A 122,046-nucleotide genomic window follows, 5' to 3' on the forward strand; every position below is an offset into this window, starting at 1 on the left:
TTTAAGACCAGAAACCAGAATAATCTGAATCTCACCAAAAATATAACTGTTGTATTTTTATATTTTTTTAAATGACCCCCTATCAGTTCTGTGCTTGGGACAAATCCAGCCCTGGGCTGAGCACCCCATGGCAGCAGAACTAGGGTGATTCCATAGTACAAGGGAAGAGGTATGCAGGCAGCACCCCTGTGCAATGCAGAGCACACTCCACAAGAGCACCCTGGATGCCTGGACATGGGGTTTAGGTGAAGGTAGGGCATGTGTTGTCAGGGCTGGAAGACAAATGGGCCACCCTCACCTTTGGATTGCAGTATCCCTGCAGAGTAGCTCCATGACCTGGGGAGAAGAATTTCTCCTGCTGCGCACATACTGCAGTTACTTGTGCTGGGTAAGGGGCCCAAGATTTGGCCCTGAAGAAGCTCTGTGGAAGCTGTGTAATAAATGCACAACATAGTTCTTTTCCTAGGTCCTGCTTCTGCACCACTGAAGTGGGAGCGTTGCGCTTGCTTTTGGTAAATTACATACAGCACCACGGACAGGGAGCCAGGTCTGGGATGGAAGACAGCTACCGAACAACACTCAGCACGCTGAATAGTATCGGAGGAGGGAAAACGTTGGTCCTACTTTGCTCATATTCCTATATTCCTATATAATAAGTGCCATGGGATTTTTAATATCCATGTAGAGCTGAGAGGGCCCAGACCTCATCTGAAAAATTCAGTATTCAGCATGCAACTCAGTTTATCTTCTTTCTATAAATGAAAGGCTGCTCACATTTGAGCATCTTGTTCCAAGAGTTTGAATCTAGGGTCCAAAGCCCACTGAAGTCTATGGGAGTCTTTCCATTGGGTTCAGTGGTTTCTGAGTCAGGCTGTGAGCATTCAGCATCAATGCTAGCAGTCCCACTCATACATGTACACTTACCATGGTGGTTAGAGATTTATGCCGTACAGCACATTATCCATGCACACGGAAATAAGGAGGCATCCTCACATGGCCAATATTCTGTTATTTATGTATTACAATTAATCGAAATGCTAAAAAGTGGACCTACCCATATGAACTAAGTGCACTTGGCGCAGCTTAAAAATACATCCTAAAGAAAAATGCCTCCATATTCTACCCTGGATCTTTGAGCAGAATACATCAAAATTAACATTTAATTAAATTTAATTGCAAGCAGATGCAGAAAAAGGTGACTCTGATAGTCATACATGGGGAAATTACTAGTACTTAATCAGCCCAGGTTCTTAACCCTATCTGAGTCGTATTGAGTGAAGTAGCTGATGTTCTTCTTTGAGTGTTTGCTCATGTGTATTCCACAGTAGATGTGTGTGCTCGCCACATGAACTGGTGTCAGAAGTTTTTCCCCTAGCAGTACCCGTAGGGGAGGGCCCCCCGCGACCCCTGGAGTGGTACCTCCATGGTGCGGTATAAGGGGAGCTGTGCGCTCCACCCACCCTCAGTTCCTTCTTGCCGCCAGTGAAGGTGCTTCGGAACTGCTCTGCTCCAGCTTTGCTGTAGCTTGTCCCCAGAACTCTAGTTCATTCAGTGTATGTGACCTGTAGTTAGTAGTCAATTCGTTTTAGTTTAGATTAGCTAGCGTGCCCAGGCTGGGCCATGCCCCGCGCCCTGGGTTTTAAGTCATGTAACACTTGTCAGCGTCCAATGCCAGTGAGTGATCTGCACGCGGACTGTTTATAAGGTTGGGTGAAACTCATCTCATAGCATTGCTCCCGCAGCCCTGGGTGTCGATCGCCAGTGAGTCCCCGTCGCAGATCCGCCTGTCGGAGCCGATCGCCAAGAAGCTGTTACTGATGGTACCAGACCTCTAGGTCGAGATGAAGGTCTCTGGGTCCACACTGCTCCCAGCGCCACCACTCCTTCCAGTCCAGGGACAGTGGCAGGTCATATGTCAGCCTGGCCTCCCTTTGTAGCCATCCATCAATGGGTCAGGCCAAGCAGCCCACTCCCCCAGTGCCACAGCAGGTGCAGTGGCACTGGGCCCCGTGGCCAGCACAATAGTATCAGTGGGCACCGTGGCTCCTGATGCAGCCCCTGGTGGGGGTTTGCTCAGTAGCCGGAGCCTCAGAAGGGCCATCGGCCTCCCTCTCCCGGCCTCTGAGGAAGGAGTCGGTGGGACGTACAACTTCGGCACTGTGCCCAGACACCGACCAGATGGTGGGCCCTCTGGTGCTGGTGGACACGCACAGTATGGCGCTGGCTTCCTCGCCCTCTCCTGATCAGGTGATTACAGCCCCTCCTCCCTCCGTCCCGGAGGAGGACTCTAAGGCCCACCAAGAACTATTAAAAAGGGTGGCATCAAGCCTCCACCTCGAGGCAGAGGAGGTGGAGGAGCCCTCAGACTCCCTGTTTAATGTACTGTCCTCCTCAATACCGGGCAGAATGGCCTTGCCTCTCCACAAAGGGGTGGGGAAAATTTCAAATGCCCTGTGGCAAACCCCAGCCTCATTGGCCCCCTGTCTCTAAGAGAGCAGAAGGCAAGTATTTTGTGCCCACCAAGGGGCATGAATACCTATACACCCACCCTGTTCCTAACTCCCTCGTGGTCGCGTTGGTCAACCACAGGGAGTGGCAGGTTCAACCAGCCCCTACTCCGAAAAATAAAGATTCAAGGAGGCTAGACTCATTTGGAAGAAAAATGTATTCATCCTTGAGCTTCCAGTTACAGGTAATGAACCATCAGGCTTTCCTGGGCTGGTATGAGTTCAATCTGTGGGACTCTTTGCCCAAGTTCGAGGACTTCCTCCAGAAGCGTGACAGGAAGGAGTTCAAAGCGCTGGTGGAGGAGGGTACAGGGGCTGCCAGGGCAACCCTGCAGGCAGCGGCGGATGCAGCAGACATGGCCGCGTGGTCTATGGCCTCCACAGTGTCCATGAGAAGGGTGTTGTGGCTCCTGCTCTCTGGGCTGTCCAGTGAGGTGCAGACCTCCTTGCAGGACCTCCCGTTTGATGGCAAAGCTCTGTTTGTGGAACAAACGGATATAAAACTCCATGGCCTGAAAGATTCCCACACAACGCTTCAGACTCTGGCCTCTATGTTCCGGCACCGGCTAAACCTAAGTTTAAGCCGTAGCAGCTCCCACCCTGGCCTCGCACTCTAAATATGAGCCCAGTTATAAAAGGTCGTGGGACTATAAGAAATGCCCACAGAGGCAGTCTCAGCCTGCCTCCCAGCCTGGGTCCTCCAAGGGCAAAAAGGCAGAGAAACGGTGGTTTCGATGGGACGTCTGGAGGTGCCCTGCCAGTTCTCATCAGGGATCCACCCACAATAGAACTTCCCTTCTCCAATCGGTTGTGTGCTTTCCTCCTGGAGTGGTTGTGGCTGACCTCGGACTGATGGGTTCTCAACACCATCTCCCGAGGATCTTGCTGGAGCAGGAGGTGGGGCGGCTCCTTGGCCTAGGAGCGGTGGAAGTGGTGCCAGTGGAGTTCAAACGCAAGGGGTACTACTCCCGCTATTTCCTTATCCCGAAGGCCAAAGGGGGACTCAGGCCCATCCTGGACCTGCGAGGCCTGAACCAGTGAAGCTCAAGTTCCTCATGGTCTCCCTGGCCTCCATCATCCCCTCCCTGGATCCTGGGGACTAGTATGCTGCCCTCAATCTGCAGGACGCGTACTTCCACATCCATATATTCAAGGGGAACAGACGCTTGCTCTGTTTCACAGTTGGGCAGGAGCTCTACCAATATACAGTCCTCCCGTTTGGCCTGCCCACTGCCCCCAGGGTATTTACAAAGAGTATGTCGGTGGTAGCGGCCTACCTCAGGCGCCAGGGGGGTCCAGATCTTCCTCTATCTGGATGACTGGCTGGTCAAGGGTAGCTCCCAGTTGCAGGTGTGGGATCACATGGTGCTCCTTCTGTCCACATGCACCACTTTGAGCCTGTTGGTAAATGACACCAAGACATGCATCCAACGAAGTGGGTATTCACCCATGAAAGCTCATGCTCCAATACATCTGTTAGTGTATACGGTGCCACAGGACTCTTTGCTGCTTTTATAGATCCAGACTAACATGGCTACCCCTCTGATACTTGACACCAAGTCCATGTTAGTCCTGGTACAACGCATAGAGTTTATCGGGGCGGTCCTGGATGCCACGTCGACCAGAGCCTCCCTCCCTCAGGACAGGTTCGAGACCATGAAAGGGCTCATCGACACGGTCACAAGGTTTCCAGTGACAACAGCCAGAGTGTGCCTCCAGCTCCTGGGTCACATGTCAGTGTGCACATATGTGGTCTGCCACGCCAGACTCAGGATGAGGCCCCTCCAGCTCTGGTTGGTCTCAGCGTTCTCCCAGGCCAGAGACATGATGGACAAAGTCCTCACTGTACCCGAACTGGTGATCACCTCCCTACGATGGTGGTCCTCCCCAGGGAACATGCTCTATAGAGTTCCGTTCAGAGGCAGGTCCCTGTCGATGAAACTGGTGCCCAATGCATTGGATCTGGGGTGGGGAGCCCATGTAGGGAACATTCAGACCCAAGGTCTGTGGTCTGTGCAGGACCTGGCCCTCCACATCAAGGAGCTCAGGGCAGTGCGGCTGGCATGCATAGCCTTCTGCTCTCACCTGAAGGGCTGGGAGGTCAGGATTCTCACGGACAACATGGCCTTGATGTTTTACATCAACAGACAAGGTGGGGCCCAATCCTCTGCCCTCTGTCAGGAAACCCTCAGGCTGTGGGACTTCTGTATAGCCAATGACATTTGCCTACAGGCCTACCACCTACCGGGTGCCTGGAACTCGCCAGCGGATCGCTTGAGCAGGGACTTCTCCTCTTAGCACAAGTGGTCTGTTCACCCAGAGGTGGTGTACAGACTTTTCCAAGAGTGGGGAACTCCCCAGGTGGACCAGTTTGCGACTTGGCAGAACCATTGCTGTCCCCGGTTCTGCTCCAAGGGGGGACTGAAACAGGGCACTATCTCTGATGCCTTCCTCCTGTCCTGGTCAGGCTGGTTTCTCTATGCCTGCCCCCCACTCCCACTGATAGTCAAGGTCCTGGAAAAGATAAAGGCAGACAGGGACTGGGTCCTACTAATTGCCCCAGCATGGCCCAGGCAGCATTGGTACGGGACCCTCATGGGCCTGGTGGTCGCTCTGCCATGGCCGTTGCCATCCTGCCCAGACCTGCTCTCCCTGGACCAGGGCTACCTCCTCCACCCCAACCTAGCAGCACTCCATCTCACGGCGTGTCTGCTCGATGGTTAGGTCGGGAGGAGAGGACGTCCAGTGCTTCCTCTTGGAAAGCAGGTGACCCTCCATGAACCGAGCCTACTTGACAAAGTGGTCTTGGTTCTCCCAATGGGAAGATGAGCAGGGCATTTCCCCCGTGGCTGCCCTGATCCAGCTCATTCTGGACTACCTCCTTCACCTTAGGGCCCAGGGCCTGGCACCCTTGTCCGTCAAGGTGCACTTGGTGGCCATATTGGCCTTCTACCCACCGGTGCAGGGCCACATGGTATTCTCTCATGATATGACTGGCTAATTCCTTAAGGGATTGGATCGTCTCTTCCCATATGTCAGACCCGCAGTGGGACCTGAACCTGGTGCTGGCCCACCTCACAGGCCCCTGGTTTGAGCTGCTGGCTACATGCTCCTGGTCGCACCTCTCGTGGAAGGTAGCCTTCCTGGTGGCGATCATGTCAGCTAGACAGGTCTCAGAAGTCAGGGCACTGACCTCTGAGCCCCCATACATGGTGTTCCATAAGGATAAGGTTCAGCTCCACCCACATCCTTCATTCCTCCTGAAGGTGGTCTCCGCCTAACACATGGGTCAGGACATTTTCCTGCCAGTCCTCGGCCCCAAGCCCCATGCATCCAGTAAGGAGCACCACGTCCACATGCTGGAGGTGAGACGGGCTCTGGCTTTCTACCTGGAGCAGACAAAACTGTTCAGAAAGTCTTTGCAACTGTTCATCACCTCAGCCGAACGCATGAAGGGTCGGCCAATCTCCACTCAGTAGCTCTCCAACTGGATCACATCATGTATTCGTACGTGTTATGACCTGGTGGGAATCTCCCTGGTGTCAATTATGAGGGCACACTCGACTAGGGTGCAGGCCTCGTTGGCCGCCTTTTGGGCCAACCAGGACATTTTTAGGGCTGCTACGTGGTCTTCAGTTCACACTTTCACCTCGAATTATGCGATTGTCTCCCAAACCAGGGAGGACACTGGGTTCGGCAGGGCTGTGCTCCGTCCCGAGAACCCACCTCCAACAGATACAGCTTGGAATTACCTACTGTGGAATACATGAGCAATCACTCGAAGAAGAAAAGACAGTTGCCATTTCCATAACTGGTGTTCTTTGAGATGTGTTGCTCATGTCTATTCCACATCCCGCCCTCCTTCCCCTCTGTCGGAGTTGTCTGGCAAGAAGGAACTGAGGGTGGAGGGAGCGCGCAGCACCTCTTATACTGCGCCATGGAGGCGTCATTCCAGGGGTTGTTAGGGGTGCTCCCTATGGGTACTGCTAGGGGAAAAACTTCAGACACCGGTGCACGTGACGAGCACGCACACCTATTGTGGAATAGACATGAGCAACACATCTCGAAGAACACCAGTTATGGAAAAGTATCAGAGGGGTAGCCGTGTTAGTCTGGATCTGTAAAAGCAACAAAGAATCCTGTGGCACCTTATAGACTAACAGACGTTTTGCAGCATGAGCTTTCGTGGGTGAATACCCACTTCTTCGGATGCAAGTGGAAATTTCCAGGGAAATTTCCACCACTTGCATCCGAAGAAGTGGGTATTCACCCACGAAAGCTCATGCTGCAAAACGTCTGTTAGTCTATAAGGTGCCACAGGATTCTTTGTTGCAGTTATGGAAAAGGTAACTGTCTTTTTTTTCCTTAAGTGAGTTAAAGGAAAGTCTGAAGTTAATGTTAGTAAGAGATAAGTTCAAAGGTTGCCTATAGGCTCTGTCTTGATGGGCAAAAAGGGTATGTTTCTAATTGTATTAGCTCAATTGAATTAACTAAGAAGCCCTCTTAGGGTATGTCTACACTGCATGTGGGAATGAGCCTCCCAGTCCAGGGCCGCAAACTTGCACTAGCACCCTAAAAATAGCTGTGTAAATGTTGCTTTAATCTTGTGACTTGGGCTCTCAAGTCCTTTCCCCTCCTGCTCCAGGCTTCAGAGTCCACCCTGGCCACAACATCTACGCAGCTATTTCTGGAGCACTTGCATGCATTTGTGGAACTTGGCTGTGAGGGCTTGTTCTCACCTGCAGTGTAGACATGCCCTTAATGCTCACGAAGACCAAAGAGGCTTGTTAATCCTGTTAAACTAATTTGACTGAGCCAAAGTAATTTAAAAAACACACCTAATTCATTTGTCAAGAGTCAGAGGGTTTAAAAAATTATGAGAAAGGCACAATGGCCTCCGAGGCTGTGTCTAGATGGACAAATAAGGAGACGTTCTCCCCTCAGGTAGTTTTAGCACCTGGTGTCTTTTTTTACCACATTTGCTAATGTGGTAATTTCCTAATGTGGACACCTCCGTTTGTAGGTTTTCATATCTTAGCAGGCACTGAGGTAAATCCTCAGCTCCCCACTTGTATTTATCTCTGACCCATGTGTAAATTACACTTGCCTTGCTCACGCTAGGATTTTATCATGTGTTATCTAGTACAGAGTAACCTGATTCCCCCACTTTTTTTTTTTTGTTAGTGTGGATGCACCTTCAGAGTATTTAAAGCTGGTTGTTAGGCTTCAGTGCAGCAAACTGCAGCCTTGTTCTCTGCCTGCTTGCAAACTGCAGGAACGAAACCAACCCAAAGAGCATTATTTTGAGACAAAGAGATGTCAGGATTTAGATCTAAGAAGTTAGCCTTTAACTCTTCCTAGCAGGTAAAGTCTATCTTAACTGAGTTAAGCTAACTCATCTGAGGAAATTGGATTGAAAAACACTTTTTTGCCCCAGAAGACAGGACTTTATTGTACTGAAGACAGGCCTTGTTTAGACTAGATTCAATATGTGATGTTAGCACATATAAATACGTTTTTGAAGTCTAGTGTAAACAAGGAACATTGCTTTAACTTAACCTATGCTAAATGGCTGAGATAAAAGGGGTAACATCACTCCATAAATCTTAGCCTAGACAAGTCCTGGATAGCCCAGGCATAATTCACTTCCCCAAATTAATCTCAACTTTCTGTTTGCTTTCTCTCCCACCTGTCTCTAGCAGCTCCCCTTGACTGGACAACAGGTACTATGGTGATCCTGTCTTAACCAAATATTAGCATCAACTTGGGATCATTCTGAGTGAAGTTCAGTGTTGGGAAAGGTGCTGGGTTTATCCTACTATTTCTACTGTGGCATAGATTTAACTAAATAATTCCCAGAATTCTTTGTCAAATACTGAGTTGAAATAAGAAGCACCTTGCATTTCAGACAGCCACTGCCTTTCCCTGCATTAATGCAGTTGACAGTTGTAAAGTGAGGAACGTTATTGTGAATAAAGCTATGTCCAGCCAGCTCATCTGGCCAGTTTTTCGATCTTAAAATCCACAGCAATTTCTCCGATACTTTACAAGCTGCTTAAAGTGGTGCCTGAAGTACTTTTGAAAGATACACATTTGCCAACATTTGCCGGCCTTGGCGGTTATTTTGTTAAGATCCGAGTATTTAATTGAATCAAAGAGAACACATCATGCCGGAAGGAAAAACGAACCCACTGGCCTCTCGTTCCCAAAAGCTCTCTCCCCCAGCCCCCTTGGAGGCAATCCAGATCAGATGTAGTTCTTTTCAGCCCGATTTGTATTAGATCCTAGTGGTTTCAGGTGCCCCATGTAAAGTAAGCAGAGGCCAGGGGAGTTGGTGTAATCCGATTCCAGTGAGCTAGGGGCCAGGATTTCACTGTAACTTGGCTGCGGCTTCCCTAGCGCACGGCGGATCGGCACGAGCTGCAGTTAAGCGCCCCGGGCAGCCCTAGGAGGAGTCTGGATGTGCCCCTGACTGACCGCCTCTTCCACACGGGTCTCGGGGCGCGCGGGGAGATCAGCGCCGCTGCAGCCCAGGCCCACGCGCGGTAAGCGCCTCCTGCTCCCCCGTGCGAGGCTGACCCTGGGGTAGGGTTTTATAGCAGCGGCTGGTCGGGGCGGGGGCGGTGATAGCGCTAAGGGGTCGGGGAGTTTGCGTGCGAGGGGGCCAGCGGAGGAGGAGAGGGGAGCAGCGGGGTGCGAGAGGAGATGGAAAGGGACCCGGGGTGTTGGGGGCGGGGGGGCTGGAGACTGCAGAGGAGGAAAGATCTGTGGGGATAAGAGAGCGGGGGGAGGGATGCATCATTATTGGGATTGCAATAGCACCTACTGGCCCCAGTCATGGGCCAGGACCCTGCTGGGCGAGGGGCAAAGTTAACGTGCGTGAGAGTGTGTGTGTGGGGGGGAGGATTATGTGGGGTAACAGGGTGTGTGCTGAGGGTTGTGGGGAAGGGCCGGTATGATGGGGAAGGATTATGTGGGGTAACAGGGTGTGTGCTGAGGGTTGTGGAGGGCGGTATGACGGGGAAGGATTATGTGGGGTAACAGGGTGTGTGCTGAGGGTTGGGGGCGGCAAGACGGGGAGGATTATGTGGGGTAACGGGGTGTGTGCTGAGGGTTGTGGTGGGAAGGGCCGGTATGATGGGGAAGGATTATGTGGGGTAACGGGGTGTGTGCTGAGGGTTGTGGGGGGGGGAGGGCCGGTATGACGGGGGGGCGGATGATGTGGGGTAACGGGGTGTGTGCTGAGGGTTGGGGGGGGGGAAGGGCCGGTATGACGGGGGGAGGATTATGTGGGGTAACGGGGTGTGTGCTGGGGGTTGTGTGGGGGGGCAAGGGCCGGTATGACGGGGAGGATTATGTGGGGTAACGGGTGTGTGCTGAGGGTTGGGGAAGGGCCGGTATGACGGGGAGGATTATGTGGGGTAACAGGGTGTGTGCTGAGGGTTGGGGGAGGGATTATGACGGGGTAACAGGGGTGTGTGCTGAGGGTTGGGGGAGGATTATGTGGGGTAACAGGGTGTGTGCTGAGGGTTGTGGAGGGCGGTATGACGGGCAGGGGAGGATTATGTGGGGTAACAGGGTGTGTGCTGAGGGTTGGGGAAGGGCCGGTATGACGGGGGGGCGGGGGGAGGAACTCATCTGAATTGTTGCTTGTATAATGACAGGAGAGTTTCTCTCTCTCTTGCCCCACCACCCTGTTCATGGTGTCAGGCAGCCAGTCCCTTAGCAGGAGCAGAATTCCAAGGTGCAACGGCAGCCAATGGCAGGGGCGGCAGGTTTGTATCATTTTTGCGGGTGCCCAGAATGGGTCCAAGTTTCCCCCGCCCCAACACACGCACCTGCCTTGTAAATCGATATATATTTTTTTAAACTAATGCGAACATGGAGTGGATTAACAGTTTCCCTATATTGGACAATGCGGGGTTGGGGAGACGATGAATCTGGCTGGGGGTGCAGGCTCTGGGGTGGGGCTGGGGATGAGGGGTTCATGGTGCAGGAGGGGGCTCAGGGCTGGGCAGAGGGTTGCGGTGTGGGGGTATGGGGCTCAGGGCTGGGGCAGAGGGTTGCGGTGTGGGGGGATGCGGGTTTCGGGTGGGGGCTCAGGGCTGGGTCAGAGGGTTGCGGTGCAGGGGTGAGGGCTGTGGGTGGGACCAGGGATAAGGGGTTCACGGTGCAGGAGGAGGCTCAGGGCTGGGGGTGTGGGCTCTGGGGCGGGGCTGGGGATGAGGAGTTTGGGGTGCAGGCAGGCTGCCTCAGGCTGGAACCAGAGAGGAGGATTCCACAGTCCTCCCCCAGCCCTCTGCCCACGGGCAGCAGCAAGCTCCAGGGGAGGGGTCCCCCTGTCTGCCCTCAGCAGCACACTCATCCGGCACCATCACTGCATTGTTCCTAGGGGCTGGGCCCCTCCTAGGTTCAGGAAGCCCCCTCGGCTCCCCTGTGGTGGGTGCTGGGGGGGTAGGGGGGGGCTGCCATTACATGTGTGCCTCCTCCCCTCTGCAGGTGGTGGCTGTGCCACTGCCTCTGCCTGCTGCAAGCACCGCTCCCTTTTGTAGCTGGCAGCTGCCAGCAAGGAAGTGCAGTGAGGAGCAGCAGGGTGGCTGCCCAGGGTGCAGGCAGGGACACTCCGGGGGAGGCACACGTGGGTGGCAGCTGGGGCTGGGGAAGGCACACGGGGCAGCAGGCGGGGGCAGGGGGAGAGACCCGGCCCTGAACATTGGTGGAGCCGGGACCCCGTGGCCTGAATTTGCTGGGACACAGGCACCAAGGGCCCATTTAACTCACTGCCCCTGGCCAATGGCAAGAAGGTTTCCAAATGTTCCTCTAGTTAGATCAGCTAGGAAACTTCCTGGGGAAAGTGGCTTTTCCTTGGTTGTTGTAACAGTCTTGGAACAAGGATGTGGTGGTGTTACCTGGACAAGGTGAGGTAGAGATGCAACTGGAGGGGACATGGGCAGGGGTCTCCCAGAGCAAAGTGCAGCCTTATTCTCTGCCTGCTTGCCAAGTGCAGGAACCAAAGCAACCCAAAGAGCATTATTTTGAGACAAAGGGATGTCAGGATTTAGATCTAAGAAGTTAGACTTTACCTGCTAGGAAGAGTTTCAACTGGGAAATAATTTCAAAAACGCACTTTGCAAAACGTTTACAGGGCAGAGTCCGGCTTGTTCCCCTTGAGTTCAAAGGCAAAATGCCCAGTGAATTCAGTGGGAAGAGGGTTGCTGCTTTGGGGCCAGGCCGTGCTATGTTACTCACATCGAGTAGCATTGTCCTCCACAGGTATCCCTGTCAACTTCAGTGGTACTAATTCAATGTGTGAGAGTCAGAGGTACCACAAGCTGGCATTCTGGGCTTGTCTGTCAAACACTCTTCCTGTAAGTGTATTGGAGATGAGATTTTAAAGAGACAGTGTGTTGTGGTAGACCTATATTTAGCCCTGCATATATGGAAATAGTTTGCTGCAGTATAGTATAAAATTATAAATATGACTATTTTAGAGCTGGTTAAAAACTTTGAAAATTTTATACTAAAACGGGCATATATTTCATAAATTGTGCGAAAAATTCATTCAATTTTCTAGTTAGCTATGGAGCTAGTAGAAACATTTCAAAATTCAAAAAAAATTCAACAGGAAAAGTGGGATGGAACTTTCACCCCCCACACCAAATCATTTGACTCCCATTTTTTTGACCAGCTCCACAATATTTACATTTTTGTTGCTGATTATATAATAAGGCAGACTTACATAAAAGCTCTGTCATGTAGTCCAATAGTTTGAATCACATGAGTTTCTTAACCAATATTTTACGTCAATGGTCTTCAGATTCCCTCTACTTTTGTGATTTCCAACCACAGAACTGTGACTGATTTTTAAAAACATATTTGTTTTCAATTTTTCAGTTTATAATGCATCAGTATGATTAACCATGAGTGATGCAATAAAAAAAATGCTTCAACTGTCCAAATTCCCAGATGGTATCACAGAATGTAATTCTCTTATTCCTTGGGATACCTGTACAACTAGACCTGTTCCAAATTCTTTTGGAAATAATTATTTCAAATATAAGAATGAACATTGGAGCATTTGCAGCACTAGCTATCCCTTTATAGTATGTAATACGTGTAGAGGGGATTAATTGTCTTTCTGTCAGTTCATTACCTAAGACTTGATCATGCACATGGTCTTTACTTATAGAAGTAGTCCCAATGAAATCAGTGGGAAGTAATTTTGTGATGAAGGATTGCTAAATGTGGCCCATATTCTTTTACAGGGGTATTAAAAACATAAAAATAAAAATGGTGACTCAGATAGGGCTCAATCGTGTTGAGTGCCTTCTGGGAGGTCCTCAGTGCTAGCGGTATTTGAGTGCTCAGCATCTTGCTGGACTGAGCCAACCCATAAGTATGAAGTAATATAAATATGCAAATACCTTCAAACCTACCTACACTATAAAGCTTTTAAACAATTATTTGTTTGTATCTCTATAAATTAGTACATGCTTGATCATTCAACCAGAAACCAAAAAAGCAAAATGAGAACACTTATAATGAGTCTTGGCTGAACTAATGCTTTTTGATTCATTTGCCATTAGTTCACTTTTAAACTTGTTTAATTTCCAAGAATGTAGACTCTTAATGAAACATTTTGGATGAATTCAAGTATGTTTGCGCGATAACCTTTTGACTGTGTTGATTTTATCAAATTAACAAGCTAGTTGGAGCAGCCACTTTCTATTTGTTGTTGTATGTCTGTTCCTGCAGAGTCAGTGAAATAACGTTTCCTTTAATGCTGGGAAATTACAGAGAAAACATGAAACTTAATGAAGTGTAGCAGGATTACATTTTGCTCAAAAGAGGTCTGTTATGCCTTTATTGTAGATAATATTGTTATTAATATAACAATCATTACAATGAAATCTCACAAAAATAGTCTGTAGTATTATCCATTCATTACTTTTTCTCCACTATTTTATTTCATACCCTATTTTTCCTTTCTATTCGATTTTATCTTTACTTTGTCATTACCTATGAGAGTGTGTGGCAACACCATTTTAACTGAGAATATATCAGTATTTTCTTTAGAAGCTTCCATTTTTAGCACTTTAAAACTCACTTATTAACTTTTGCTTTAAATTAAGACTGGGAAATGGCATGAAATAAAATATCTCAATGCAAGAGAGTGCATTTTTATTTTACAAAGCTTTGTCAAAATTGGTTTAGCTACAAAAATTCAGGGAGGAAAGGCTTGAAAACAGAGTATTTTGCCCAGCTTTTGGGGTTGAGTGTTCATCTCATACCTTTACCTAACAAATGGCTTTAAAAAGATACAGTTTTACTGACTGTTAAGGCTGGGCCAAATGCTGAAATCCTTTAGATCAAGCCTGTAGGGAGAGATTTTCAAATATTTTAGGTATGCACTGGGAACTGCCTTCGTTAGTTTTGCGTGTGGTTACTGCACTTGCATGAAACAAAAAGTAATTGAATGCTCAAACATCCTCATATGATCATTTGGGCATGCAGTTAACAAGTAGGTGTGTGCAGCCATGGTGACTGCACACAAAAAGAAGGCATGCAATTTTATGTATATTTGGCAGATGCTTGTCCTCATTGATTTTACTTTACTGGTATTTGGTGATAATTGTAATCAATTTCAGGAGACATTTACTGTACCATTCTTTTTGCAGCATGGGAGCTTTACAGTCACACCTGTCATATAGGAAGGGATCTTTGTATTGATAGGAACTGAATGTTATTCACAGTGCCAGTCAAGTGGAATTGTAAAGCTCCAGGAGTGTAGTGTGTCCAGATAATCATAGAATATCAGGTTTGGAAGGGACCTTAGGAGGTCATCTAGTCCAACCCCCTGCACAAAGCAGGACCAATCCCCAGACAGATTTTTGCCCCAGATCTCTAAATGGCCTCCCCAAGGATTGAGTTTACAACCCCAGGTTTAGCAGGCCAATGCTCAAAGCACTGAGCTATGCCTCCCATAATAACCAGTACTTGTTTTGTAAAGCATGCTGAGATGCCTCTAAGCATATAGAGTAGTTAAAAGTAGGCAAAATTACCTAGTCACAATGTATACTGCTTACATATGGGAATGTTACACAGTGTGCACTTCAAGTATTCTGTGGACGTGCTGTTAAAGTTTTACATACTCTAAAAGTATGATGCAACTACTCATGTTTTCATTTAGAAGCACAGTAAAGGAGATTGAAAAATCAGTGGGCACAGCAGCTTTCAAAATCCACTGTAAGTGGTTCCCGACTGGAATAAAAGTGTGTTGCTTTTATATCAGTATTCCCACCCCGGCCTGATACATGTATTCTTTCTAAGTGATGATCCTGCTGTAGCATCTTACAAAACATTTACGTCGAGAGAGATTTCTGTGTTGTTCTGTGTGGGTATCAATAAAAAACCACTGCTATACTTCATTGTTCTCAGAGATTGAGAGAGATACTGTACCCTAGGGGCAATTTACAGTGAGTGTAAAAACTGTGCCACTTCTTACTATTTCATTTAAGTTCAAGAGACCTCTTGTCATCCCTACTATACTTTTCTAACAGGAACTGAATTTGATACTCATATGGGGAAAGTTCTGAATTACAGTTACTTGCTATTAAAGTCCTGAGACAGTGGTAAAGAAACACTGATTTGCTGTCTTCTACATGAAATGAGAAATTGTGTTAGAACAAAGAAACCAGTATTTTCCCTAAAGCTACTCAGTCTCCCCAGCTCTTCATTGCCGCAGTTTCATCTTAAATCTTCCTGGAACCCACTTGTTTGGAGACCCTGATACCCATTTAAAGAAATGGTACACATATTTCACATCTCCCTGTTTCCTATATAAAGAAACTTAAACAAGAATGAATGTTTAAAAACAAGTTAGAGATCCATGAACCTCATTGGCTTCATCTTTCATCCCTGGAGTAGGGTTTTTTCTTTTGGATTGTCCAATCCCAAAGGTGTAGAGCTCTTCTCAAGAGGATGATCTTCCTTTGGTATGGTGGGAGTCCCATTGCCACTAAGGTCACATATCAATTCAAACTGGGTTTGGAAGCAGCTGCCAAATTCTTTTTCTGGATTGCCTACCATGATCAGTTTTGAGCGTGCAAGATCCCGGGAGCAGCTGAATGTGGTGACCCAGCTGGTGTTGGCCAATATTTATTCCCCTTCAATTTTAATCAGGGCTGTGGTCTCATGGTCTAAGGTTTGGTGCATTTTACTGCCCTCTGTGTAACACAAGTGGCTCCTGCTGGGGATCTTGGGTAAAATTTTGCAGTTCTTACACAGCCTTCACTATGGTAACAATTTCCTTGGCCTGGATAGTAGCTAGCCACAGCCCTGCATTGTAGGTTGGAGTGCAGGAGCACCCAGTCCAGCAGCAGATCTAAGGTGCATTGTGCTTCAGGGAGACACAATACCTCTGGGAGCTCTCAGGAGCACAGGTGGCTGCTGCACCACTCAGGGAGATGGGGGTGCAGCATCCACTTCTCTTTGCTGCCCGGTCCCCACTCTTCCCTGCCCTCTTTACAAAAGATAGCGCTAACAGCGGCATTAGCAGTAGCCCATTGACTTCCATGGGAGTTATGTTGTAGTGAAGATTAGATAAGGAATGCAGGCTTTGGCCCCTTACCAATAAAACAAAAGAAGCAGCCTAAAATTTCCCTTTGTAGGACCCATCTGACCACACCTAGAGGTCATATTAATCCTTTAGGAGCTGTGCTCTAGTATCAAAGTAATGGGTATAAAAAACCCTCCTTGTATTTAGGGTTATTCTTCGTTTTGGAGTAGCAAGACATATCCCCAATTTTTATTTCACTGGGAAGGGGTTGGTGCCCTGGAGAACAAACTCAGTGCACATTCATTTACCATATGGTCCCTAGATAACACAGTGATTGGTACCCAAGATCAGATTGCTCAGGCTGCCCTGCAAAACTCAAATATAGCTAGGAAGGACCTCTAATACTCTCTCCTTCAATAGCTGAGGCCAAATCCGGCACTCATTACCTGCAAACTTCAGAGGCAGTAAATCTTAGCTCAACAGCGAGATAACATAGCCAAAAGATGAGCCTACTGTTGGAGTCTCAAAAGCCTCTCCCCTGAGCCAGACCTGCACTGCAGCTGAGAGCTGTAGAGCTGCTGTGGAGAATGAGATCACCAGGTGTGTATGATTTTATTAGAATCAATTTGTTTATCCCTGTTAAACCTGATCAGTTACCTGTCATGCACTAAATGATGCCATTTAAGAGTTTACTTTGGCTGCAAAGCCTGTGTACTGAGCTGTCTTGTTTGTAAAGTTCTCTCTAAAGTGGTACACTCTGCTCTCCGGCTCCTAAGCACTTGTAACAAACCAAACAAGGCTTTCATTTTTCCCCTTGTATGTGTCATAATTATTTGTCTGTGCCTCCCTCCTATAGACTCTCACATTTAACTACTTGATGCTCTTAGAAGGTGAAATAATGAACTTAGAGGATGGTAACTGAAGAGTTCGTTAGTGTCGTTTTGAGTCAGTGATGTTACCTGTCTTTTACTGTTGGAATATTTCCCTTTTCTTGTCTCCTTTTTTGGTTATTTTATTGTGAGGTTATTTTTATTGGTTCTATTATGAACTCTGTCTTAATAAGTTATAGAAAAGAAAGAAACAGAGAGATGTAGATAAGGAACTCAGTTTTTATTAATCACTCTCTGGGGAAACAGATTTAGTACACTTAGATGAATGAATAGACTAAAGGAAGCTATATTTTTATGGGGGAGAATATGTAAATGTGTATGATAAAACAGATTCTCAGGTTGATGGAAAGTTTTTAGTTTTAGGGTCTAATTCTTCTTTAACTTGTATTGGTGTAAACAGGAGTAAGTCCATTCAAGTCAATGAGGGTAAAATGATGTAAACTCACTGTCACTGAGAGATGAATCAAGCTCTCAAATAACCCCGAGGTATTTTAAGTTTGGTTCCCTTCAGCTGTACCATTTATCACTGGTGTTTGCTGTGGCATGTGCTATATTGCCTCTGGATTTTTAATGTCATGTACAATTAAGTGCTATGGAAAGATCATCCTGACAAAGTGCAGACATACTGTGAAAGTTAAGCTCGGGGCCAGAAGTAGGTATTTTTACATCATTTAAATCTTGTTTCAACTCAACCTGCAGCCATCCTGAGGAAGGGGAAGCTGGACCAGATCTGAGGGAGTGGCATTGTGACCTGATGCATGAGGTCACAGTTCTGGATAGGAGGCCAGTCCAAATCTGCATGAGTGGCATTGTGACCTGGCACACAAGGTGACAACACCACTCAATTTTAACCCAGCTACACCTCTGTCCTGATGGAGGAGTGGCCAGGCCAAATTTCCAGCTCTGGTCAGGGGCCAAGGAGCTGTTGAGCCCCTCGGTGTAATCATGATCTCAGTGGTGACTCTCTTGGCCTGCACCTGTCCTTAACCCCCTGTGTGCTTCTCTGGCATTCCCTGGAATGCTATTCCCCAGCGTGTATTGGAACTCTGCAGGTTCCAGGGCTTTGTGCTTGTGAGCCTGCTTGAAGTCTCTCCTTAAACATGCTTCTTCCTAAAGGCCTGTAGCCTTAGCTTGCCCCTCTGGGAATCAGTAACCAAACAGGTGACAGGAAAACTTAAATACTAAGAAAAAAGAAAAAAATCCCAATGCCAAAAGTTTAACTGTCAAGGCAGGTGCCAGTGTCACCACTCAGTCACTTGCTGGCTATTCGATCCCACCCTTCATATGGTTATACTGTAACCTCCCCAGGCCAGGAGCTTATATTCAGTCTTGTCTGTGAAGAGCCTAGTGCACTGTGGCTAATAAATAAACAATTACAAGTTTGTTAAATGAATTAATAAGGCTAAGATTTAGTCACAGATATTTTTGGTAAAAGTCATGGACAGGTCACAAGCAATAAATAAAAATTAATGATCTGTGACCTGTCCATGACTTTTACCAAAAATACCGGGGACTAAATCTCTACTTCTGGGTCCCTGCTGCTCCCTCTGGATGGCCCTGCTCCAGTGTTGGGGGTTGACTGCCTCCCAGCTGCTGCTCCTGGGGACCGCTCTCCAAATGGCCTCAGGGTGCCCCTGGGGCTGCTCGAGCCACCCAGATCCTGCTGCTGCTCGGATGGTCCCCAGGGTACCCCCAGGACCAGCCAGTCGCACCGTCTGCTGCTCACATGGTCCCTGGGACCAGCTGCCCAGGGCCACCCAAGTAGCGGCCATTGTGGCTGGCTCTGGAGTGGGCCCCGGGACTGCTGCTTGGGCAGTCCGTGGGACCAGCCGCACCGGCTGCTGCTCGGGCACTCCAGCTGCCAGGAGCTTCCCAAGCAGCGGCTGGTGCATCTGGCCCTGGGGACTGCTGGAGCAGCTGGGCCAGGGTCGCTCCAGCAGTGGCCAGTGTGGCTGGCCTTGGGGCACCTGAGAGGCTGGTGCTGGGGCCCCGGGGCCTGGTGCTCGGACGGCCCTGAAGTCAGCCGCACCAGCCACTGCGGAAGTCAGAGAGGTCATGGGAAGTCACGGAATCTGTGACTTCTGTGACCTCTGTGAAATAATCGGTGCCTTATACATTAACAATGCTGAGTTTAATGAGACCAAAGAACGATCTTTTCAATCACAATCTTTTCAATAACTTTTCAGTTTGCAGTGTAATGGCTTTTCTCAAAGCCCAGGGAACTGGTTCCCTGGGATATTCCAATTTGAGACTGTGCTGATTTTAGTTTTCTCTGTTCCTCCTCCTCCTCTGCTATCATTTGTGTAGAGCCGACCAGTTTGCATTAATACTTCTTTCTGCCTGTAAACTTTCTGATTTTCCAGAAGACATGTTTTCATTTGGATGACAGAGCCAGTCTGTCCACTCTCATCTGCCCATCTTTCATCTTGCATCATATGCCTGGAGAACTTTCCCACCAGCTGGCCACCTTGCTCTCATAGAAACCACTTCTTAAAGTACATTTCTTCCATAAACCCTTTAAAATGAATCCACCAAAGAAAGGTCATCCTGTCTGAGCTGCCTGATCTACTCAACCAATCCAGTTTGCTCTCTGGGGAGAAGCTTTACTTCTATAAGCAGTGTCTTCCAGACACTCCTCCTCCCACACCCCCGCCTCAGCCTACAGTGCTCCTCATTTCACTTCAGGCTATGTTTTGTCATTTTGTTATGTTTTTTATTTAATTAGAATTGCAGTCTCTTCTTGGCTAAGAAGCCAGTGATGTGCCATGTACAGCTATGGCACAATGTAAATAAAAACAAATCACATCTGTATACTGGCTGGCAAAAACACATCTATGTTTTTAAGTGGCAATAGAGGTTTAAAATAATCCCTCTGTGAAGACACATGAAATGAAATGAAACCCAGCTGAGCAAGAGTCTGAGCAGCAATTCTACACTGCAAGGGCCTGATTTATACAAAAATAAGCAACTTCTGCACATCAGGGACTGATATGAGGTCCCAGAAAGCCCCAGTTTTGTGATGTGAAAGAAGATATTACTGTTGAACTGGGGCTTAAATTTGCTAATTTTCCTGTCTACATCATTTCAGTCACTTTCCCTCTAGTTCATTATGCTTGGGTCACATTCATATTTGCAACCAAAAGGGGAAATGGAGACTCTACAGAATACAATTCGATTAGAGTAATGAATCCGCCAAAGTGAAGTATGTACTGTATGCAGTATTGCAGCTTGAAGAAAAAGAACCTTCAAAGAGCAAAAATATGCACGGTATATCATTACACCACGCAAACACTGTCTTCTACCTTAAAAATGTGAAAATGCTCAGCCTTCAAAACAGGATGTTATTGGAGAACAATTGTGTTGCCTCAGTTTGGTTTTGTTTTTTGCATGTGGCTGAGATGTAAATTGGCAGGGCAACAAAGTTTCACAACAGAGACATCACTGTGCACACAAGCAAGAGCCTGTTTCCTGTCGAAACAAGCACTTTGTCCTTAGATGACATTTTTTAATCCAATAGTGCACAATCCAACTCTCCCAGGGTTTGAAAAATAATCATTCCAGGTTGCTTAGGGATCCAGATGTGGAAACAATACAGGGACACTGTAGGGTGGAGGTGCACGAGAGAACCTCAAATTTAGTGTTATTGTAGGTTGCTGGGCCACCACTAGCCCACTCTCTGCTATTTGGAGTCATTCTCTCACCTTTTACCTGTGGTTGGATTTTATCCTATTAGGTTTAATTTCATTTACCCTGCTGCAGTAGCAAAGTTAAAATGAACTAACCAAGTTATGCAACACAGCCAGTTGGTTGTTGGAGAAGTTAGTGGATGGATAGTCATTTTTTGGGAGTTGATATAGAGCCACATTGTATAATGCTACTTTTGTTTGTGCTGCACTTTGGGCAAAAATACCCAAACACACGCAACTGGTGCTGAAATGAAGCCTTCATCCAAGTGCCTTCTGGTATAGTTTTCAGGATCTGATTGTCTGCCAGCAAGATACAGATGGTAGTAGTAATATGCTTCCCAAATGAGAGCTTTCACATTGGAAATTCTCAAAGACAGAATCCCGGAGGCATTTCCTTTCTTAGGGGTTTGATTTTACTTTCTGACCTGTGCTTTGTTGAGAGAGTAAATCCCAGGAGGCACTTTGGATAACCTGGAATATAGGGCTGCCATTTGGTTAGACTGGTTAAGGAGCAAGAGCTTTTGCAATTACTTATAGACTACATCATCCGACAAAGTGGGTATTCACCCACGAAAGCTCATGCTCCAAAACGTCTGTTAGTCTTTAAGGTGCCACAGGACTCTTTGCTGCTTTTACAGATCCAGACTAACACTGCTACCCTCTGATACTTGATTATAGACTACAGTAAGCATATGAAGAACTTTACCAATACATCAAAGAGCAGTTCCCTGCAATCTGCTCCAAGACATTAGTTAAAACTGAAGTACACAAAGGTGCAGACATGCTGTCAAGGAGAATAACATCGGAAGGCTTCGTGCAACAATGTAAAACACATAGAGTATATTTTTAAGGATCGATTTTAAAGAGGAAAAAGGAGGTTACTTGCCTCAGAAGAAGTGGGAGGCAGTTCTTTTACAGATGAATGTGGCAGTTTACAACTGGTGAAGTATATCAAATTAAATCTCACAAAACACTCAGTACTTGCCCCAAGGAGCTGGCTGTTCAAAGACACAAATACATACTGTATGTAGCATACAGACAAAAGACAAGGAGTATTGGTAGTTGTGCAGTCCTCATGACATTCTATTTATTGGCGTATTTGGGTCAAAAGTCCAGGATGCCCTGAAGCATAGCCTCTCGGGAATGACTCTTCAACTTGTAATTAAACTGTTCACAAATAATCCACATCTCCACAAACAGCATTCAGTAATGTCAGTGACAGTCAATGTACGTGCATAATCAAGAGCAGAATCTGGCCCACAGGCTTTTAAAACGTGCCTAAATTGTGATGCATAATTCATTTGCAGTTGAACTTTTTAATAATAAATCAGGTGAGGCTTTCAAGCTAATAAGAACATTCAAAAAGAATGTTCATAGCCAGAGAGGTCTACAATATTTTTCCACATACAGAACAAGAAAGGGAGTTAGAAATTGTTGGGGATTAAGGGGGAGACGGAGAAAGAAACTGAAGCTGCACTTAACTGGACAAGAAATAAGAACAGAGCTGGATGAACTATTAATTGTGAACAATGTATTTATTGGATCAGTCCTTGTTTTCTGTTCATGAATCGTCCACAAGCAGATTGGAATTCGTACTAATTTGTTTGTTCATAATTTTTTGCCAAACAGTTATGAACATACAATATATGTGCCCGTGGCTTATCTGAAAACTGTCCAGAGTGAGTCCTTTTTCAGATATTCAGTATTTAGAATTTAGTCATGTGATTGCTCACGTAAATCACATAGTAATAGTTTCTCTGAAGGGATGAATTTACTTTTATAAATAGGAGAATTTTCTGAAGAGAATACTGAGGCATTGCATATTTCAGGGGAAGAATTGAACTAAATCAGACAAAATTGATTTTTAGGAATGTAATCTTATGTTTTTCTAGCTACACTTTTTTCTGCTAGAATCTCTGTCTTCTGATACTGCATCATTCTTGTTTCTCTTGGTGTCTTGTGTAATAGGCTGGTTAAGGTTAAATAAATTCAGTTAATAAGGGTTTTTGGTAATGGAATCTAGTTAACCAGACGGAGTAGAATAATAGGATAAGGGGATGGTTGTTTAGTCCCTGAAGAGACTTATGTGTCTTATTCTCTATTGTTTCCGTGCTCCTGAGTTCATAGGCTGACGTATATTGACAAATGACTAGACCGGGGTTCACAAACTTCATTGCACTGCGACCCCCTTCTGACAACAAAAATTGCTACATGACCCCAGGAGGGGGGACCGAAGCCTGAGCCAGCCTGAGCCCTGCCACCTGGGTGGGGTGGAGTGGGAAGGGAGACAAAGACAAAGCCTGTGCTCCACTACCCGGAGTGGGGAGACCAAAGCCGAAGCCCAAGGCCTTCAGCCCCACACAGGACACCTATAACCTGAGCCTCGACACCCCGGGCTGAAGTCCTTAGGCTTTGGCCCAGGGCGGTGGGGCTCAGGCTTCGGCTTCAGCCAACAAGTCTAACACTAGCCCTGGCAACCCCATTAAAAAGGGATCGCGATCCACTTTGGGGTCCTGACCCACAGTTTGAGAACCACTGGACTAGACTAACCACCTGGGTTAAAGTTAGCTGTAGAATTCTCATAGACTCATAGACTTTAAGGCCAGAAGGAACATCATGATAATTTAGTCTGATCTCCTGCACATAGCAGGCCACAGAACCTTGCTCATCCACTCCTGTAATAGATCTCTGGCTGACTTACTGAAGTCCTCAAATCATTATTTAAAGAATTCAAGTTACAGAGAATTCACCATTTACTTTAGTTCAAAACAGCAGGTGACCCATGCCTCACATTGCAGAGGAAGTGAAAGCCCCCCAGGGTCTGTGCCGATCTGACCTGGAGAAAATTCTCACCTGACTCTGAAGTAGAGGGTGGGGGTGAGGAGGGGGCAAAGCCAAGAGGGAAGAAAGGACATGATAAAAGGGAGAGACATTTGCCATGCTCATAGACTCATAGGTCAGAAGGGACCATTATGATCATCTAGTCTGACCTCCTGCACAATGCAGGCCACAGAATCCTACCCATCCACTTCTATAACAAACCCCTAACCTATGTCTGAGTTATTGAAGTCTTCAAATTGTGGTCTGAAGACCTCAAGCTGCAGAGAATCCTCCAGCAAGTGACTCATGCCCCACGCTGCAGAGGAAGGCAAAAAACCTCCAAGGCCTCTGCCAATCTGCCCTGGAGGAAAATTCCTTCCCGACCCCAAATATGGCGATCAGTTAAACCCTGAGCATGTGGGCAAGACTCACCCGCCAGCACCTCTTCCTCTCTTTTCCACCTACATCTACAGACACCACTACACCAAGTAACTGAAGCGCTGATCAAAGGGGAGAGCCTGGCTGAAGAGCAACCAGCCAGGCTGCGGTGAGAAGCATCTAGGTTTGTAAGGGCACTGGAAGCGTTAAGATCAGCTTAGAATGCATTTTGCTTTTATTTTTATTTGACCAAATATGACTTATGTTTTGACTTATAATCACTTAAAATCTATCTTTATAATTAATAAATCTGTTTGTTTATTCTACCTGAAGCAGTGCGTTTGGTTTGAAGTGTGTCAGGGGCTCCCCTTGGGACAACAAGCCTGGTACATATCAATTTCTTTGTTAAATTGACAAATTCATATAAGCTTGCAAGGTCCAGAGAGCATAACTGGACACTGCAAGATGGAGGTTCTTAGGGTTGTGTCTGGGACCGGAGATATTGGCTAATGTCATTCAGTTGCAAGTAGCTGGGAGCAGCTTACATGCCAGAGGCTGTGTGTGAACAGGCGTGTGAGTTCTCACAGCAGAGCAGGGTAAGGCTGGCTCCCAGAGTCAAGGATTGGAGTGACCTAGCAGATCACCAGTCCAGATAACACCAGAGAGGAACGTCACAGATGGTTAGAAAACTTCATCTAGTTTCAAGCCTAAACTTATTGATGGCAGTTTATATCCATTTGTTCTTGTGCCAAAATTGGCACTTAATTTAAATAACTCCTCTCCCTCCATGTTGTTTATTTCTCTGATGTATTTATAGAGTGCTCACATCTCCCCTCAGCCTTCGTTTGGTTAGGCTAAGCAAGCCAAGCTCCTTAGGTCTCCTCTTGTAAAGCAGGCTCTCCATTCCTCGGATCACTCTATTAGTTTGAATTAATCCTTTTTAAATATGGGAGACCAGAACTGCGCATAGTTTTCCAGATCAGGTCCCACCAACATCTTGTACAATGGTAATAACATTTCCCTATCTCTACTGGAAATACCTCGCCTAATGCAATCCTAGGATTGCATTGGCTGCTTCATGTTGATAGCTCATAGTCATCCTGTGATCGACTAATAACACCAGGTCTTTCTCCTCCTCTGTTGCTTCCAACTGATAAATCCCCAGCTTATAGCAAAAATTCTTATTGTTAATCTCTAAATTCATGACCTTTCACTTCAAACTATTAAATTTCATCCCATTTCTATTATTCTTTTGTATGATATTCCAGTCCTCCTCTGTATTGGCAATACCTCTCAACTTTGTCGTCTGCAAATTCTATTAATACACTCCCACTTTTTGTTTGCTACAGGTGACAGTGGTAGGTCCTTTAGCTGAGGTATGTGCTCAGATATTTGCCAGTAGCTAGGCATGTGATTGTGCAGGCTGGCAAGCCAGTGACAACTTCTTAGAATGGCTCACTGATCAAGTCTAGCGGGGTGTCAGGAAGATTTCTACACACCCTTGTTATTGTCCCACACCCTGTGGGAGAACAGTACCATTCATATGCTGTCATCTGATACTTAGTTCTATAATCTTTTCTAAAATGCCTGCCTGGTCAAGTATTTTGTCTTATAATTTTTCTAATCCATAGGCAAAATGACTGTGGAAGTAGGGGATTGTTTGATGGGAGGGAGATATAGAGGTTTTTGTGCAGTTTTCCTGTAAGTGGTTCATGGATAAATTCGTAGATTGGTTTATAGATAGTCAATCTTTGTCTCTCTCTCTCTCTCTCTCTCTCTCCCTTTGTCTTTTCAGGCTCTTTAAATGTCATCCTTCACAGGCTCTGTTATTATTAATTTCTTCACTTCTTAAAAGATGATTCTCTAATCTCCAAGATTGCTGCCTCACAGTTCATTGACTCACTATCTTCTTCTCTTCTGCTAGCTCAACCTTTCTTTTCTTTTACGGCTCTCTTTCCTGCTTCAGTGTAGCTACTAATGATCAAAGAACAAATGTGATGCTGTCTTTCTCTCTGTTTGCTGTCTCCTGAGCTCTGATGTGACTCAATCTCTTTTTATATAAAATCACAAGCTTCCATTTGTACTAGTTAGTTTTAGCATCATGGACACCCTTTAGTTCTCTGTTGTAGTTCTTTAGTTCTGTGCATCTCACCTACCTAGCACCTGGTCTAGTGTTTTTTGTGTGTTGGGCTAATCCTCTGTTTTCATGTGCAATTATTTCTTCAGTATTTCCCAGTAGTTACAGATCCATACATTGAAATATATGAAGAATGTAATTCTCCTACCAATCACAAAGTCAACGGTTAAGGGAGATGAATATTGAAACTGAACTCCTGGGTTGCAATTGCCTCAACCAGTACCATGCCTGGAAGTCGCTGCAGATTCTCTGTAATCACACAGCTGTTCCAGGGTTTGCTCTGGAGTGGAAACTAGAGAGGCAGTTTTCTTATAGCTTCAAAGATGTCCTAAGAGTAAAAAGAAACAAGCTTACTGGGAAACTAGTTTAAACATGAATTACTCAGTAAGACAAACTGGGACACTGAGCATAGGGAATGTGCCCGTTTATTTCAGACATGTCAGCTGTTCTTTGATTCATGGTAAATAATTTCTTCAAGAAAATAAACTTTTACTTGTGAACAGATCAAAGTTTTTACCTAGTTTCACAATGTGCTTACGGACTTATAGGTTCTTCTTGTTCAAAGATTGTTTTCTAAGAAAAACAAAAGAGCATTTTCTTTTGATCTCAACCTATTTCCTTCCACTTTAATGTGTGATGTTTCCTTCCCATGTTGTTCGGAAAACTCAGAAAAAAACCCCAATTTCTATTAAAAGAAATACAATGTGCCAAAAAGAATGTATTGTCATTGTATTATTTGGACAGATATGATTCTGACTAAATCCAGAGACTCCAGACTGATAGAGAACTTGGAATTTCCAAGTACTCTATTGAAAGAATGAACAACTATTTAGAGGAATCACCTGGTTTATGCATCATTTCACCTGCCATTGAAATACAGCTACCTGTAGTGTGGAAATCTGTAACTTTACAATGGCAGACAGTGACACTAGTGCACTGCTGAAAGGAAAGAATACTTTAACCAACTGAAATAAGGGAGCTTTTTATGTAAGCAGAATATAAATTACTCAGCTGCAACTGGCCAAGTCACCAGGGCGAATAGCTCTACTCTTGTGAAAAATGCCATAGAATCTTTAATGACACAAGTGGTCAAAAATTTGATCTCATCCCAAATATGACAGCTCCATACTGTGCACTCATCATCTCACTGAGGCATTGATTCAGCACTGCCTTAGAAGGCAGAGTGCAGACTATTGAGTCTCCAACCCTGCTTCCTGTAGCATGTGTTTCCTGTGGTCTTCCATACATTTCCTAGCTAGGTTCAACCTATCTTTGTTTGCAAGATTAGACAGGATCACAGCCTCATGTGCTGCAGGTAGGGAAGGAGCTATCTGAATCATAACATTATCACAAAGATGGAAAATATTCACCCTCCCAGTGTAGGGTTGTTCCACATAGTCTCCATGGCTTTGTCCAATCTAGTTATAAAGTGTGCCAGTGATGAGGCTTCCAGCACTTTCCTAATAAAGTGGGATGATTGAAATGAAACACATTTCAGAGTACCTGCTGTACCTCTCTGAGAGCTACATTTATGGTCACAACTTTTAATATTTTAAATAATATTCAAATTAACTTATTGTTAATTAACCCCATTCTAGGAAATCTTCCTGCTATTGCTCACATTGCTGGAATGACTTTGTGCAATGTAAAATATTTACAAAGGGCTTAAATTTATACCAAGGATTTACAGATCTGTTGAATTAACACCAACTCTGGAGAACGTCTGAAGAATCTACATTGTAAGAGTTATCTGAAAAAGCCGAGTGTACGCAAGGAAAGAAAATGGAAGTGTCCTGAATAAAGGGGTGTGTGTCTTTTATGGAAAGTCTTCAGGGAATCAAAAGAGATACTGCATGCCCTCCAGCTAGGTCTGAGATTTTCTAAGAGTTTTGTGATAAAGTTATACATTTTGAACTATATATGAAAATATTTGGAGTATATAAAAAGACATATTATTAGCCAGGGGAATCAGACTTCAAACTTTTTTAAATGCTTGAATGAAGTTTCTCTTGAACTCCTAAAGGACCAGTATTGGAACTTTGGCTGCTTATTATTAAATGATGCAGGTAATGGTACTTACGGTTGTACTGGAGTTGTAAATAAGTGGTTGGGTCAGGAATGGTTCAGTCAAAGGAAAAAAATTAGGACCAATTAGCCAAATTCTGTCGTAAAGTACATGGCTGCAACTCTGATTGACTTTAATGGGAGCTGTAAACACATATCTGAAGGCAGAATTTGGCCAGTTACAGTCATAGTCACATGTGAATGCAGTTTGGTATTAATGAACATGGAGTAAGAACAAAAGAAGAGACCTTTCTGTTTAGTAAATATGTCTCTGCTATAATGCCTACCACAGCAGGAGTGAGATTGGAAATTTATTACAGAAAAATCTCTAATTCCATTCACTCAATGCAGGAAAAGAAAGAGTTATTCTAGTTTTATTAGGCTCTTGTTATAACTCAGATTAGTGCTGGTATATGTGGGAAAGAAAAGCAAATGTTATTGAAGGAGGTTCAACAAACAGAATTAAAATAACACTCAGGTTTCAAAGATTTCTCATGAAATGTGGCCTTATTCATGTCGGAAAAGAGGAGCCTTAGTTGTGACTAGAAGTTTATGCTGGTTCCTAGTGGATGGTAAAGTTGTGTGCACACAGAAGTATATTGTCCTGTTGTTTTGGGAAAATATTACAAAGAAATCAGTCTGGTATTGATACAATAATCATAGATTTGTTTTTATTTGTGCCTTTTATTATAAGAGTGCCTGCCCTGAGAATGAGCTTATGTGGAAAAACAAAAAGCTGTGGGGATGACAGAGGCAGTGACTTTCCTTTTGTTTGAATGGTTCTTCTAATCAGATGATGACTTGAGGTGCAACAGTTTAGTCCTACACTCATTTCTTAAAATACAAGGGAAAATTCAGACTTATACAGATTTCTGGAACAAGGAAAGTCAATCATGTATTTTATATGTGAATACACTGTTTGCCTGTCTGTGTCTTCCTTACAATGTTTCTTATTCATAGGGTATTTAATACTTTACATTTTTTTATATTGATTGAAAGTGACTAGCACATCAAAGTATTCTTTTGTACCTAACATCATGTGTTTCCTAAAATCTATCTTGCTATGAATATGAATGGCATAATTTGTTATTGACTAGTCACCTGCACAGATGGTTGCTTTCTTTTAAAGTATTTTAGTTACAGGAGAGTGAGAAAATTTCTTAAAGCAAACTTTAATTGTGCATTACTTTTTTCATATAATTTGTAATAGGCAGATAGGTTAGGAATAGATGGGATAGCGTCTGCTGAGGGTTTTTATGACTGTATAGACTGGTATTGTTGAGAAATAGAGAATTATTGAAATAATGGGAATTTTATGAAAAAAAGTTGGCCAGTGGCTTATTGTTTGACACTTCAGGGAAAGACAGCAGCATCCTCCAGCTGTTAATATATAGACAAACTTTATTCTGAACAAAGTATATGCTCACCCTTTATTCTGACCCCCTAACTAAAATAATGTCTGTAAAGGGACAAGAGATGTGAAACAACATATTTACCTAGGGAAAACAGAGTTTCATTCAGCATTTTGTAAAATCAGCTCCTCCTGCACTGATATCTTTTATTTCAAATATTGTTTCAGAACAATATTTGATGGCCTTAATGACTCTTAGATGCAGAGGTGACACAGACATATGATCTCTAATAGGATGAACGGCACTGCTATAATAGAGATGCCTTCACTCATTGGTGTCATTGGCCACATTTTTTATTCTCTCTTTGAGGTATCTCTGGTTTGTCTGGTGCCTCAGTAATGTCCAGCCGCATCATTATTAAACCAATATTCATCAAAAGCAGCAGTCATTTCAAGAACCAATGGGTTTCATCTTTTTTGGTTTTCCTTTGTGTCGAACTCTTATCTCCCCTATATTTGGAGATGCTGCTCCATTACTGCTTTAAATCCATCAAAGACCAAGGATTTTTTCTATTGAGAAAAATCAGTAGAGTCTTTTAGCTGATGATGTGGCTATCATAATTTTACAGAGATCATGATTTCAGTGGTATACCTAACAATTGAGACCTACAAGAAGTGGAAATAATAATCATAGTGGAATTTAATATCATTGTATGTAATGGATGTTGCCCATTGGAAGAACATATACTGCATTAAACGTACCAGATGATTTGTTTGGTTAAGTAAGCATGAGCGAACGAGGGGAAACAATCTGTTCTGCCCTTGCATGTCTGACTTTTTGTAAACAAATCTTGCACGTTGTAACACACAACAGTGGGTTGAGCTAATTACAAGGAGAATAAGAAAAATGTGAAGAAGAAAGCACTGAGAATCTTCCTAAGAATTATTTCTGTATTAAAAGAGACACCTGTTGTCTTATTCTAAGAGGGTTATGATGGGGAGTGCACCCCACACAGGCCCTGATGGGGTTAACGTGAGCAGCACCTGCAAGAGACAAAAAGCCAGACTTAATTAATAATGAAGCCTAGCTGAGGAGGGCCTGGGTGATGACTATAAAGCCATGAAGTTTGTAGTAGAAAGAGGCTACAGGGAGAGAGTCTGTAGTTACTTGCTGGGGGATAGAAGGAGTAAGAAGCTGTCCAGAGAGACAGCAAGGAGTCTGACAGAATAGACCTTGCCTGCCAGCCAAAGGGTCCCTGAGCTGGAACTCAGAGTACAGGGATCACCTTGGCTTCCCTACAAGCCACCAAGGAAGGTGGTGTGAAACACCCTAAAGTAAGAAGTATATGTAATATGGAGCCCAGAGACCAATGGAAGGCACCTGTAAGGTCATTCAACTGTAGTGTGGTTGGACTCTGTTGCCTCAGAAGGGGTGGACTAAAGCATGACTTGTCCGGAGGACCAAATTGTGAGAAAAGAGACCAGGGCAGTGAGCGAGCAACCTCGGCAGGGGGCTCCATATGGGGACAACCGCTGTGCTACGCCTGGCCACATGGAGGTGTTCCTGCGGTGAATTAACTCCTTTACAGGGGCATTTTTGCATTTTATTAGAACTCAAGTACATTACTGACCAACTCAGCCTTTCATAACTTGAATGAAAACAACTCCACATGCAGAAGGGATGAAAAAGCATCCGATGAAAAATGAGAGAAACTCAAAATACAAGTACATTTTCTAAAAGTACCAGGTCAGGTCATCTCAACTTCCTGTAGCCCTGACAACTGCTTACTTGGTATCCACTATATTTAGCAGTATTTTAGGCATGAGTAACAAAGCTCCCATAAACCTGCAGAATTATTGCCAGCACTTCCCTAAGGCTCTGATCCTACAATTGTGGAAGAAAGTGTCCACCTGTGTAGATCTCACTTGAGGACTGGGACTTGAGAGAGCTGGCAGTATCACTGCTTTTTAGTAGCCTGGGTACTTTTCTTATAAACTTATCTATATGACCACATGATGTAGCGTACTCCTTTTTAATCTACATAATGTTATACTCCCCACACAGCTAGGGCTGCCTGGGCACCAAAAATCTTCCTCGAATTAATGACGAGATGAGCTTCTTCTAGGTCATGTTCCCTTTACAGTTCACATCGTTACTAGACCATCCCCAGCTAACACAAAGGAAGAAGAACATTTGGATCATTGTCAGGGTATCTCAGTGATGAAATTGGTTTGCATCAGTGAACGGAAATAAAGTAATAATTTAGTCACATTAATCATCAAATGCCTCGAGAAAAACATCATATTCCCATGTGTCCTATTGCAGTAGTACAGCAGAATTCTTTCTCATGGTAGTGTTCTTGCAAGATGGAAGAGCGTAAGGCTTTACAAAAAGCTTTTTCTGTATTTTTCTGCAAGCAATTAAATTGAAAAGTTCACATCTGTTTAAAGGCATAGTGGGAAATTGATGAAAACCCAACCCAAAGGAGTGAATTTATGATTCCCAGAACAATTAGGGAAATCAAGAAAATGAAAAACTGAAGTACCACCACATATTTAGATGTTCAACTGTAAAAGAGAAGGGTAGGATTTGGCCTAAAATGACTTTTTTCATTAGTTTTATTTTTGTATTAATAAAACAGGATTCAGGTCACAGTACAATAACAGTCCTTGCCCTTTGAGGGTGTCTTTAAAAGTTTTGAATCTCCTGGTGCACGTAAACCAGGCATTGCCATCTTTTAAAATGGATTTTTTACTCAAATAGCTGCTATGGCTATTGCTGAGCCATATCGTCATCATCCATAGGGTTGAGTGGCTGCACTGAAAGCTGAATGTGGCCTATAATCTGAGAGCACTGAGATAAATAAGGTATATCTCTAACTCAGGCTATATCAGTGTGGCCTGTACATGATCCAAAATATAACGTATTTGTAATTTAGAAAAATAGACATGTGCCTGGATTCACTCTTAACACTTCTTAACAGCAGTGTAAGATTACCTAGCACATTCATTTCAATTTAAATCTTCTCTACCAATCAGATGGATGCCACCCAGTTAGAAACAAGGCAATGCATCGTATTGTGGATGAATGTCTGATAAAGATAAGAGTGATGTAGGGCTAAATGTTTCTTAAAGGTACAGTGCGATAAGGAATGTAAGCTGGTCAAGAGTAGATATGTACCATCTCAGCGCTGATGTGGCAATTAATAATCTGGCTGAAATCTTTTTGACAGGCAAAATTCACTAAAGGAATGATAATTGTTAATGACCTTTTGTAAAGCTATAAGGGAAGCAGTGAAGTTAGGAAGACCCACTTAAAAGTTGAATGAACAACCCTGTGCCTTAGTCAGTGTAATCCAAGGGGACAAATGTTAATTGGGCAACCTGTGTAGGGATGTGTAAACCCCACATGTTATCTCAGAAGAGCATAAACAACTGGTTTTGTCTAAAGATTAGACAGACACATCTCTAAGTGGAGAAGAAATCTGAGACATTTGGGCAGCAGCACTAACATTTTCAGGTGAGTTTTATTAAAAACAAGGCAAAGTCATAATCATAGAACTTGGGGCTACTTATCCAAACAAGCTGTTCTTTTTTTGGTTAAATAGCTAATCAAGGTTGAAAAATGGGACATTTCATTTCTTAATTGGAGAAAATATATTAGAATAAAAAATGCCTTCGAATCCCAGAATTAAAGGGTATTTGTTTCTCATGCATTAAAGAACAGGTTAAAATCTATCTGGCTACCAAGCTTCTCATTTCAATGCCATTAGAGATAAGTAATTGTTATGGAAAAATGGAAAGAGAGGCCAGAACTGGTGCTCTTTCATAATAATTCATTTGACTACATTCCTGTGCCCTTCAACATCTTCTCCCCTCTTATTACTTAAAAATGGCTCCTAAAAAGAAAGTTTTCAGATTATTATGTGCACTAACATCTTTAATTATACACCTCTATCTTGATATAACGCTGTCCTCAGGAGCCAAAAAATCTTACTGAGTTATAGGGGAAACCGCGTTATATCGAACTTGCTTTGATCCACCGGAGTGTGCAGCCCCTCCCCCCCCCCGGAGCACTGCTTTACCGTGTTATATCCAAATTCGTGTTATGTCGGGTCACGTTATATGAGGGTAGAGGTGTACTTAGAAAATAACTAAAATGGATAGTAAACATCTAAGGACACCAGAGAGTGGGGAAGGGAGATTCTTGATACCATATTTAATATTTACCAATTTAGAGAATCAGATCACAGCAAGGTAACATGCTATTTCATATCACGAGTACTAGCTCATCTTCCTTCAAATGTGCCGCTTGGTTTAGGCTACTTTCTCTATGTGTTTATATGCATCTGTATGCAGCAGTGAAAACCTTTCCAGGGCAAACAACTCTTTCAAGGCACATTCAGGAATCATATGCAGACTTAACCTGTATGTAGGTCACATGAGTCAGCTCCGATAGCACTTATCAAATATTTTAATTTTTTCTTTTATACCATCCATTTTCTTTCTTCTTTCTCCCATTTCCATCCTCTTCTTCCACCTTTTGCTCTTCTTCCCCCTCTCTGCCCTTTCCCCTTCTTCCATTACTAACAAAATATGCAATATTCAGAGGAGAGAGAACGAAGACCAGAAAGGATCCAAGCAAGAGGTTAATGCATTAATATAACATATGCATACCAACCATTTATACTAAATCTCATAATCTGAGCCCTGCATTGAAAATCCTGTGGAAAAATGGAAAAAGTAGTTGCTTAGGAAGATAGTAAACCTAGTAGAACTGGGTGAATATTGCACACAGACAAAAAGCTGTGATTAATCACTCTAATTTATAAATTAATTTTGCATTAGCCTTGCTTATACAGCTTGTATTCACTTTCCATGGACATTCATTTCCAGAAAGTGAATTTCAAATCTATGTACATTACTATTCACAGGAAACAGATTTTACATTCACACATGCAAATTCATTCATTCTAGGAGAACTTGTACCCTCAGCCATTCAGGGCACAGCAGCAGTCATCATATGTACCTTATCTGACCAATCACAGAAAACCACTACAGCTAAAATAGTGAAGTGAATATCAAATACTTGAATATACACACACAACTTTTTCTCAGAAATTTTCTCCTGACAAAACACTATCTAATCCCTTTGTTACTCATCTGTGTCTCATGAAAATTACCTTTCCTTCTGTATTATTTGACATATGTAGAAACTATGGGCCAGATTCTGACTGCCATTATACAGCTGTAAATCTGGACTAACTTCTTGGGCCTGATTCTCAGTTACACACAGGCCCTTTTATGCTGTATTTGCAGTGCAAAGGGGCCTTAATTTACTCCCTCTTTAAGACCCCCTTTACACTTCCAAGTGGGCTTAGTATAAATGAGAATAAGGGTAATTGATTTTAATAGAGTTACTGCAGCTTTACCTTGGGGGAGAGCAGAATCCAGCCCTATGTCTGTTTCTCCATCATGGATCAAATATCTAATGAGAAGCCCAAAAACTTTCAGCCAAAAGTCTGAGAATCATCCAAAATCTGCAATGGGCAAAGTAGCTATTTTCTGAAGTATTATTAACCAGAGACTGAAGAGATGGACTAGAAAAGAAAGAACAAAGGACTCTCTGTAATTTCCATAACTTAGACTAATATCCTCTAAAACACAAAAGCTGTTGCAATATCACTGTGTCACTGAATTGGACTGTTTAATAAATGAAATCTTTACTGTGGAAGGACAGATGGATGGAGAGATGCAGTGAATGCCTCATTGGCTGTGTGCCATTTTTCAAAGGTTGGTGGCTCATGTGATGTGCAGAGGCCAGTTGCTAGGTTGCAGTGGATTTGGTTGCCTTCCTACCATTAGGAGAGGGATCTCCTGATGAGGTGAGACACTGAGGCAGTGTCCTTTGAGCAAACTTGCCCTGTTCTTTCTGTTGGCTGAGCAGATACAGCGAGGAAGATGCTGTTACTAACTGTTATTTCCTATCCAGGGATCTTGAAGACAACTGTAAAAGTAATTGAAAGGCTATTTATTTTCCAGATTAGACCCTAACATATTAACTTGAGAACCTGCTCAGTAATCAGTGACTCCTGAACAAACAGGGGAGCTGAGAGTTTTCTCATACATCAGCAGAATTTCTGCTACCTTTTCCCCCTGGAGCCTCATGTGAATTCATTATAAGGCAGATTCATTTTAATGCACAAGTGGAAATTAGCCAAGAAAGGTTCCAAAGTGCAAACTCTCTAGTGATCTCTTCCCTTAACCCTTCCTCCCCTCATCGAAATCTGAGAGCAAGACTCACGATGTATGCATTATTTGTATTACCACAGCCTCCAGTGGGACCAGCTGGGATCAGGGTCATATGCTAGATTCTGTAAAAACACCAGGAAGACACTTCCTGCACCAAAAAGCTTAGTGTCTAGATTAAGCTAAAATGCAATAGATCAGAGCACAAACAGGGGTAGGAGTGGTGGCGGGGAGGACAGGGGGTCACACAGCTGCATGCCTCATTAGTGGTTTTCAAGACTTTGCTTGCAGAGTCCACAACCCAAAGAAATTCAGTTGTGTGGCACCATTAGAAAAATAACACTGGATTTAACGACAGATAACGTTTTCTAACTGGAGAATCAAATTGCCATAATGCCAAAATAAATGTGCAGTGGACAGGAGCAGAAACACCTAGCACAGACATAATGTAAGTTACTTATTAGTTTACTGTATATACCATGTGAAGAATTTTCTGGGGAAAACTAAGTCAATGAGAGGAATTTAGCATTTTCTTCTGAAAGTGATTCTATTTTGTTATAGGTAGGGATGGTAGCACTGCCTATTATAGGGGCTTTTCCAACACTTCCCTTTATAAGACCCTGTTTCCAATTGCTCATAACTTTACAAAACTTTAACTATTTGCGCTGAATTTTTCCATGCCAGTTGTCAATCTGAGACTGAATTTTCTTTGAAACTTTCAGCCAAAACGGTCCACCTGTTTGTGAGAAAGAAGCTAGGGAAATATAGAAGCAGCAAAGAATCCTGTGGCACCTTATAGACTAACAGACGTTTTGCAGCATGAGCTTTCGTGGGTGAATACTTCTTCGGTGAATACTTCTTCGGATGCTCATGCTGCAAAACGTCTGTTAGTCTATAAGGTGCCACAGGATTCTTTGCTGCTTCTACAGAACCAGACTAACACGGCTACCCCTCTGATAGGGAAATATACATTGTTTAGCCCATGTTAAAAAATTCTTGAGACTTTTTCAGAAATGCTCTAGTACCTCCATGCTTTGGAGCAGAGACTTGAAATTTGACAGGGGATTGCCTGTGTGTCAAGGATGTGCCTATTGCCAACCCCAGGAAAATCCTCCCAAATCTGGTCAAGTTATAAGCCTTTGAAAATTGCAGTTTGCACATGCTCAATAAAAACATCAATATTAACAGCTAAAATCTACAAAGATTCTGTCCTCACTGAGCATGCTCCATCCTCTCCTAGCCTAGTGCTGACCAGACTGCACATGTGCCATCCCCACAGAGTGACTGAACATGCTACAGCCCAGGGTTATGGGAGCTCAGAGGGACTTTATCTGTAATGACTCCTCGGCTGGGGTAGGGATTGCAAACCAGTTGGCTGGGCGGATGACACTGAGGTTGGATGAAGTACTAGAAGATGGGGGGCAGAAGGAAGACCGGAACTGGCTGGACAAGGGGACTGGACTAGGAATACTTGGAGGGAAATGGGGTCAGTGGTAGAGGGGAGACAGATCTGACCAGGAGCAGGGTGTGGGGGAAGAACCTGGACTAGGCAAAATGACTAGGCTAAGTAGCCAGTGAGGAGCTGGAAGGAAGAGCGTGAGGTTGGATAAACCCAGGGAGGGAGATTGGGACTGGAAGCCAATGTGGGGAAGACAGAAATGGATTAGATGAGGAGCTGGGAGGCAGGAACTGGGACTGCCTGGGCAAGGAGACTGGGACTGGGTGTGAGGAGGGTGGGAAACTGGGAGCCAGGGGGGAGATTGGAAGTCAACCTGGAGGGGAAGACCCAGACTGGCTGGACAAGGAGACTGGCACTGGGATGAAAAGACTGAGGAGTAGAGAATGGGACTGTGACAAGGAGCAAAGGGTGATGAAAGAGACAGGGCTGGGCCAGGGATCAGTTAGAGGGGATGAGGCAGAAGGGGTCAAGGTTGGAGGAAATGGACAAAAAAGTCTATAGTCACTAAAACACACTCCCCTCCAGAGTCTGGAATGGAAGGAAAGATTCCTGAGTCTCACTCAGTGATTATGTAATTAAAGACTGTATCGTAATGCATATGCACAATGGGGACAAATTAAGGAAGCACAGGCAACCTTAGCTCTGGCATTTCCTTGCTTTTGAGAGCTTGACTTGGCAACCTTAATGTTCTTTTCTTTTATATATTTTGTGTGTGTGTGTAATTCTTTATGGGTTCCTATACTGCACTCATCACCATAATATCTGAGCACCTTCCGTTAATGGATAAAGCAACCTGACTAACATTTGTCATGTATTTGTTCTCTCATCCTCCCATCAGAGGAAAAGTGTATGTAGTGGAGCATCTTTTTTTTTTTTTGGAACTTCTGAAAATAAGGTGTATAGACATGTTGCTCTGTGGTTTAGTTAGAGAAGGTAGGTCAAAGAAACACACTTTGCACTTGGACAGTGGCGAGGTTTGTGATGGTCCTTAGTGCCTGGGGGAGTTAATTCCACAGTCTTGGACCAGTCCTGGAGAAAGACCTGTCTCCTGAACAGAAGAGCTTTTCTCCTATTGTAGAGTTCAGAGAAGCAAAGCTGTTGACCATAGTCTTCATCCCAGAGCTTCAGTTGATCTTTTAGATATCCTGGGCCCACACCATTCAGTGCCTTGAAGATAAGGGCTGAGACCTTGAACTAGATTAGAACTGACAAGGTCTGTGGTCTCTGCTCCTGCAAAAGTGACCTTGTACTTGTATTAGCTTGTACATTTTAAACTCCCATAGGAACGTTTGTGGCCGAGCTACCTATTCCTGTGGCTGCTCATAAAAACTCTTGCAATGACGGCTGAGACTTCTTGTTAGATTTTTGTGAGCAAAGATAACCATTACTATATAACCAAACTGCAGATACTTCAGATGTTCAGTTTGACACGGGTTATTTTTTATGTTGGGGATAAGGGTCCTGACAAATTAATGAGATTGAAAGCCACTGTGAATTGGGAAGGGAAGCTGATTAGTTACAGGGGATGTAATTTCCACCACAATTGGAGCCACTTACAGCCCTATTTTATTTTAATAAATGTGTTGTTATTTTTTGTGCTATGGTAGCACCCATAGGTGCCACTCAAGAGGCCTATTGTGCAAGGTGCTATACAAACATGGAGGTTGACACAGCCCATTTCCAATATGATTTAAGTGAAAAACCATTGGGTGTGACAAACAATCAGAGGGAGGAGGGTGTAATAGTATACAAACATGCATTTCCATAGGCTGACAATGTGCATAGCTTGATGGCTCTGAATCATTTAGAAATATCAGCTATCCCCATCAGACTTGAGAGAAAGAAAACACACACAATACAGTACCTCGGCCTCAAGTAAAGGGAGTGACAGAAAACCAGTGGACCACAACATAGAAATAACTGTTTTTTCTGGTATCCTTTACATCAAGAATTGGGGCAGACATTTTGTCAGTGACCTGGTTTAACTTGTGTCATCACATGGCAGTGACATGTAGATTTAGCCTGCTCTGTGGATTGTTTTATTCCTTGATACAGTTTTTGGAATATGCCTTCTAAAACACATTTGCATTAAAATAACAGCCTGAAACGGCAGACAAGCACACGTTTCCATATTGCAATTCCAAATATTTCTCTTCATTATATAACTCAGGTCACCAGTTCTGCCCTGTGGATTGAAGCTTCTGCCTTTGGAAAGAATTTTCTGTTTCAAAATGCACAAACTGAGATGCAATGGCATATAAGGGTGGATTGTGCAAGTTTCAGTGGGAGGGCTCAGGTTCTTAATGTTAAGCATGTGCTGTAGTGCTTTGCTGGATTGTGGCCATAGTGCTCAGGGCCTTTCAGGGTCAAGCCCCCTGTGCAGTGTCTGGCTGAGGAACTGTGTGATTTGAGCAGGCATCTCGTCAGAGATTTAATCGCTACTCTGAGTTGCTTATCACTGTGTACTTTTAAAGAGCCCCAAAGCCCTTCTCCAGATGTTATCAGATAACATTTCATGGGACTGCCTGTGATTCTTGTCAGCGTGAATGCTGTATGTTCAGCATCTACAATATTACACTATAGCTGTGCTATTTTAGGTTTCTCTCCAAGCAAAATTGAAACACATACCAGACCACTTTGCTTGTTTGTTTGAAGTCTTCACTTCATTCAGGAAACAAAACAAAACAAAAAAACAACAACCCTGCAACAAAGCAACTAGCACTTAACAGTAATCACCCAAACCATGCAGTCAACCTGCCCAGACCTGGGAATGGGGAACAGCCCAGACAGCCAAGCTGCATGTGCCGGAAACTGAGCATAAGTGGGGCTTAGCCTCAGAACGCTCAGCCCTGCCTTGTATTGTAGTGGTTGGTGAAAGCCGAATCACAGCCATGGCAACTGGTCACTATGGGTCCAATCCTGCAAATGTGTGTAACATGAATAACTTTAGTTGTTAAGAATGCCACTCACATGATTTTAGTTGGTTACAGGATTGAGCCCTTTGGGTGGAATTCAGTCTAGTGCAGAGGTCAAGCCCCACTCAAATTGCATTTACACCCTGTTTTGAGGTTTTAATTGGGATGTAAGTGGTGCACAGACATTGTGTTGACTGTTTTCATGGGAAAGAGTAAAAATCCCTCCCTTTAGGCTTCTCCTCTCTCCTTACTCAGAAAAATCATAACTGAAGTCAACAGATTTTGCTGGGGATGAGGGGAGTTCACTCACCTGTAGTTCAAAAAAGCTCAGACTTCCAGGGATATTCACCTTAATGTGCAGGTGAAAATTTCAGCCCCAAAGGTGAATTTTTCAGTAAAGTCTATGTGAGTGAAAACAGTTGATTACAAGGAAAACTATTTTACAACTTTAATTAAAATCAGGCCAGAGCATCAGTTAGAGTTAGTGTAGCTCTGTTGAAGTTAAAGGAGTTACCGTGATTTATACCAGTTGAGGATTTTGCCTGTACATGTGGATCACTGCATTTTGCAGTATTATGTGCAAGGGTGTAATTGCGGGAACATTAAATATTAAAGATAGAAAATCTCTCAGATATAGGACCAAATTCTGCTCTTGATTATACAATGTAAATTGAAATCAGTGAAGTTCCTCCTGATTTACAGCTGAGTAAATGAGAACAGAATGTGACCCAAAGTCATTTGCTTCTCACAATGCACAGAATGCATGTTACACAGTCATTGTAGTTAGAAATAAATCATCACATACAATAAAACACCAGCTATATTTTACCCTTTGATAATGTGGTTTCACAGGGGTTGGGTGAAGGGTGATTTAGTTTGATTCTCTCCCTGCTGTTTTTCTGTTTCAGATGGCAAATAATCCTTGTACCAGGTAACATTCCATGCATGCTCTGCACGTCATCTGGAGTCGGTCCCTTACAGTGACTCTGGAAAGAAGAAAATTGAATCACTATCACAGCTATGGCAGCACCAAAGAAAGTTCTGCTCTCCTCCCCTCCCGATGGAGGCTGGGGATGGATGATTGTTGTTGGCTGTTTCCTCGTTACTATCTGCACTAGGGCTGTAACAAGGTAAAATAGCTTCTTGTCAGGCTGACTCTTTGTAATCTTTTCTATTCTTTTCTAAAGAGAAAAATAAGAGATACTCTGTAATGGCTAATAGTTGAAATTAAAGGAATCAATTCTGTCTGGACTTTTTACTATCCTTCTAACCTGTTTTGTTTTTGAAGGCCTCCTGAAATCTGTATGGGGGCTGGGACAGCTAAGAGATTAAGATTCCTCCAATATTAGTCCTGCTTAGTTCCTGATGACAGCTGTTATGTCCTATCCAAGAACTCCTATCACCGCCCTTACTATTCTGCACTGTCAGAGTTACTTCATGCTGTAGTTGTTCAGTGGGGACTAGAGGAGGCATGCGGGGTCTTCCCAGGCCCTGTGTCCCTCTCTGACCTTCCTGTGATTTGTTTTGGCCAGTTCCTGTGGATTTGTTTGACTCTTGGGTATATCCGATCGACCTGTAGTGTAATCTCTTTGCTCTCTACAAGCATTTCAGGTGCCATCCTGCATGAGAGCTATGACCTAAAGAGGCCCTTCACTATATATGCCTCAAGTATCCTAACTATGCAGGGAATATTTGTTGCTGTATTCCTCAAAAATAGAAGGAGAGAAAATAGGCTAACATACTCTGAAAAGCTCATCTATACATTTGGGGACAAGAAGGTTCCTTCTGCTGGTGTTGCTGTGTTTTATTTTTACTATACATGGGAGGATGGTCTATGTTGATATGAACAGGTAAACTGTATGAGGGATATCAGAGACAGGCAGCATAGTATGTGAGGGGCATTGGAGACAAGGGTCTCATTTGAACTGGCAACACGATACAATTACAACTCTTCTTACCTACATAATGTATTTCTTTTTAAATAAAGCTGCCACACTTGATGAAGGAATTGTGTGGTAAGTCTCATAAACACTTGTCTATAACCATGTAAATGTTGATCTAGTGCTACCATATTACTACAGCTACATGAACTACATACTAACACTACAAGTTTTTCTAAAGGCAGTTTTTGTCCCCATAATGTTTGCTTTTTTGCATGTGAAATAGATTGATTTGCATTATAGAACTGATCTAATTGATGCTATATTTCCTAGAACAGATGCATCTGAAATCTGGCTTTGAACTGAGAGACAGTTGATTGATTGGGGACAGAGCAGGAAGACCACCCAACAATCCCTTGCTTATTTAGCAAACTTGAAATATTCCTATTTCTCAATCAGATATTGGATGTGTGGATATTTTATTTTAACGTATCAAAAAACACCACTAAATAGTGGTATGATGCCACATGAGCAGTGAAGGAGGCCGTGGAATTCCATGGTGAATTTGAGATCAGACATAGATACAGCAAGAAGACCTGATAAAAGGGCCTACTTTACCAGACTATCTTTGAGAATTACACTGTGCCTCTCATCCTTACTGGTGCTTTCATTCCAACAAAACTCTTATTGTTTTGCTTTAGTAACATGCTCCTAGTAGTACATAAACGCATTTTATCCTAAAGGTCAATTTTGTTCATTCATGTGATATGGAAAGATGGCAGACACACCCTGCACTTTGATGTTGTGGATTCAGGAAAGAAGAAGAATGTCTGTATATATTCTCAAGTATCAGGGGGTGGCCATGTTAGTCTGTACCCACAAAAATAACAAGGAGTCCAGTGGCACCTTAAAGACTAAGATTTATTTGGGCATAAGCTTTCATGGGTAAAAACCTCACTTCTTCAGATGCACCTGAAGAAGTGGGCTTTTTTACCCACGAAAGCTTATGCCCAAATAAATCTGTTAGTCTTTAAGATGCCACCGGACTCCTTGTTATTTTTGTATCTATTCTATTGCAACTCGGGCTAATGGAAACTATAGGGCATTGGCTCTGTCCACACTGAACTCGTTGCAGGGTCAGAGCCTATGCCCAATCCTGCAGATCTTCATGCACACAACTTAACTTTATGCACATGAGTCTCATTGATGCCATACTTCATAAGCTTGCCAGAGCAGGGGTTGTGTTATTTGATCTGCAGTAGGAGGTACCTAAATAAATAATACTAATAAGTCTAACATTAATTGGCATCAGTATAGACAGGGTGTGTGTGGTGGTGGTTTGTGTGTGTGGGGGATTTGCTTACTATTTGTACTTCAACATTCTACCTTATTGGCCAGATTTTAAACAGATGGCCTCCCGTCTTTGTGTTCACAATGCATCCACGAGTATTTGCAGCCACAAAAAGGGAGGGCTGGTCTCAGAATCAGTCTCTGTATGTGAAGAGCCATTCAGAGTCTGTACTGTTAAAGCAGCCAGCATTTTGTATCCTTTGTTCAGTTACCGTGTATGCTGCTGTCTGCAGGCATATGGGCACAGGATTCCTTGATTATTGTGAGTTTGTTCCAACCTATACATAACTGAACAGCATTTTGTGTGTAGGTCTGTATAGCTATATGTCTCTGTAAACATGAATTTGAATCCTTCTTCTGCTATCAGAAGTCACTTAGGGCATAGGGAAGGCTCTGCCATCCCTGTCTATCATGTTGTTTGCCGGAGTGGCTATCTTGTGTTTCTATAACTTCACTTTTTTGCAAGGATAGGTTGCTCAACCCCTTCTTCCCACCGCCCCCAGACCCCTGGAGCCTGGAGGACCAGTAGACTACTTTTCATCTGGTCCCTCCCTACCCATTGGCCTGTCCTGCTTGGGTGGCCTTGCCAGGAGTTAAATCTCCCTCTGGCAGAGCTCTCAGGGTCACATGCAAACATTCCCACCACATTCAGGTGCAGTCCCCAGGGAAAGAGAAGAGTATCCTCGATGTGGTGGGAAGTGATGGGAAAGCCTCTGCATTCCAGTGACCCTGAGAGCTATGCTGGCAGCATTTGTAACTTCTGGTGGGGGCACCCAAACTGGACAGGTCAAAGGATAGGGGCCAGACAAAAGAGGAGTCCCTAGGTCCTCCAGGTTGCAGGGGAGAATGACAGGCGAACATCCTATCCTTGAGAAATGTCTTGGTGCCAACTGACTGAGAGCACAAGGGGTGCAAAGAGTTTTACAGGGATTGCCAGGTCAAATATATGCCTAATAATTCAGTAAAGGTTGGCATATGAAGTCTTTACTGAGAACCAGTAGCCCACTGGTCCATCATCATCACTGCAAAATGTATGCACAGATAATATTTAAGGAGTTATGTCTATATTGAAAATGAGATCCTTAAGGCAGATAACCAGGAGGTGACATGTCTTGGATGGCTTCCTTTCAGGAAGGGGGTAACAGATGCTTATCTCCCTGCCTGGTCGTTGTGTATTGTGTGTGTGTCTCAACGGAGGCCAATTTGCATATTGAGCCAGATGCTGATTAAGAAATGGCAAAGTCTACAGTAAAGTAGTATACAGGAATAAACAACCAGCAGGTGGTATCCTGTTTATAAATATGGACAATGAATTGTTCTGATCTATCTGGGAAGGCAAACAGACACGCTGGATCTTTCACTGAGGAGGCAAGCTGCCAGCATGACTTGTCTGATGAATGGAAGATCACAGCCAAGCCTGCTTGTAATACACTGGAAGGATTTTGGATAAGTATTGCTCTAAGATTTGAAAATAAGTCTAAGTTCTAGAATGCATGCTATGGTTTTAATTTGTATGTAACCATTTGTTTTCAGTACTGCTACTTGTTATCACTTGAACCTCTATAGTTTATTAAATAAATGTTTACTGTTTTCGCTATAAACATACCTAAGTGCTGTGTGTTAAATAGAGCATTTATCTGAGATGTAATTGGTAAGCTGGGGTGTCTTGCTTCTTTGGAAGCAGCAATTCTGTGAATACTGCAAGTGTCTGGTGGATCAGGTGCTGAACATTCCAGGGAGATACTTGGAGGGTTTGGGGGTTGGAATGTGCCTATCGCTAATTTGTAGAGAGAGCCAGGGCCTGCATAGGGGAGTTTTTGTGTTTCCCGTGGCTGGTGCAGCCAGGGAGCAGACACAGACAAGGCTTCCTCATGCTAAGGGCTGGTGGTAGTGAAGTTCCTCATGGCCCTGGGTATCCCTGGGAAGTATCACAGGTTGAATGATAGGCCAACAACCTAGCCTAGTGAAAAAGTGAAGTTATAGAAACACAACAAGATAGCCACTCTGGAAAACAACATGATACACAGGGATGGCAGGGGCTTCTTCGTGCCTTAAGTGACTTCTGATGGCCCAGAAGTCATCTGACTAACATATATTAGTCCTTAAAGAGAGAAACAACAATGTAGGAATTGGATAATAGTTTATGGGAGGTTAAAATAAAAAAGGGCAATATAATTGTCTGCTCTTTTAAAGATTGGCTCTCCTTGTGGAAATAAATGTCTTCCTTGTCCTAAACTGATCTGTCTAATCCCACTACTAGGGTCATACTTGGTAACCATTCTGTAACTCATTTGTCATTGTCTCATTGAATGAGACACATGAATTACTGTAGGAACTATCCATCCTATGTGCCACATTTTCATTTGTCATTATTTCCTGTGCATCCAGATAGTCTCTCATTTCAGTCTCCATTTTGCAGATGTTTAATGACCCAATGCATTTCCCTTGGAAGTCAATAGGAATCTTTGCATTGACTTTCATAGGATTTGGAACAGACCCAAACCAGGTACCCTTTATCCCAGAATTTAACAGATCAGTATTCATGTTTTCTTTCCTAGATGCATCTCAATTTTCTTTGTGGAGTTCCAGACATACTTTGCTCAGGATTATGCGCGAACAGCTTGGATCCATTCCATTGCAGACTGTGCCACAATGCTGTGTGGTGGGTATTGCACTCTCCGAATAATAAATTGGTTTGTTCTTTAGACCTGTGGGACACCTGATATTAGTGTATTCACAAGTCATCAGAGCCAGTGTGGAAAATTTCTGGTTTCAGGCTGGCTAATGACTTTTGTCCAACACATCCTGGCTTTGTAGCTAAATGGGTGTAGTATGTCCAAGCTGTATCCCACAGCACAGTTTGGCAAGGAGGGGGCTTTTTTGACCATGTTGTCTGATACTGAAAAGAAACAGAGCACTTTATTGTCAAGTGATGTGTGTTTTAAGAACTGTTTTTGTGGGAAAAAAACCTAATGGGAAAGGTCACGGTTTAAGAGGCATTCCACTAGGACTTGTTTTACCTAGTATATTGCAGTTACATTTCAGACTTGACTGTGTTTCCTAGCTCCTTTGGTTCAAGTCACAACCATCACATCCCTTCACTGAACTTTTTTTGTGAGCAAACGTCCTGTGTGTTTTCTTTATGAAATATCCCCTAGGACAGTGGTTTTCAAACTGTGGGTTGCAACCCAGTACTGGGTTGTAGAATGGAAGGCACTGGGTCGCGGCAGCTCTGGTCAGCACCACCGACCAGGCCATTAAAAGTCCCATTGGTGGTGCTGCTCGGCTAAGGCAGGCTAGTTCCAACATCAGGCTGGGCCCCAGAAGCAGCCAGCAGCAGGTCTGGCTCTTAGGTGAGGGGGCCACAGGGCTCCATGTGCTGCCTCCACCCCGAGCACTGGCTCCACACTCCCATTGGCTGGTTCCCAGCCAATGGGGGTTGTGGGGGAAGGGGACGGTGCCTGCAGGCAAGAGCCATGCTGAGCTGTTTGCATGCCTCCGCCTAGGAGCCGGACCTGCGGCTGGCCGCTTCCGGGGCGCAGCGTGGTTCACAGTGCCAGGACAGGCAGGAAGTCTGCCTCTACACCCCGGCTGCACCACTGACTGGGAGCGGCCGGAGGTAAGCCTACACCCCAACCCCATGCTCCAATCCCCTACCCCAGCCCCTCCCTCAAACCTGGGGCCCCTTCCTACACCCCAAACCGCTCATCCCTGGCTGCAGCCCCAGCCCAGAGCCCTGATCCCCTCCCGCACCCCAACCCCCTGCTCCAGCCCAGAGCCCCCTCCCACACCCTGAAACCCTCATTCCCAGCCCCATCCCACAGCCCTCACCCCTGCACACCAACACTCTGCCCCAGCTCTGAGCCCCTCCCACACCCCAAACCCCTCATCTCCAGCTCCAGTGGGTCGTGGGCATCAACAATTTTCTTCAACTGGGTCGCCAGAAAACAAGTTTGAAAACCACTGGCCTAGGACACCCTTTCTGTTCTGGAGTTACACTTAATTTCTCACGGATATCATTTAAAGATCTGCAAAGTACTGTGCAAACTTAGGTTCTGATCCTGCACACATCATATTGCAGGTAGAGTGGTCTGTCCATATTCATTGCATTCCACGATTGGGGCCTAAAATGTAGCCAGACACCTCTGCACCACTACACCACATCTCATAGGTGAAGATGTGGGGACAAAGTTTTCCACCTGAAATGCTAAGGGGATTTTAAATAGGCAGAGAGAAGAGCACAAAGGTTTCTAGGATTTGTACTTCCCGTGGGTGAAACTGGACTTTGACACTCCATACTGCTCTTTGTGTGTGCAGGGATTTTAACTTTTAATATTGCTGGGTCAGCCTATTCCTACCAGAGAGAGAGATCATTTCTACAACTTATAAGGTCTAAGCTCTTCAGTGATAGGCAGAGGGCCATCTTTTCATAGAGTAGCAGTACAAATTCCAGAGGTAGCAGGTTTATGGCTGCTGTAATGATAGGGTAATGAACAAAATGCTCCTAACCTAGTCATTGGCTTTGCCTTCTTTGACCCCATTAATTGAAAAACAGCTTTGTCTTATAGTGGTATTGCCTGCTTTAAAATAGCCATTGACCTGATTTTATGGAAAATAGAAAACAGCCATTCTGAAAGGGTTTTTGAGGAGGTCACAAACACCATGATATGATATATGTGAATCTGAAACATCACTCCAATTAGCTGCAGCATCAGATCAGTGTTTTTCTCTTGTTTGTGTGGCTTTGGTGCTGATTTTTGTTCCCAAGCCTTGACTCTGGCGGTGAAGTGCAGGTGAGTATACACTGCATTCATTCACTAACTGCATTCATTATTTTCGAAGCCCCACTTGGAAGTTTTATCAGTAACCATCTATCATGTCAAGTGGGCATCATGCTTGGAGGACTGCTCGCATCTGCTGGACTGATCCTGAGTTCATTTGCCACAAGCCTGGAACACCTCTACTTTTCATTAGGCGTGCTTACAGGTAGGAGGGATTCATAATGTTTGCCCCAGCCATTACCTTAACATTAGAGGGCTCACCACTGTCCCACTGACACTGCCCCAGCTGCAGTCAGTAGAGGCTTTCAAGCTGGAACCCCCTTGTTATGAAAGAATGACCAGCTTGCAGAGAATTATGTGGGAGGGCTCCAGGCCTCTGGCATTTGCTCCTGATCTGAAATAACCCCAGTTTTGGTGACCAGCCTAGCACACAGCAAAAGTCATCTGTTCAACAGTTGTGTGGCTGAGGGTAAACTTCTCAGATGATAAGAGGGTGGGAAAGAGGATTGTTTGCTTGTTTGTTTGTTGGTAGGTTACTGGCTGGCAGGGTTCCTTTTGGTGTAATGCTGTCAACAAAACTATATGTTGTAATATAAATTATAGGTCAAGACACACACAGCTTTGCATTGGTGATTTTTAAAATTATTTAAATCAAGGTAAATGATTAATAAATAAACGAGGGAGTCATTGCATCAATTTCTTAAGTCACCATTGCATGGCTTATTTCTGCATGCTCTACATTCAGTTAAGAAGCACAAATCTCCTGTTGAATGCATTATCCTAATGCATCCTCCCTTTGAGTTCAGCCACTGTGTTAAAAGAATACCCTCAGTTTGTCCTGTTTTTGTATAGTTGCATGTACACTAAAGAAAGGGAGAGGTTGCAATAGTTATACTGAAATTCCTGCCTCATTAAAACTGCCACGGTAGCCACGGTGATATAAGCCTTGTACTTGGTCCCCTGCCGTTGAGTAGCAAGTTGGTAGAATTACTATACTTTGTGTGCTGCCAACAGCTTATTTGCTAAGAAAAAAAATTCCTTGTTACAGTGTGTGTTGCTCCTGCATTACAATGTTAATCCTTGTCCAATGTGTTCATAACAAATAAAAAGGTCCCTTTTAACCCACAGCACCATGTCACATACCCGCCTACGGCACTGAGGCTTCCTTTATGAGAGCGGTTATGAATATTGAGGAAGAGAGGCAATGAAGCAGTGTACATTAAGTTGTAGACAGTCCATTTCACAAGCAGTGAATTTAGTCTGCAGGGAGTGAGTAGGGAAGAAATGAACTAATAGTAAAAGGCTGGTAGTGCTGATGCAGTGAGCTGACCTGTAATCTAGAGGGCAGTTGAGAACAACACTAGCTTTGTAGTGTCAAAATTCAGTGCCCTTCCTGGGGTTTGGCTTTCTTCACAAAGAAATAAACAATGAGGGAACATAAAGTTCCATTCAAACCTTCCCCGCAAAAGCCACAGGTCCTGCCTCAAGACACTCAAGACCTCTCTTGGTGAGGTAACAAGCTGCTGGTCTCAGTGTGTCAATTTAATCCATTCAGTCCTCTCCCAGCAGAGTCAGCACCTGTTAGCAGGATGGAGTGTTTCAGGCCAACACTGATAGCCTGCTACATCCTGAGAATCTCCCAAGCTTGTGCTTTCTGCCAAAGGCAATGGGAGAGGTACCTGTGTAACTGAGGGTGCCATTTATTTCAAAATGCCAGCCTGGAATAAGTTTCTGTGTCTGATTCAGAAATCCCTGCAGAAATGCCAGCACTGATACTAACGTCTGATTCTTGTGCATCTGTCCTTGAAGCTCTGTAGCAAAATCCATGAAATTGTTCCCTGCCCAAATGAATCTAATTAATCTACTAAATAGGAATGGCATCTTGTTCTGAGCCTTTTTAACCTTGGTTCTGAAAGTGGTCACAGCATCTTGAATAAGGACTTTCCCAGGGGATTTAAAACTGCACAGAACTCCAGCCAGTTGAAATGCAGAATTTCTTCATCTTGTCAAAGAAAGTTTCTTGTAGGACATTTTACAGTAGAGAGAAATTCCCTATGCCATCCTTCAGAGATCTGCAAACACACAAATCTGCCCTGAAAATAGATATTTGGGTTTGTAACTGAGTGTAACACCGAGCAATGTACCTGATGCAATCCCACAATCTAAATGGGAGGTCCCTCCATCCCCTGGCACTCAGAGATGCCTGGGTACAGGGCCAGGCTACTAATAACTGGCTGATGATACTGTGCTCCTATCTAGCCTGAGTACGTGTTCATATGCAAAGCTCATCAATCCTCACTGAGCCTCTGCATTGGTACAGATTAGTGAGGTTCAACTATATTTGACTCGGCATCCCTGTTTTTTTCTTCATGTTTTTATCCCATATTCACTAAATTGCAAAATGTGATAATCCACAAAGGGCCTCTTCATTATTAGTGCTGATGGGAGTGGGTTACTTGGTTTAATTTAATGTATCCTGTTACTTGTATTCAGTATTAAACAACCTTCATTCTGCTTTTTTCCCTAGGACTTGGATTTGCACTTTGTTATTCTCCAGCCATAGCAATGGTGGGAAAATATTTCAACAAAAAGAAAGCACTGGCTTATGGAATAGCCATGTCAGGGAGCGGAATCGGTACCTTCATTCTGGCCCCTGTGGTCCAACTCTTGATTGAACAATTTTCCTGGCGTGGAGCCTTACTCATCTTGGGCGGTTTTGTTTTAAATCTCTGTGTTTGTGGTGCCCTGATGAGGCCTATTACTCTTAAGGAGGACCATAAACACCCTCCTGAGTTTCTTGAACAGGAGTATGTCTCAGAAGCACAGAAGCAAGACTTAAAGCAATTGTCTAGCTGTTCACCTTTATTCAAAGCATGGTCTCATGAATGTCTATGCTGCTGCTCCTGGCAAGAATACAACTTCTTCCTGATGCCAGACTTCATGGTGCTAGCAGTGTCTGTTTTATTTATGGCATATGGCTGTAGCCCTCTTTTTGTCTACCTAGTGCCTTATGCTTTGAGTGTTGGTGTGAGTCACCAGCAGGCTGCCTTCCTTATGTCCATACTTGGTGTCATCGATATCGTTGGTAATATCACCTTTGGATGGTTGACAGACAGAAGGTAACGACAGACCGCAAACTAGTTATAAGCCTTTGCATGTGGGATAGCCAGGTGGAATGCTTGCTAGCATACATTTTGAGGACATTACAATAGCTTGCGTTATTTTTCCAGTAGATCAGCTCAATTTATGGTATTTATACAATTTTCAGAAATGCTCATTTTTTACCTTAGTTTTCATCTTTGAGTTAACTTATACTTTTAATTTTCATTTTTAGAAATGAATAACATTTGTCCAAAGTTGTTGTTGTCTATAGTGTAAATGCAGCTCAATGTTCAGTGTATATTAAGCATTGCCCTCTGTGCCAGCTCTGTAGAGGATGAGATCTACTACTTCTGCCTTTCTGTCTCATTTGTGCTGCTGTCGTGGCACAAAAGGGATGAAGGATCTGGCACTCTATTGTAATGCATAAACACAAAAGGGCAGAGTTAAGGTTGTATGTGAATCCTAACTTCTGCATTTCCTGAGGTTTTAGTGCTTAGCCGTGTTTTGCTACCTTTACTCCATTGTGACATTTTGTTGTATGCAATGTCTATAATACTGGTGGCGAAGATCAGGTGAGTGTGGCAGTAGGCTATTCTAAAGGTCGTCATACTTATTCTTTCAGTCATCATACTTATTCAGTACACTGGATATTTGAGTCAATGCGAATTGTGGATTTGATTCTTCTCTCACTTACACCACTTTTAACTCCATTGCATCAGTCCTGATTTACACCAGTAAAAGAGAGAAGAGGGAATAAGGACATTTGTCTTATTTTTGCAAAATATTAGGAACAGTCTTAGTGATCTTAGATATAAATACAGAGGAGTACAGTAACTCCTTGCTTAACGTTGTAGTTATGTTCCTGAAAAATGTGACTTTAAGCGAAACAATGTTAAGCGAATCCAATTTCCCCATAAGAATTAATGTAAATGTGGGAATTGGGTGTTAGGTTCCAGGGAAATTTTTTTCACCAGACAAAAGACTATATTATATATACAGTATAAGTTTTAAACAAACAATTTAATACTGTATATAGCAATGACGGGGAGGGATAGCTTAGTGGTTTGAGCACTGGCCTGCTAAACCCAGGGTTGTGAGTTCAGTCCTTCAGGGAGCCACTTAGAGATCTGGGGCAAAATCAGTACTTGGTCCTGCTAGTGAAGGCAGGAGGCTTGATGACCTTTCAGGGTCCCTTCCAGTTCTATGAGATAGGTATATCTCCATATCTGATTGTGAAGCTTGGTTGAGGTGGTGGAGTCAGAGGGTGGAATATTTCTCAGGGGAATGCCTTAGTGCTGAATGATGAACTAGCACTCGGCTGAGTCCTCAAGGGTTAACGCATTGTTGTTAATGTAGCCTCTCACACTCTACAAGACAGCACAAATGGAAGGAGGGGAGACAGCATGGCAGACAGAGACACACACTCGGTGTGTGAGAGAGATGTGCATTGCCCCTTCAAGTACGTTGACCCCACTCTAAGTACATTGCCTTTTTAAGTGGATCAGCAAGTTGAGACAGCAGCTGCTGCTAGCAAGCTCCCTCTGTCCTGAGCCCTGTCATGTCCCCACCTGCTCTATGGAGATGGAGTAAGTGTGGGGGGAGACACCCTGACATTAGCACGCCCTCCCCTTCCCTGCACAGCAAGCAGGAGGCTCCCGGGAGCAGCTCCAAGGCAGAGGGCAGGAGCTGCACATGGCAGTGGTGTGGGGAGGGACAGCTGAACTGCCCAGCATTTGCTAGCCTGCTGGGCGGCTGCTGCGCAGGGAACTTAGGGGAGCAGGGAGCTGATAGGGGGGCTGCCAGTCCACCCTGGTTCCAAGCCCCCACCAGCTAGCTGCAACAGGCTGCTCTTCCTGCAAGCAGTGGACAAAGCAGGCGGCTGCCAAACAACGTAATAAGGGAGCATTGTGCAACTTTAAACGAGAATGTTCCCTAATTGATCAGCAACGTAACAACGAAACAATGTTAACAGGGACGACTTTAAGTGAGGAGTTACTATATATGTTATTCAGACAAAGTTTTAAAACAGAGACCAAGGGTTGAATGGGCCTGGAGGTTGAACTACCCTCACCCCACCCAGGGTGGTCCCCAAGAAAACTGAGGCATGTGCATAGTGTAGGGAAGCTCGCACTGCTGTCTCTACTGTGTGTTCTACAGGTAGATAGAGAACTTCACTATCCAGGTTTGTCAATCCAGCACAGTGTTAGAGCCCTCACTGGCTGGGTTTTGCACTTGGAAAGCTGTGTGGGAAGCCAGACATTAAAACTGTGCAGCATAGAAAAGACAGGGAACAGGTTAACACAGAAAATATCCCAGGACTCAACCATATGTTAATTGCATGTGGTAAACTAATAGGTCTGGAAGTGAACAGAAACAGAGAGGAAGTACACATGATTGACTTATCCTTCCTCTTTTTAAAATCTGCAGGTGTCTGAAGAAGTACCGCTATGTTTGCTACCTCTTTGCCGTGGGAATGGATGGCCTCTGTTGTCTCTTCCTTCCTGTTCTCCAAAGTTTCCCTATGCTTGTGCCATTCTCATTTACCTTTGGGTATTTTGATGGAGCCTACGTTACACTGATCCCTGTTGTGACAGCAGATGTAGTGGGAACTGCTTCCTTATCATCAGCCCTAGGGGTAGTGTATTTTCTTCATGCACTCCCTTATCTAGTGAGTCCACCCATTGCAGGTCAGTTCACAGATTACTATACTGTACTGTTTATACTGTTACTCCGGATTTACCTTCTGAAAGCTGAATGATTTATTTATCTAGAGCTGGTCAGATGTGGGAAGTCATTTTGTGCATAAATTTTGTTCCATATGTTTCATAGAAATTTCAAACACTGATGAAAAATGTCATTGAAAAATCAAGTTCTGGTAAACGTTGCCCATCTCTAACTTACAGCCATCAAAATTATCCATGTTTGTGGAAAAACACATCAAAGGGTGAAAATACAGAGCCTAAAATTATAGAACTGTAGGCTTGGAAGGGACCTCCCGAGGTCATCTAGTCCAGCCCCCTGTGCTGAGGCAGAACCATGTAAACCTAGATCATCCCTGACAGGTGTTTGACCAACCTGTTCTTAAAACCTCCAGTCATGGGGATTATTCTACAACCTCCCTTGGAAGCCTTTTCCAGTGCTTAACTATCCATATAGTTAGAATTTTTTTCCTAATCTCTAATCTAAATCTCCCTTGCTGCAGATTTAGCCCATTACTTTTGGTTCTACCCTCAGTGGACATGGAGAACAATTGATCACTGTTCTCTTTATAAAGGCCCTTAACATATTTGAGGACTGGTGTCAGGACCACCTCTTGTCTTTTATTCCCCCTCGAAACGAAACATGCCCAGCTTTTTTAACCTTTCCTCACTGGTCTGGTTTTTAAAAACCTTTCCTCACTGGTCTGGTTTTATCATTTTTGTTGCTCACCTCTGAACTAATTCCAATTTCTCAACATTTTCTTAAAGTGTGGTACCTAGCTGGACACAGTACTCCAGCTGAGGGCTTACCAGTGCTGAATAGAGCAGGACATTTATCTCCTGTGTCTTACATACAACACTCCTGTTAACACACCCCAGGATCATATTAGCCTCTTTCACAAATGCAAAACATTGTTGACTCTAATTCAATTTGTCATCCACTGTAACCCTCAGATCCTTTCCAGCAGTATTAGTGCCTAGCCAGTTATTCCCTATTTTGTAGCTGTGCCTTTGATTTTTCCTTCTTAAGTGTAATATTTTGCACTTGTCTTTTTTTACTTTAATCTTGTTGAAATCAGACCAATTCTCCAATTTGTCAAAGTAGTTTCAAATTCTAGTCTATGAAAATATTTAATAGTATTGGACACAGGACAAGTACCCCACTATTTTGAAAAGAACCATTTATAACTACTCTTTGATTATGGTCTTTCAGCCAGTTTTGCACCCACTTTATAGTAATTTAATCTAGACCACATATCTCTAGTTTGCTTATGAGAATGTCATGTGGGACTATGTCAAAAGCCGTGCTAAAATCAACATATGTCACACCTACAGCTCCCACCCCCATCCATTAGGCCATTAGCCCTGTCAAAGAAGGAAATTAGGTTGATTTGGCATGATTTAGTCTTGACAAATTCATGTTGGCTATTCCTTGTAATCCTGTTATCCTCTAGGTGCTTGCAAATTGATTGTTTCATAATTTGTTCTATTGTCTTTCTGGATACCTATAATTCCCCAGGTCCTCTTTGTTCCCTTTTTTAAAAGATAGGTACTATGTCTGCCCTTCTTCAGTCTTTTGTGACCTCACCCATCCTCCATGGATTCTCAAAGATAATTGCTAATGGTTCTGAGATTGTTTCAGATGGTTCCTTAAGTATTCTAGGATAAATTTAATCAGGCCCTGCTGACTTGAAAATATCTAATTTATCTAGATTCATAGATTCCAAGGCCAGAAAAGACCATTATAATTATCTAGTCTGACCTCCTGTATAACACAAACCATAGAATAACCCGAAAATAATTCCTAGAATTTTCATATCTTTTAGAAAAAACATCCAATCTTGATTTAAAAATTGCCAGTGGTGAAGCATCTGCCACAACACTTAATACATTGTTCCGGTGATTAATTATTCTTACCATTAAAAAATTACTTCCTGTCTGAATATGTCTAATGTCAACTTCCAGCCATTTGATCCTGTTATATTTTTTTCTCTTGGACTGAAGAACCCATTATCAAATATTTGTCTCCATGTGTAAGTACTTGTAAACTGTAATCAAGTCAACCCTTAACCTTCTCTTTTTTAAGCTAAATAGATAGAGCTTCTTGAATCTGTCTCTATAAAGCAAATTTTCTAATCTGTTAGTCATTCTCATGGCTCTTCTCTGATCCCTCTCCAATTTATCAATATCTTTCTTGAATTGTGGACACCAGAATTGGACACAATATTCAAGCTGTGGTTGCACCAGTGCCAAATACAGAGGCAAAATAACCTATTCACTACTACTCGAGATTCCTCTGTTTCTGCACCCAAGGATTGCATTAGTCCTTTTGGTTACAACATCACTCAGGGAGTTCATTTTCAGCTGATTATCTACCATGAGCCCCAATTTTTTTTCAGTGTCACAGTTTCCCAGGATAGACTCCCCCATCATGTAAGTACGGCCTATATTCTTTGTTCCTAGATGTATTCATTTACATTTAGCCAAATCTAAATCTAAATGTTCTTTAACCTGGTATTTTCCTGTTTTACTTTGTGTTCCTTCCACCTGTTTGTTAATATTTATTGTGTTAAGTATCTGGTCACAGTTTGCCTTTTTAGTGAAGATTGAAGCAAAATAGGCATTAAACGTATCAGCCTTCTTGAAGTCATCTATTATTAGCTCACCTTCCCCATTAAGTAGAGAACCTATATTTTCATTCATCTTTTTCTTGTTCCTAATATATTTATAGAACCTGTTTCCATTGCCTTTTATGTCCCTCACTAGATGTAACTCATTTTGTACTTTAGCTTTCCTAATTTAGTTCCTACATGCTTGTGCTATTCTTTCGTATTCCCTCCCTAGCAAGTTGTCTGTTTCCACTTTTAGTGGGATACCTATTTGATATTCAGATCACTGAAGAGCTCCTGATAGAACCATATTGGCCTCTTGTTGTCTTTCCTTCACATTGGGATAGTTAGCTGTTGTGCTTTTAATATTAACTCTTTGAGAAACTGCCAGCTTTCCTGAGCTCCTTTTCTGCTTAGATTTTTTTCCCATGGGACCTTACCTATCAGTTCTCTGAGTTTGTTAAAGTCTGCTTTTGTGAAGTCCATTGTCTTTATTCTGCTGCTCTCCTTCCTTCCTTTCCTTAGAATCATGTAATCTATCATTTCATGATCACATTCACCCAAATGGCATGAAGAGCCACAGACAATCCTGATATGAATCCTGTGGAGGTCAGGACATCCATGCAGGGTGCATCCCCTCCTCAGCTGGCAACATAGCCCTCTACACTGCAATTAAAAACCCGCGGCTGGCCCATGCCAGCTGATTTGGGCACATGGGCACAGACCAAGGGACTGTTTAATTGCTGTGTAGATGTTTAGACTCAGGCTGCAGCCCAAGCTCTGGGACCCTCCCGCCACACAGATGCCCATGACAAATTTTGGTGAGAAAAGAAAACACTTGGAGCAGAGGAGAGCATCTGGCCCATATTAAAAACAAAAGTCCTTCTCCAATAGTGGGAAGGAGGTAACCAAGCCAGAAGAGTTAACATGGGTGGTGGGAGGCTAGCCCCTGGCCCAGCCCGCCCCTTCCATCTGAGGCCCCGCTCCCTCACCCCGGTAGCCTGAGTGCCGCCAACCCCAGAGTGCCGGGGCTGTCTGGGGAGGCATAGCCTTCCCCAGCCTATGATCTGCACCGCCCATGGTAGTTAAGAGCAAACACCTTAGCATGGCTTTACTTTTCAGTTTGTGTATTTTTATAACATTTTCAAATATTATGAACAGTCCCAATGTGTTCTTCCCTTGTGACTGATCAAAGTGATCTCTCTCTGATGTTTTCATTGTGTTGGTGAGGAAAAGATCCCCGTGGCTTAGTTGTTTTCTAAATTCTATGTAAAATTCATGTGGGCCTTAGCACTAAATGATGGAAAAGAGAAAGGAAAATAAACAAACAGTATTTGAGTCCACTTGAGCCCTGAGCACAGGGCCAATGCATGACCTACACACCACTTGGGTCCCACTTAAGCCCTATTTTGATGGAGTGAATTCGGCACACTAAAAACAAATGGAAATTCAGGGGCATACAATGAAATAATCCAGCACATTGTTATTTAATTGTTTCATGTAGTTCAGCAATATAAAAAGTGCAAAAATGTATCTTTTGCTTTGAAATTAAATAACCCTTGAGTTTTAATCAAAGTATGTTCTTTTATAGATTTTAGGATCCAGAGAGCTTTATCCGTCCATTTCAGAAATGTGGCATGGATTAGGCAGTGGGGTTTACTGTTGAATTTCTTTAGTATGGGCTGGCAATAGTCCATTCAATTCTATTCAGGTTCTTAAGTAGCCATCATCATCACCGGGATATCTGAACACCATATCTCCTGCCAGTTTAGTTTAAATTTCTTGCTTGAAAAATGAAGTAGGGATTAGGACAATGATGTCCTGATCATTCCACAGAAAGGATTTATATCCATTTTGAGTGATGTGGGAAGATCACCGATTCATATTGCCTTTCTTGAATAGCCATAGTACAGTATATATGTCTTTCATTTTGTATTTGCTGTTCACTCCAAGTTCAAATTCACCTCTGCTTTTGATGCTTTTTAATTTGATTTGTCACTGCAAAAATATTAATGGAACATTTCAAGTGATACACAAGCCCAGACAAAGTTTCTGGGTGGGGAACTCATGCACAGAATAGCATTTACTCCCATGATGGCTCTGAGCACATTTCCAGACTGTCAGCTAAATCAATGCTTTTAGAGGATGTTTATATAGGATTGTAGGGAAAACTACAGTGCCCTTTTGTGATGGGGTTATGTTCTGAACAAAAGCTTCTAAAAACTTGAGCTAAGTATGATGAGATCATTATGTAAGATATTTGTTTTCTTTCCCTGGAGGCAAAATGTATTTTAACTGATGTGTCAGCTATATATGCCTGTCACTTGATCACCATTGTATGTGATGAATTGCAGTATGAATGCTGTAACAAGGAGTTTGTAAATTACTAAATACCTTAAAAAATATTTGTTTTCCAATAGGTTGGCTGGTGGATACAACCGGCAGCTACACTGCATCATTCATTCTGTGTGGATTTTCTATGATATTCAGTTCAACATTACTCTGCTTTGCTAGACTAGCAAAGAAAATCAAAAGGACACAGCTGAGGTCACTTACCAGAGATACTGACACAAAACAGCAGAACTGGACAAATGGAACAACAGCTTATTCTGTGTCTGGAGATTTAGACCAAAAGGATGTAGAAATATTGGCCACTGAGGCAAATAGCTACAGCAACAGATGACAAGTGCCATCAAGCCTTGGTATGCAGTACAGCCATGGCTAAGAGAGATGTGACTGCACATGCTACACTCTTGAAGATATATTTTCCCAATACAATGAAAGAAACAAGGCATCTTTCAACTAGATTTTTCTCTCATATTTTAGTAGAATAACAACTGTGATTTATACAGCTCTAAAGCAAAGTTAGGTACAAATGAGGAAAGTTCTTCAGTTAACGTGTGCAGGATATTTTCTGAGTCAGTAATGCTGGCTCCAGAGATAATAGGATGAATCTACTGAGGTAATTGATAATAATCAGAGGTAATTCACATGACGATCACAAAGCAAAACGGAACAATAGAACTTAGGTTGAAACTGTTTTAAAAACAGGGCTGATGAAATAAGCTTTTCAGTGTTGCACTCCGTTTTGTTTTTCAGTGGACTGACCAGCAAAAAAATGTTCCAAGCTTATTGGTCTTTTCCAAACATTTGAAAATCACTGTTACAAATGCCAATGCCATTGTTAAGGAATTCTGCAGGAGATTTGTGTTTTAGACCATATAGAACATTATTTCAAAGTATCTCTAAAGCAGCTTTAATTTTACAGTGTGCCTAAACTTTGTACATAACTAGAATGCAGCTTTATGAGAAATACGATTCTTCCAGCTCTGTTCCCAAACTTGCTACAAGATATTTGCCCTTTCCCACTTCAAAGGTCCCTGGAAAATGGATTTCTAGGGGATAGAGTTCCAGTTCAGGTATTATCTCCTGTTGCTGATCCCTTTTGTGAACAGATGGGAAGGGAGCCTGTGACTGCCATCCCAGCTGGGCTCTAGAGCCCAGTGTGTTTGGTTTGTCCTCCAGGGTTTTTATGCATGGGAGGAGGCATACTGAAATGTAAAGGAGCCAAAGCAAATTCTCATTGCCTGAAATCCAAACCAGACCCAAACCCAGAGAGGTCCTTCTCCTCTCTAGAACTCCAGGGGCCAGATCCTCAGTGGATGTGAATCCATGATTTACAACAGATGAGGATCTGGCCCTAGATATTTTTGGCTTGTTTGGGCCAGCAGACAACTGCTGACATTTACTGCTGATTCAGACTTATTGTGTTGGGAAAAAAAACAATACAATTGGGTGCTTCAGAAAAGCTATGGAGTAAATGTAGCTTGTGGGGTGCATTACTGATACATTCATCTATTAAATAATAAAAGAAAGAGGAGTATTTGTGGCATCTTAGAGACTAACAAATTTATTTGAGCATGAGCTTTTGTGGGCTAAAACCAACTTCATTGAATGCATACAGTAGGAAATACAGTAGGAAGATATATATACACAGAGGACATGAAGCAATGGGTGTTACCATACTAACTATAACGAGAGTAATCAGTTACGGTGAGCTATTATCAGCAGGAGAAAAAAAACTTTTGTAGTGAGAATCAGGATGGCCCATTTCCAACAGTTGACAAGAAGGTGTGAGTAACAGTAGGGGAAAATTAGCATGGGGAAGTAGTTTTTACTTTGTGTAATGACCCATCTACTTCCAGTGCAGAGGGGCATTGCTGGCACATGATGGCATATATCACATTGGTAGATGTGACATCAGCCACACTATCAGAGGCTCATTCACCTGCACATCTACCAATGTGATATATGCCATCATGTGCCAGCAATGCCCCTCTGCCATGTACATTGGCCAAACCAGACAGTCCCTGCACAAAAGAATAAATGGACACAAATCAGACATCAAGAATTATAACATTCAAACCAGTTGGAGAACACTTCCACCTCCCTGGTCACTCAATTACAGACCTCACAGTTGCAATACTCCAACAAAAAAACTTCAAAAGCAGACTCCAATGAGAAACTGCAGAGTTGGAATTAATTTGCAAACTTGACACCATTAAATTAGGCTTGAATAAAGACTGGGAGTAGATGGGTCATTACACAAAGTAAAACTGTTTTCCCATGCTAATTTTTTTCATCTACTGTTGCTCACACCTTCTTGTCAACTGTTGGAAATGGGCTATCCTGATTATCACTACAAAAGTTTTTTTTCTCCTGCTGATAATAGCTCATTTTAACTGATTATTCTCATTATAGTTAGTATGGCAACACTCATTTTTTCAGGTCCTCTGTGTATATATATCTTCCTACTTTATTTTCCACTGCATGCATCCCATGAAGTGGGTTTTAGCCCAAGAAAGCTTATGCTCAAATAAATTTGTTAGTCTCTAAAGTGCCACAAGTACTCCTCCTTCTTTTTGCCGATACAAACTAACATGGCTACCACTCTGAAACCTATTAAATAATGTCACTCTTCTACATTTCCAAAATGCTGTTCCAAAATGTAACAGACGGGTGACATCTAAACTCTGAAATGAAGGTTGTTTCTATGTTTTGATACTATATAAGGTTGTGTTCTGTTTGTTCTCAAATTGATTAGAGTTCAAAGAATTTTCATTAACACTGAACTAGTATTTTTCTTTGTCTCTACAATGTATTCAGTAGTTGCTCATGATTTCCTAGTTCTCTGTAAATGTGAGAAGGGAAAGTGACAATGATCACAGTATATAAAGCTGATTTAGATCATCGGGAGCTGATGGTACATACTTTAGGGGCTTAACTATATTTTTTTACTGTTTTTATAAATAGAACATGCGTTGACTAGATTTATTTGTCATGCATATTTCAGTATATAATATTGAGACATAATTTGACCTCACTGTTAGTGTTCTGAGAAGGTATTTATTATGGGTACCATGTTACATAAAGCTAAAGAGCCTGATTCTGCAGTCCAATTTAGCTGCACAGAGCATAGGTAAGGGGGTTGCATGCAAAGGTAGCTTAAAAGTAACCTTTGCATTTCACTGATACTACAGCAGCGCTGTGAAAGGGCTGGTACCCCTATTCACGGACTGCAAAGGGCCCAGGGGCTGAAAGACCCAGCCATTCATCCACATATAGCATGAGGGTGTCCCAGCCACATCCCCTTTCTCCTTGCTGCTCTGATAATACAGAGGAAGAATGTAGTTTGCTGACTCTATGCCACTGGAGGATCGCTCTTTCAAAGGTGACCCTCGATCGACCAGTTATGCCAATAGTGCAATGCAAGTGGTCATACCACGCTGGTGAATCTGGCCCCTGACTTTAACATAATCCTTTTCTCTTTGGAAGCCTGTAGTTTTGTACTCTTTCAGCTATTTGCAATTTATTCAGTAGTGTATTATAATTGCTGCAGAGGAACTAGAAAGGCTACTAAAAAGTGTTAAAAAAAACAAAAATGGGTATTAAGTGGAGGAAATCACATGGGGAATTCTGGTTTAAAATCAATGGAATATTGCCAAACAATAAATTTCAGGAAGGATTCAGATTGTAAGTATGGTACAGCAGACATACCTTAAGCAAAAAGAGCTATTTTTAAATAAGAATGGCCATATTGGGTCAACCAAAGGTCCACCTTGCTCAGTATCCTGTCTTCTGACAGTGGCCAGTGCCAGATGCTTCAGCGGGGAATGCACAAAACAGGGCATTATTACTGAATGATCCATCCCCTGTTGTCCACGCCTAGTTTCTGGCAGTTTAGAGACATCTGCAGCATAGGGTTGCATCCCGACCATCTTGGCTAATAGCCATTTCTGGACCTCTCCTCCATGAATTTATCTAATTCTTTTTTAATCCAGTTATAGTTTTCACCTTCACAACATCCTCTAGCAATAAGTTTCACAGGGTACTGTGTGTTGTGTGAAGTACTTCCTTTGTTTTGTTTTTAACCTGATGCCTATTAATTTCATCAGGTGATCCCTAGTTCTTATGTTATGTTAAAGGGTAAATAACACTTCCTGATTCTCTGTCTCCATACCATTCATAACTGTATAGACCTCTATCATATCCCCCCTTCATTGTCTATTTTCCAAGATGAACAGTCCCAATCTTTATAATCTCTCTTCATATGGAAGCTGTTCCATACCCCTAATAATTTTTGTTGCCCTTCTCTGTACCTTTTCTGTATCTAATATTGTTTTTGAGACAGGGCAACAGAACTGCACACAGTAATCAAGGTGTGAGTGTGCCATGGTTTTATAGTGGCATTATAATATTTTCTGTTTTATAATCTGTCCCTTTCCTAATGGTTCCTTACATTCTGTCATCTTTTTTGACTGCTGCTGCACATTGACGGGATGTTTTCAGAGAACTATGCTGTCATTCAAAACACCTATACATCAAAGAGTTTGGAAACTCTCAGGTAAGATTCTAACTCCTGTCTTCACTTTGTCCCCCTCTGTTTGCCCATCTTTTGCTTACTGGAGAAACTCCCACAAGCTGCCATAAAAAAGAAACATTAATGCATTGTTGTTGTGTATGTAAATTGTGCTAGGAAAATAAGTTTGTTGCTGGATGATCTAACCCAGAGTCCTTCTTTCAGACTCTGTTGGGCTGCCCTTTTGGGGCAATCCAAATAGGACTACGCACATGAGTAAGAACTACTTGCCTGAGTAAGGCTTTGCAAGGTCAGGCTCCCTTCTTGTATTTTAAGAAAAAAATAAAAGGCATTTGCAGTCACATTTGTTGATTAGTTTTGTTTTGTTTATACATTTGGGGCAAATATGGAGGTAGAAAATACGGTGGTAATGGCAGTGTGTTCAGGGACTCTAAAATTGGCTGTAGAATATGTTGCTATCAACCCATTTACCCCGAAATGCTGAATAAAAGTTTGACTATATAACTCTTTATGACCAATATAGGTTGTATATTCAGCATCTTGGGAAAATGTATTGATAGGAATGAATAGGAGTATTTATTGTATTATAGATCTTCAGTATTTTATAACAGTAAGTGGAACTTTTCAAAGACATTTACGTTGAAAAAAGTGCAGTAATGATTATATGTCCGCACAAGATTAAAATACAGCAAAGTCAAAATATCAGTGCTTTGTTTATGTATTGTTAAATTGAAATATATATGTTTATACATTGTATGCATCTTGTTTACCAGCATCTTGGCAGATAGTGAATGTAGCATGTGTTGGTACTGTTACACCAGACACTAAATAAAAACACATATTGCTCACAAGAAGTCAGCTTTTATTCAACATATCTTCTAGTATCTGATGCTGCTCCTGCTTAAGCCAACGGGGAAAATCCCAGTTATGAGAATGATATTTCAATAGCACTGAACAAACACATAGCAAGAAACAGTCCCGCTCCTGAAGAGTTTGTGGAGGCACAGAGAGGTGAAGTGACTGCCAGTAGCAGAGCCAGGAGTAGAACCCTGGTCTTTTAGGTCCCACTCCATGATCCTATTCAAAAATTGGGGTATAATGTTGTCCCTGAACAACTCACATTTCTTTCAAGCTGGAGAAGCTTGAAATCTCTTGATTACTATATCATTTGTAAATGGCAGATAATATATACTTATTAAGTTAAGTAATAATACATGGAATTGCTCACCAAGTAAGGTACTACTCAATGTGAGTAAGAGTGGCAGAATCTGGTTCTTAATCAGTTGAAAGATGTTGCTATATTTGCAGGCCCTTTCATGTGTTAATTTTGTATTTTCTTTTGTCCTGTGCTTTTGCAACTGTGTAGACAAAAATGCTTGTTTGTGTATGGCATCTTTTTATAGCATAATGATTGGCACCTTATACATGCCCAGAGAGTGCAATGTAAATCTTGATGGAGTAATAACTAGATGGGTTGATCTCTAAGAACACAACTTTTTAGGAGACTGGTACATGAGCTTAGCTTGCAAAACTAAATGTGTGCTTAGAAACAATTCCTATGTTTGGTAAAGCAGTATTTAATAAAATTAAAGGCCCAGTCCAGTACCCTCTTGTTCACAGGAGGAGTCCTTACTCATGCCAGTAATTCCATTGTCTTCAAGGAAGCCTCTTGTATGAGTAAAAAGTGTTCAGGAATAGGCACTAACTTTGAAAATTTGAATTAAAATTAAGCTTGCTTTTACAATCACCATTGTGTGTGTGTGTGTGTGTGTGTTGTTAATTCACCATATGTAGAGATAAACAGTAATTGTCAAGTAGTGTAGGCATTAAATGGAGGAGATATAAGATATGGATCCTATTCCTGTTGCCCTATGCCAAATTGGAATGGCTACATTGCTATCATCCCCAGCTTCCTCCCACCCTTAGCCTCCCAGCCACATACCTACCCTTGTAACTTGCTCCTGCTACACATAGCAAGCTCCCTGTCATTCTTTAAATCTCTCCTGAAAATATGCCTCTTTCATTAATCTTTTCAATGTAATTCTCCCTGAAGACATCCCATCAAACGGACATGTCTAAAGTGCCAGAAGTCAGAAGTGTATGTCTGCATCTGAAACAGATTGCAAGCTCCTTGAGAAGAGACCTGTTAGAAGACACTCAGCTGGTACAAATCAGCGTAGCTCTGTTGACTTCAATGCCACCACCCAGCAGAGGATCTGGATCTTTCATTGTTCAGAGATGACCACACTGGTAGTGCTTTATAAATAATTATAGTTTCAGCTGGTTGAAATAGGGAAGAGAAGAGAAGAAAGGGGAACAATAGCCAAAAATGTCAATGTTGTTTCCATTCCATTCCATCCAAACAAATACTTCACTGTGGCATTACCTTCGATATTTCTTGTACTTCAAATGTAGGCTATAGTGAGGCATTTATATTGGAGTGTAGTAAACGTTTACTCTTTACAGTGCCCACTGTGACTGGGTTTTGCTTCTATCAAGCATATACTATAAAAGATTAAAAAAAATGTAGCCACAACTGAAGCTAAAGCAATTTAGAAAAATATTATTCTACTGATGGTGCTAAACTTATAGTGTGCAAATGAAGCCTAGAGTGAGGTGATGCAGCTTCACAAATTGTACTGGAGCTGACTACTTTTCTTGTATTTTTAGTTCCATAAAAAGGAAACTTCTACCACGTTGTGTTCTTTGTTCATATTCTTCACCCATGGATGAACATGGATACCACTTCTATGTTCTGCATATGCTCATTGCTCTAAACAACTGAATGTACAGAGCTGGGTTTTCAGAAACCATTCTAAATGCCTGGCCCATTCCTCATAAATCAGTACCCACTGGCAAAAGCATGAAAACCCAGTCTTAAACTGTTTTAGGATCAGTGGATTTTAGCAGAGGGGGCAGAGGCAATAAAAACACAACTTCACATTAGGATTCTAGGATTCTTATTCTGAATTTATTTCACTTGGAGAATGAATACACAAGAAGAAGTGTTTGAGAAACAGCCAATGGGGCAGATTCTCAGCTGGTAAATCAGCATTGACTTCAAGGGAGCAATGCCAATACACACCAGCTGAGAATTGGCCCACTGTCCTAAACAAACAAACAGCACCAAAAAAAAAAAAAGTCAGAACACCCCTGTCCCCATTGAACTTGGAGTTATTTATACAAATCCTAGGCATGGGTGGGAAAAATGAGCATGGCTTCAGTTTGCCCAGCTTTTCTAAGCTAGATCTGTTCTATAATTACATAGAGCAGTTTCTTCAAGCTTTGCCCTATTGAGTAGAAGCAGCAGGCTGTGAAATGCATGGTAGTGTTTTCTGGGGATTTTCTACCTGTTTAAAGATATAAATCTAACAAATGTGCCCTGTTTAAGTATCAGACCCAATACCTAAACGGAGCAGCTTTCACCTCTTTCAGTTATAGTTCATTATCAATAATGCCAAAGGCTCAGTCTCTTGACAGCACAAAACTAAGCAACAGAACCACCTGGTGGGGAAGAAAATCACTCTCCCACATACAAAACCCTACACTGATACAGATCTGCTGAAATATACAGTACATCCCAGTACCTAAACAAGTTAATACACAAGTTATAACCTTTCCTATGTGAGGCCAGTGTTCTGGTTTTTTTCTTCTTCTACCAACCTTAGTGGTCCTTCATTTAATGTATGTAATGATAGAAATATATGTAATCTAGCACCTGCACTAAGAAATAGAAATAATATATGGCTCAGATTCTGAAATTTTTTGGAGAGATTTAAAATGTTAAACCAATTTGATTTGGTGAGTAGCTGTACATAAAATGTGTGGCTGTCTGTCATATTCAACGATGACATCATGACAACTCGTGTTTTCTTGTGGCTGCATAGTCCTATCTGTGAGGAGCGAGGTTGGGAACAAATGTCACATAGGAATGTGTAGATTCCTGCTGAAGACATTTCATGATGTGTGGCCATTTTTCCAATGGGTTTTTTGTATCTCTCTTTCTCAAAGTGTTTACACACCTTTATTGATTGCTCTCCATTCAGATGTGGCCTTGGCTGTGTCTAAGTTATCTATATTTATGCCTCATGCTTTGAGATTCTGTCTTTGAAGTATTTACATTTACTGCCCTTTCTGAGTTTCATCTCATGATAGAGGACTTTTTCGGGAGTCTAGCCTTACCCATTCTGATAATAAGATCTGTCCATCTAAGCTGTGCTTTGGTAATCATTGCCTCAATGCTGGTTATTTTTGCTCTTTTAAGAATGTTAATATTTAATATAATAACATATCCAGGAATGTGAAGGCTATATACTTTAACATTAGATGCATAAACATCAAATGTATAGGCTTCACATTCATAGATTCATAGAATTTAAGGACAGAGTGATCATTAGATCATCTTAGTCTGACCTCTGGTATATCACAGGCCATTACATTTAACCCAGCTAGCCCTGTACTGAGTCCAATAACTTGTGTTTATCTTTTGGCTAAAGCATAACTTCAAGGCATCTAGTCTTGATCTGAAGACATCATGAGATGGGGAATACACCACTTCCTTTGTTCCAGTGGTATATCACCCTCTTTATAAAAATGTGTGTGCTGTATTTCTAAATTGTAATTATCTGGCACCAGCTTCTAGCCATTGGTTCTTGTTTGCCTTTCTCTGCTAGATTTAAGAGGTTTTTGGTGCCTAGTATTTTGGAAATTTCTGGCCAAGATCTTTCTCCACAAACAGCTGCATTCCTACTCCTTCCTTCCTCAAGGTTCATCTTAAGGAGTTTCCCGAAAACTGTCTCCTCTCATACAGGGCCAGTGCAAGGATGTTTCGCACCCTAGGCCCCGAGCCCCTGCCCTGAGGCGCCCTCCCGCCCCCCGCGGCAGCTCCCCCGCTCCACCCTGAGGTGCCCCCCCGTGGCAGCTCCCCCCCTCCACCCTGAGATGCCCTCCCTGCAGCAGCTCCCCACCCCACACCCTCCGCCCTGAGGCACCCCCCCCGCCCCAGCTCACCCCTGCCCCGCCTCCACCCTGAGCATGCCGTCACTGCTTCACTTCTCCTGCCTCCCAGGCTTGCGGCGCCAATCAGCTTAGGTGCCGCAAGCCTGGGAGGCGGGAGAAGTGAAGCAGCGACGTCGTGCTTGCGGAGGAGGCGGGGCAGGGGTGAGCTGTGGTGGGGAGTTCCCCTGCGTGCTGCCCCCCCCCTTACTTGCTGCAGGCGGCCCTCCCTGCGCTCCTCTGCCCCAGGTCCCTCCGCCTAAATGCCAGTGGCGACCGGGGTGGCCGAAGATCCGGCCGCCGTGGTTGCTGCCGAAGATCCGGCCGCCACGGTTGCTGCTGAAGAAAATGCCACCCCTGAAATCCTAGTGCCCTAAGCGACTGTCTAGGTCGCCTAAATGATTGCACTGGCCCTGCTATCATAACAGGAATCGGGGGGGGGCACTGCAGAGCGGAGCTTAGCCTTCCTACACCAAAGGTCCTTCCATAGGGAAGCGAGCCTCCAGATGTGCAGAGGCAGCCGGATGGAGGACTGGCCCCTCAATGCTACTCTGCTGCCCCCTTCATCCTCCTCCCCGAGCAGGATGGCTCAGGTGGAAGCCATACCACTATTGCTGCATGGCTGCGCAGTTGCAGCTGCATAGAAGATTTAACAGAAGACGATGTTACTTGAAACTAGGGTGACCAGATGTCCTGATTTTATAGGGACAGTCCCGATTTTGGGGCTTTTTTCTTATATAGGCTCCTATTACCCCCCACCCCCATCCCGATTTTTCACATTTGCTGTCTGGTCACCCTACTTGAAACAGCATCAAGTGCAGATGAAATATCTCACTCTCATATCTGTGAGGCCACTCAGGGATCATGTTCTGGAGAGTCAGTGGTTCCTGGCTTCATCTCCTCTTCTTTCCAGCAGTTCTTAAACTTGGAGAGGGAAAGAGGTGGGGTAGGGATAGACCATTTTGTGTATGTGACACTCTTCCCTCCCTTCCCCCCACTTCCTCTTCTCCCACAGGGAGTCCCTCCCCAACCTTTACCACCCATTCTGGGTCACCTTTGTTTTTGGAAGTGGAAGAGACAATCTGGACCTTTAGTTATAAAAAGCAAGAAAGGCCTCCTCCCCGGCCTTTTCAGAGAGAAGAGGTGGAAGTGTGCTTTTTTGACTGTGTGCATATGGGATGGGATACATCAATTTTGTGAGAGATTATTTGAGAAAGGGGGTTTTCATGACCCAGAATCACACTGTAAATTCCCTTTGGCTTCCTCTGTGTTTCCCAGAGACCAACCCCACCCGCCAATAGTACAGCTGCCAGTGCAGTGAGTGAGAATTCCACATGTGCATCTGAAGCCAGAGTTTACACCTGTGATGAGTAATATTTATTCCTGGATAACTGATTGACTACGTGAAGCACTTGTAACAACATGAGTCATTTGGGAGCTTAATAATGTGACTGCTGGGTGGCATGACTTGGAGGATTATTGCATTTTTCTGGTGCCTGCTGTCTAATAGAAATGTACAAAAGTGAAGATATAATTGGTCCTGAAAAATAGCTCTTATTTTTTTCACAAACAAAGTCTTAAAGGGGTTTGCTTTGGAAATGTAGTATGTTTTCTATGTGGTGCATTGCATGCCATCCCATTGGCCAAGATACAGTAGTGGAATGTAAAAGTGTCACACTGTACAAGCTTTGCTCTTTGGCCATCAGTCCTAAAACAACTAAATTCTTCTAGCAATTCACAAGATGGAATACATTCTCCACACATTCCTCTTTTTTTTTAAACAACCTGTCTTCTGTCACTCCTCTCTCCCTGGTGCACATCCCCTGTGTTTTGGCACTTCCTTTCTCATGCAACTGTGCCCTGTCACCCCCTCCCCATGTGCCTGGGTGCAGTGTTCTGTCATGCCCTCCCCTATGCGCATCATGCCCTGTGTTCCCTCGTTCCTCTCCCCCATGTGCCTGGGCCCTGTGCTCTGTCATCCTCTCCTGCATGCCCTGTCAAACTTCTTCCCCTGTGCCCTATGCTCTGTCACCTCCTCCCACATGTACCCCTTATGTTCTCTCACCCCTCTACCCATGTGCACGGGCCCAAGATTGTGGGGTGTACTTGAACTAGAAAGATGCTCTCTATGCACAGTTCAATGGTTCAGTACAAAACTACAAAAACTAGCTTTGCAGACAGTCCAGGAAATCAAGTGGGCTTTTCCTCTGTCTCCTTAACAGCTGATCAGAATTTTATTCCTATGCTTTAAACGGCCATTTTAGTAGCTTTTATGTACAGATGTGAGGGTTGGTCTGCAGACAGATTCCCAAAGCAAAATTTAATTGACACAGTGCAGTTTAATAATTTACAAAAATACAGCAAAATGCAAATGGTACATGGTTTATAAGATTCTCATTGGAAAAAAGATACAAGCAGGGCTCTTTTTTCTTCCTAGTTAAACAATTACTGCAAACGGTTAATTATGAAAGCTTACAGACTTCCAAACTCACAAAAGTCCATGACCCATATTGAATTCTGAATATAGCTCCAAAGTGTGCATCCTAGTAACACTATAAATCCACCCTGTCCAAAATTATAAAACTCATCAGTAGTATCCAATCCATATAATTATTTCTTGCCCTCATAGGAGGAGGCACTCAATTATCTGATGTCTTGAAATAGTATGAACTAACAGACTCTTCATAAATTTTAACCCTCATCTTTTCCCAGTGTACTGCATGTTCTGATGATTCATGTTGAAGCTATGTATCTAAGAGCAGAAATGAACACAAACACAGATATTTACAGAGATCTTTAACTGAGCCAAAAGATAGATTAACTATTATACATTCTCCACAGTTATACTCTTGGCAATATGCAAGTTAGAAAACATCATTTTCCAGGTTTTACACGATCAGCAGCCGGTGGTGCTACCAACTTCTGCATCTGTTACACTTTTTCACTGCAAGCACTGCAGAATAAGTGTTCTTTGTTATCAACATAAACATAGTTATTTTGCAGTGGGGAGAGGACACAAGAGATCATTAATTGCTAGGATTATAAATTCTGCACTACATGCCAATAAGTAATGTCCAAACTATAAGCCTAATTCCAATGCAAGTTTTGCCTAAATGAGGAAATCAGGCTATCATACAAATAATGCAGGAAATTGACAAACTTTTCATCATATACAGTTTTGAAAAAAAAAATTGGGTGGTTACAGAAATGGATTCTCTGCTGGGTGTTAGAAGCTTTAGATTTCTATGGAAAGCCGTATCTCACAGAGAGCGCTTATGTATTCTTCATTATCAGGCTCCAATGCCAGGGCTTTCTCATAACACTCAATTGCTTGAGGCTTCTCCCCATTCAGTTGGTGAATAAGTCCAAGAATACTGAAATTTTTAGCATCTGCAGGGCCTCTCTGAATTCTCCTTTCTATTAATTTCTTCAGAGCATATTTACACAGGTTTCTTTCATGCGAGTTTTTCTCAATTTTCAGCCCTTTTGTGTAATGATTAATGGCCTCAGATTCGGACTTTTTGTGATATTCCTGAAAGCGTCCATAGCGGTAGTGGAGTTGTTGCTTCTCATCACAGGTGAGTTTCTCCATCTTAAATACTTTTTGAAAGGTGTCTTCTGCTTCTTGATATTGATTTCCTTCTGCATACATGCTTGCTAGGTCAATATAGGCATACATAAACTTTGATTTTTGCTCCACCACCATTTTAAAATGAAAAATGCAAAATCGAATCAGTTCCTCCATCTGCTCTCTAGGTGGATATTTTGTAGCTTTTTTCATTTTGTATAATTGTGTTCTGTAGCAAAGACCTATCTGATGATGCAGGAAGCCAGAGGTTGGTGTAAATTCTAATGCCTTTTTCAAAAACCCCAGTGATTTCTCCACTAGTCCTTTTTTTCTGTAAAACTTTGCAGCATATCGCAATAAATAGGGAAGATCTGGGGTTTTTTGCAATGCTTCTTTGATGTACTTTTCTCCTTCTTCGACTTGGTCTATGTCCTGAAGTTTCAGTGCAAGGAGTGCCATAACAAAAGTGTCATTTGGATTCAGTCTTACTGCACGCCTTAAAGGTTCCAGTGATGAGTCCTCACCAGAAGAGCCTTTTGTAAGAAAATCTTCCAGGCGGTATATGGCAATTGCATAGCCAGAATTAAATTCTGGATTGTTGGGTTCCTCTTCCAGAGCCTTTTCAAAGCATGTCTTTGCTCTTTCATAATACTTTATTCCAAACTTTAATAGTGCCCACCCTTGTTCACAGTAGATCTCAGGGAGCTGAATCTTATAGCGAGATGCACTTGAGAGCTTTTTGCAGCTGCTTTCTACCTTGCCTATGTAGGATTGAGCTTCTTGAAGTTTGTTCATATGGTAATAGACCCAAGCATAGTTTCCCCAGGTAACAAGACTTTTCCTGTCAACCTCATCTGCATGATTTGTCTGAACTTCTTCTTCAGCTTTTTGTAGACTTTCCAGAGCTTCCTCACTGTTGCCTTTCATGTGTTTCACATAGGCTAGCAGATTATAATTACTGATTTTGGATTTTGTGATTAGAAACTCAATCTGATCACAAATTGTTTCCTCTAAGTTATCAAGATCAACATCATCCTTCAGCAAAGTCCATGTAAAATGGCATTCAAGTTGCAGCAAGACAGTTTTTATCGAATTCTTGGAAATACTGCTAGAGGGAAAAAAAGAAGCATGTTTAAGCCTTTGTGAAGAAGAAGAGATTCAAATTAAAACTTTATTTACCCCAGAGGACAATTATCTATCTTTTATTTTGCTTTTCTGTACCTCTACAATGTTGCCAATCTTAACTAGTAAGATAGCAATAATGTCACCTTTACAGGTGCTTCAGAGAGAGGGTGCATCACAAGTGGTACTAACCAGAGAACAATACTTTGAGAAACCAAAGATATGGAGCTCATAGGTCTGAAGATTTGAACACCATTGGTTATTCATATTGTCTCTGTTACTCTGATCCCATGTAAACTACAGTAACTCCTCACTTTTCTTGTCCATGTTGGATAATTTTTACTCTGTACAATTAAATTATCTTGCATTATGTTACCCTAGTAGAGTGTTCTGTGTAGTTAAAGGATAGAAAGGTGGCATGAGGCCTAAATTGGTTTGTACTTCATTTGGGCTATGTTATACCAGATCTGCACACTTCCACTTATTTGTTTGTCTGGGGATAGGATGTTATTCAGGCCTGATCTACACCTAAAACTAAGGTCAACCTACCTACATCGCTTAGGGAGAATTTTTCAACCCCCGAGAGACAAAGTTAAGATGACCCAAGTTCCAAAGTTGATAATGCTAGGTCAACATCAGAAGCAGGAAGCCTGCTAAACAACCAGTGGGGCCGCTGGACTATCGTATCGAGATGCTAAAGGAGCACTCAAGGAAGGTAAGGCCATTGCAGAGATACTAAATTAATTCTTTGTATCTGTCTTCACCAATGCAGAGGATGTGAGGGAGATTCCCAAACCTGAGCCATTCTTTTTAGGTGACATCTGAGGAACTGTCCCAGACTGAGGTGTCTTTAGAGGAGGTTTTAGAACAAATTAAATTACACAATAATAAATCCCCAGGACCAGATGGTATTCACCCAAGAGTTCTGAAGGAACTCAAATGTGAAATTGCAGAACTACTAACTGTGATATGTAACCTATTATTTAAATCAGCTTCTGGACCAGATGACTGGAGGATAGCTAATGTGATGCTAATTTTTTAAAAAGCTCCAGAGGTGATCTCGGCAATTACAGGCCAGTAAGCCTAACTTCCATACCAGGCAAATTGGTTGAAACTATAGTAAAGGACGGAATTATCAGACATATAACTAAACATGATTTATTGCGAGAAAGTCAACATGACTTTTGTAAATGGAAATCATGCCACCCAATCTAATTCTTTGAGGGGGGTCAATAAACATGTGATCAAGGGTGATCCAGTGGATATACTTTTCAGAAAGTCTTTGACAAGGTACATCACCAAAGGCTTTTAAGCAAAGTAAGCTGTAATGGGATAAGAGGAAAGGTCTTCTCATGGACTAGTAACTGGTTAGAAGATAGGAAACAAAAGGTAGAAATAAATGGTCAGTTTTTCAGAATGGAGATAGGTAAACAGTGGTTTTCCCAGGGGTCTGTACAGGGACCAGTACTGTTCAACATATTCATCAGTGATCTGGGAAAAGGGGTAAACCATAGGCACCTACTTCTACTCGTGCCGGTGGGTGCTCAACCCCCTCTGCCACCAACCCTGCCCGACTTCACCCCTGCCCCGTCCCTCCCCTCCCTGCCTGCCCCCATTCCAACCCCTTCCCCAAAGTCCCTGCCCCAACTCCACTCCCTCCTTGCCCCTATTCTGACTCCTTCCCCAAATCCCTGCCCTGGTCCCACCTCTTCCCCGCCTCCTTCCTTGAGTGTGCCATGTTCCCGCTCCTCCCCACTCCCTCCTGGAGCAGCTGTTTGGCGGTGGCAAGCGCTGGGAGGTAGGCGGAGGAGTGGGGACCCGGCATGCACAGGGAAGGAAGCGGAGGTGAGGTGGGGGGGTGGGGAGGGGAGCTTGGATGCCAGTGGGTGCAGAGCACCCACTAATTTTTCCCCGTGGGTGCTCCAGCCCCAGAGCACCCACGGAGTCGGTAAACAGTGAGGTGGCAAATTTTGCAGATGATACAAAACTGCATCTCCACAAACAAATATTTGTATAGCTTAAACAAAATAGAGCCCTAAATCAAATACTTATTTGTTACTTGGCAGAACTCTGGTGGAACACAGAAGATCTAGCAGCTTGTATGCCAATGTATGTGCTGCCACACAATTGCAAAATCATGCATGCTGAAGGTGCTGGAGAGAGAGAGCAAGGGGTACAACTGGAGGGCTGGGGAAGGAAAGATGAGATGGGGTTGTGGAGACCTATTAGCAAATTCTGGGGAGGTCAGGAGAAGAGGAGCCAGAAACGAACTATTAGAGCAGGCCTACACAACTCGTAAAGCGGCGAGGGCCATATTACTTCAAAGAAAACAGCTAAGGGCCGAACCCCCCTGGCCCCACCGAACCCCTCCCCAGCACTGCTGAACCCCCCCACCCAGCGCCACCCAGCCCCCCTGAAACACAACACCCCCCCCAGCGCCACCCGGCCCACAGAAACAACCCCTCCAGCTCTCCCGAAACACGCCCTCCCAGCCCTGCCCGCTCCACTGAACCAAACCCTCCTTCCCTAGCGCCGCCCCACCGAAACAGTGGTATTGAACCTTGGTAATACGTTATAGCGGGCCCCTAAGGTAGTATAATTAAGGCAAAAGAAAAATGTCTTTTTGCTAGAAGTAGAATAAGATCTTCCCCACACTTTGTAATCAATTGCCCTGTTGAATGAATGAGGTGTGACTGAGGAAGACGTGGAAGGTAGCACCTCCAGACAGCTGCAACCCTTGGAGAGGGGATGGGAGATCAGTAGAACAAGTCAGCCACCGACTCACCACTCGCCTCCTCAGCTCCCCTCCCCCGCCACCCACTCACCTGCCCCCCTGCCACTGCCTGCCCGCTAGCCTCCTCAGCCGCTGGCTCACCTGCCTCCCGCCACTGCCCACCCGCTCACCTCCTCACCCCCCCTCCCTCACCCACTGCTTCCCTACTCACCCCCCGTGGGCCGCACAGTGAGCCCACGTGGGCCGCATATTGTGCAGGCCTGATCTACTGAGTGTGGTCATCCTATTTATATAAATGTATCACTCTTGTATCTGAAACTAGAAATATGAAATATAACTCTGAGGGCCTATTGTAATTATGCAAAGTGTGAGCATTAATGGTGGTTTGGACTCTTGATGGCTCCCATCAACCAGGACAATTGACGGTGGATGGCTCTGTTGGCAGGCAGGCCTTCCTGTGAGTCAGGCTGGGAGGAATGAAGGTTTGGGGTCTTACAGTGACATGTGATCATGTCACCTGAACTGGAATCCATCTTTAACTTGGTGTTTTTCCATTGAGAAGGAGGGGTGGGACCCCAGAAGGACAAAGGATTCCCGCCTTATGCAAAAGATATATAAGTGGGTGGAACAGAAGAAATGGGGGGCCATTATGAGCTACCACCTGAGCTGGAACAAGGGCTGTACCAGGGAAAAGGATTGTGCCCAGACTAGGAATGCATCCAGTCTGTGAAATAAATGTATTGAAACATCTCTGAGGGTGAGATTCTATCTGTATTCAGTTTTATTACTGTACTAGGCTTAGACTTGCGTGTTCTATTTTATTTTGCTTGGTAATTCACGTTGTTCTGTCTGCTACTACTTGGAACCACTTAAATCCTACTTTCTGTATTTAATAAAATCACTTTTTACTTATTAATTAACCCCGAGAATGTATTAATACTCGGGGGCGAGGGGGGGGAACAGCTGTACACATCTCTCTATCAGTGTTCTAGAGGACGAACAATTTGAGTTTATCCTGTATAAGCTTTATACAGGATAAAATGGATTTATTTGGAGTTTAGACCCCATTGGGAGTTGAGCATCTGAGTGTTAAAGACAGGAACACTTCTGTAAGCTGCTTTCAGTTTAAGCCTACAGCTGTCAGGGGACACGGTTCAGACCCTAGGTCTGTACTGGAGCAGACTGGCATGTCTGGCTCACCAAGACAGGGTGCTGGAGTCCCAAGCTGGCAGGGAAAGCGGGCAGAAGTGGTCTTGGCACATCAGTTGGCAGTTCCCAAGGGGGTTTCTGTGATGCAACCCATCACAATAAGTATTGGCTCTATACTTGGATTTCAAATGTTTGCTCCTGGGGTAACGCCCACAACGCCCAGCATATCTTGGAGAAACAGTTGTTTAAAAATAGACCATGGGAGACACCCATCTACACTGAGTGGACTGTCATGTAAACGTGCTGTCTGGAGTGTAGGTAATGGCTTTCTGCAATGACTGAGGGAAATTGGGCATGAACATGTGACTTGCCCACGTGACTCCAAACTTCCATCTTGTTGCTGTGATTTTTCAACAGTAAGAACAATGGCATGCCCTCCACTTGGCAAAAGCTATAAAAGGCCCTGGAAACACCTCCATTTTGTCTTCAATCCTGCTTCTTACCTCTGGAGGAACCTTGCTACAAACTGAAGCTCTGAACAAAGGACTGAATGACCCATCCAAGCTGTGGATGTACTCCAGAGACTTGACTTAGGCCAGCAGTTTATTCACTACAAAAAGAAGGATTCTGCATGGATTCCTCCTGAAGGTCAAAACAACAGACTGGACTTCTACATAGATTGCTTCCGTCGACGTGCATGGGCTGAAATTGTGGAAAAGCAGTATCACTTGCCCCATAACCTCAGCTGTGCTGAACACGATGCCATCAACAGCCTCAGGAACAACTCTGACATCATAATCAAAAAGGCTGACAAAGGAGGTGCTATCATCATCATGAATAAGTTGGAATAGGAACAAGAAGATGCTAGGCAGCTCTCTAACTCCACATTCTACAGGCCATTATCCTCTGACCCCATGAGGGTTACCAAAAGAAACTACACCATCTGCTCAAGAAACTCCCTGAAAAAGCATAGGAACAGATCTGTACAGACACATGCCTAGAACCCCGACCAGGTGTATTCTATTTGCTACCCAAGATCCATAAACCTAGAAATCCTGGACACCCCATCATCTCAAGCATTGGCACCCTAACAGCAGGATTGTCTGGCTATGTGGACTCTCTCCTCAGGTCCTATGCTACCAGCACTCCCAGCTATCTTTGAGACACCACTGACTTCCTGAGGAAACTACAATCCATTGGTGATCTTCCAGAAAACAACAAAAACACTAACCCAGGAACCTACCCTGGCAACAAAGCCCGATGCTAACTCTGTCCACATATTTATTCAAATGACACCATCATAGGACCTAATCACATTAGCCACGCCACTGGGGCTCATTCACCTGCACATCTACCAATGTGATATATGCCATCATGTGCCAACAATGCCCCTCTGCCATGTACATTGGCCAAACTGAACAGTCTTTATGCAAAAGAATAAATGGACACAAATCTGACATCAGGAATCATAACATTCAAAAACCTGTAGGAGAACACTTCAACCTCTCTGGTCACTTGGTAACAGACTTAAAGGTGGCAATTTTGCAACAGAAAAGCTTCAAAAACAGACCCCAATGAGAAACTGCTCTGCTTGAATTAATATGCAAACTAGATACCATTAACTTGGGTTTGAATAGAGACTGGGAGTGGCTGGGTCATTACACATATTGAATCTATTTCCCCATGTTAAGTATCCTCATACCTTCTTGTCAATTGTCTGAAATGGACTATCTTGATTATCACTACAAAAGTTCTTTTTCTCCTGCTGATAATAGCTCATCTTAATTAATTAGCCTCTTACAGTTGGTATGGCAACTTCCACCTTTTCATGTTCTCTGCATGTATATATATCTTCTTACTGTATGTTCCATTCTATGCACCTGATGAAGTGGGATGTAGCCCATGAAAGCTTATGCTCAAATAACTTTGTTAGTCTCTAAAGTGCCACAAGTACTCCTGTTCTTTTTGCCATTACTGTATGTAATTGATTCCTTTAACCAATTTTAACTCTCACCTTTCTTTCTTTCTTTCTTTTTTTCTATAAATAAACCTTTAGGTTTTAGATACTAAAGGATTGGCATCAGCGTGATTTTGGGGTAAGATCTAAGTTATATATTGACCTGGGTATGTGGCTGGTCCTTTGGGATCGGAAGAACCTGTTATTTGATGAGACTGGTTGTAAAGAACCACGCATCTGAATCCAGTGTTTTTGGTGGTGATATAAGAACTGGAAAGCCTAAGGAAACTGCCTTTATGTTTTCTTGTTAGCCAGTGTGGGGAAACAGGAGTTTACTTTTGTGGCTGGTTTGGTATATCTTATAAAAGAATAACCACCAGTTTTGGGTTGTGTTTCCCCTATTTCTCAGCAGTTCGTCCTGAATTTGGCATCCTCGGTTCTGACCCAATAAGGCACGGTTACAGCAGGTTAAACATCTTTTAGCTTAATTCAGCGCAGAAGCATTAAATGATGTTACTTTCAGAATCATCATAAGTCTGGAGTTTGCTCCTTTAAAATATTAGTGAAAAGAACTCCCTAACCCCCCCCGCACCCAGATATCCAGAAGTTGGTCTCCTTTTCTGTGGTATCAGTTTGCAGCACAAAAATCATACTCACATTTTCTGGTTCCACCCGCAATAGTAGTAATTAGAATGTTAGTTTTCTGATTTGAGAGCACAAATCATCTACTTAGCCACCCACTTGACCCTACAGTACTCGTGGCAACAGTGCATTGTGGGCACAAGCTTTGTTGGTGTAAATTCCACCCATGAAAATGGAGAGGGGTTTGAGGCTTGAACATCTGGAACTGACAGAATTAAATTTCTAACAATACCATCACTTTAATCTAGTCCTCATTTTAATTAACACATAAAACAATTACTTACATTTGGTACCATACCTGCTTAAATACTTAAACTCAAGTAAATTATAGTTTAGAATTTTCATATGAAAGAAAAACACAAATCCTCAGCACAGGGGGATGGACTAGATCAGTGACTACCCCTTTCAGGAGTCTGATTTGTCTTGTGTACCCCAAGTTTCACATCAGTTATAAACTACTTGCTTACAAAATCAGACATAAAAATAAAAGTGTCACAGTAAACTTACTGAAAAATTGCTTACTTCTCATTTTAATTGATATATATATGATTATAATACATGTATATAATTATATACATATAATTATAAAATAAATAAATATTGTACTTATATTTAAGTGTATGGTGTATAGTGCCATATAAATAATTCATTGTCTGTATGAAATTTTAGTTTGTAATGACCTCACTAGCGCTTTTTATGTAGCCTGTTGTAAAACTAGGCAAATACCTAGATGAGTTGATGTGCCCTGGGAAGACCTCTGTGTACCCCCAGAAGACCTCTGTGTACCCCCAGAGGTATGCGTACGCCTAGCTGAGAACCACTGGACTAGATGGCTGGCCAACCTCTTAAGGTCCTTTCCAGCTCTACATTTCTATGTAATAGGCACAGTTCAGAGTTGCTATTGTTTACTTACCTCATGGCTTTGCTTTGCTGATCTGCTGTTGTAATGTAGCTTGGCCTCTTTTCTTACTAACCTGGGATGTTGAGGCTGGCTGCTGTTCCTCTACTCTATTTTATATGCGTTCCAGCATCATGTGACATGGGCTGTGCCTCAGCAGTTTCGTGAAGTAAATGGAAACTAGAAAGTGAAAGCTATGCACAGCTCTCCCGAGGCACAGTAGAAAAACTGAACTAGCTGCTGCCAGGGAAACCGAAACTTAAAGCACTTGAATCTGTTTCTTCTGTTTGCATTTGGCTTTATGCCATTGATTTAACTGTTCTGCAGAGACTAAGGCAATAATAGCCTAGAGTGTTCAGGTAGACCTTCCTAATATAAAAGAATTTAAGGCTCCACTTTGTTTAAAATATAAAGATTTGTGGAAATAGATGGAGGAGAGATTTGTGGCTAGTGGATTGAACAAAAACATGGCTCAGTGGAGAGATTGGGAGTCAGTTTCTACCCCTGGTTCTTCCACTGAATCATGTGGCTTTCGACAAGTCACTTTGGTTCAGATTTTAAAAGAATTTACGTGTTGCTCTGCTCAGTGTTGGAAGTCCTAAGTGATGTAGGTGGTTAAGTCCTATTTTCACAGGTGACTGAGGTACTTAGGGTAGGATTCACAAAGATATTTAGGTATTAAATGCCTTTTGATTTCAATGGGAGGTAGGTGCTTACATAAATTTGTGAATCCCACCCTTAGGAGTCTAAGGGTATGTCTACACTACAAGACTATTTTGAATCAACTTAATTCGAATTTGTGGAATCGACCTTATGAAGTCGAAGTTGTGTATCCACACTAAATACACTAGTTCGACTGTGTGAGTCCACAGTAACGGGGCCAGTGTCGACTTTGGAAGCGGTGCACTGTGGGAAGCTATCCCACAGTTCCCGCACTCCCCGCTGCCCATTGGAATTCTGGGATTTCCCCCCAATGCATGCTGGGGGGAAAAATGTGTCGAGGGTGGTTTTGGGTAACTGTCATCATTGAACCGTCAATCACGCCCTCCCTCCCTCCCTCCCTCCCTCCCTGAAAGCGCCTGCGGGCAATCTGTTCGTGCACTTTTCTGCTCAGTGACAGCGCGGGCGCCACAGCACTGCGAGCATGGATCCCGCTGCAGTTATGGCCGTTGTCAACTCCTCACACCTTATCGTCCACCTTTTCCACAGTCAGCTTCTGAGAAATAGGGCTACTTTTCAATGGTGCTGCGAGCACTGGTGGACCATGGGGGACATTTTACCAACATCAACGTCGGGTGGCCAGGCAAAGTTCATGACGTGCGTGTTTTCAGGAACTCTGGTCTGTTTAGTCGCCTGCAGGAAAGTAGTTTCTTCCCGGACCACAAAATAAGTCTTGGGGATGTGCAGATGCCTATAGTGATCGTCGGGGACCCAGCCTACCCGCTAATGCCCTGGCTCATGAAGCTCTGTGCAGGCGCCTTGCACAGCGACAAGGAACTCTTCAAGTACCAGCGAGCAGCGTGACCTGTGACTGTTCAGTTTCTTTACAGAGAAGCTGAACCTGCCCCTGTTTCTTTACCAAGTTACTGTTGACTAGCATCTGCAGTTACATACCCCGCCCACCCCGCTTCCCCAACTTCCAACACACGTTTAAAAATAAAATACATGTTCCACTGTAACTTTACAAAGGTTTCTTTATTGATGACTTTGCGTTACAGGGTTGAAACTGGGACACGGACTGTGCTGGGTAGGGTGTGCAGTGATGTAAAGACCGCCTGTAAACTCGAGGAATGACAGGCTCCTGCTCCCAGAGCGGTCTGCAGTGCGGGACTGGATGTTTCAACGGAGCCTGCCATCCCTCCTTTTTGGGACTCTGTGTGCGGGGGCTATGTGGCCTTTTGGCGGGGAGGACGGATACAGATTCCTCTGCTGCTGGCTCTGTGGTCCAGGACAGGGACCGTTGCATGAGATCTGTAACCCTCCTCTCCCGCTACAAAGTCACGTACCCCCCCACCCACACAGAACCTGCAAACCACCTCCCATACCGACCAGGGTGCGTACTGACTGCAGTGTGTGTGTGACCTGCTGCTGATCCTGCCCCCATGTCTGTACCCTGGTAAAGGTGATTGTCCTGTCCAATTACCAACCCCCTTCCCCCCCTTCAAACACAGTCTCCTCTAAAAGAACATGACGGAAACAGTAATTAACAGAAAAGTATTTTTTATTATCAACTAGACAGTTAGGGGATGAAACTGGGATGGGGGCTTGGGTGAGGCGGGAAGGAAAGGACTTCTCAAAATTTAGGCTATGAGAGCTTTTGGGTACTTGAGCACTCTGCTGGGGTGCAGTGACAGTTTTCACGGCCTCTGGCACCCTTCCTTCTGGTTATTTTGGGTGAGGGGGGTATGGGACTTTGTGGCGGGGGAGGGCGGTTGCAGATACACTGCAGGGGGGCTCTGTCCTCCTGCCTGAGGTCCTGCAGAACATGCACAAGGCGCCGGAGCATGTCCATTTGCTCCCTCATTAGTCCAAGCAGCGTTTGAGTCGCCTGCTTGTCTTCCTCACGCCACCTCTCCTCCCGTTCGCTGTGTGAGCGCTGGTACAGAGAGAGGGTCTCCCTCCACTGGCTCTGCTGGTCTGCCTCATCTCGGGAGCACCCCATAAGTTCAGCGAACATCTCGTCCCGTGTCTTTTTCTTTCACCGCCTAATCTTTGCCAGCCTCTGTGAGGGGGATGCTGTGGCAGGTCTGGAGACAGTCGAAGCTGTGTGATGGGAAAAAGGGAGTGAATTCCTTGCAAAGATACATTTTTGCGAACAATGAACACAGTCTAGTCTGTCTCTGTGAATTCTGGGTTGAGATCCCAGTGCCTGATGGGGCAAAAACCATTTTCGCGGGTGGTTCTGGGTAAATGTCGTCAGTCATCCCTTCCTCCGGGAAAGCTACAGCAGACAATCATTTCAAGCCCGTTTTCCCTGGATTGCCCTGGCAGACGCCACAGCGTGGAAACCATGGAGCCTGTTTTGCCTTTTGTGCCTGTCACCGTATGTGTACTAGATGCCGCTGACAGAGGCAGTCCAGCAGCGCTACACAGCAGCATGCTTTTGCTTTTGCATGACAGCAGAGATGGTTACCAGCCATACTGTACCATCTACCATACCATAAATTGGTAATAAGATGGGCATGGTTACCAGTCCTTTTGCACTGCACCATTTGCTGTCAGTAGTGCCCCTGGCTGCTCTTAGCCAGGGGCTAAAGTTAAAATTGGGAATGACTCCCTGAGTCAATCCCTCCTTTTTGGTATCTAAAAATAGAATCAGTCCTGCCTAGAATATGGGCAAGTGTACTAGAGAACCACTGTATCAGAGAACCAGAGAGCACAGCTGCTCTGTGTCAGATCCTGCATAGATTATGAGCTGTATGCTATTCACAGGGGGTGCTCCTGCAACAACCCCACCTGTTCATTCCATTCTTCCCCCAGCCTTCCTGGGCTACCATAGCATTGTCCCCCCACTTGTGTGATGAAGTAATAAAGAATGCAGGAATAAGACCCAGTGACTTGTTAGTGAGAAATGAGTGGAAGGCAGCCTCCAGTTGCTATGATAGTCCAGATAGGACATTAAGGAGTGTGGAGGAGAGGAGCCCAGCATCCTGCTGCTAGTCCAGGGGCAATTGAATCTTTTCTTTACACATGAAGGGTGGGGGCTGATGAAGCTCAGCCCCCTGTTGCTATGATGAAGACGGTTACCAGCCATACTGCACCATCTACCAGGAAAAATTAGGGTCACTTGACACTGGGGGACCTGACAGATGCTAGTATGCATGGTTACCAGTCCTTTTGCACTGCCCCATGTGCCAATAGGCTGATGATGACGATGGATATCAGTCATATTGTACCGTCAGCCACCCATGGTGGGGGGGGGGGGAGCAAGGATATTGGTGTTGAGTGCTGCAGCATCGCATCTATCTGCAGCATTCAGTAAAGATACGGTGACATGTAAAAGAGTCAACAGAGGATTGTTTTCCTTTCACTTCTGGGGTGGGGGTGTGCGTAAATTGCTGAGCTATGCCCTGACCCACTGCGGACACTGTGTTTGACCCTAGAAGCATTTGGAGCTCAGCCAAGAATGCAAATGCTTTTCGGAGACAGCAGGAACTGTGGGATACCTTGCGTCCTCAGTCCCCCTTCCCTCCATGAGCGTCCATTTGATTCTTTGGCTTTCCGTTACGCTCGTCACGCAGCAGCGTGCTGAGTCTCTGCTATGCCGTCTGTCCGGAGATTTTTAAAAAATACTTTGGACCAGGCGTAACTTTACAGTAATTCCCCTAAATAGATGCAGGAGTCTCCGAGCGAGATCACCCTGAGGATGGTCACTGAAGGAGATAGAGAGCGCATGCTGCGTGAAAGCCAGCACAAACCAGGGCCCTATGCTGCCATGCTCGGGGAGGCAATGCTCCCTGAGTATCTCATGAAAGCCTGGCGTGGAAAAGTGTGCTACCACGGAGCACCCAATAAGGCAGCTCTCCCCAGGAACCTCCTGCGGAGGCTTTTCGATTACCTCCAGGAGAGCTTCGTGGAGATCTCCCAGGAGGATTTCTGTTCTATCCCCATATATAGAGAGACCTGCTTTTCACATACTTCAGATTCCTGTTATATTAAGAATAAAAGTTTACATGGTTAAAGCACTTACCGACTGCTCCTTCCCCTGATTCAGGATCCGGGTTAATGGCCGGGGACGGTTGGTAGGGGGATCTCCGTGACGGTGATGAAGAGATCCTGGCTGTCGGGGAAACCAGCGTTGTAAGCGCTGTCGCCTGCCTCGTCCTCCACAAACCCTTCCTCATCTTCCCCGTCCGCGAACATTGCCGAGGAACTGGCCGTTGACACTGTCCCATCGTCAGAGTCCATGGTCACTGGTGGGGCAGTGGTGGCAGGCTCCGTAGCGTCCGTTTGCTGCTTTGATTTTTTGGTAGCCTTGTCTGGGGTCCTTGATTTTCACGCGGCACTGTGTTGCATCCCGGCTGTATCCTCTGTCTCTCATGGCTTTGGAGACCTTCTCGTAGGTCTTTGCATTCCGTTTTTTGGAGCGCAGCTCCGAAAGCACAGACTCCTCGCCCCACACACCGATCAGATCCAAGAGTTCCCGGTCAGTCTATGCTGGGTCCCTCTTTCTATTCAGAGATTACATGAACTCCTCTGCTGGAGAGCTCTGCATCGCTGCCGGTGCTGCTGAGCTCGCCCCGATGTCCAACCACGAAATGAGATTCTAACTGTCCAGACAGGAAAAGGAATTCAAATATTCCCGGGACTTTTCCTGTGTGGCTGGTCAGAGCATCCAAGCTCGGACTGCTGTCCAGAGCGTCAACAGAGTGGTGCAGTGTGGGATAGCTCCCGGAGCTAGTAAGTTCGATTTGCATCCACACCTAGCCTAATTCGACATAGCCATGTCGAATTTAGCGCTACTCCCCTCGTTGGGGTGGAGTACCGAATTCGAACTAAAGAGCCCTCTAGGTTGAATTAAATGGCTTCCTGGTGTGGACGGGTGCGCGGTTAATTCGAATTAACGCTGCTAAATTCGAATTAAAGTCCTAGTGTGGACCAGGCCTAAGTGTGACTGAAAGTCAATGGGACTTAGACTTCTAGGTGGCTATGTCACTTTTGAAAATGGGACTTAGCCATCTACGTCACTTTGCTCCTTGCAATGCTGAACAGAGCAATGCCTAAATACCTTCAAAAACTGGGCCTTTCCTGTGCACTTTTACTGCACAACCATGCTGGGTGCTGTGAGATTTGTATTATTTAAAACACAAGGAGCCAGCCTGCTCCACATGCAGGACTAACCAGTTTAGGTGACACAGGATATGGTGTGATTTTTGTGTTCCCTCTAGGTCATTACCATGAGGGAGAAAAGGAAAGCTTTTCTCAGCTTGTCACAGACTAGGCAATCAGAGATCTGCAGGAGGCTCAGGCCATCTGCAGGAAGGCCATGTGCCTTTTGGGAGTGGGAGGTGGGGCTGGAGCATGTCATAGAATCATAGAATATCAGGGTTGGAAGGGACCTCCGGAGGTTGTCTAGTCCAACCCCCTGCTCAAAGCAGGACCAATCCCCAACTAAATCATCCCAGCCAGGGCTTTGTCAAGCCTAACCTTAAAAACCTCTAAGAAAGAAGATTCCACCACCTCCCTAGGTAACCCATTCCAGTGCTTTACTACCTTCCTAGTGAAAAAGTTTTTCCTAATATCCAACCTAAACCACCCTCACTGCAACTTGAGACCATTACTCCTTGATCTGTCATCTGCTACCACTGAGAACAGTCTAGATCCATCCTCTTTGGAACCCCCTTTCAGGTAGTTGAAAGCAGCTTTCAAATCCCCCCCCCTCATTCTTCTCTTCTGCAGATTAAATAATCCCAGTTCCCTCAATGTCTCCTCATAAGTCATGTGCTCCAGATGCCTAATCATTTTTGTTGCCTTCTGCTGGACTCTTTCCAATTTTTCCACATCCTTCTTGAAGTGTGGGGCTCAAAATTGGACACAGTACTCCAGATGAGGCCTCACCAATGCCGAATAGAGGGGAATGATCACGTTCCTTGATCTGCTGGTAATGCTCCTACTTATACAGCCCGAAATGCCGTTAGTCTTCTTGGCAACAAGGGCACACTGTTGACTCATATCCAGCTTCTCGTCCACTGTAACCCCTAGGTCCTTTTCTGCAGAACTGCTGCCTAGCCACTCGGTCCCTAGTCTGTACCAGTGCATGGGATTCTTCCGTCCTAAGTGTCTATATGTCTATACATTGTAGTGTCTATATATTGTGTACATTCTAAGTGTCTATATATTGTAGCTGGGATCAAGCCTCTCAGCCCATGGTGACAGATTTGTGCTGGGGGGCTCAAGCTAGTGCACTAAAAATAGTGGATGTTCTGCAGTGTGGATGTTACAGCTTGGCCTCTCCTAGTTTGGGTGGCTAGCTCGAGTCTGTGCCACAGCTGCAACAGCCACACTGCTATCATTAGCGTGCTACTCGAGCCCTTCTAGCTTAAGTTTGTCTGGCAGTCTGGCAGCCTCACTCCTCTGCAGTGTAGACATACCATGAATTACCTCCAGGACCTGCTGCCCCACCCCTGCTCTCCATAGCAGCAGATATCCACTGGAGTTGTGCTGCCAAGGCCTCCAGCATTGGCCACTGCTCCCACAATCCCCAGAGGCGGTTCCAATCTGCAGAGGGGGCTCAGTATTAATACATATGAAGAACTCCCAGTGGCTTGTTTGGGACCAGGATGTGTGTATGGGAGAATGCTTGTCTGTTGTCTCTCCCTGGTACCTTCCCACTCTCTCTCCATGTGTGGAACCCCAACACCTGTGCAGGGGCTGCCATTAGGTCTGGAATAAGGTGGGGAGGGGGAATGATGCCACAGAGGAAGTAATCCCCCATTTTGTGCCCTAGCCTGGGCAGTGATCTTGACTTGGCAAGAGAAGAAGGGGGATGTAAGCCTTTCATTGGAATGGTTACTGCTAGTGAATAAGGTTTGATTTTTATTGATTTTTACTATCTTTAAATACCAGATGCTAGGCTTTAAATGTGTTCACATACTATTTCTCGGTACAATGTTGTTATTTATATTGCAATATTGCCTATAAGCCCCAAACAGGAATTGGGGGGTCCCATTGTGCTAGGTACTGCATAGACATTAAATGTGTGTATGTCTATAGAGTAAAGATGGTCCCTGTGTATACTGTACATGCATACAGTAATGAAAAGATGGACCTTGCCCCAAAGAGCTTGCAGTCTAGAATATAATGTAGTTCTTCAGCCTTTGATGCATGTTACAGTACCTGCCTCTCTGATGAAGCTTTACCACCATAAGCAGAATGACATTTATATCAACTGCCTTCTCCTTTCCCACAAAAAGAATGCACCAGGGAAGGGAGAAGAACTGAAGGCTCAGTGAAGTCCACTAAGAACCTTAGTATTCTAGTCGGTTAACCCGGAAGGTACTCAGAAACTGTGGCAATGAGTGCCAGTATAAAGCTCTTAGGTAGGATTACACAGTAGTATCAGACAGTACAGATGTGTATTTAAAGATGGGTCAAAATTGTTCTGCAGTTTTTTGCTAGTGCTTAAAACCCAGCAAAAATGACTCCTTTATTTTCATCGGCCAAACTGAATTGAATGCAAATCATAAACAAACAGCATTACAGATGAAAAGTAAATCCAGAGTCAGAAGATTCTGTGGTGTGTTTGTGGGGGAGGGAGGGAGACGAAGGCGATACACTCATACCTGATCATCATCTACAAATGAGGAGAAAGTGGCAACTGCTTTCAGTAAGACTTGCTCTGGTTTTTGCTAGGCACCATATAACCTATTCTTTGATTTTAGTGTCCTTTCAGTTTTACAATCTAAGATATTCATTCACATCATTTGTAAAATAAAATAAATGGTGGGTTTTTTAAACATTTGACAATGTCCCTCCAAAACTCATCCTGGAGGAATTTACGCATATGTACCCAGAGTATTTTTAGGAAAGGACAGTCCCTAAAACTGTACAGCATTGTACCTTGTGAGCTTTTACATCTCCAGCATAGATCAGTATCAGCTTCCCCCATTTCATGAAGTTTCAAATGATGTATAGGAAAGCCTGTGAAAAAGATGCAGATGAGACTGGAAGAGGTTTTAGAGAAAATATCTATTCATTATTTTAATCAAAGTAATCTAACTGGTAACAATTTAACAGCTGGAATAGGTTCAGAAGTGTTGGGTATTTTAGGAAGGTTCTATTGTAAGACTTTGTAGTTCCATGCAGTGAACTTATCAAGAATTCAGATTTCTTTCTACAGAGGCAGAGGGTTGAAAGAAAAGGGTGGCAATTAGCCAAATGTCTAATTTGCAAAGCTGATGTTGTCATTGCTTGCTGTGAAGGTGCATATTTTGCTTTTTATTTACCTGGGTTACTAAGGGCATTGTCTGTTAGTACTCGCCATATAAATATAAAGTGTCCTGTGGTTTCCAGTTTGGGGATTTTGACATTTGAAGAACATTGGGTCTGTCCTGAGTTGTCACACAAAGTAATCTTGCTAAAAGTGAGCGTACGATAGTCAGAAGACTGTCAAAAACTGGAAATCATTCAAAGGACCATTCTGTGGAATGGTACAAAGGACTAGGGGTGGAATTCACCCAGTGCTGGCCCTCTGCATAAAGTGGACCAAGGAAACAGACCAAAATATAGTACCAACTATAGGCTTAGTTACAAATCAGGCTCTGAATCCTGAGGAAAGAATGCAGTTTAAGCTGGAACTGTATTGCCAGAGGTTTCTGCAATGATTATCTATACAATTAAACATGACTTTTGTTTTTTATTTCAAAAGATTAATCTGAGTTTAAAAAAATCCAGATTTTTTTTACCTAAACATTTTACCACAGCAGTCATGGAGAGTACTGTGGAAGCCCACAGCAATTAGGCATTTGATAGACAGAGGGAAGAAGCAGTAAGATGAGAACGAAGGGGGAGAGTAGAGGTCTGAATGGATCCAGGTATGATAAGAAAATTTAAAATACGAGAAACAGTAATAGTGGAGAGAATACTTAGAGATTCACCTGATACCACAGTCAACCGTGGACTTCGTGCTTGTGGTTTATGACCTCACCAAATATGTCAGTTATTTATTTCCTTGTATTACGTTGTTGCTTGGCATTTAGTCTACATTGTATTCACAAAGTCCCTTTTTATCAGTAGTGAAAAAGGTTGGCTCCAAGTCATACCTATTTAACAGGTAAACTGTTGAGTGCTTTGGCTGGGATCTTTATCTAATGAGATCTCTATCATGCAGGTATGATGACTTTGGCACTTATTTAACTTCCTATTTATGGTACCAGAGTATGTGTGTCAAGCAGAATGATGAACTGTGTCCCCTCAAGCGTATTTGTACAGGGATGGGGGAATTAAGGAGTTTTCCATCTGAAATACAGCAACTTATGTCAACAACTACATTTAGGTAAATTTAACCCTAGATATGTGCCTAGATGTAACAGTGATGGGCACAGTAGATATGAATAAAACAGATCAAATGAAGGAAGGAGAAGGATTTTGAAAGCCCTCCTATGGCATGTCCACAACACTTGCTGCACGGTGATGTATTGACTTTTGAAACAGCTGCATCTGGAGCAACCTGGCAGTAAGAGCGAGTTCTTACTGGGACTGAGAGAGAAGTGAGCACAAGAAGTCTGGAGAAAGTAGCACCAAAAGGCAGACTTTAAACACCAAAGCACTCAGTGACACATTTTTTTAAAGAAGAAAGGAAATGGCAGAAAAGGGAGAAGAGAGGAAAAGGGGATGAGAACAAGAAAGATGATATTCATATAGTTGGTATTTTAGCCAGGAGGGTTTGCTTCCTGACTAATCTTCTCACTTGTGTGTGTAGCAAAAATCTCTGCTCCCTCCTCCCCTACCATATTCAGGTGACATTTCAAAGGCCTCTAAACATTTGCAAGATAAAGCTTACATCTGTATTGTACTTGAGAGCTGAAAGGGATATCTGCTGACAATGAATTTTTGCCATGGCATCATCTGCTCAGAGATACCTACCTGAAATGTTGTTCACGTTCTTTTCCATATTTGGAATCACTCCAATAAAATATTCAATCTGTCAGGATCATTTGTCTATAGCTTTTGTTTTTTTAACTTTTTTCTTCTGCTTCCAATTAGCCTGGTTTAGCAGCCACTAGTTCTACCTATTTAATGACCATGTTTATCAGCAGCAATTGTGACACTTGTAACATGGATTCAGCTCCTGAACCAATAAGAGAGGAGACACTATATTTCCTCCAGTTAACTTGACAGCAAAGCCAAAGTCCAATGATACACTGAGCAATATTTTTACCAACTAGGTCATTCTAAAGAAAACATGATACTTACTCAATGACAAAGGCCAGAGATGGGAAACTTTGTATTGTATGGACAGTGTTTTTTACTGTAGGTTGGGGATTTGGTACACTTTTCTTCAGTGCAATAAGAATGCAGTTATACAGATTTTTGCACAAACAAAATGGCAATACTAACAAATAATACCCTTAAATAATCCTGGTGAATAAAAGCAAAATATAAACCTTCACAACAAACGTCATCAGTTTTGCAAACAAGACATTAGATAATTGCCACCTTTTCTGCTCCTACCAGTACTTGACTTTTTTGTCTTTTGGCCGCTCTGCTGGTATCACTACCTTGACTACCTGTCATTGGATGTCCTTTTCCATAGCCTCTCTGATTTTCAACAGCTTCACTGCTGATACTAGGAGACTGAATCCATTAACATGATGGTGTATATCTTCTTCCCCTTTCTCCAACTCACTGATACTGGGTTTCTGTGTCCTGCTCAGGGTGTCAGCTAACACCAGTAATCATTGTGGACAATATCTGATCTCTACCTGTTAGTGCTGGAGATACATCAACATGTGCTGCAATGTCTCTGGAGAATGAAGAAGGGACTTGGCCATGATTGTCTGTAGGCATTATGGCCTGATATCACTTTTACTTGGTGGCCATATGTGTCCTGATGGAACTCAGCTCTATGTACATTAATGGAGAAAGGACCATTTGTCCCCAGGATTACTATGGACATTAATGGTGTGGAGGTTGCTCCAGTTATCCTGGGAGACCTGGGTTATCCTCTGCTTCCCTGAATAATGAAGACATTCACAGGCTGCTTGGACAAAAGGAAGAAACTTTCTAACTACCTCCCTCAGTAGGAGAATGGTAGTGGAGCGTGCATTTGGCCAGTTGAAAGGAAGGTGTTTCTGTTTGCAGCCAGGGCTGGGGGTCAGTGCCCGTGGCCAGAGTCTGGAGCTAGGGGCACGTGTTGTGCGGCCGGAGCTGGGTGTTGGAGCCTGCTGCCACATGGCTAGAGCTGTGGGTCGGCACTTGGGGCCAGTGCCCACCACCATGTGGCCAGAGCCTGGAGATGGATGCTGGAGCCTGGGACTGCATGGCCAGAGCTGGGGGTCAGCACCTGCTGGCACTTGCTGCTGCAAGGCCAGGGGTCAGCCCCCACTGCCTTGCAGCTGAGGATCAGTGCCAGGGGCTGGGGCTGCACGGCCGAAGTTGGGGGTTGGCACCTGAATCCCTGCAGCTGGAGGCTAGGGCCACACGGCTGGAACTAAGGATTGGTGCCCAAATCCCCATGGTCAGAGGAAACTGCTGTGCGACTGGGGCTGGGACCTGGGGCCAGTGCCTCCTGCTGCACAGCCAGAGCCCAGAAGTGGAGTCAGTGGCCAGCACCTGCCACTGCATGGCTGGAACCAGGGGCTGGAGCCCGAAGCCCCATGGCTGGAGGCCAGGGCCATGTGGCTGGAGACGGGGATCAGCACCTGCCGGGGCTGCATGGCCAGGCTCCCGAAGTCCTGCTGCTGGAGCCTGCTGTCCAACCACCATAGGGATGATGCCTGAGCTCCTCTGCCCCCCAGGTGGGTTGAGAACTCACCTTGCTCCTGCAGTGTTGCGCCTCACCTGTCTCCAGAGGCAGTGCAGAGCAGCACATCCAGGAGGGGGAGGGGCCAATGTTTCCCCCCCCCATCACTGCTCAAGAGGTTGTTGTGGCTGCACAAAAACCCCTTGGTGACCACATGCAAGAAATGCCGCTCTAGAGAATCTGCCTCTGGCTGGGACTTGGGCTGCATTGCAGGAATCAGGTTGGCTTTCTACTTGGCTGGCATCAGGGTCCTGAGTCCCAAAGAGACCCTGACTCTTAGGGGACAGCAGGCAGCAAGTTCAACAACCTCACCGGATTGAGTGGTTGTTTAGTGCAAAATTCTGTCCAGTCCCTCAAAAAATGGACAGGTTATGTGTCTTCTATCTGATTTCCCCCCACCCCCTGTCTTCCCTGATTTTAATATTATCTTGCACTGCTCAGAATCCTGGACATCTGCTTTGCAATGTCCACAAACAGATCATAATTCTGGAGGCTGGCCACAAGAGCTTCTAACACTGTTGTTTCACCCCAGATGGCAATAGTGTGACCAGACAATAAATGTGAAAAATCAGGACAGGGGGTGGGGGGTAATAGGAGCCTATATAAATAAAAGGGCCAAAAATTGGGACAGTCCCTATAAAATTGGGACATCTGGTCACCCTAGATGGCGATGAGATCCATCTCAGCATGGCTCCAGGTGGCTGTGTGAGGCATGTTGTTATGGGCCTTCTGGAGTAGCATTTCAGCCATGCTGATACATGGGAACCCAGGAGCAAATGGGCAAAATCTGGCCCTCCACCAGCTTTAAAATGGCAGGGGGTGGGGGGAGAGATGTCCTGGCAACATAACACCAGAGCAGGGGAGGGTACACTGGTAAACAGGCAGACCAATAATGATCACCTGCAAAGCAGTGTGGGATAGTGACTGGAGGTATACCAAAGTGATGTGCAGCAGGATTGGGTGCACACAAACAACAGACCAACTAATTCAATTTGCAGCAAACAGCCCACTTCGCAAGAGGACTCCAGAGTTTGCACTAAATGTAGGGTTAGTGTGTTGTGGTGATTGCATTGTATGTACAAAAATGTTTCAAACCAGATTAACTCGATTTAAACCCCTTGTGTATGCAAGCCCTAAGTATCTACTTACATTTACATCTGTATTATGCACAAGATTCAGGTCAAGCTTGTGGAGGCTTAAGTGCAGTCGCACGGCTCCTAAAACTCAGGTTGTAGCAGTAGGTGCAAGGTGGTTGCAACCTCCCACTGTTGCGCAGTAGTGTAGCTAGGGGAGGGGGGAGGAGCGGCTGCTCCCCCACTGAGCACAAGCGGCACCTTGTACTCACCTGGCGGCGCTCCAGGTCTTCGGCATCACTTCAGCGGCGGGACCTTCACTTGCTCCAGGTCTTTGGTGGCACTTCGGCCGCGGGACCTTCATTTGCTCTGGGTCTTCGGCAGCATTTTGGTGGCTGGACCTTCAGTACCACCGAGGACACCCGGAGTGAGTGAAGGGCCTGCCGCCGAAGACCCAGAGCGCCGCCAGGTGAGTAAAAGTGCCACAGCGGGTGGCAGCTTTTTTTTTATTGCTCCCCCTGTTCCCTCCACCTGGCTATGCCACTGACTGTTGGGGGAGTAGGTGTTGCTAGGTGGCTAGGAGGTTTGACCACGTCAGAGGATGTATACTCTGATCCAGCACCTTCCTTCAGCAACTCCCACTGCAGGGCTCCCATGTAACCCTTATGGAAAGCCTCAAAGAAGATGGTGTCTGTGCAACTGCCTACATCCTTTAGGGTGGATCCCCTTGGGTGTAATTTTAAACATCTCTGGGACAGGGTTGATGCATCTGATTCACAGTCATTAAGCTAAGTGTGGGTGCAAGAACAATATTTAACAATTATAGAGCTCCATACTTGTGAAGTGCTGTGCAACATTAATTCTCACAAATTATCAGCTCTTCAGGGCATGGATTTATATGTCCAGCACATTATCTCATTATAAGTTATGTGTAGGCTGCTGCCATCTGTAATTAATAGGTGAGCAGAGAAAGTGCCAATACCGTTATCTTCTATGGTCTGTGCCAGTGGTTCTCAACCAGCGGTACATGCATGCCTAGGGGTTGCAGAGGTCTTCCAGGGGGTACATCAACTCAGCTAGATATTTGCTTAGTTAACAACAGGCTACATAAAAAGCACTAGTGAAGTCAGTACAAACTAAAATTTCATATAGACAAAATGAGAAGTAAGCAATGTTTCAGTCAGAGTGTGCTGTGCCACTTTTGTATGTTTGTCTGATTAAGTAAGCAAGTAGTTTTTAAGTGAGGTGAAACCTGGGGTATGCAAGACAAATCAGACGCCTGAAAGGGCTAGAGCAATCTGGAAAGGTTGAGAACCACTGGTCTATGTCATACAGGCAGTCAGGCTCGATGATCACAGTAGTGCCTTCTGGCCTTGAATCTATGAAAAATCATTACTCCCTGCTTGTCATCTGCACTTGTTTCACACTTTAAATGGAGTTAAATTAAACTAAGCTAGGCAAAGATCAGTCTTTCTGGGAAGAGCCCATTGTATTTTGGGGTGCCATAAAATAGTAAACTTGGGCAAAGGAGGATTGGCATGTGAGGGGTGCCCTGGTTTGGAGGGAAGTGCTCTGGGTGTGTGTTAGGAGACAATATGTTTTTTGCACGTGTGGAGGGGTATTGCAGGGCTGAAGTGGGATTGGGGGATGCAGTGTGTGTGTTAGTGGGTGTTGGGCTGCAGTGGGATGGGATTGGGGGACAGTGTGTGAGTGTGTGTGGGGGGGTGTTGGGCAGCAGTGGGATGCGACTGGGGGATGCAGTGTGTGTGTGGGGAGTGCTGGGCTGCACAGGATTGGATTGGACGACAGTGTGTGTGTGACTAGCAGTGGGCTGGGATTGCGGGATGCAATGTGTGTGTGGGGTTGCTGGGTTGCAGAGGGATACGACTGGGGATACAATGTGTGTGTGTGTGGGGTGCTGGGCTGCAGAGGGATGAGATTGGCAGATGCAGTGTGTGTGTGTGGGGTTGTTCGGCTGCAGTGGGATGGGATTGGGGACTGTGTGTGGGGGTGTTGGGTTGCAGTGAGATGGGATTGGGGACAGTGTGGGGTGTTGGGTTGCAGTGGGATGGGATTGGGGGACAGCGGGGGGTGTTGTTGGGGTTGCGGGGATGGGATTGGCGGATGCAGTGTGTGTGGGGGGGGTGGTTGGGTTGCAGTGGGATGGGGTTGGGGGCTGCAGGGTGTGTGTGGGGAAGGGATGGGGGCGTGCCCACGTGGAGGGGGGATTAGTTAGGCAGGTGTGGCGGCGGGGGCAGGGTTGTTATCACTGCCCCGGTCCCTGCAGCAGGCTCCACTCCCGCCCTCAGCACGACCGGTGCCCGCCGCCCAGGGGCCCGGGCTAGACGGGGAGGGGAGAGAGGAAGGCGGGCGGGGCGACCCCTGCTCCCGAAGCCGCTGATTGGCGCCGCGCCGTGGCCTGAGGAGGCCGGCGGGGTTGGGCGGCGCCAGCGTAGCGTCCCCGCCCGCCCGCAGCAGGGAGTAGCCAGCCCGGTGTCAGCAGCGACCGCGCGGCCCCTTGCGAGTCCCCGGCAGCCCGGCCCGGGCGCTCCGCCGCAGCCTCCTCTCAGGTCAGTGCGGCCGCTGCCCCGCTCCGCCGGCACATCTGCCCCGGCAGCGGCTGGACGCGCCGGCGTGGCCCCCATCCCGCCTGCAGCGCCCCGGCAGCGTGCGGGCACCTCTCAGCCTGGCCGCGGCGGGGGCACGGACCGCTCAAGAGACTTGGCGGGTGCAGGGCGCCGTGAGGCCTGGGGCTGCCCTGGAGCTGATTCACCCGGGGGGAAGCAGCCCCTGCCCGGGCCCGGGCCCCTGCCGTTGTTTTAATGCCTAGCTGTAGCTGTGCCCTCGCTTCCCGAGCGCAGGGGCGCCTGGTGTGTCTTGCTGTTTCTCTGTGCTGTGTAGTAGGATTGTTGTTTAAATGTTTGTACCGCACCTAGCACGCGAGGGGCCTGAACTGTGTCTGATCCGCCATCAAGTGCTACCCCAGTGCGAATAATAAATTAATACTAATAGCTGACAGCATGCTGCCTCTTTGGGCCACAGCTGTGCGGCTTCCCCCTCCTCTCTAAAATACTTAAATATCCCCCCCCTTACTGTAGGTATTTATCCCCATTTTACAGATGGGGGAACAGGCACAGCAAGGAGAAGTGAGTGGCCAATGTCACATGGGAAGTCTGTGGTGGAGCAGGAACTTGAATCCAGATCTCCCAAGCCCTCCGTTACTGCCGGAGCCATTTAGCTGCCCTTGTGATCCTTTAGAGAGGTCACGAATATTGCTAAATCTCAGACTCTTAAATGTGTGGCAGTGAATTCTGTCTTGATTCTTGCATCTTGTATCTAGGAGATTAGAAAGACAAGGTAGGTACTTTTATTGCACCAGCTTCTGTTGGTGAGAGAGAAAAGTTTTTGAGTTTACACAGAGCTGCTCTTCTCAGAAGAGTGTCAGCTAAAGGGAGCACAGAGTCAGCGTGAGTAGTTAACACACATTTCATGGGACAGTTAATCTTGAAATGTGTTAACTACTTATGCTAAACAGTCTGTTTCACTTTGTATTTAGTGGTGACACTCTAAATTTCCCAGACCAGAAGAATAATTCTGGGAAGCTCAAAAGTTTGTCTCTTCCCAACAGAAGTTGGTCCAATAAAAGATATTACCTCAGTCACCTTGATTCCTTCTTGCCAATGAAGTTATTGTTGTCTAGTGACACCATCAGAAGACCCAACCACATCAGCCACACCATCAAGGGCTCATTCGTCTACTAATGTGATATATGCCATCATGTGCCAGCAATGCCCCTCTGCCATGTACATTGGCCAAACCGGACAGTCCCTACGTAAAAGAATAAATGGACACAAATCGGACATTAGGAATGGTAACATACAAAAGCCAGTAGGAGAACAGGTCAATCTCCCTGGACATTCTATAAGAGATTCATTTGCAAATTTAAAACCATTAATATGGGCTTGAATAGAGACTGGGAGTGGCTGGCTCATTACAAAAGCAGCTTTGCCTCTCCTGGAATTGACACCTCCTCATCTATTATTGGGAGAGGACTACATCCACCCTGATTGTATTGGCCCTGTCAGCACTGTTTCTCCACTTGTGAGGTACTCCCTTCTCTTCATGTGTCATTATATAATACCTGCATCTCTAATTTTCACTCCATGCATCTGAAGAAGTGGGTTTTTTACCCACGAAAGCTTATGCCCAAATAAATCTGCCACCGGACTCATTGTTATTGTTGTGGGAGGCACTTAGGCTGTTGCCTCCTTCCCACAAGGTTTTGTGTGTTATATGCTGCCCATGGGAAAATAACATGGGTCCATTGGGATGGGAAAAGTAAAGTTTATAAAATATTAACGGCCACCATTCTTTTTTTTAGTAATAAAAATATCTGATCACATCAGTGGCCCCTGAGCCTTTTGGTCCTTTACGCCCTGTGAGCAGTGCTTATGAGGTGTAAAGGGGAAAGGGAAAGAGAGGTTATAAACAGTAGCAGGAGCTGCTATTTTCTTGTTAAAGACATTCCTTGATTACGTATCTCCCTCCCCTCACAAAAGTCTGTTGTGGTTTTTTTTTTTTTTTTTTTGCATGTTAAGCTTACTAGCATTGAATGCTGTGAGATGGCTAAGTCAGGGCTGAATATAACTAGGTGAATAGCATTGTGAATATTACTAATGTGAGATGGTTACACTTCTTGGGCAGTTTGCACAAGAAAACTGTAGTGATTTTCTTAGGTTTTTTTTTTTTTTTTTTTTAAGAGCAAATCCAGGGAAGCACATGCAGAGCTTAATACAGCTGGCTCAGCTTTCACCATTCTTTGTTTAAAATTAATGTGCCTTTATAGTGTTTTTGTTTCTGGTTTCTGTTTCTATATCACCATTTTAAAAAATCTTGATATTTGGAAGGGAAGAATATTTGGTTTATTTGTATTAAATCCACTGGAAATCTTTATGGAAGGAAATAACGCTGCAGAAAAATTTCTCAATTATAATAGACAAAGTGACTCTTTGTATAGTACTCCTCCCCCCTTTGTGCCCCCCCCCCCCCCGTATTTCTTCTGTAGAAGAAGCCATAGAACTTAACCTCAGGGTCTCACTTTTTTTTCTTTTGCAGCATAAATCTTTTTTTTTTTCTTATACAGTGTAGTTTTTACAAAGCCTTATTTTCTTACACAAATAAATAAATGTATTTCTACAGAATGAAGATGTGGCTCCTTATAATTGTGGCATGTTTGATCCAAGGAATTGTAAGTTCAGAAGCATTTGTCAGAAGAAGAAGAAATGTGGATCCTGAAGCATCTATGAATATTGTAAGTTACGTATTGTAAAATTCATTCAGTAGCTGCCATTTAAAAAAAATGATGTTTGTCATCTGTCATATGGTTACTGTATACAGGGAATAACTAGTTATCTCAGATATTGTATTATTACTGTGGGAAAATGCTGACTTTTTAAAAATGATGATTACTTTAACTGCGGAAGGGTGTTTTGCCTATTAAACTTTAATTAATAATGCTCTCGTTGTAGATCTGGATTAAGAAACAGAGGGAAATTGCCTAACCTAGTTCTTTAAATTGCCTAAACCTGTTTATATGCCTGACAGTAAGCAGGAGTTTTGCCAGTGACATTCTATTTCCATCTCCCTACTTGCTTGCAAATTGAAAAAAAGCTGTGGGTTGATTGAGGGTATGAAGTGCATGTGAGAAAGATGTAGAGCAGGGGTAGGCAACCTATGGCACGCGTGCCAAAGGCAGCACACAAGCTGATTTTCAGTGGCACTCATACTGCCCAGGTCCTGGCCACTGGTCCGGGGGGCTCTGCATTTTAATTTAATTTTAAATGAAGCTTCTTAAACATTTTAAAAACCTTATTTACTTTACATACAATAGTTTACTTGTATATTATAGACTTATAGAAAGAGACCTTCTAAAAATGTTAAAATGTATTACTGGCACACGAAATCTTAAATTAGAGTGAATAAATAAAGACTCGGCACACCACTTCTGAAAGGTTGCTGACCCCTGATGTAGAGGAAGTAACATATAAATAAAATATATCTCTCTGGCCTCTATGCTGTCTCATGTCTTATATGCAGGGGTAAATAACACTCTCTCTTTCTACACATCAGTCATGATTTTATAGACTTCTATCATATTTCCCCCTGAGTCATCTCTTTTCCAAGATGAACAGTACCAACCTTTTAAATCTCTCCTCAGATGGAAGCTGTTCCCCACCCATGATGATTTTTGTTTCCCTTCTCTGTACCTTTTCCAATTCTAATATTTTTTCTTGAGATGGGGTGAGCAGAACTGCACACACTATTCAAGGTGTGGCCATACCACGGATTTATATAGTGGCATTATGATAGTTTTTTGTCGTCTTATCTTTCCCTTTCCTAATGGTTCCCAACGTTCTGTTATCTTTTTTGACTGCTGCTGTACATTGAGCAGTTGTTTTCAGAGAACTATCCACAATGACACCAAGATCTTTCTTGAGTGTTAACAGCTAATTTTAGACCCCATAATTTTGTATGTATAGTTGGGATTAAGTTTTCTAATGTGCCTTACTTTGCATTTATCGACATTGAATTTCTTCTGCCATTTTGTTGCCCAGTTTTGTGGGATCATCTTGTAACTCTTGGTAGTTAGGTCCAAAGCTGACTATCTTGAGTAATTTTGTATCATCTGTAAACTTGTATCATCTGTAAACTTTGCAACCCCACTGTTTAGGCATTTTTCCAGATCATTCTCTGTGGCCCTACCTCCACTCTAGTTAAAACTGCTAGAAGGAACTGTATTTATTAAAACCACTTGTTGCTAGTAAGGTTCTAGTAAGTTTTTCCTGACAATTGCTTTGCTCCCCTTTGGTGGTCACTGTTGTCGCTTTCCCCTCTTTCTGTCATAATAACCAAGTTTTTACCCTCATTGGGTAAGGACTTGCTGTTAATTACCTTTGCCTCTCCTCTCATTTTCCCCACCCTCTTTCTTATCTTCACTTGTTGCATCACATCTGAAACTAGCTTACAGACTTTTTGGGGAAGAGAGAATTTGCCTTTTCCATACAACACCTAGCATATTTTTGAGCACTGTTTTTTAAAGGTAACTAGAGTTATTGCCAATAGGATCATGCAGTTGTACCAGCTAGGCATTTACACATCATCTAAATGATTCAGCTAAATGAGCTTTTTTGTTGTTGTTAAGGTTGGTGAACTAACTCACTTGCAGGTGATGGAACAAAAGTGAGTTTTTAGAAGAGATGGTGTTTAGTAGTCCTATTTTATAGTATTAGTGTCAGACATTAAAAGCTGTAACCCAAACATATGAACAGTGTGTAAAAATTTCCTGTTCTTGCTGTGATGGTTAAGTCCTAATATAAATGACTTTATTGAAGCCACTGTTATACAACATTTTGTTTCAAACCTGCTGTGTTGTGGGTCATTTAGATGATGTATTTAAGTATGATAGTGTTCCATGAGTGATAAATGGGAGTAAGGATCATCCCTCTAATATTTGAAATGTTCTAAAAATCTTGCCCTTCAGAAGAGAGATGCATCCCCTCATCTACCACTGATAGCACAATTTTTGGTGACATCCCTTGTCTGTAATGGACAGATGTTTGCTGTTTTCAGTGAGCATTGTATGTCTGTCTGTCCTTCTTTCTACCACTTCAGTCTTTCCCTTCTTTATCCTGTTGTCCCCAGTCTATGGGGGAGGGATAGCTCAGTGGTTTGAGCATTGGCCTGCTAAACCTAGGGTTGTGAGTTCAATCCTTGAGGAGGCCACTTAGGGATCTGGGGCAAAAATTGGTCCTGCTTGTGAAGGCAGGGGGCTGGACTCGATGACCTTTCAAGGTCCCTTCCAGTTCTAGAAGATTGGTATATCTCCAATTATTACCTATTACCTCTAGTCTTCTTTCCCCTGCTCCCTTTTCCAACACACTTGTCTCCCCTGGTTAGTGGTAAACTAGATGACCTGTGTGTCTTCTCTATAGTGGAGACATAGACTACCAGCTTTAGCCTGGGATACGCACTAGAACTTGGATCTCTCTCTGTAGGGGTTGGACATTGAGACAGATGAAAGAGATATTTCAAAGGCACCAAGAATTGTTGGGTGCCTAATTCTCATTGGTGACTGAAACACGTGCAGGAGTGAACGCATCATTGCCTAGTAACAAACCTTTCCCTGATGGTTTCTCTCTACCACCTACCAGACATAGCCACAGCAATGGAGACATCACACTTCTATATTGTTGTCTGTAGAAAGACCTCCAAGCATTTTGCAGACATTAATGAATTAAAAATGTCAACAGTTTCAATCAAAAGCTTTTTTGTTTTTCTTTTTGCAGAGTGAAATTGTTACCTACAGAGGCTATCCCAGTGAGGAGCATGAAGTGGTGACTGAAGATGGATATATCCTTAGCATTAACCGAATTCCTCATGGGAAGAAAAGCTATGGGACGAAGAAGGGTAAGATTTACTTCTGCCTGAAGAAAGGGAAGTCTTGAAAAAGATCACTTTGATTTGGAGAGATGTAACTCTTGTAATAAACCTGACCAGGATAAAATGTTGGTAACCTATGTGGTTTACAATTACTTATAAAGGAAAATAACAGTGCAGACTATGTTAGAGTAGGTAGTGTTGGAGAAAAACAGTAGATTATTGGAGACTTCCTCCCAAAATTAAGGGATTTCCTCCCAAAATTCAAAATTTGTAAGTGGTTTGTATTTTGTAGGAAACACTTTTTTTTAATGTGTGTTGAAATTTTACATTTACTGAAAAAAACCTCAATTTATGATAAAGGAGAAATGGTATTTTTTTTAAAGTAAAAATGTGCTAAAGTCTGTTTTGTTGCAAAAATTTCATTTTTTTTAAACTTTTTTTTTGTTTTAAAAACTTCAACTAACACTAAAGGTAGGGGCAGGTCTTGTTCCTCTTATGATGAAAAACAAACCAGAATGACACATCCCTTCCCCCAAAACAAAACAAAAAACAAAGAAAAATCCCAATGCTCTTCTGATTTTTGCATGGAAATAGGAATTAGACTAAGTTGATTTTAGATTCTAGTATGCTATTCTCCTTGTCTTTATAGTAAACTATAAAGCAAAGTAATAATTACTATAGCACCATATTGTACATAGCTATTTATAGTATGTAAAATATTGTAATAATAATAAAAAATCTTGTTTCTAAAGAAATGGGTGCAGTACAGCTTAAAATAACCAAAGCCAAGACAGAGGGCCATGTGGATGTTGTTGCTTGTTGCCTCCCCAGAAGTGGTCTTCAAGAAGTGGTTTGACAGGGAAGGAGAATGATTAGCACATACTAAACAGGAGGATGTTCATGCCGTAAAGCGTGACATGAAAGAAGGCACAAAATTAGGAGAGGGGAACTCAAAAGAGGAGACAAAGGGATTTTTTCAGAAGAGAAGCTTGGGAGAAGTGTAGAGGATGGGAGTGTGTATAGGAGGGAATGAGGCCAAAGGTACTGGCAAGGCCTAAGCTATAGAATGTTTTGAAAGTAAGATTAAAATGGATGTGGAAGAAGAGAAGCATGTGCAGGAAACAGTCTTAGATCTGCTATACTACTATGCTGTGGAAACTAATATGCTTGTAGACCTGAATAGCAATGGATGAATTCAGTCAGAATCAAATTATGTTTAATGTCCCTTGGGGTAAATTCTGTCCTCTCAGGCATGCATGCATCTATCATTTATTTTAATGGGAGTTGTATGCTTATATCTGAGGGTAGAGTCTGAACCCATGGAGCTTAAAAAGCTGAAGATGTATGATGCATACATATGTATCTTATGGAAGGGGGGAAAAGCAAATATCCTATAATTGCAGATGTGAACAAATACTATGGCAAAAGACCCTCTTCTACCAAAGGCAAAAAAATCTCTCTTAATGGTTGATTTGATCTCTCTTAAGCATGTTTGCCCTAACTACTGTCTCAAAGAGCCAAGGGGCAGACAGTTTGGTGCACAAGGCAAGCTAGTCAAATTGGCTAGTTTTATATTTGTGGATTTCTCAGGATTTTTTAAGCATGAAGTGAAGATAGATTATGCTTCTGTGGGTTTTTTATTGAATCTTTCATCTGTAACATAAGCAAATAGAGTGAAGTTTCCTGTCTCAAAAGAGTAATGAGGGGGTGGAGAAGGAAGCGGTATCAAAGTTCATGTTTTGTAAAGAACTTTTAATTTTTAAAAATAAGGATTGCTGAGCAACTTTTGTCAAATATGATCCCCTAGAAGAAGAATGAAGACTTAATAGTTAATGTATCAGAGGGGTAGCCGTGTTAGTCTGGATCTGTAAAAGCAGCAGAGTCCTGTGGCACCTTATAGACTAACAGACGTATTGGAGCGTGAGCTTTCGTGGGTGAATACCCACTTCGTCGGAAGTTCATGTTGACATGTTACGGACCTGGTATCTTTTCCCAAACAGTGTTTATTTACTGCTGACAGAATTTATAGTGCATAGTATTTCATAATGTTTGTTGCAATATCTGACAAACATGAATAGGATTAATTGTAGATACGTATGACATTATCTTTTGGAGCGAAAGTCCACAACAGTCTATGGTTCCACAGCTGGAAAAACTGTAAGGGAAATTTGTTGTGTTAAACTGAAAGTCATTGCCATTTTTTTTTTTAAACGAATGCTAAAAATCAACATGAACAGGCGAATGGAAGATATTAAAGTAAGTTTGTCTTCCATTCCCAGTTTCCATTCTCGTGCTCCTGTGCATTGTGAGAACCTGCAGCAGATGTTAATGTTGATACATAGTGGAAGGGGATCTGATGCTAAAGACAGTGGTACACCATCTTAGTTTGTCATTGTCTTAGCCTGAAAAGCCTGATCCCTGGAGTTCACCTATGGGAAGGCCTTCCATGGTCTTGTGGTAAGAGGAGAGGAGCAAGGACAATGAAGAAAAGCTAGCATGCCTCCAGGATCAGGCCTCCTATCACCCAGAAATTATAAATGCTGGGAACAAATAGCTCTCTATATTCTTGCTGTAGTTCCTGCTTTTCTTGGGTTTGCTTGTTTCAAACCTGCTTTTTTTTGTATGAGAAATATTATGTGCCTTTTCCTCTAGTTAAGAACCTAATGAAATGTTTTTAAACCCATAACTACAATAAAATAACTCTTTAAAACCCTGCTATTATGGAAGATTACAATGCATGAATTTAAGACATTGTTAGCATCATAAAGGCTGCTAATCTTACAGTCCTATAGGAGTATAGGTTAACCACTCAAATATAGAGATGAAGCAAATATTGAATACTCACTAGAGTTTGTCAGGACTTCAGTGCGAGGAGAACATGAAGCTTTGATTTTTAACTACGTAAAATGTTTTATCTTTCAGGTCCCAAACCTGCTGTTTTTCTGCAGCATGGTTTGCTTGCAGATGGTAGTAACTGGATCACAAATTTGGACAACAACAGCCTGGGCTTTATGCTGGCAGATGCTGGCTTTGATGTTTGGATGGGAAACAGCAGGGGGAACACTTGGTCCAGAAAGCATAAACACTATACAGTGAAGCAAGAAGAATTCTGGGTTTTCAGGTAGCTGGATCGCATTTCTGAGGAGTGCTGTCAACAGGAACCACTCCTTTTCCTCTGCCATTTCCTCCATGATGCCATTCCCCCAGTATTAGCGCTGTGCCGATCACTGAATTTTTGGTTTGCTGGCAGTTCTTGGCGGCGAGAGGGTAGGGGTTGGTTTGGGTCAAACTGAAACAATTTTTTTTTTTTTTAATTTTTGGTGAATTGAAAAAGTAGGAAAAATTTCCTTTTGGGTCAAATGAAACATTTTGTTTCCAGGCATTTTTAAAAAATAAAAGGTAACGAAGGTCTCAATTCACAGCCGAGGCAGTAGGGTTTCCCCCTTCGCCCAGTGGTTAGGGCATTGTCTTGGAATGTGGGAGACTCAGGTTTGAATTCCTGCTGTGGAGCAGGGACTGGAACCCAAGTCTCCTCCTTCCCAGGAGAGTGCCCTAACCACTGGGATATAGTCATTCTCTCTACCGCTCTCTGTCTGGCCCAATGGCTATTCATGTACTTTTATACAAAGTGAGACCCCTTCAAGAGGAGGGATTGAGACACCCACCCCAGAATAGTCCATAAGTGGGTGGTAGGGCACTCTCCTGGGATGTGGGGGAAGCTAATTGTTCCAGTTGCTGCTCCAGAACAGAGCTTTGAAACTGAGTCTCCCACATATCAGGACCGTGCCCTAAGCACTGAGATAAAGACTGTGAGGGAGGACTCCCTCCCATCCCTCCCCCTGAAATTCCTTTGGCCAAATCTGCATTTTTGGGGCAAATAAACTGTTCATCTGAAAAATTTCACCCTGTTCTCACCTCATCTCAAAAAAGATATATTGGAATTGGAAAAGCTTCAGGAAAGGGCAACAAAGTAAAAGGGCAACAAAAATTATTAGGGGTATGGAACGGAGAGATGAATAAGACTGGGACTTTTCAGCTTAGAAAAGAGACGTCTAAGGGAGGATATGATAGAGGTCTATAAAGTCATGACTGGTGTGGAGAAAGTAAATAAGGAAGTGTTTATTGATTCCTTCTCATACCACAAGAAGTAGGGGTCACCAAATGAAATTAATAGGCAGCAGATTTAAAACAAACAAAAGGAAGTATTTCTTCACACATTGCAGCCAACCTGTGGAACTCCTTGGCCTTCACAACATCATCTGGCAAGATTATAACAGGATTCAAAAAAGAACTAAAGTTCATGAAGGATAGGCCCATCAATGGCTGTTTGTCAGGATGGGCAGGGATGGTGTCCCGAGCCTCTGTTTGCCAGAAGCTGGGAACAGGTGACAGGGGCTCACTTGATGATTACCTGTTCTGTTCATTCCCTCTGTGGCACCCGGCGTTGGCCATTGTTGGAAGACAGGATACTGCGCTAAATGGACCTTTATGGGTGTTCTTATGCTCTATCTACTACCCTACTTCAGTAACAGATTAAACAAGATTGTGCCACTGCAATTGTCTATCCTGGTTATATATGTGCTAATGTGTTAACAGTAAGGGAAACTATAAATTTGCTATAATGGTCTGATCCTGCCTTCATTGAAATCAATGAGAAAATTCCCATTGACTTGAGTGGTTCAGGATCAAGCCCTAAGTGAATCTTGGTCGGAGTTTGGCTGTTTGGAATCAACCTTTGGAAGTTTTTATTCATTCTTAGCGGACTAATTTTCAGTGTACTAAAGTTCCATTCAGTAATTCTTCTCTACATATGTTGCTATGGAAATTTTATAGCTTTATTTATATAGCCATCTTCTTGTCTTTTATGTTATAGTTTTGATGAAATGGCTAAATACGACCTTCCTGCCGCTATAAACTTTATTGTGAATAAAACTGGACAGGAGAAAATCTATTACATTGGCCATTCACAGGGTACCACTATAGGTATGTTAAGAGATTTAATTTAAATACATTGTTTTAAAAGCGAGAGATTTGCACACTTTTGGTTAAAATTATGATAAAATACAGATTTACTAGTACAGTTTATTTTGTATCCTCATTAAAACTAAAAGGCAAGAGAATTAACTTTCACCTATTTATTTGAAGTGAAAACTTGTAAAACAGTAAATTATGCTAATAGACTACGTTATTCATCCAATTTCTATGAAAACAAATATTCTAAAGAGTTGTGAAAATGTACATGGAAAATCGTAGATTCATCACTCCAACTAAAATTTAAATTGATGCTCAGGTCAACCTTTAATTAACCAAACCAGTATTTACTGATGCTAATTCAAATTCTTCTTTAAACACATATACAATTTCCAAATTCAGAACTTAAAACATACTATACTCTGTAATGAAAATATGCCTACCTAAAATTCTGATTTAATTTCTGTCAAATATTGTCTTAAGAGGTCTTTTTTTTTCTCAACAGCTTTCATCGCATTTTCAACTATGCCAGAGCTAGCTAAAAAAATAAAAATGTTTTTTGCATTGGCACCTGTAGCCACAGTCAAGTTCTCCACTAGCCCTCTGACAAAACTTGGAGTGCTTCCAGAGCTGCTGCTCAAGGTGTGTATTTCAGTCAAGATATTTGTTTTAAAACTAAGTGAGAATATTTATTTTCCATTTAAAATGGTTTTAGTAGAGAATACACCTGTACCCCAATAGAATGTGACCTGATATAACACGAATTTGGATATAACGCGGTAAAGCAGCGGGGAGCCCTGGGCCCTTTAAATCCCCGCCTGAGCCATGCTGCTGGAGCTCCGGCGGTGATTTAAAGGGTCCGGGGCTCCCAGCAGCGGCTGGAGCACTGGGCCCTTTAAATCACTGTCGAGGAAGCCGGTCCAGTCCAGCACGGCATACTGGCTCTTGCCGGTATGCCATATTGGACTGAATCCGATATAACCTGTTTTCACCTGTAAGGCGGTGAGATTTTTTGGCTCCTGAGGACCGCGTTATATCGGGGTAGAGGTGTATAAATAAAACTGTGTAGAGTTAATGCATATGAATGTGCCTCTCTTGCTCTGTACACACTTGTACAGGAGATTAACATGCATGACATGCATTCTAAGCCAAATTTTGACCGTATATCAATGTATGTCCAGAGTTGCTCTCTGATGGTTTTCCGTGTTGATAACTGTCTAATTGAGAGTAGAATTTGGCCCAGTGACCACAAAATGCATTTGATGTTGCCCACTGCTCTGCATTTTTTTTTAAAAAGTGAATAATAATGTAAAAGGAAACATTTGTTTTGATGTTGGTGGATCACATACTATCTGAAAACGCTTAATATTTATCTTTGATGTACTATACACAAGGATGTTGAGAGCCTTCAAAATCGGAAAATAGAACTATCAGGCTGAGAAATTTAAATACATGACAGGAGAAGCTTGGGGAAAGTTAAAACTTAAACTGTATCTTATAAATAGGGCTTGACCTGAAAGAATCAGTATTATATTTACTCATTTGCACATGGTTCTAGGACTTGTGTTGCCAAAAAGCCATGATTAATATATACATTGGTCAATTTTAGTAAAGTCATGTGATATCCTTTTCTTCCTTTATATAGAGTATTTTTCATTTGTCATCGGTTTCTGTAGATTTATTTAGCAATCACCTCTGTATACTTCAGTCTTTTTATAGATTTTTTTCCATTGATACACTCACATGTTCTACTCCACTAAATTGGAATGTCTCCTAGAGACCCAGTTTAATCTAGCGCCTGCTTCTTGGGCAGGAGAGTATTAGCATAAACGCTGCTCCCATTAAGGAGAGTTGGGCTGGTGAAAAATACTATGGTGCTTTTTCAGACTTGAAATTCTAAATTTTTCACACAAGTTGCCAAACAAAGAGTGAGAGGAAAAGGAGGATTCAGTGAAGATGTTCACTAGCTGTTGTGCGCTGTGTACAGGGGCTGGACTGCCCACCTTTATTCACAGCTATCCTTTGGTGGGAGAAGGAGGGGGAGCCATGTCAGTTATGGCAGATGAGGTTTTAGATATTGGAAGTGTCACTCTATCTCTGTTAGGCGTAATGTACCTTTTCTAACCACAGGACATATCTTGAATAGATATTTTTGTGTATTGTAACTGCCACTGGCTCCCCTTCTCCTCTCAGGCAGATAGAAATGAGGCCAAATACCTGCCAGCTCCCTCTGTCCCTCTTCTCATAGTGAAGATGGCTGCTTAGTTAGAATAATAGGCTGATCAGGGTCCCCAGTTAAGAGGCTTTTATTTTGTAGAAAAAATGCACCTGTTCACATGGTCCTGTGAAAATTGACCCAGTCACGGTGACTTTAACAGTGAGCTATTGTGGAACCACCCAGTTAACCACAAACCAGTGGATGGGTCATAGACTTTGTGCTGTGTCAGTGTGAGTAAAAAGCACTCTGTAGATCATGTTCAAACCCTTGGACTTTTTAAAAATAATATCTTGCAAGAGGAAACTGCCACCACAATGCAAGCTTGGTTTTATTCACATGGTTTGAATTGAGGAAGCTTCAAATATCAAACATACCAACTTAAGCAGATGTAGCTTAAAATATTTAACCTTTAGCAGAAATCTGACATGCCCTCTCTGACATAATGAATACAAAACTGATAAGAACTTTTTTAAAAGTTTGAATTTTCATGGATTTTCTTTGGGTAACCATGAATAATTTATTCTGTTCTTAACTTGTTAGCAAAGGTACTGATTATATATTTCACTTCAAATTAAATGATCTAGGCTCACATGGTGAGAAAGCGTAATACGAAACAATCTTTCTTTCATGAATTGAAGTAGTTATCCCAAGAAACCTATAGTATGAATAAAAGCAAATAGCCTTCTATTATGTGTGTGCTTATTTTTCAGGATATGTTTGGAAAGAAGCAATTCCTTCCCCAGAATTCATTGCTGAAGTGGCTTGCCACTCATGTTTGTACCCACCGATTACTTGATGACCTTTGTGGCAATTTCTTCTTTCTTATATGTGGCTTTGATGAGAAAAACTTAAACATGGTATGTTCTGTATACACCTAGCAATTATCTCCTTGTGACTTTTAAGAGTATAGACTATGATCTAAGAGTGTTTATATTCCATATGTAACTTAAAAAAAAGTTTAATACCTTCTAGTTCTTGAGAGTTTGAATGAGTATCTTTTCTTGCTATAGACAGGAGTCCAGCTGCACAGTCTAGTTGATAAAATACATAGAACTAAATTTAAAAATGGATTGAAAGGATGAAACAATTTTTTTGTACTCTGTAGGAAAAACACGGGCAAGATGGATAGATGGAGAAGAGAATTAATGGTATAGAACATGGAGAGAAGGGAGAAGTAAAAATTAGACTTCACTGCTTGGGATGCATCCATGTGCGAGAGCTGCTGAGATTTCCAGATCTCATAGTGGACATATGTAATTGCTTTTCTAGGAGTCAGTTTGTACATTTTAAGTCTGTAGCTGTTCTGTGTTCCAAATGAAGATGGAAGCACAAGAGACAGTGCAGGTGTGTTGTGGACAAATTGGTTAAGTGCATTTCTAGTCTGAAAAGCAATTTATGTAAAAAATCATCTATCAAGTCATAATTGGTTATACCTGTGCAAATACATTGGAGGAAATGTTGCAGAGGTGTCGCTGAAGATGAGGTTTAAAGACTGAAGGGATATATGTTTTGATGAGGGCATAATTTGGCCTGCAGAACCTTTTGTTTCTGGTGATAAAACTTCAGAAGGAAAGAATCCAGCTTGAAATGTCCAGGCTCAAAGTTGAGTTTCCAGAGTTCGGTTTTTGTTTAAACAAACAAACAAACAAATACCAAATAGCGGAACATCTTTCTACGTTGCTCTGGACATCTGTGACAGACAATAAACATGGAATCCCACAGTGCCACTTTTTAGAATCAGTTTGTGGAGTAGTACTGTAAGCTGGGGGCAGTGGTCGGGACACAATAGTAAGAATACAATGGGCAGGGATGGTGTCCTTAGCCTCTGTTTGCCAGAAGCTGGGAATGGGTGACAGGGGATGGATCACTTGTTGATTACCTGTTCAGTTCATTCCCTCAGAGGCACCTGGCATTGGCCACTGTTGGAAGACAGGATACTGGGCTAGATGGACCTTTAGGCTGACCTGGTATGGCTGCTTTTATGTTCTAGTAGACATAAGGAAATTTGAGTTTGGTCAGCACATGGAGAAGAGAGAGTGTGAATCTGACTGGGATTCCAGTGGGATCAAGCCACCTGAAGGAGCAATGAAATGAGGACACTCTGATATGGGGAAGATTGTGCAAAATATTCCCAACAAAACTTTAATTTCAATGTTAAGTTTTTACTTTTCCAAGCAGCTATGCTAAAATATTGTGGGAAAATCTGCAAAATTATTTCTTTTGTCAAAAAACAAACAAACCACTATTTGAGCAAAATCACAACTTGAAACTTGGCCCAATTGATGTCTTGTCATTAACTTCAATAGGGCCAGGATTTCACCCTCAATTTTAAAAAATCAGAATTTTGATTGAAAATGTGAATTTGGCATAATTTATATGAAATAGGAAAAATGCTAATTTTTGTGTGCAGAATTCCCCACTCTCCCCACACAATTTTGCATAGTTCTAAATATGGATAATACTTTACTCTGCCTGAGGATTCAGCTTTCAGAAGACAGTATTTTTAAACTGAACATAAATTAAGCTTATTTGGAGCAACAGCCTATGTTAGTATAGGTAGGCTAAATAGTTGGTCAAAAATAGTATAGTGTAGGGAGGCATTTAAAATTTAGAAGAACTTTGAACACTTTTGCTAACATTAACATTTTTAAACTTGTAAATTGATATAAAAATTATTCTTGCACATTACTGTTAAGTTTAAAGTCAATATTTATGACAAAATCCTTGTATTAAGGACACCATAGAATATTGAAACTGAAGTGGTTTTTCTAAACTTAGTTTGCATTTCATTCAGCTGGGAAACAAAGCTAGATTGGTTAGTTTCACTTTTGCATCTAGTAACTTTTATTAACTCGAGCAATAATGTTCTTTGTTTTTCTCAATGTGTTCGGAGAAGGCTTACATCTCTCCTTCACAACCATGCTTTTGGGCGGGGGCGAGGGGGAAGGTTGTTTTTTGGAAAAAAACTCAGACTAAAACATTGAAACATTCCTGGTCAGATTCAGTTTCTTGTTTTTTTTTTAAGTGTAATTTTACAATAAAATAAAACATCAGCTTTAGATCAAATTTAGTTTAAACTAAATTGACAGTGTTATTCAATTAATGGTAAGACTTAAGCATCCTATCCAGTTTGTGTATACTAGCCTACTCTTAACTTTCTGATCAGAACTTATTTCTTTTAAACTTACTCTATTCAGTTGTGCAAAAAGCAATAAAAGATGGAACTGATGCACATTAATAGATGAAAATTGTGATTAACTATGTTGCTGTTGCAGAGCCGAGTCGACGTGTATTCAACACATTGCCCTGCTGGGACATCTGTACAAAACATGATCCATTGGAGCCAGGTAGAGCTTCTGAAATCTGAAGTGCCTGTTAACCTAACTTGTTTATAAAATACTGCTGCCAGTGAAATAGGGATTAAAAATGTCAAAATGATTCTATGGGAGCAGTTAATTTAAGTGGCTGTATCTCAGTGGCGTAAAGCAGGTGCAGTACCCCTATGCTGCAGGAAGAAATTTCTTGTGGAATCAGCAGTTGCTGGTCCCTGCATAGGTGCCTCAAAGTGAGATACAATCTTAAGGTATGTCTACACTACCCGCCGGATCGGCAGGCAGCGATTGACCCCTGAGCGCTTTTCCATTGACTCCTGTACTCCACTGTCACAAGAGGTGCAGGCAGAGTCGATGGGGGAGCGGCAGCAGTCAACTCACCGCAGTGAAGACACCACAGTGAGTAGGTCTTAGTATGTCGACTTCGGCTACATTATTCACGTAGCCGAAGTTGCGTAACTTAGATCGAATCCCCCCTCCCTCCCCCAAGTGTAGACCGGGCCTTAGAGTCAACCTGGTTTTCTACACAAAGTGTGTGTTGGTCTGGGAAGTGTAATTTGAGCTTCCACGGTTTAGGTTGAGTTGCAGTAAGGTACTATTGAATCTGAGCAAGTGTGGCAGAATTGAGCTCTTAAGATGGTAATATATACAATTGAGATAATTTCAAGGGAATTAAATTGAGGTGGGAGCCTTAGGCCAAAGCAACAGAATGTATTAATATCTAAAGGGTGTCTTGCATCACCAGCATTGCTTTTGTAACTCTCATGGCTAGTTGCATGGGGTTACCTTGCCAGACTTCACAGGTGTTTCTGTGTAATATTAGGCAAAAAATGTGAGTGGTTGGCCTGGATGATTTTTTTTTTTTTTTTTTTTGCTATGATCTATGCTTGTTCCCAAATGGCTAAGATGGCTTTGTGAGACATGAATTAATTGTTGCTTTGCTGCAATGCAAATGTACCAAAACAGCAGCTTTGGAGGAATAAATCTTTACTGCTTAAATAGTGACCTGCAGGCACTGAGCCAGATTTTCAGAAATATACAGTCCAATGTGTATGTGCAACTCCCAATTTGGATTAAATCCAGCACACTTGGATGTTTACCGTTTAAAAATCTGGCCAACTGTGTATTATTCCATTTTAGTACATGGTGTCTGCTCCTGCTTCTGGCCATAATCTGTAGGTGAAAATATGAGATCTAAGAAACCCTGTGGAGAAGAAGTGGGTGTGGGAATGGTAGCATGAATATTTTAGAAGAACAAAGGTTATAATCAGTTTGGCTTTCCTTTGCTACAATTATCTTTGTCTCATTACCTAGGTAAAACATTACCTCCTCTCCCTGGGGTGTGTTCTTTGTTTTTGAATTTAATCACATAGCTGGAGAAGTGCCTTAATCCTAACCTTCATATTCGTTCTTACTTTACAATTCCTGAGTGCAGACACTGACCTTCATGTTGTTGTGTGTGAATATTTGTTTTAGGCTGTTAAATCTGGGGAACTCAAAGCTTATGACTGGGGAAGCAAGGCTGAAAATTTGGTTCACTATAACCAGGTAAAGAACTTTTAATGGAAATCCTTACAATCCTTGAGAAACAAAAAAGAAAACTTCAAAAACTGCCAGGAGACCATGTCAGGCTGTGATCTAGTCAGGCCTTGCAAATTAAGCAGGGACCTGCAGCCAGCATGCAAACGTATAGGCGCTCAGAAATGATTAGACCAGGGGTAGGCAACCTATGGCACGTGTGCCGAAGGTGGCACGCGAGCTGATTTTCAGTGGCACTCTCACTGCCCGGGTCCTGGCCACCGGTCGGGGGGCTCTGCATTTTAATTTAATTTTAAATGAAACTTCTAACATTTTGAAACCTTATTTACTTTACATACAACAATAGTTTAGTTATATATTATAGACTTCTAGAAAGAGACATTCTAAAAAGATTAAAATGTATTACTGGCACACGAAACCTTAAATTAGAGTGAATAAATGAAGACTTGGCACACCACTTCTGAAAGGTTGCCGACTCCTGGATTAGACATAAGGTGGCACTGTTGTCTCTGAGTCAGTACAGAGTCAGTGCTTCTGATATGACATGGGGCGATACTTTGTTGCAAGAGGTGCAGTAAATCAGTCAAGACCTTAGTTAAGACCTGAGTTGGGTGCAGGTTTTTCAGTGAATAGTAAATTCACACACCCCCCCCTCCCCCAAATGCATGTAAGGGGCACTGAAAGTATTCACAAACTTGGAAATATTTTCAGCCAAAAGGAGAGAATTTATTTCGAAAATGTCAAAGCTGTTCATTTTGACCATTCTGAAATGTTTGTTTTGACTTTTTTGGTTTTGAAATATATGTACATATTTAAAAAAATAGGACGAAACAAAAAAAAATACAAAAAATTCATTTTAGTGTTTTAGTTTTAGGGTGTGTTTTAGTCTGAAACAATTTTGTTTTTAAATGTCTTTAGCAAAAACGTGGGGGGAAAAAAATCTTTAGTTAGAAATAAACCAATTTTCCTCCCAGATTTTTTGGTGTGGCTCTTCAGTTGAAAAATCACTTATTTGCTCAGCGTTAGATCATTAGTGAGAAGAGCTGTGAGATCATTAAAGTTGTATAGGGTTAATTATGCTGCCCTGGCCAAACTTCAGCCTACTTAAAACCCCACCTGCAGCTTCATTTGGATACCAAATTCTTATCTAGATCTCTGTGCATAAGGTTAACAGTTTACCCTTCTTTTGCTTTACTGTGACTGTAATCTCTTGTAGTAATCTCTAGTCTGAGCAGTGCAATACAGGCTAGGAACATGCATGCTTATTGGTAGGTGTAGTTTTACTTTCAGTGTAATAGTGACCTGTAAAAGCAGGTTTGGGATTTAAATTTTACATGGTAGACTCTTTGCACACACAACCCATCCACCATTACCTTGCAACGTCCAAAAACCTCATTCTTCCTACCGAGCAGGCTTTTAACATGGAGTTAGTCAGGGCTTCTCTTGAACTGACTGCTGCTCCCCAGCGACTGCCACTCCAGAGCAAAGAAAGGGAACTATCCTCTTGCATTTGCGAGTACATTGCAGTAGTGCTAGACGAACCCCTTAGCAGATTGGCTCTTTCTAAAGCCAGGGTTGTCTTTTTTTTTTAATATCTATCTATCTATCTATCTATCTATCTATCTATCTATCTATCTATCTATCTATCTATCTATCTATCTATCTATCTATCTATCTATCTATCTATCTATCTATCTATCTATCTATCTATCTATCTATCTATCTATCTGCTTTCATTTTTAAAAGATTGCAATCTTTCTCTCCCCCTTCCCCCCATAGTCTACCCCTCCATTCTACAAAGTAAAAGATATGACCGTGCCAACTGCAGTGTGGACTGGTGGACATGACTGGCTTGCAGACTGGAAGGATATTGGCATGTTGCTCACTCAAGTCACTAATCTGGTTTACCACAAACACATTCCTGAATGGGAACATCTGGATTTCATCTGGGGTCTCGACGCACCTCATCGCATGTATAAAGAAATCATTAAAGAGATGAGCACATATCTGTAAAGCTGCCTGGGCGGTGTGGGGTTAAAATCTTGCTAAATGCCTCTCTTGGAATGTGTGGAGTTGTCTTGGAAATAGCACCACATCTTTATTTATAATGCCTTTAAAAATGCCAATAATGGCTACTGGTTTGGATTAATGTCTATTTTTGATGTAAACAGTGTTATTTCTTTCACCCTTACATTCCCTTTGCTATCCTGCTGGCTTCATGCAATGTGGTAATACTGTCAGAAAACAGTAATGTGCCTTTGCCTAGAGGAAATAATTTTTAAATCCATGTAGATTTATTGATATGTTTAAAAGACAAATTAACCCACTTTGCATCTCAGGAGCCTGAAAGTTCAAAAGATAAGCATTTGCCCCTGAATAAAATATTAACATTGATTTGAAAATCAAATACAGTTGAACCTCAGAGTTACGAACACTTGGGATTGGAGGTTGTTCGTAACTTTGAAATGTTTATAACTCTTAACAAAACATTATGGTGGTTCTTTCAAAAGTTTATAACTGAACATTGACTTAATACAGCTTTGAAACTTTACTATGCAGATGAAAAATGTTTCTTTCCCTTTATTGTTTAGTAGTTTAACACAGTACTGTACTGTATTTGCTTTATTTTTTTTTGGCCTCTGCTGCTCCCTGATTGTGTACTTCCAGTTCCAAATGAGGGGTGTGGTTGACTGGTCTGTTCATAACTCTTAGGTTCTACTGTAGATCTTTCCAAACATGTTAGTGGTGCTCTTGCTAATACAGTGACAGTTTAAAACTGGCAGCACAGGAACCAAAGATACCTAGCTATTTTCTCTTGTGCTTTAATCATAAGTTAGCCATATTTTTAAGAACTAAATGCCCAGTTTACTTTCTTCCTAATGTTACTCCAAGAAGAATCCTGCTGACACTGCATGTTTTCAGCACCAATTGGAGTCTCACATTCTGGGTCTGATTCACTGTTGCATTATTCTGGACTTCAGTGCAACTCCACTGATGTAAAATTACACTCAGGCCCTTTATGTCTAAAATACAAAGTACTGATGAGAATTATTACTTGCAAATTGCTGGGAGAAGCAAACAGCTTAAAAGAAAACAATGTGTTCTGTATCTGTTACTTGTTATGAATTGCAGTGAAAAAGGTGGAAGATGTATATAATTTATTTTTGCTCTGATAACCACTGGAAAACAAGGCTCAAATACGTAGTACTGGCAGAGGAGGGGCCAGAGGTAACAATTATGTAATTCAAGTATACTGTGCCTACACTTTCACCAGAACTCTGTCCATAATCAGCCGCTTCACTGAAGAGCTTGGAGATCACAGGATATCTGTGGCAGAGCAGGAATTAAACCCAAGGTCTCCAGAGTCCCATTTTGTAATCCTAACCACAAAGCCATCCTTTCTCCTTTGGCTTCCTCCTCTATTTGATATAGATAGTATTAGATGTTAAACTCTTGGTGGAGAATTCTTTGTAAATAAACTAGAAAAAAGCCATGTTTTGGGAGTTTTTTACTCCTTATTGAGACTCAGGGAGTCCCTTGCATTTATAAGTTCTGGTACTTTTATTTTTTTTTAAAATGGCTTTGATTAATATTCTAGTTGTGGCTCCTAACAGAGCTCTATGCTCTATACTCCTGGTATTGGCATTTGCTTTAAATTTCTTTAAAAATGAAGTCTCAAAGTGTGTGAAGTGGTTTGGACAGCCGTAGTCACAGTACATGATGTTCATTAATGCTTTCAATATTTTTCAATAAATCAGAATGATCTGTCATAGCTTGGAATGGTGGCATGTTCTGTTATGTTGTATGTAGTTTTCCATATGCGTATATAATGTTTGTCAAAGATACTTCATTGACATAGGTGTCCAGGACAGATACAACGTAGGGATAAGGTTACAGACTAAACGCCCAGGGCACACTTCACCCCAGTCCTGAAAGGGTCATTCTCTAGAGCTAATAGATCATTCATTTAGTCTCTAGCTTCTCTTGTGAGACTTTCAAGAAGGGTGCCAATTTCGATAATGTGTTCACAGGAATTGGACTGAGAACCCAACACATTGCTTATAAGCCTTCATACAGTGGGCTATGACTTCTCCTCACATCAGTGACCTTGGAAGAAGCTTCCTGCTTCACACTCCTAGTCTCGTACACAATCTCATTTCCCAGTATTTGTCTGTTAATCTGATATACAGTGAATAACACCGTTGCTATGCAGGGATCTAATCTCAAGACTCTCTGTGAGGGAGAACATGAACTTCATTTACTGTCTCCATACAGTGAACACGAGCTGTAAATTTCATTTGTACATTAGTGTTTCCCCCCTTGGAACATGTTTATCTTTAAATTTAGTAAATTCATATTGTGATTTTCCAGTACAGTAGAGGATGTGCATTTGCGTAGCTGGGTCCACAAACTATCAACTTTTCCCAGGCTGCTGCCCTGGGGGAGTCCCAGCATGAGTGGAGGCAGCACAAAAGCATCATCCCATGTTCCACAGGAGCCTCTGCAAAGTTTCTGTTCTTTGCAGGGACTGGGAGAGGGATTATAAACTCCACAGATGCCTCTGTCCTGTGGAGGCACATCTGCTGGCAGCCCCTGACACAAAAACCCAATAGCTCATACAGGAGTTCTGAGACCAAAAGAATACTAGGCAAGGGAATGGGTACAGATCAATGGGCCAAAAGGGGATGGGGGACTTAAAGGAATTTAACAGCAATAGTGAAATAATAGCACAGTCCCTTCACCCATCTCCAGAGGTGCCCAAAACCTTCCCACCTGAGACCTCTAATTCCACCAGTGGTGCACAGAGAATTGAGATATGCTAGCCTGGTGAGGTGGCTCCTCAGTTTGGACCAGTGGCCTGGTGGGGTGCACTGCTCAGTTACTCAACCTTCACCTTCCCTCAGGAAGCCTATGGCAAAAATGTTTATCACCAGCCCCAGTCAAGCAGTGTCCATCACTATCCTTTTCCCTGGGCTTACACACACCCTCATCCAGGGCAACACAGTCCATCTTCCTTTTCACCGATGTCCGCCCATGCATACAATCCTGCTAACATGGTACACCCCCAGCTGCTCTCAACTGTCCTGAAATCCTCCACCTTCTTGCCCCTCTAGGCTATTGTTCCTCCAGGACTTGGCTGAATGCCTTTAGGTGCTATCTGCTGGTTTACATTATTCCATCCCCTCACCCCCTTAAAAGGATGCATCCTTGCATCCTTCTGCAGCTTTTTCAAATAGTCTTTAAGCCATCCGTTCAGTCTGCACCTGCTGTGATCTGCTCTTAGGGTTGAGACTGAAGCCAGGTGTGAGTCACGGGAATGCTCTCCTGCTGAGCCCTCCCTGATGCCACATCAAGCATTTACTCATGCTTACTATCCCCATCTTTGTTGGGCCAGGGTCATGCTGGGCTTTCTGACCAAGGAACATGATTTAGGGGTTGTGTGTTTGAACAGGGGGAGACTATAATAAAGGACCCCTGTGAGTATCTCAGCTGAGATTGGGTTCCAGTGTAGGATCAGTGTCCAGGCACTGGGAATTAACAGAGGAGCCAGTTGTAGCATACCACAAAAGATTGTTCATCCAGCTCTGGACATGGCTCAAATAGCACCTTAGGCAGTTTCCTGATGGCTGAAAAGGCATCATTACATTTTCTGTGTAATTTTTGACACTCCTTCTAGTCTGGTCTTGTAATGAGATTTTGCTTTTAGCTGTTTTGAAAAACCTTGCAGCACCTTGATAGAGACCAGCAGAAAGAAACTGAAAAAAAGGTGTTTAAATATTATAGAAATTTCACCTCTCCCTATTGATACAATTAAGTATCAGTATCAGGACACTTTGAGTTGCATAAAACAGCAGTTAGTTTTAAGATTAAGGCTTTAGATAAATAGTAATTAGTGATAGTTTAAAGTTAGAAATCCAAAATGGCAGACGCAATAATCCTCTATGAAAGACACAGGGTTAGGGTAAGGAATGTTCCATCAATTCATAGAGAAGAGCTTTGCTATCTAAAAATAGATCAGAGGGAGGAGCTCTACCCAAGATGACATCAAAGGGAAGGGCTTAGCTATCTAAAAGTAGGTATGATGTAATAGGAAGGATCTAGAAATATGCTAATTACAGAAAGCTGATTGGCTGAGCCAGGCTAATATATTATGTTCATGAGCAGCCCTTGAGAGCACAACCAGTATATAAGGCTGACAGTCAGCAGGCTTAGTCATGGGGTTTTGGGGGTTTGTGAAGATCAGAAGCCCCAAGAAGCATCAAGAACAGCAGTTGAGACAACTGCAACAGCATCTTAAGAAGATCTCGGAAAGCAGCTACCTGCAGAAGCAGCAGCAGGAGAATCTTCTAGAGGGCAGCAGCTTTAGAACACAGTAGCTGTGGAAGTCTCTAAGGCAGCAGAAACCAAGGCTTCTGAGACCGCCTCAGGAGGATGGCCGTAATAGTTCCAACCGTCACTGCAGCCCCAACAGCAACCTGACAGTATCTCCTTCCTTTTGTGACAGAGCAGAAGGACCTTTATAGAGGGTATCAGAGGGCTTTACGAAAAGTAGAAGTGTGATTTTTTTTCTCTCTAATAAAAAGGAATGATTGGGCATGCCTGTCATTAAAGCTGGATGCCTGTGTCTGAGTGAGATCCATGCCACCCTTCCCGCATGACTGGCTGGTCACCACTCACAGGATGTTAGTGTTAGCAAATGATTTAATTAAATCTGTAATATTGTAATAGTCTCTATTACATGAGTGCAAAGGTCATGCATACTACAAGTCTGTTCACCTGAATGCTCCTTTCTCGCAGCTGGTCGGGGTGGAATCCAGGCCCCCGTCTTTCTTGGCAGGCATCCAAGAGTCAGATGTGTGCTGTGGCCTTGAGCTGGCGGGAGTCAGCGTCTTATCTTCGGATTGAGCTAGCTAAAGTGTTGAGTTAATCCGTTCTCTGCTCTCTTCCTTCCTCCCCATTTTGGCCTCTTGCAACCTGCAAAGGAATCCTCCACTCCACATTCACACCTTTTGACCCTCCACTGAAATGCCTTGCGATGCTTGCAACCATGTTAGCAACATGTAGTGCTGATCTGCCTTCCCAGGGGACCTGAGGGAGGGGGCCATTGGGTTGTGACAGTGTCCTTCCAAGGGTTAGCTTGCTCTGGGGAGCCCTCTTCAGATCGGAGACAAGCCCCCTGGTAACACCCTAGCAATTCCTCTACAGCGGATCACTACTTTATTGCCCCTTTAGATAAAGCAAATATTTGGGAACTCCTGTCCTAAGGTAGCACGTGCCTGCACCTATTTCTCTTTTGGTTGTGCAGAGACCCCCTTTGCTTACATGGAGCCTGAAGCTCCACAACACAAAAACCTAATTGGACACACACGAGTTCTAAAACCATTTATATAAGACTATTAGACACAGAAATGGGTTCAGAGCAACAGACTGAAAAGGTATGGGGGTCTTAAGAGAATTCGACAGCAACAGTGAAATAGTAAAAGAAAAAAATCCCAATGGCGCAATTCCTTTCTCCACCTCTGGAGGTGTCAAAATCTTTACCCTTCACCTGATGCTTCTAATCCCACCGGTGGTGCACATAAAGCTGAGCTGCACTAGCCTTTTGAGATGCCTGGTTCGGTTGCTACTTA

General features: G+C 43.2%; 3 protein-coding genes across 4 annotated transcripts; 2 read left to right on the forward strand and 1 right to left on the reverse strand.

Moving 5' to 3' along the window:
- Positions 1-8,795: 8,795 nt before the first annotated feature.
- SLC16A12 (solute carrier family 16 member 12) lies at positions 8,796-64,375 on the forward strand. Its single transcript, XM_039546459.1, has 8 exons — positions 8,796-9,052; positions 40,923-41,144; positions 45,803-45,906; positions 48,087-48,230; positions 50,553-51,144; positions 53,555-53,814; positions 58,856-59,137; positions 63,285-64,375. The coding sequence occupies exons 2-7, from the start codon at positions 41,035-41,037 to the stop codon at positions 59,116-59,118; spliced, it is 1,473 nt and encodes a 490-aa protein (XP_039402393.1). The 5' UTR covers positions 8,796-9,052; positions 40,923-41,034; the 3' UTR covers positions 59,119-59,137; positions 63,285-64,375.
- A 6,254-nt stretch (positions 64,376-70,629) lies between these two features.
- Positions 70,630-80,504, reverse strand: LOC120409002 (interferon-induced protein with tetratricopeptide repeats 5-like). 2 transcript variants are annotated; one of them, XM_039546295.1, is made up of 2 exons: positions 80,396-80,504; positions 70,630-72,986 (listed from the first exon to the last, which is right to left on the reverse strand). In XM_039546295.1, exons 1-2 carry the CDS (start codon positions 80,398-80,400, stop codon positions 71,546-71,548), a joined length of 1,446 nt encoding a protein of 481 aa, XP_039402229.1. In that variant the 5' UTR covers positions 80,401-80,504; the 3' UTR covers positions 70,630-71,545. The 2 variants fall into 2 exon arrangements, with proteins under 2 accessions (XP_039402229.1, XP_039402230.1); XM_039546296.1 differs by having other exon boundaries at positions 70,630-72,983; positions 80,396-80,478.
- A 17,494-nt stretch (positions 80,505-97,998) lies between these two features.
- Positions 97,999-117,904, forward strand: LIPA (lipase A, lysosomal acid type). Its single transcript, XM_039482317.1, has 10 exons — positions 97,999-98,022; positions 99,116-99,227; positions 102,262-102,382; positions 105,278-105,476; positions 107,229-107,338; positions 107,832-107,968; positions 110,255-110,401; positions 112,820-112,891; positions 114,353-114,424; positions 116,195-117,904. The coding sequence occupies exons 2-10, from the start codon at positions 99,117-99,119 to the stop codon at positions 116,426-116,428; spliced, it is 1,203 nt and encodes a 400-aa protein (XP_039338251.1). The 5' UTR covers positions 97,999-98,022; position 99,116; the 3' UTR covers positions 116,429-117,904.
- Positions 117,905-122,046: the final 4,142 nt, after the last annotated feature.

The sequence above is a fragment of the Mauremys reevesii genome, linkage group 7 (assembly GCF_016161935.1).
Source record: "Mauremys reevesii isolate NIE-2019 linkage group 7, ASM1616193v1, whole genome shotgun sequence".
NCBI classification, from domain to species: domain Eukaryota; kingdom Metazoa; phylum Chordata; order Testudines; family Geoemydidae; genus Mauremys; species Mauremys reevesii.

Coding starts and splice junctions, on each gene's coding strand:
- SLC16A12 (XM_039546459.1), top strand. CDS start 41,035: ATGGCAGCACCAAAGAAAGTTCTGCTCTCCTCCCCTCCCGATGGAGGC. Junction 41,145..45,802: donor TGCACTAGGGCTGTAACAAG/GTAAAATAGCTT, acceptor TTTCTTTCCTAG/ATGCATCTCAATTTTCTTTG. Junction 48,231..50,552: donor TTCATTAGGCGTGCTTACAG/GTAGGAGGGATT, acceptor TTTTTTCCCTAG/GACTTGGATTTGCACTTTGT.
- LIPA (XM_039482317.1), top strand. CDS start 99,117: ATGAAGATGTGGCTCCTTATAATTGTGGCATGTTTGATCCAAGGAATT. Junction 107,969..110,254: donor TTCCAGAGCTGCTGCTCAAG/GTGTGTATTTCA, acceptor CTTATTTTTCAG/GATATGTTTGGAAAGAAGCA. Junction 110,402..112,819: donor ATGAGAAAAACTTAAACATG/GTATGTTCTGTA, acceptor TTGCTGTTGCAG/AGCCGAGTCGACGTGTATTC.